The 142,568-nt window shown below is 42.3% G+C and overlaps 7 protein-coding genes and 1 long non-coding RNA gene across 20 annotated transcripts in view; 3 read left to right on the forward strand and 5 right to left on the reverse strand.

The window, feature by feature from the left end:
* Window positions 1-11,332: 11,332 nt before the first annotated feature.
* On the forward strand, window positions 11,333-14,943 carry LOC309435951. The gene is made up of 2 exons (XR_014183252.1): window positions 11,333-13,275; window positions 13,355-14,943. It is a non-coding gene; the product is annotated as an uncharacterized lncRNA (long non-coding RNA).
* ADNP2 (ADNP homeobox 2) lies at window positions 14,567-38,775 on the reverse strand. Of its 9 annotated transcripts, none has more exons than XM_082044715.1 (6): window positions 38,447-38,775; window positions 28,830-28,985; window positions 26,152-26,271; window positions 22,304-22,393; window positions 17,627-17,978; window positions 14,567-17,506 (listed from the first exon to the last, which is right to left on the reverse strand). In XM_082044715.1, the coding sequence occupies exons 3-6, from the start codon at window positions 26,257-26,259 to the stop codon at window positions 14,994-14,996; spliced, it is 3,063 nt and encodes a 1,020-aa protein (XP_081900841.1). In that variant the 5' UTR covers window positions 26,260-26,271; window positions 28,830-28,985; window positions 38,447-38,775; the 3' UTR covers window positions 14,567-14,993. The 9 variants fall into 9 exon arrangements, with proteins under 9 accessions (XP_081900841.1, XP_081900836.1, XP_081900837.1 ...); XM_082044710.1 differs by adding an exon at window positions 35,763-35,912 and having other exon boundaries at window positions 14,567-17,978; window positions 38,447-38,774; XM_082044711.1 differs by adding an exon at window positions 35,719-35,912 and having other exon boundaries at window positions 14,567-17,978; window positions 38,447-38,774.
* A 25,201-nt stretch (window positions 38,776-63,976) lies between these two features.
* On the reverse strand, window positions 63,977-73,015 carry RBFA (ribosome binding factor A). The gene is made up of 7 exons (XM_082046038.1): window positions 72,818-73,015; window positions 72,241-72,283; window positions 71,397-71,573; window positions 68,762-68,874; window positions 67,693-67,777; window positions 66,305-66,378; window positions 63,977-64,685 (listed from the first exon to the last, which is right to left on the reverse strand). Exons 1-7 carry the CDS (start codon window positions 72,925-72,927, stop codon window positions 64,295-64,297), a joined length of 993 nt encoding a protein of 330 aa, XP_081902164.1. The 5' UTR covers window positions 72,928-73,015; the 3' UTR covers window positions 63,977-64,294.
* A 1,677-nt stretch (window positions 73,016-74,692) lies between these two features.
* Window positions 74,693-78,887, reverse strand: LOC309437008 (putative 2-ketogluconate reductase; the record flags this gene model as incomplete). The annotated part of the gene is made up of 5 exons (XM_082046830.1): window positions 74,693-74,923; window positions 75,298-75,394; window positions 75,911-76,089; window positions 77,385-77,556; window positions 78,506-78,887. 5 exons carry the CDS (start codon window positions 78,885-78,887, stop codon window positions 74,770-74,772), a joined length of 984 nt encoding a protein of 327 aa, XP_081902956.1. The 3' UTR covers window positions 74,693-74,769.
* Window positions 78,888-90,295: 11,408 nt separating this feature from the next.
* LOC309437007 (putative 2-ketogluconate reductase) lies at window positions 90,296-97,846 on the reverse strand. Its single transcript, XM_082046829.1, has 6 exons — window positions 97,555-97,846; window positions 95,599-95,983; window positions 94,380-94,551; window positions 92,889-93,067; window positions 92,077-92,173; window positions 90,296-91,688 (listed from the first exon to the last, which is right to left on the reverse strand). Exons 2-6 carry the CDS (start codon window positions 95,978-95,980, stop codon window positions 91,532-91,534), a joined length of 987 nt encoding a protein of 328 aa, XP_081902955.1. The 5' UTR covers window positions 95,981-95,983; window positions 97,555-97,846; the 3' UTR covers window positions 90,296-91,531.
* A 53-nt stretch (window positions 97,847-97,899) lies between these two features.
* TXNL4A (thioredoxin like 4A) lies at window positions 97,900-106,708 on the forward strand. Of its 2 annotated transcripts, XM_082046985.1 has the most exons (4): window positions 97,900-97,966; window positions 98,148-98,321; window positions 105,381-105,484; window positions 106,163-106,708. In XM_082046985.1, the coding sequence occupies exons 2-4, from the start codon at window positions 98,169-98,171 to the stop codon at window positions 106,332-106,334; spliced, it is 429 nt and encodes a 142-aa protein (XP_081903111.1). In that variant the 5' UTR covers window positions 97,900-97,966; window positions 98,148-98,168; the 3' UTR covers window positions 106,335-106,708. The 2 variants fall into 2 exon arrangements, with proteins under 2 accessions (XP_081903111.1, XP_081903112.1); XM_082046986.1 differs by lacking the exons at window positions 97,900-97,966; window positions 98,148-98,321 and adding an exon at window positions 99,934-100,013.
* A 2,255-nt stretch (window positions 106,709-108,963) lies between these two features.
* Window positions 108,964-111,720, reverse strand: HSBP1L1 (heat shock factor binding protein 1 like 1; the record flags this gene model as incomplete). Its single annotated transcript, XM_082044584.1, has 4 exons — window positions 108,964-109,312; window positions 110,384-110,478; window positions 111,427-111,493; window positions 111,676-111,720. The coding sequence occupies 4 exons, from the start codon at window positions 111,718-111,720 to the stop codon at window positions 109,307-109,309; spliced, it is 213 nt and encodes a 70-aa protein (XP_081900710.1). The 3' UTR covers window positions 108,964-109,306.
* Window positions 111,721-123,488: 11,768 nt separating this feature from the next.
* The window catches only part of SLC66A2 (solute carrier family 66 member 2), a 559,480-nt gene continuing 540,400 nt past the window's right edge, over window positions 123,489-142,568 (forward strand). For 2 of the 4 annotated variants that reach the window (XR_014183251.1, XM_082044728.1), the window contains exons 1-4: window positions 123,495-123,668; window positions 124,196-124,549; window positions 135,841-135,974; window positions 140,257-140,310. Coding sequence is in view for 3 of the 4 variants with exons in the window: in XM_082044728.1 (XP_081900854.1) it covers window positions 124,347-124,549; window positions 135,841-135,974; window positions 140,257-140,310 (391 nt within the window). In the remaining variant the exon portion in view is untranslated. Of the gene's footprint in view, window positions 123,669-124,195; window positions 124,550-135,840; window positions 135,975-140,256; window positions 140,311-142,568 lie in introns of all 4 variants that reach the window. The other 2 variants (XM_082044730.1, XM_082044729.1) reach the window with 2 other exon arrangements.

The raw sequence follows: 142,568 nt of genomic DNA on the forward strand, positions 1-142,568 counted from the left end.
TATGCACACCAGGTAAGAAATGCTGTTTTGGGATAAGAGTTGTAATACCCCAGATGAGACACTAATAAAAGCCTTGCCCAGTCCAGCTTGCTGAAGGCGGTGGGGGGGGGATGGGTGCCGATGGGGCTCCGGCGGGCACTGATCTGCTCTGTCGGGGAGACCCAGCGGTGCCTCTACCCAGCTGAGCAGTAAGTGGCTTAAAGGTGCAATGCTAAAATCGAGATATTGTCTTGAATGAGTGCAACTGTGATCTGTTTGCATATTTGAGCTTGGTATTTGGTTTGCATGTCTGAGATGAGTATTTTAGTTTGCATATTTATATTTAGTACCAAAACAATTTATTTGGGGAGATAATTACAAAATGAGAACCGGTTCCATTACTAAAGTACCATCTTGCTCCCCCTTAACATGCATCTTTACACATGAGAGTAAATGAGTGGGGGGACGTGAATGTGAAATTCTGGGTTAGCTGTATTGCAGTTAGTGTTGTTCTATGGATAGATTGATTTGGATCTAAAACTACTGTAATTGATGCTTAATATGCTGTTTATTGACCTCTGTAAGAAATTACAAAAGGTAGGAGCTGAGGGTTTATAGTCGCAGGAATTAAATGAAGAGAGAAAAAGGGCAAAAGGAACCCAAGCCTATGCTGTGAAGTTTGAATAGAAATTTCAAGGCCCGACAGCTCCCCCTCGACAAGCTGCGGCGAGAAAAAAAAAAAGAAATAATAGAAGAAGAAGAAAAAAAAAAAAAGTAAAGAGCTGACTGGCTGCTAAAGCGGCGAGAAACGGGGGGAGAGCGGCGGCTGCTGGAGCTGGAGCTGCAGCTCCTCTCCTCCGGGCTCGCCGCCCGCGGGGGATGAAGTGGGGGGGCAGTCGCCGCCGCTTGGCCCGTCCGTCCCCTGCTGGGCTGCTTTGTTGTGCGTAACGCGCACGGAGCATTCGGATTTCCCCTGAGATAGACACCTTTTGACCCGGGTTCAGAATTTGGAAACATTGTTAGATGAAGCCTGGAGAGTATTTAGTAACAGGAAAGAAGACCATGGGAAGGATAGGTATCTCTAATAGCAGCACCACAAGAGAGTAGGGAACTGAGAACTGGAAGGGCTGGAAGGTTTCAAAAGCTTTTAGAAAGAGATCAGTGTGCATGGTGTGGGAAAAAAGGACATTGGCAAAATGAATGTCGAGAAAGGCGCAGAGGAAGTAGGCAAAGGGAGAATCGGATGGTAGCAAATGTTGAAAGAGACTGACGGAGACCTGGGAAATCCACCCTAGCGGATCCACTGGTTATAATGAAGCTAGGGAAAGAACAAAAACAAGTGAAATTTTGGTAGATACAGGAGCAACATTCTCAATTCTCAATGCCAATAAGTAATGACTACATAGTAGTAAAGGGAGCCACAGGCCAAAGTGAAAGCATATTTTTGTGAACCTTTGAAATACAGAGTGGGTAAACAAGTAGGCATTCACAAATTTCTGTATATGCCTAACTCCGTGAAACCTCTTTTGGAAAGAGACCTAAAGCTCTACCCGGGTGACTGCATGAGAAACCCGGAAGGTTAATATACAGGGTGTTTCCAAAAGGTGGACCCCGTTTGAAGTCACTACATCTCTGCAACCACAAACTATCAACTATCCTCTCGATGTTGTCCATACAGCAGGTGATGGGAATACTGCGCATTTAGAAAAACCTTAGTAAAACCTCATAAACCATTAAACCGCTTGTAATTTTTTGTGTAATTGTAACATATTAGGCCCATCTTTTTGAAACGCTCTGTAACTTCCAGAGATCTGACTCCCCCAAAACAAACCGGCTGCCTCCCCACATTCAACGCTGGAGCAAACAGCGCTCTACCTCTGAACAAGCCCCCTCCGCTTCCTCGCTGGACGGGGGGAAGATGGCCGAGGGTGGGCTCTTCCCCTCCACACCCCGGGGCACACCCTGCCCTTCCCCTTCCCCTTCCCCTTCCCCTTCCCCTTCCCCTTCCCCTTCCCCTTCCCCTTCCCCTCGGGGCTGCGCCGCCCGTCGCCGCCTGGGCGAGCTCCGCGCCGAGGAAGCGGCGGGGGCGGCGGGTGCCGGCGGCGGCTGCGGGGAGCCCCGGCGGTCCCGCCTCCCCCCGCTGACACCCACGGGCGCCGGGGCTGCGGGTGGGTGCCGGGGGCTCCGCGGGGAAAGGGGTTTTCAAGATTTGGATTTATTTCTCATTATCCCACTCTGATTTGATTGGTAATACATGAACCTTATTTCCCCACCTTGAGTTTGTTTTGCCTGTGACGGTAATCAGGGTCCTTATCTTGACCCATGAGGCTTTCCTTGTATTTTCTCTCCTCTGCCCAGCTGAGGAGCGGGAGTGACAGAGGACCTTTTGTGCAGCCAAGGCTAACCCACCACAGAAAGTTACATTCCTTCTCAGGAACTTTGGTATGCTGCCTTCAGGAAATACAAATCTGAGCCAAACACCTCATACAGCTTACAAACTGCTTTCAATTCCTGTTACAGCCCACAAAAGCATTTCTTAAAAGATACACTAGATCTGTCTTGTAAAAAAATCATCAAAGTCATACAATCTATGAAAGATCTTTTGCGGTACTAAAGACTTAACAACAGTGATTTTGAGCCCGTGAAACTGACATATGTTTTGGAAAGGATTTCTCTATTAGAAGCCATAAATAAATACAAACTTTAAAAAATAAATCCAGACCTGTCACACAAATAGTTCAAAGTGAACATCCTAAACCCTAGACAAGTGTGTTAAACGTTCAAAGTAGAGACATCTGGATTATGGCTGTGAATGTCTCACCCAGGAATCTGGACAAGACCTTGCATTTCACAATGCAGGAAAGGCCACAATATATGAAGAAAAATAGGTACCTTTGAGAAATATGTAATATGTATAGAATACATTTTCAATTATTTGACTCTCTTTAACCACGGAACTATTGTTACTAAATTGTGGCTTGAATTCCCCAAGTAATACACAGAGCTTCTGTTCAAGTCAGGGGAGCTCCTGGATGTTTAGCCACTTTTATTCTGACAGGTAGGGATGGGAAAATTCAGCCTTCTAGCTGAGTCAGTGCCCTTTTTTTTCTAAGGTGTCAAATACCTGCCTGGTGGGTGCAGCACAGCACTGTAGAATGGCCACAGGTGGATTGAAGGCACAAAGTAAACATTTCAAAGATATTTGTTATGTGATATGTGTTTCTGCAATGGAATTGTTGATCTGGCATTAACTTGCAAAGAAAAAATATGGTATGGATTTGAGCTTCAAATACTGGAAGTAGCCACATTTTTAAAATGTAAAATAAGCGAGGAGACCAGCAAAAGGTTTAGTATGTATAGTGCTGCTTTTCAGCTACTCATAACTTCATTACAGGGAAGAGACCTCTTCAGATCATCACCTCCTGCTCAGAGCAGTGATACCTAGAACCCAGGACTGTCTCCAATCATGTGTTTAAAAGCTTGAGAGACGGAAGATATACTCAGCCTCTCTGGGAAATCTGTGCCAGTCTTTGACCCGTCTCACAGTAAGAGTGTTTTTTCTGTTTAGGTGGAATTTGAGGTTTCTCGTTTGTGCACGTTGCCTCTTGTCCTATCAGCAGGCTCTGCTGAGATGACCCTGCCTCCCACTTCTCCATTCCCTCATTTCGGGCATCCATACACATCCCGCTCCTCAGCTGGGCAGAGGAGAGAAAATACAAGGAAAGCCTCATGGGTCAAGATAAGGACCCTGATTACCGTCACAAGCAAAGCAAACTCAAGGTGGGGAAATAAGTTTCATGTATTACCAATCAAATCAGAGTGGGATAATGAGAAATAAATCCAAATCTTGAAAACCCCTTTCCCCCACCCCTTCCTCCTCCGAGCAGCACAGGAGGACAGGGAATGGGGGTTGTGGTCAGTTCATCACATGTTGATTCTGCTGCTTGTTCCTCGTCAGGGGAAGGACTCCTCACACTCTTCCTCTGCTCCAGCCTGGGGTCCCTCCCACAGGAGACAGTCCTGCACAAACGTCTCCAGCGTGGGTCCTTCCCACGAGCTGCAGTTCTTCGCCAATTGCTCCAGCATGGGTCCATTCCGTGTGTTGCAGTCCTTCAGGAACAGACTGCTCCAGTGTGGGTCCCCCATGGGGTCACGGGTCCTGCCTGCAAACCTGCTCCAGCCTGGGCTCCTCTTTCCACAGGGCTGCAGGTCCTGCCAGGAGCCTGCTCCAGCATGGGCTCTCCATGGGTCACAGCCTACTTTGGGCATCCACCTGCTCCTGTATGGGGGGTCCTCCAGCTGCAGGGTGGGTGTCTGCTCTGGTGTGGTTGTGTCCATGGGCTGCAGGGGGATGACCTGTCCCACCGTGGTCTGCACCATGGGCTGCAGGGGAATCTCTGCTCAGGGGCCAGGAGCACCTCCCGCCCCTCCTTCTTCACTGACCTGGGTGTCTGCAGAGCTGTCCCTCTCACATATTCTCACTCCTCACTTCTCTGGTTGCAATTGCTGTTGTGCAGGTTTGTTGGGTTTTGGTTTTGTGGGGTTTTGAGGTTTTTTTTTTGTTTGGTTGTGGGTTTTTTTGTTTTGCTTTGTTTTGTTTTCCTTCTTAACTCTGTTACCCCAGAGGTGCTACTGCTGTTGCTGATGGGCTTGGGCTTGGGCTTGGCCAGCAGTGGGTCCATCTTGGAGCCGGGTGGCATTGGCTCTATTGGACATGGGGGAAGCTTCAAGCAGCTTCTCACAGAAACCACCCTTGTAGCCCCCTGCTACCAAAACCACACAAACCCAACACACTTTCCTTGAATCAAATACAGAAATAGCTAGGTAAAGTGTGGAAAACTTTCATTTTTATAGGCTCGGGGGGACATCACGCTCTTGTGGTTTCAAAACGAAGCTTAAACCCTAAGACTGAAAATATTAACACTGTGACCGGGGTTGTGTTCCCCACAGAAAAGCCATAGGTGGCATCACAGCATAAGTTTAGTTACATTTCAGCTGGTTTTAATTTAGAAGGAATGCAACTGGTTTGGTTTTTTTTTTTCTTTTTTTTTTTCTTTTTTTGTTTTTTTTTGTTTTTTTTCTTTTCTTTTTTTTTTTTTTTAAGCTCTCTCTTTTTTTACAGTTTCAGCTTTATCTTCTGTGCCACTTCATTCTCAAAATCAAATCTGCACAGCCCTAATAAGTCTTTCTCACTTTACATAAATTTACTTTCTCCTGCAGATGCCCATTGGGAAGTGCTCAGGACTGTCCCAAGAATGTAATTCTCCAGTACATAACCCGCATGTCACTTTTGAATGGTTTTTGAGAAGCATACCTGATATCAGGACATGTCTGGATGTATTAAATTTTTGGCATGGAAATGAGCCAAATCCATTACAATAATTTTTGTCACTATCAGTCTACAAAGTCCATTTAACTGGGCACTTCAAGAGGCTCATCAGACACAGACACACACACTCTTAAGGTTTCAACCCTTGTGAGCAAAGAAGTGAATATTATTAAGATCCTTGGAAAAACGTGGTTGTTCAAAGAACTTGTGTGCACAAACATGGAAATATCGCAAATTACAGTAAATTCAGCATTATTGCCTTAATTCAGAAGAGGGAAAACCAGCAAATCAGAAAGGACAAGAGAAGCTAAACCTTCCACAGCATGTTTGGCAATGTCATGAGCTGCTGGACCGTTTGTCTGTCACTCAGAAAGGACATTATGTATTACCAGTACATTAACATCTGAAAAATAACCAGCAGATGTCAGCACCATTTTTTCTCTGATATCAGAGGTCTCTGCAAGGGGAGGGCAGGGAAGACTGGCGAGGAGCCTGGGCGCAGGCAACGCAGCCCTGGTTCATGAAGTGAACATCCTGCCCCACTGATGACCATCAGGGTACAGGGGTGCCCCACACTCCAGTTGCCACAGCATTGAATTGTGTGATGTGCAACCACCTGGGCACAATGTATATAATCTGCTGTTAAAAAGAAAGAGGATGGAAGTTGAGGCAGGGGTGTCTCAGGGTTGAGTCTCAAATGCAGCCTGACTCAACCCTCTGCTTCTCCCTTGCAGCCCTCCCTGTGGTTTTGGGGGCTCCCTGCGCTGGTTGCAGCATTAGCAGATTGTGCTCGCTCTGAAACCCCCCCAGCTACATGCAAATGGAGTCTCAGATTAAAACAGCACCCCCTATTGCTCCCACCCATTCTTCAGGCACGTTCTCCAGAGAAGGTCTCTCCTCTCAGGGACCTCTGATCCAACTTCTGGAGGCTTCAGGCTGCACATCTCCAGTGTTGTGGACTGCAGCTCGGACCCCTCACAGATATGATGAAGAGAAGCTGACTTGTCATACAAGCACAAATAGTACATTTTATTTAGCAGCGCTGGGCGGGGAGGGTGGTGGAAATATCACCCTTGCAGGGTTTATCATCCTGCTCAGAGCTTGTCACCAACATAGGATTTCCAGCACAGCTCACGCCGCCTGTCTCAGCTGTGTCTGCTCAAAGGCTTTGTGAATTCCTTCGTCTGAAACCGCCTGTGTAACCTTTTCTAATTCCTTTAAAAATCCACCTCTGAACGCGCAGAGAGGGAACAGGGCTGGCCCCACCAGCTAAACATCTTCTAACAGTAACGTCACTGTAATCGTAAGTTTTTATGGCTGCAGATTTCCCAAGGTGAAGTCTGTATTTCTCAGCATGATGCAAATAACTCCATGTACAGCATGAAAATCTGGCCAGCAAAACCAAGTTGATCTAACAATGTTCACTCACAAAGTAGTACAAAGCAAAAGCTACGCAAATAACAGAGATCCCATGGACAGTTACCACTGCTCTTCCACCTACACCAAAATCAGACAGAAAGTGGATAGAAAGTGTGAAACCCACACCAATACTTTCAGGTATTTCTATGAGTAGTTGACCTCATTGCCCCAAAGGTAGATGGGGCTTAGGGAAAGAGAAACAGTAGGAAGCAAACAGAAGCATCTGCTCTGAGAAAGTGTCTTCTTTTTTAAAAAATAAAATACATATTTTTGCTAAGTCCTGTTCCCACAGGAGCGTTGTGCCATTAAGAGGTTTTTATTGTTGTTGGTTTTGTTCTACATCATCCCCTTCTCCCTGAAATTAAAGCATTCAACGCTGCATATGCAATTTTTTTAATAATTTGTATTCAAATATTTTAAATCATTAGGTATTTTACATTTTATTACTTAGAATAATATTTTGGATTAATTTTTATTAGAAAGCCTCCAGTCCGAGCTTTCTAATACACCCAATAAAGAACAGAAACGGTATCAGAAGAATCTGGTGGCAGAGGCCTTGCTTGCGAGGATCTCTGCTCTGCCCGGGGAGCCCCAGGCTCCCTCGGAGCACCAGCGCCGGCCAGCTCGGTCTTGTGCCTCAGAGGGGCCCTGGAGAGGCTCTCCCGTGGCACTGCCCGCTCCGCAGCCCCCCAGCATCCAGGGACCACAGCTCCTCCTCGGACCAGATCGAACCGGCCTCCAGGCAAGGCCACATGCAGCAAAATCCAGGCCCTTCCAAACACACCTCGGGGAGAGAAAGCAGGCATGAGGCGCAGCCCCCTGCCCTGACGTTTGCCCACAGCAGCCATCCTGCACGCTGTTTTTAATGGGGAGCTGCCACTGCACTTCAGAACATCACTCCAGCTGAGGTGACGTGCCTGCACGTCCTGACCACACCACAGGTCCTGCCCTCATTAGCCAGACTCTCAGCCTGTCACCAGGACAGAGCTTTTGCTGGAATAGGCAAGTAATCGTTCCCAAAGAGGCTGTCGAGCATGGTGCCACACTTGCCACCAGCTCATTCTCCCTTTATTTTCTGGCACCTGGGCTCGGACATCCTATGCAGGTTCCCCAAGGAACATACCGGCAGCTGAAACACATGGAGAGAGACCCCCCAGAGGCCTGGTGGCAGGTTGCCCTACTGCCCAGCCCCATGGCAGCCTTCTGAGGATGCTGGACAGAGCAGCCGTGTTATGTGTTATGTCAGCAGGGGGGCCCTGGCCAGCCAGCAGGAGGGGGAAGGCTCATGGCCCCACCGGCACTGCTGCTGGGACACCTCACCCACCATAACAAAGGCAGCCACATGCTGAGTCTGAGTAGCCACCCCCTTTCCTCCAGGTGCAGCCACCTCACCCACCTCCCCTCAGCTAAAGAGCTCGTGTTCATCCCAAAACCAGCTTTATGCCCATACAGCACTTGCTGCTTCTGAATCTCATGGCCCTGACCCAAGCACTGGTCTTCTTCAGTCTCACATGGAATGCATGAGTGGTCACATTTCAACCTCTGCGCTTGCCAAGGTCACCATCGGCCTTGAGCAGTAGCACCCACGTAGGTGAATCTGTGCTGGCTAACTTTTATGCATGTGTGTTTATAAATTGTGATGTTGCTTTTATCAAGTCCCAGCACTCAAGTTCTTCAATTACGATACTGGCTCTTCTCTACACCAATTCTGCCTGACAGCTTTTCTTCCATTAACAAGGTGCTCAAATACACTTGCACTTTTCACATCATTAATAACATCATAACACAATCAGGCCCAACAGCCACCTTAAAATGAGCTCTTATTCCAAAATAAGCAAGTCAAGAGAGAGAAGATTCAGCTGTACTGCTCACACTCTGCCTTCTATCTCTGCCAGCACTCAGTGTTACATGTAGGATCACTGTTGACAGCCCACATTATGCTCTAGTTCCACTGAGGATCATGTGCAGCCACTGTAGCATTAATCAGAACTTCACATGCAGTCACACATACAGCAGACTGCCAATGCTTTCAAAGGTAACTACCTGCTTTGGGGTAAGTAATGCATTTGCAACCCTAATTCTCTGCCCAAATCATGAGAGGAGACTGTTCTGAGAGCTCTGAAAAGTTTGCAATTCAGTCCTCAGTCTCTCACATAATGTGTGATGCCAGTCTTTCACGACCTAGAAATGATCTCACAATGTGTGTTCCAGAACTAGGTCTTTATGTGCCAGAGATGCTCCAATAGCACCCTTTGTGTATCACCTTTTCTAAAAGGTGACGTTGCTGGCACACCACACACATGACAGCACAGCTAACAAGCCCTGTCCGTAAGACACAGTGTTGCACGTCACTCAGTGGGGACTGGAAACTGCCAGGGGAACATCTCTCCCCATCCACTGTTTTTCTGAAAAGCACAACTAAAAATCAGTCTTACGGTCTTTAACATACTCACCCACATTACATGCTAGGATGGCAAGAACTGCCATTTAACAGACAAGCTGACAAGAACAATGCTTGCAAAGATACTTGAGGCCTCTGCCTTCCCCTTATTTTATTACAAGGTGATCTTCAACACACTACTAGGTAAAACACTGTGTTAATCAATAGTAGTTTATGTGGAATTAGAAGGTGAGCACCCAGCCCACATTCATGTTCCTGGTATCTGCAGACATACGCTCCTCCAAACACACCAGACGGTGCTGTAAGCACCCTCTAACTCAGTGTGTTAAATTCAAACAAATTCAAGGCAAAAAGAATGATGTCATACACATTTTGGGATCTCGTACCTAAGTAAAAAGAGGAACAGTCACAACTGTGGCTTGCCTGTGAAGTGAGAACAGCTGAAACACCAGTTGCAAGGTATGATGAGGAATACAGGAAGACCCAGTGGATCAATACCTGGTGCCGGGACTGGCGTCACCAGCAGAATTTTAGTTTTTTTGAACATGGGCCAGTTTACATGACACCTGGCCTGCTAGCAGTAAATGGGGTGCACCTGTCTCACAGGAGGAAAATGATCCTTGGGCAGGAGATAGCAGGGCTCATTGAAAGAGCTTTAAACTTGGTTTGAAAGGGAAAGGGGGAAAACCAGGCGCAACAGAGACAAACCCAAAGGCAGCATGCCAGTATTTGTGGGATGGGGTGCTAGTGAAGCCCTTTGTTCTGTTGTCTCACTGGAGGCAGGGGATGGAGAGCCACACGGTATAAGAGACACAAGGGTTACAGATGCGTTAGAAACTGTGGAAGCGCCTGAGGACAGCCACAAAGGAATCTGGGCTTCTCACCAGAAAAGGGTGGCAGGATGAACAGCCCAGCTGAAGTGCATCTATACAAATGTATGCAGCGTGGGCAACAAACAGGAGCTGGAAGCAGCTGTGAGTCAGAAAAACAATATGGTTACTGCCACAGAAACATGGTGGGATTACTTTCATAACTGGAGTGCTGCAATGGATGGCTATAAACCCTTCAGAAGGGATAGGTGAGGAAGGAGAGGAGGTGGGGTAGCCATGTATGTTAGGGAGGGTTTTGATTGTCTGGAATTTGATGAGGGTAATGATAGGGTTGAGTGTCTATGGGTGAGAACCAAAGGGAAAGGCAACAAGACAGATATCCTGTTGGAGGTCTGTTACAGACCACCCAACCAGGATGAAGAGGCAAATGAAATACTTTGCAGGCAGCTGGGAGAAGTCTCTGGACCACTAACCCTTCTTCTCATGGGGAACTTCAACCTACCAGATGTCTGCTGGCAATACAGCAGAGGAAAAAGCCCAGGAGGCTGCTGAAGTGTGTAGAAGACAACTTCCTGACACAGCTGGTCAGTGAGCCTACCAGAGAGGGAGCCCCACTGGATCTGTTGTTTGTGAATAGAGAAGGGCTCGTGGGCAACGTGTCGGTTGGAGGTTGCCTTGGGTACAGTGATCCTGAAATGACTGAGTTATTGGAGAAGTAAGAAGGGAGGGCCAGCAGGACTGCTACCTTGGACTTCCAAAGGGCAGACTTGACCTGTTCAGAAGGCTGGTGGGCAGAGGCCGCTTGGGAGGCAGTCCTGAAGAACAAAGTAGTCCAGGAAGGCTGGTTGCTCTTCAAGAAGGTAATCTTAGAGGCACAGGAGCAGGCTGTCCCAGTGGGCTGGAAGATGAACCGGCAGGGAAGAAGACCAGCCTGACTGAACAGTTTCAGCTGAACCTTGGGCATAGAAGAATTTATAATTTTTGGAAGAAGGTGCAGGCAACTCAGGAGGACAAGGATGCCATGAATTCATGCAGAGACAAAATTAGAAGGGTCAAAGCTCAGCTAGAGCTGAAACTGGCTACTGCTGTAAAAGGGAATAAAAAAATGCTTCTATTAATACATCAGCAACAAAAGGAGAGCTAAGGAGCATCTCCACCCTCTAGTGGATGCCAGGGAAACACAGTGACAGAGGACAAGGAAAAGGCTGAGGTACTAAATGCCTTCTTTGATACTCAGAACAGTTGTATCTTTCCAGACAAGTATCTGTTTGAAAATGGCACAAGTCAGCTGCAGTAGAATTCTAATTTATAGAGATATTTGTTGGGAATTGCACATCCCCCCAAAATATTTAACAGTTATTTAAATAAGTTCCTAAGCTTTCCTCGACAATTTAAAACAATGAAAGGAAAAATAAGTTTGATGTGATGAACTGTAGTATTCTACATGAGAATACAGTACTGAAAACCAACCACAAGGGTGTTTGGTTTTTGTCCTCTTCCAAAATGTCAGTTTACCAAACAATATTAACTTAACTCCCAGCATGTGAACATATACAGAAGAGACACAATAAAGTCACATTATAATAATAACCCTTCCTACTACATATTCGAATAAGACATCACACTATTTTACCAGCACAGTTTTTCTGCTCAAGAACTCGAGACACCACAACAAAATATTTCTCAAACACAAAGACTTCTCCAGGCCAATACACTCCAGAAGCAGAATACTTGCAGCTATTTTTTCTTAATTCTCATAAGGAACAAGTACTTGCTACAATCATCCTCCAAATCAAACACTGTTCTTCCCAACTGGAGTTCTTTTACAGTGGACCAAAGCTCCATCCACAAGCTTTAAGGACTTGCATGTGGCCAGCGTGCTGCAGGGGCAGCTCCTTCAGTAGGTTTGTTTGCCCCAGCAGCACACGCACCAGGAGTATCTTGCTCTGTCCGTAGCAAAGTGCCAGAGGCATTTACCACACAGCCCACACACAGCCCTAGACAGGGGCAGCAGTACCCCTCTGGACTAACACTTCCTGACCAAATGACTTGGCCCTTGAGAAGCCTATGGCAAAAGCCTAGTTTAGTCAAAGCCACTGATTTAACATGGCTGGTTTTGGGCTCCTCGGGCTTTTCTGAAAACCATGACCACACTGTGTCTCAGTCACTATTTTCACATTTCAAAATTCATCTGCTTTTTGTTTTGACAATCCTCATTTAATGACAGCAGGAGCATTTAGCGATAGCAAATTAGTTCCAAGATTTAAGAACATCAGTTTCAAGGAAAACATGCAGTGGTCAGTATCTGAATAAAAGCTATTCCTATAATGCACTAAGGCAGTGGTATCAAAATCACTTTCACTGGGGGCCATGTCAGCCTCATGGTTGCCTTCAAAGGACCGAATGGACTGTCCTAAAATTACATTCAGCCCTCTGAAGGCAACCGCGAGGCTGACATGGCCCCTGGTGAAAGTGACTTTGACACCCCCGCACTAAGGTCAACCTAAAGCCTCTGGATCAGAGTTCTAGGTCTTACTTTCGTGTCTTTTTAACAGGTATTCTGCACCAAAACAAACTTTCGCATCAAGTTCCCTGAATATATTAAAGTGGTGGGGGGAGGTAATCATTTGCACACACACCTAAGAAAAAATTAGAAAGCTGTTTTATTTCAATCTGTGAAACTGAAGTCCAATAAATAAAATGCTTAACATCACCATAGGACACCATGTAGGAAAACTCAGGTAAGACTGGACTGCTCCCTTGGTGCCCCAAGGCACTGAAATGACTTCCCAGATACCCACCCTAAGCCATGCTGTTATTTTAAAAACTTTAACTGATCATGACAATCCTTCCCCAGATGCTTGCTGCCAAATTCCTTCCTACTGGGGTTTCACCAATACCAGCAGAACTACCCCAAAGGTGACAGGGCTCACAGTATCAAGGTTTGAAGAGTGAAAATGAGTGGCTGGATTTCAGAACTTCTATAGAGCATCCCTTACCCTCACTCAGAGCCCTTCAAACTGCTTCATGGACTGTACTATGCCCAAATGTAACTATATATTTTTATTTTTATTGAGCTACTGTAGGCTGTAGGAACAGACCACTTCTTTGGGGTGGGGCATATGGAAAAGCCCATAAATGGTGCTAATTTTTGTTCAGTACTGCTATCAAATAGCTAGGATTTTCCAAATAGCAGATTCTCTCGGTTTAAGTTAACTGTATGTTACATACATACCTTAAAATTCTTTGAAGTAATCAATGTGAAAACATTGAGATTGTATCCAAAATACAATTTCCAACAGCTTACAGATCCTCAGGCAGACGGTCACTAAATCCTGCTTATAGTATGCCCTTTTAGAAATGGCACAAAGAACAATCCTATATCTTCTTCCTCAGGCAGACAGTCACTAAATCCTGCTTATAGTATGCCCTTTTAGAAATGGCACAAAGAACAATCCTGTATCTTCTTTAAAAACTATTGTAGAGGGCAAAAGTATGCTTATTACTTTGAAAACCAGAAATAAGCTTGGGCATATCACCCTTTCCTTGTAACACTGGCACAAATGAGCTAACAGGAGAGCCCGCTCTTTTTCTTCTTCTGGGAAAGAAGGGTGGGGAGAGGAGGATGAAGAAAAAATAATGCATATTATCAGTTATTATATAACTGGCTATTAATGAATATTGGAGGCACTGTTTCACAAGCCAGATGAAACCAAGTGTATCCAGAAAGAAAGGACACTAGTAAACAAGGCCTCAGTGTGGCCACCAGTACTGCAGTTTGTTCTTCAATTCAAGTGAAGTAACAGGAATGCTAATTCATATTGATCAAGATAGCCTGTTTGGCTTTTATATAATTCTTACACTCTCTATACAACAATAGAAAAGATCACTATGTGACTGTTATTGGTTCAAGTACTCAACACTTTAGAGGCTTGATGCTACCAATGCATCCTGTTTCAGTTTGTACAATTTCTGACTCAAAAGACTTCAGGCCATACATTTAATTTGCTGGGGAGGATGCGCTGCTCTGTTACTACCTCATGCAACGGCAATTTAAAATAAAAAGCACATGTTTCACCGAACTTTGGTGATATTTGGACAGAGCTTCTACAGGTAAGTGATGTGCACAGAAGCCATATACTCCATGTAACAAAGCAACGTGGCACTCTCCAAAGCAGTTTTGCTTTTTGAAAAATAAAACAAATGCTGCTACCAAGCTTTGAACAATAGCTATTTAAACAACCAGGCTTCAACACCAACAAAAACAGCAAATACTTCTGGTTAGCAAGATCTATTTAACAGATAATAACACAACCATTTCAAGTCAGTTAATTATAACACTTCAATAGGCACCCCCAGACCCCTCAATCCTCATCATGTTAATACTACTTAGATACCATGTCACCAGACTTAACTGGCACAGCTATTTTGACTGAGGAAAAAAAGGATTTCCATGTATTTTATTGCTATCAGTGCACTGGGAATTCAAAGGGGTAATGGATGTAAAGGCTACAATCACTTCTTCAGTAGATAAAACAAAAATAGGTTAAAAAAAATTAGGACTTAAAAATGCAAATAATCAAATAGATGTTTTTGATGCAGTTTGCCTCAGTAAATTAACCAACATTATACATTTTATTGTTTAGAAAAGATGATCACATTGCAGAAAAATAAAATAAATTTGTTTTAACAGGGCAAATGTTTTACACGGTGGTATAAAAAGTGTAATGGGATCCAGGAGGGGAAGAAAGAGATTAGAAAAAAAAAAAAAAACAAACTAAAAAACACACCAAAAAATCACTATTCCAGAAAAAGTTAAAAGCTAAAACAAATTCAGATGTGTAAGTCTAATGGTTTCAGCTTTTTCAAATACAGAACTACATGTGCCATTCACAATAAGTCAAAACTGAATAAGACTTTCTGTACTTTTCTGCACCCTTCAACAGGCCAGTCTGCAAATCAAAACAATACTATAAACTGCTAAATCGATAAGTATGCAATTATGGATTGCTTTTAGTGATTATAAAAAGCCTGCTTACATATCTAATGGTTCATTTTTTATATTCAAACTGTGCTTAATATTTTTCAGTTCAGACATACTGAAACCCAGCAGCACAGACGGCTTATAATTATTTATCGCCTTTAAGCATATATGCCTCCTTTTTCCAAAGAATGCTCCAACATCAATTTTCCATGCATACAGCAGCAAGGAAAGTAATTCCCTCTCTTTTTTAGAAGGATATGGCCTCTCATGAAAATAGTCTGTCAAAAACTGTTTTTGAGCCTCGTATGAATTGTGATCATACTGTTTAGGATCCACTGCGAGAATGCGAAGATCCTCACTAGAAAGAAGCTTCTTTATCTCAGTCCTACTATTAATCTTTTGTCGTTTGAAAGGCACTACCCCTAAATTCAGTTCTCTTTCTGGTGACAGAGCTACGCCAGTACTTATGCTCAGAGGCTGTTGTTCCTTATTCCTTTGGTCTTCTGCAACAAAGCTGGAATCCGATTGCTTTCTTTTCAGCAACACAGAAACCTGCTTTTCACCATTCACGAACAGTAGCTCTTTCTTCTCAGTTCGCTCAAGCTGCATCTTCACGCTTGAGTTGCTGTCTTTGGGAGCACTTCTACAACGGAGCAAGTGTACAGCAATAGCTGTCAGAGTCATATTTCCAGTGTACACACCACAACAGTGGATGCACTTGAAAGCAGGAGACTTTAAAATTGTATGTACAGTGGGCATTATATGATGCCGCTCTTTTAAATGCATTTCATAGGTTTCTTTACTAACAAACGTACCAAAGCAAAAGGGACAGGTTAACACATTTTTTTTGCATCTGTTGTTCACTTCTGTTGTCTGAGGTTTCACTTTGATGTAAACAGGGACAAGTGTCCTTGAATTCAGTCCAGCAAGCACTGCCAAATGTACTTCTCTTTCACCAATGTCTTCTTTTGGTAACACTGTACTGAAATCAAAGTGTGGAAATACAAGGTCACCCTGAGCATCGCTACCTAGTTGAAATCCTCTGTTGCTATAATCTGCATGTAACTGCTTTTTCCCATTGTGTGTAGTTTTATTGTGCTCCACAAGGCTTAGTAAGTCATGGAAAGTAACTGTGCAAAACAAGCAAGCTAAGCCATGCATCAAGAGATGTTTCATGAGCTCCTCCTCACAGAGAAAACATTTACAAGAGAAACACCGGACTGTCTTTTCTGTCATCCACCTCAGAAAGGGTGCACAAGCTGCAAGTTTGTCAGGTTCTGGGCTTTCTTCCATTTTTACTTCACCATGTTTGTGGGCCACCGCCATGTGCACCTGGTAGACATTTGAGGGGAAAAGCTCATTGCAAACAGGGCAAGTCTTCCATTGCTTTGCCTGTCTGACAGCCTGACTTGTTTCAGGACCAGGTGGCAAGGTTTGTAATGATATGTTCTGAGACGTTAGAACCACTGGAGGAGAGGGTGCGCTAGCCGGTGACTGGGACAACTGAGTTACTGTCCCAGACTGCATTAACTGGATGGGCACTTGTGGTGGAGTAACAGTTGCTACTCCACCACCAGGAGGTACAGGCAAAGTAACAGAAACTGGGGCAAGTGTGTACGTAGGTATCCCATTAACCTGCTTACCGGTCGGAATCAACTGCCTAAGTATAGAACCTGTAGTCAAAAAAGTTGCATTCTGAGAAACCGCAGGTTGAGCTGGCTGATTTACCGGCATGACTGCTGGGGCAACAGGTTGATTCAGCTGAAGAAACCCAGCTCCAACAGGCTGCCTGACAGGAACAACCCCAGAGGCAACAGGCTGATTAAGCTGGAGAACCCCTGATGCAACTGTCTGTGCCACGGGAAGGACGCTGGGACCAAGGGGTCCATTCACATTCCCAAGGGACTGGTTGATGGAGAGAACTCCCGATGCAACCGGCCGGTTCACAGGGCTGACGGGCTGAGTCACAGGCAGCGTCCCAGCTGCAACCGGATCACTTATAGTACCAATGGGCTGACCAATAGGGAAGATCCCAGGCCCCACAGTTTGATTAAGAGGAAGAACTGCAGGGGCCACAGTTCTATTTATGGTTCCGACGGACTGATTAAGAGGAACAGCTCCAGTCCCCATGGGCTGATTGAGGGGGAGCCCATGGGAAACAATGATAGGCTGGGCTGGCGACGGCTGAATATTAACATTACTCTGACCTACAGAAAGGTTGCTAGATACAAGAGTAACATGCGACGGGGTAACAACTGGAGCCGAAGTTGTATGTGGAAGGCTACCAGAGGCACTTGGAACAGTCAGTGACCTGACCATGTTTTTAACTGATTTTGGCTGCACCGCAGTCTGGTTTTGATTATCCTGTGGAAATGCAAGCTGGACGCAAGAGGGAGCTGTGACGGAACCTGCTGGGGCAGCAGCAGGCCCTGCAGATGGAGCAGCCGCTGCTACACCTTGGGGAGGCTTTGGAGCAATATGCATCTGTTTCACCAGTCCTGGTTTCTTAATATGTTCTGAAATCACAGACCGAAGTTTGTTCTCAAGGTCTCGGTGTATTTCAGCTGTCAAAACATGATACATTAAAGAATCTGGGCTGTTTGCAGAAGCATTACATTTTTTACAGTAGTGTTGAATAGAATTCCCTTTACTTTCATCATCACGTTTCAGGCCAAAATACGTACCTATTAGGTTTTGAAAATGCTTTATCAGCACGTGTTTCTTCATATTGTAATACAATGTATCTGTAAATTGACATTTTAGACATGTAAAGTTTATGATGTCACTCCTGAATTGTTTCATGCCATCCAAAATGCTGACTGTATAGTTCTGTATTCTTTTATTAGACGAATGAAACATCCGGATATGTTTTCCCACTATTTTGGGATCAGAAGCAAATGCACACTTTGGGCAAGGAACCACCAGCTCTTGGTCCATTTCATCTTCATGGTAACGGTGCAAGTGATTCTTGAACGAAGTAAGCAGTTTTGACGAGAACTTGCATAAACTACAGCAGTAGGGCTTTGTTCTGTACCTCTGCAAACAAAACAAAAACATCCACTTAGAAACTGACCGTTTCTAAATCACTGTTACCTGTTTGAAAGTAGTCTGCACTATCACATGTCAAAAATGCATTAATCAGATGTATAGAATGTATCTCCTTGTTTTCATGGAAACCTGGTTTTGAAAAGCAGACTTAAAGCTGACATACTTAAAGGGAGAAACACTTGTTCCCTTTCTGCTTCTTTCTAATTTATTAAAAAGTCTCAAGTGAGTTCACTTCTATTCCAGTTCACAAGAAGTAATTCTGAAGCCCATTTTTTAAAGCTGGGAATCACAGAACAAGCTAAGAAGTATTTGTATGCCACAGGACATAAGAGGTGAAACCTTAGCAATTAGGAATAGCAGCCCTCTTAATACAATACTTTTAAAGCTTTATTTTGCTCAGGTCTACCTCCAATTTACTTGAGAAGAAGAGAGAAGGGGTATGGGGCCTGCCCTTCACTGAAAGCTCTCCAGAAGTACCTCTACCATCAAAGCCACAAAAGACTAATTTTTTAATAACAATCTTTTGGGACCTCTACATATTATCTCAACATATTGGACATCTCACCACAGCAATTTCTTTAAGAAACTTCCTCTAGTACACTCATAATATAGCATCTAGATTCTTCTTACTAAAGTATTTTAACTGTATAAAAAACTAAACTATCTTCCACTAAACTGTGGTTTGCTCCCTCAATTACACATCATTTGACAGCATTACTTCTCATATTAACACTATTTGCTCAATTATTTCAAAAAAAATGGAAGCTCTGTCAAACACTTTTTCTTATCAACTTCCTAGGAAGTTGATCCCGGATCCTGCCAAAAACTACAGAATCAGTCGCAGCAACCTCCAGATGACAATCTGCGCTCTCAAACACCCATTCAGTGGAACTTGTCTGTTGCCTCAGATGTGTTTTTCACCCAAATGACTTCTGCCCCTTCTATGAGACACCATCCAAAGGGAACGGCAGCTGTTCCTTCACTAAAGTATCCAGCCTAGCTAGACCACTCACATACATATCACAGACACATTGGAAAGAACTGTAGCAAGAATTTGTGCAGGTGGTTTTGCTTGGTTGGTTGGGTTTTTTGTCATTTCATATAGTCATGAAGGTGCCGTCTATTAGCAGGACTAAAACAGTCACCGGATGCTAACCAAAATCTACCCCCCAAATTAAAAAGACTGGGTCAGATAAAACCACTGTCTGGCTAAGGCTGCTGAAGTGTATACTGTGAAGGTTGTCAGTAAATTATCCTCTACTTATGGTGGAAGATATGGACCCTTCTGGTGTCTGGCCTCAGCTGCCATAAACAGCACCACAGCAAATCAGAAGCAGCTTCGATCTCACTTTTAAAATATACCAGGTAGAGAAAGGCCACAGACACTACTGAACTCATGAAGCATGCAGAGCATTATTAAAAGTTCCACCTCACTAGCAGGTGACAAAGAGACATGACTGCTTATTTTGATTTGTTGTCTGAGGCTTAGAAAAGCTTATATGCTTTTAAATACTGGGTCCATACACTCTTTATGTCCCTACACATGCCCCATTTCTGGTTTGGGTCTTTCTGACCCAAGAACTTAGACTATAGTATAATACACCGTCAATACCTCCTTGCTGCCAAGTCTGAACAATTGTTAGGTGTGGCAAGAACACTCTACTTTACAAGTGAGTGGTCCAAGTGCTGAATTAATTTACTATTGCATAGTAATGATGTTTTCACTTCTTACACAAACAAGCACTGCCGTATACAACTAAGAAGCCACCCCAGTACCTGCATACTGGTAAGTCTAGGGAAAATTATGTTCCATGCCTTCTCAGCTGATTTATTTTTCAATGGAGGTAAAAATTATGAGACTTCAGCAAAAGAAAAAAAAAATAGTTCCATACTTCAAGTTCTATCAAATTAAGACAAATCCTGAAGTCCCACTACTTAGCTAAAAAAAAAAAAAAAAAAAATATCCAACAAGATTATGTTTCAGCAGAACAAAAGCATATGTAAGTCCCCTACTTTGATGTTTTCTATATGAAACGGAGCTCTTCCACAGACACCTTAGAAAATAATTTTGTCAGCATGTTCTCCTTGCATACACATCTAAGCTGCTTTTTACATTTGCAAGTGCTACCAGCATCTACTAATGACATCTCTGTTTCATAGAAAATTTGACAAAAAAAGAATGCTAAGCCCCTTAAGTAAAATGAAGCATCTTGCGAGACTGACCAACACACAACCCTAAACTGTACAAATGGAATAAAAAGAAGACTTAAAAGAGGCATTTAGGAAAACTCGATTAGCCACACTCCAAAGAACATACCCCAGAACACAGTAACGCTTTCCACTGTGTAGTCTCACATCCCCCACAATCTACAGACAAGCAGAAAGACACAATAGCCTTCAAAAACCAAAGTTCTTCCAGAATTATTAATGTCTCTCTAAAAAAAGTACTAATGGTAGAAACAATCAACTCATCTAAATAAACATCTTCTCCAGCCTACCGAATTTCCTATGTAGCTCAAACTCATATTCCCTTATGGTAGCAACTTTGGAATAGGACCGACTATATATGAATGATATATATGAAGAAACCACAGCTGCTTAAAGAAAATGTATAGCAACAAGCTTAGTATCCAAAAAACACAGCTTGGCAAATCTGTTCTACAGCAACCCATTACAAACTCTACACTGAAGTTCATTAGATGAGATTCCAATCTTGTTTTTCAGACAGATACAGATACTACTGGTCATGCTGACCAGCTGAGTCAGAAGATGCCCTCTCTAATGCATGACTTTTAGTTCTCTTCCATTTTCACAGAAATGGCTAACCGTTTTTCCTAAAGGACTGTGGAAGGAAGACAGAAAAAAAAGCACCATCGTAAATTTTAGACAGGAAGGTGCACTTGCCCTGTCTTCATCCTCTTCTTCCCTGTTTCATGTCTGCGGAGGAGGGGGAACCTCCCCCGCTCATCTAACAGAGAACATCTCCCAACACTGTTAAGTCTGAAGGCAAAGAAAAAGGGAAAAAAAAAAAGACAATCAGCAAGGCTAGAGCTCAGGTAACATGCTGACTGGAGTCAGGAGACCTAATAAAGGAAGTTTTTCATGTGCATCAAGAAGAAATAAAAAATAATAAGTTTTTGTTGGCTGTTTGTTTGTTTTTCTTTTTTTTTTTTTTTTAAAAAAAGACCATCATAACCACTAACAGGATTTATTGCATTCACCTAAACCAAATGTAACCCTGGCTGAAGGTACCTGTGAATCTTATCTGAAGTGGCAGCAACAGGCTGGATGCAATCTGTCTCTACAGACCTAGTCAAACAACAAGTCACATTTGACTTTTTCATCCACGAATTCATGTGAACAGATGAACATTTAGTCTTAAATGCACGAATCCAAGTTCAGGAAAGGAGAGTAAGGAGACAAAGCAGACAAAGGTCCTGAAGAGGGGGAGGGATCACTTGCTCCTAAATGACAGTTTGGCAAAGACTGTGTTTGGTTAGCCTGTACGCTGAGGACTATTAGAAAACACAGCTATTGCACTTGGCAGCCTCAGTTTGTTTTAAATATGATAAAGGCAGATTAAAAAAATCCTGGCAAACCACCACAACCCTATTCTAAACCATCACCTGTTGATTCAGGATTGAAAGAGCAGACCCACCACTGCTGACTTGCTGTTGACAGGACTTCCTCATGGAAGCCATCAGGAGCCCAAGGACTCTTCACTAAGACTGAGAAAATACTACCTTTTCTTCTGGAGATCCTCCTATGGTCTACATAGTATCTTAAAAACTTGCTAGAAATTTGTTTTGTTCATCTCAACTTTGCCTTTCTTGTAGATTCTAGCTTCACATGAGATTCCACTTATACGGAACTCAAAGCTGTTTCACATACACAAATCAACTGCAACCTTAACCCAAGCCCCTAAGCATAATTACAGCTTAATCTACTCACATCTATGCAATTGCATTTTCACCCTTCCAATGAAACAAGAAGCATGTTGTATACAAGAGCATGTTAAACCTATGCACCAGATTAAGCTAAAAAGGCAGAACACTAGTGTGACACCTTCAATACTGATGTTCAAGGTTGCATCCTTAAAACAGCATGTACATTCCCCATAACCAGATGTATTACAGGGAAAAACACAGAAAAAAAGAAATTTTTTTCCCTGATTAGTAGTTAAAGCTATTTAACTAGATGCTAAAGCTATTTTTTTTACCATAAAAAGGTGCATTTTAACTTTTCCAGGACTTCTAAAAATCAGCAACCCCACATGCACATCCACCCAGAACTTCTAACAAAAATACACGTACCTTCCTTTTGCCCACAGATTCCCAAGGAGAGACATCACTCCATGAAGTGTTACTAAAGTGTTTTTCACCTGGGTCAAAACTTTCGAGACTCTAAAAGAAAAAAGAAAACATTAAATAATCTGCTTTTGCAGTCTGTTCTAAATACAATAGTCTTAATATAGAGCAAGGAATAACCGCAAAGAATGAAAGTCCATACAGCATTCACATACACATCTCGAAACTCAGTTCAAAGGAATTACTTCTTTCATCTCTCTCTATTTTACCTCATATGCTTGTTCATTTGACTGCCTTGTAATATAATAAGAATTCTGAACACTACATAGTAGCTGAAAATAATGTAAGAGTGAAAATATTTACCCTTTAATTCCACTGCTTCTAGCCAAGTTCACAGCAAACACCAAAAGACATTTTCTCCTTCCACCTTCCTCCTCCTAAATCTGTATCATTTCAGTATTTACTTAAATTTATTAACTTACCACTATGGCTTATTTTGCAACAGGTTTTGGTATTAAATCTTTATAGCACTGCTAATCTTTTAACTTCAAAAAAGAAGGACATTCCCAGAAGCTTGTTTCAAAGAGCAGCAGTATTTTTCCTCAAGCTATAAAAGCAACAATATTATCATAACTGGAAAAACTGTGACAGGGTAAACATCTTTCCTTACAGCATTCTTCTCCTCAATCCCATCAGAGTAGTTTATGTTCCTCAAGCCAAAGCCAGCTACTACTCTAAAAATCTTAGGCTCTTCTCCAATTTTCTGAGGCTTACACGTACCCAAACGCCAACATAGCGAAAAAAAACTAGATTCCTGTTTGGTAAGCATTTCTGAATACTCAAGGCTAGCTTCAATAGCACGCTACAGTGTCTTAGATGAAACACAGGCTATGAATCCGGGCTTAACCCACACAAAACTAGCATTGCTGCCCCCCCACACACTGTCCTTGCCTTTCACAAACCCCTCTTCACTCAAAATTCTGCAAGATGCTTAGAGAGGGTGCCTCTGCACCAAACTCCATTAGAACAGCAGATGCAGGTAATAAAAACCATTTAAAACCAGATCATCTTCAAGAGTAGTGCAATTCATAAATCTAATAGTTTGTGGTAAAAAAAAAATGCAATATTCATGTGAAATTTACAAGGAACACAGGATATACTGAACAACAAAAAGAAACAGCCTCTAGCAGTCAAACAAATACACAATCCTACCTAATGCAGGCTCAGTTTCCATTAGGCTCCTGTCTACTCCATGCTAATGTGAGCATCCTTGTGTGCATAACAGATTATAGTGAGGCAGAAGTGCAAGCTGGTGATAATTTAAATGAAATTATTCAAGATTTTAGAAAAATGTAGCTAAGTTTGTAATAAGTTTTCCAGCTTTTTCAACCCTCACATTTCCTCAAGGAGAATCGTGAAGAGCTCAGTGCAAAAATAAACACCTTCCATTCCAGTCAACATCTAGGCACAGAATAAGACATCTACTTGCCCTTCAGTCAAACCTTCTTTTAAAAACAAACAAACAAACAAACACCTTAGAAAGATCCCTTGCATGGAACAAGAGAAATCCCACAGCCTTAGAGAACACAATGCTTTGCTGTTAAACAAAGAGACTCAAGATTTACTAACCATTCTTCAGCTGAAGCACTGCAGTAAATTACACACTGTTAAAAAAGTTTTCTTGAAGTTTATGGCCTATCCCAAACATGTTCTGCTTTTTGTTTGAGTACAGTTCACCAAGAGAGGCTCCTGCACCTGAACATCAGACAGTAAGTCTGGATCATTTTGCTGAAACAGGTATTTCCTGCAAAGAAATATTCACCAACAAAGGACAACCATTCTTACCACTACAATTAGTCAGTGTCGCAAACAGCTACTATGAACTCTTGCTTTCAGAGATCCACGCTGATGTTGCAGACGCAAGCTTTGAAAGGTTAACTTGGTATGCACTTCCACATTTCTCACTTGGAAGAGGGGAGGAAAACAGAGGCATGGAAAGGTGTCAAGAATCCACTTGGTCTCCAGGCTACAAAGAGATACTAGTTGTATGTGAAATTCCTTCATATTCCTCACAAATTACTGTGCATTGCCATGCCTTATTAGAACAGTCTAAGACCAGTTGTAAGACGAGATGGCAGGTAAGTTTGTATCATATAATTTCCTAAGCCCTCCAGCCTCCCCTCATAAGAACAATGTCTAGAAATCAATCTTAATATTTGAAGAAAAAGGAGAGGGGAAAAAAAAACACACCACACCAAACAACTATACCTTAAACTAATTCTCACATATTAACATATCACATGCGCTAGTCTACCAAAAACAAATACTATCATCAATATGAGTCAAGTACAAATCAAGCTCTGAAAAACATTCTTCTTCCTGCTAAAGTCACACCAAAATCAGTCCAAGATTTCCTGGAAAAAAACCAAACTGAACTTATGAACTTGGTTGACAGAGAATTATTTGCAAAAAACTAAAATGGTATTTTTTTGGCCCACATCTCATAGAGCTTTTTCCCAAATGGAAGTGTTACCTGGGTTCCCCACCCTCACCATTTATTAGAAAAGAAACAAAAGCAAACACACACACATCAACTCCACCCCCCAAAAAAACAAATAAACACAAAACACCTTACTCTCATTCACTATTAAACTCCATAATGAAATAAAAAAGTTGCACTGCAATCAATTTCAGAGCAAAAACCTAGGATCGTCAAAACATTTCCTTGTCAAAGGGTCAAGACACAACAGCTTCTGACTTAGAAGTTTAGTTACAAGACAACATACAACACAACAAAAACAGTAAAAAAGGGTAAATACTAGACAAATACATATTTTCCTGAGGTCTTATAACATGTATTTAGATATATCAAACGTCGTTCAACTGCAATAACCAAGAATGTTCCACAATTAGTTATGCCTGTAGATCTTAAGCATGTTCTAAATGTTTACTTACACAGTTTCAGAAAAAATACCACAGAAGACGTAACAGGGTCCCTACAGAAAGTTAACTAACTTTAGTACCATCACACAAAATTAACTTGAACTCTTGGCTATGGTCAATGTGAAGTCATGAACATAACAAACAGCCAAAAAAGCCTGTGTACCAGCTGGCTGAAACACACTGCTATTTATTTAGCTACTGAGTTGCATTACTGTGTTTGCACTTTTTCTGGTATTAGTCTTGCCAATCTGATGGCGTGAGTTCCTCCTTCATGTTGCATAATAGTTTCTCCTCAAAGCAGCAACAATGGTATTAGGTTCATCTTGATCATCCCAGCACACTTACATATACTTTTGATGAAGAACTGAACTACAACTCAATAAAACAAGTTTGGTGTTCTCTCTGGACACGAAGTTTAAAGGCCTGCAACAAGATTACTACATCTAATTGCTTGCCCATTTTCAGAAACACTGACCATTCGCATACCCTTCAGAGCTTTGCCCTTGATATGTGACGTGAGAGAATTTAATGCCTTTGAATAGACTCAAGTCTTCATTTGTTTGTGATTTTCAATGAATTACAAAAATGTTGTTATGTAGTACACAAATAACATTTCATTAGTCTGTGGTGTTTTGCTAAAGCTGTACTGTTTCCTTTTGTTGAAATATTACTAATACAGAATGCAGAACCATCTATAATACATCTTGCTGAGAAATAGTTTCTTTCAATGTTATGGACTAAAATACTAAATTCTACACCTGGCATACAAGTATCCAGTCATGAGTAATCCTTCAAGTAAATACCCCACCATGAAGATCTGTGACAGAGGAGTACCATATATACACTAAAACATGAAATATTTTCCAAGGGTTTATATTTCAGACTGGTTTACATTATTTCAAATGTTTTACCTTCAACAATTCCCTGCAGCTTTCAAGCCCAAGATCCACAAGAATGCCCTTCACCTTTTTTCGAGCCTTCCTGATATTATCAAGATTTTGAACAGGAATTTGAAACATTTTGCACTTTTCCTGAAAAAGAAATACAAAACACTGATGGAATACTTGAACACAGTCACTTACATTTAACAATATTAAAACAGTCTGAAAAATGTAATCCTGAAAACCCAAAAGCCTAGGCCAAAGGACTGGCCTCATTAATACTTCCCAATAGATCACTTGCTTCCTATCCTGGTTTTTGATATGACAGAGTTAAATTTTCTTGCTAGTAGCTGGGATGGTGCTGCCTTTTGGATTTAGAACGAAAATAATGTTGATAATACAGTGATGTTTTAGCTGTTGCTAAGTAGTCAAGGACTTTACAGCTTCTCCTGCTGTGCCAGGTGTACAAGAAGCTGGGAGAGGGCACAGCTGGGACAGCAGGTCCAAACCCCACCCTGCAAAGGGATATTCCATACCATATGACATAGTGCTCAGTATACATTTTGGAGGAAAGAAGGGGGTGGGGAGTGATGGTGTTTGTTCTCCCAAGTAACTGTTACATGTGATGGAGCCCTGCTGTCCTGAAGGTGGCTGAACACCTGCTCACCGATGAGGAGAATGAATTATTTCGCTTCGCTTGTGCATACGGCTTTTGGTTTACCTATTAAACTGCCTCTATCTCAACGCACAAGCTTTCTCACTTTTACTCTTCTGATTTTCTCCCTCTTCCCACAGCATAGGGGGGGTGGGAGAAGGAGGTGTGAATGAGTAGCTGCAGGTGCTTAGCCGCTGGCTCACATTAAACCACAACACTTCCTCTTAAAGGAAACAATATCAATTGGGCTGGGGGTGGAAATCCTCAGTGTTTCTTCTCTCCTAGCTAGACAAATATCTAAACAATTTTTTTTTTTCCTCTCAGATCACTTTGTGTCTATATGGTAGCTACACTGTGGTTTTCTGTTGGTTTGGGGTTTTTTTGGTTTTGTTTTTTTTGTTTGGTTGGTTTTGTGGTTTTTTTTTTTAAGAAAATCTGAATACCAGAATTTTACTAAGTTCTATTCAGAAAATTACTGCTATTTCATTTAGGAAGGCAGAATTCAACAACTTTCACCTTGAACGTTGGAGTCAAGATGAGAAGCCTCTGTAATTATTTGGTTTGTTATCATGTATGTACATGATTCAAACAAGACTGCCAGCAAAGCCTAAATTTCCTGCAGAAGTTTCTGCTGCTTTAAGTTGATATGGACCTTGGCATAAAATAAGGTACTAAGAAAATCAATGCAGTAGAAACAAAATGTGATTCACATATGGCATCAATAGCTAAATATGCCAAAATATGACAGTATGCTTTCAGGTCTTCATATGCTTTCAGGTCTCCTCCTCTGAAGAAATCCTTATAGCTCTATCACCTTTGCCTACTCCAGAACGTGGATTTATACCCTACCCTGCTCCCTCCAGCAAGCTGTGACTATGAAGTAGATCATCCTGAGCACCACCACATGGCACATACAGGACAACCAGGTGATCAGGCCCAGGTGGCATGAGTTTATGAAAGGCAGGTCCTGTTTGACTAACTTCATCTCCTATGAGAAGGTGACCCACTTAGTGGATGAGGGAAAAGCTGTGACTGTTGTGTACCCAGACTTTACTAAAGTCTTCGATGCTGTCTCACAGCATTCTCCTTGAGAATGCTGCTCATCGCTTGGACAGCTGTAATCTTTGTTGGGTAAGAAACTGGCTGGGCCCAAAGTGTTGTGGTATGATAGCTGGAGTTCAAAATACAGAGGAGGATGACAACTAAAGCAAGATTATTGTAAAGACAGATGATCTGCTCTGGGTTACCTATATGAAGGGTTGTTGCAGTGTGGTTGCCCAGCTGTCTAAAGCACACCACCAGGAAGGGTCCAGCACTTCCCCAACAGCTAGGCTTTCATTGCTCCCATGCAGCTGGGCTATGGATGCATCAGCTGCTTATCTTGAGCTCCCAGCAGATCATAAGCTAAGCCTGTGGGGTTACCTTATCTTCAGTTCCCAGTGTACTAAAGGTATCCCATGGGCTTAGCTTTAGAAGTATGTTCCTTTCTCACCTCCTCTCCAGATTATGGCAGAATGCAATTTAGACTGAGATTTAAGAAATTTAAAAGTGCACGGAATACAACCAAACTACCCTGCTCTGAAAAAGGTCACTGTGAGCTTCACAGGTATTTCTTTGTTCTTAAACAGCTGTCAGAGGACCCAAGAGAGTTTAAAATATCTCAGTTCTTTTTGCTAAACAATTCAGCCATCCAGGACAAGTTCTAACAAGTAGAAATAGAAAAAATAAAGAAAATTCCCAAACAGTACTTCAGTGTTGATGGTTCTGAACATCTTGAAAAGCTTCTTAAAAAAAGCATGTTCATTGTCAGCATCAAATTTTTGCCTTGAAAGGCAAGACTTTCCTCTAAACGGTTGCAAAAACTCATCACACATAAGACAGAAACTACAAGTAAGCCTCACCAAAAGAAAAAGAAAAACACAAACAAAACAAACCAAAACCCACAAAATCACCCAACTTTTTCTACTCTGTATACCACGACATAAGAAAAAAAAAACAAACACAATTCATTTACAGAACATAAAATTGAGGTTTTTTAATTAAAACAACTCACATGCTATTCTCCTCTTCTTCTCCCCCCAAAGGAAAGGTGCGTACAGAGAAATGGAGAGGGAGCCCCATTTGACAGATGCTGGTCTTGTTTTCTAGTATTCTTTAGTAGTAATGAGTCTGGAAGGCATTCTGATACCATTGGGTTGGGAACAGGAACCTATACAGAATGGAATAAATCAGAGTAACTAGTCTGGCATTCATCAAGTCCAAGGAGTAAAATTCATGTAAAATCCTCTTTTTAAAGTGAAGTCAACTGGGAATTTGTGTGGTCTCTGAATAAAGCTTTCTGATCAGTCCCTCTGTGATAGCAGGTTATGTGCACAAACTCCACTGCAGGTAACACGAGAGCTGACAGGATGTCACCATGCTCAGATCAGCCAGAAGGAGATGTGCTTCAGCATGTCAGGCCCCACTGGAAACTGTTCCTCCATCTCAGTCCTTTAACTGATACACCGATGCTACTGAAGAAGATGAAGCAGACACTTCTTGAGGCATGTCTATCTCACAAACAAGAAACATTAGTCTACAAAGGTGGTATAGCATGTAAGATCCATGTATCTCAAGTTTTCTTAACCAGTAACCCTTCTGAAATGAAAGTCGTCAATCCAGGAAAAATTAAAAAACAAACAAAACCAAAAAACACAACACCACCACCAAAAGCTTGAATACAAATTACTTATTTTCCCGTTTTCAAGTAGCTGGTCTTCAATCAAAACATATTTATATTTCTGTATCTCGTGCAGGGTTATTCACCTGGTCTTTTCAACAAATGGCTTGGGAGTAATACTCTAAGTTACTCATGTAACATTCTCTGTATCCATTAGACCAACAATGGCCCACCATAAACGTCACTTCACCTTGCACTTTGTTTCCATGAATAACTACAGTTAATCTCTAGTTGGTACGCATCCCATTCTTAACTAACAAATCCAATAGGAAAGCACTACAGTAAAATTAAACCTGAGTTACTTTAGCCCAAGGGTCTTCAACCTTTTACTCTGTTGTCAACCTAAAAAACAAACTTATCTTACACTACTTTTAACTGTAGCTTCCAAAAAAAGTTATCATCTATTGAGCTTTCACCAACAGTACCTTTTCATTAACCAAACCAAAGTAACTTAACAGCAAACTAAAAGACTCATTGCAGCATGAGATGTCTCAAACTCTGTTCTAAAAAGGTAATTCAACCCTTGCTCAGGCATTTTATCCATGAATCTATTCCTGCATTTACTGTTCACTGGGCAACACCTCTATAATGATAGAGCAAACTGGAGTTTTATGGAACACTTAAAGGTGCCCTTCACTTCCACAACATTTGTAATCATATTCATCCAACTACACTCAGCTTTTCAACAAACATCACAGATGCAACTCTTCTCTTGCAGTAGTACTGTAGCATTTTAATACTAGTCTAAACAACAAGGCAACAGTCTAGACAGCATCTTTCTAGTCAAAGACAAATACTACTAGTTTGCAAAGTAACTATGCCTGATTATAATTTCTCAGCATTCAAGAAAAAAAAAAAAGGCAAAAAATACTAACATTGCACCACTTCAAAGTGAGAAGTCACCACAAAATGAAAAGTTCCAATTTGCATTCCTTTTAGTCTACTTCTTAACATTCATTCACTGAGGAAAGGACCTCAAGAGGTCACCCAGCCCAGACTCTCATTCCAAGCAGGCTCAACAATGAATCACAACCTGGGCACTCTGCACCTTGGCCAGTCAGGTCTTGAGAACCTCCATGGATAGAAGTTCAACAGCCTCTCTGGGCAACATCTTCCAGCCATGCACTGTGCTCACAGTGAAAGGTTTGTTCTTTAAATCAAATCAGCATCATTTGTGTCCCTAAGGAAACTAAGCATATGCAATCAAATTAAGTATGAAGCTGATATGGAGCTAGAGCAAGGAAGACACACAACTGTGCCTTCCACATGCATGCAATACCTGACAAAACCCCACAGTAAACTAGATAGTCAGGCTTTTCAAGACATTTAGGAAAATAGGTAGATACAGAGAAACCCTATCCACAAAAGGCTGTGTTGCTTTTTCCATGCGAGACACAGAACCTGACACACCAATGTGACGTTCACAGAGTTCACTTTATTGTCGGACCGGGCTAGCTTTACAGCAAAGCTGCCCTGTCCACATGCCTTACAACGTGATTGGTTGTACCTCGTGCTATACAATAACGTGGTAGGCTGCATGTACTGTCCACGCGCTCTGCACGCATGTGTCCGGCGATTGCTCACTCAATATTACCTTCTAATGGTGCTCCTTTAGTTTCTTTTGTCTCTGGCTTCACCTCTCAGCCAGGCTGGCGACAACCCCATACCCCCGGGGAGGGGGGGAGGCTCTGCCACTACATCTCCCCCTCTTTTGTTTAATATAATATTAACAATACGCCGTATCATGCTTTAAAGACAGTGCAAAATACAGGGTAAGAACATTAAGGCTTATGCAATTACAATTAACAAGAACAGACCTGTTTTCAATATTCATTTTAACCAAACAAGATACCCAACCCAAAAAACCCAACATCTGTTATTTTCTTGTTCTGCAAATCTTTTATCTTTTAAGTTCAAACAACACATACAATCAAACTCTTCATAACTGTGACCATGGCCAATAACAAAAAATTGCTGCTCTGTTTTACAAAGTGGTATTCTCAACATTGGCTACATCCGTTGCTAAAAGTGATAACACCTCTGAGGTTAAGGGTTGTCATCATTGCAATCGGTTTCTTCTCTGTTAGCTAGCCAAGGTCTCACCCACTTTGCTGGGATCCACAAATTTTTGTGGTTACCTGTAGCAACACAAGCATATCCCCTTCCCCAGGTTATTAGTGACATAACACCTTCCCATTGTTGTGTTGTCGGATTAAACACACTAACCTTAGGCACATTTTCAGAAAAATCTTTGACATTTTTGATATGGTGCATAACAACCGGTTCCATTTCAGTTTCACTTTTAGGATTAAGCCAGTTCAGCACATACAATGCCTTCATCAATACCTCTTCTGGACAATTCCCCCTTGTTTTTTCAAAACAGACAAAAGATTTTTAAATGTGTGGTGTGCACGCTCAATAATTGCCTGGCCAGTAGAATTATAAGGGACTCCAAACAGGTGTTGTACCTTCCACTGGGCAAGTAAGGTTGCAAGTCTGTCAGAGTGGTATGCAGGACCATTATCTGTTTTGATTTGTGTAGGGACACCCATGACAGCAAAAGCTTGTAATAAATGACATTTTACCACTTTTGCATTTGCTGAGGTCAAAGCTGTAGCCCACAGCAGTCCTGAACAGGTATCTATGGACACATGAATGTACTTTTGTCAGCCAAATGGTGCAAATCCAGTAATATCAGTTTGCCATAACTGACCTGGCTAGAAGCCCTGAGGATTTACTCCCTTTTGTTGGAGAGGCACTATGTGGGCACAATCAGGACAAACTGCAATAATGGCTTGAGCTTGTTCCTTGGTAAGTGCAAACTGTTTTCGGAGTGATGCTGAGGATTGATGAAAGAATTCGTGAGCTTGCCTGGCTTGTTAAAAAGGAGATATATCTGTTACTGCCCCAAGTTTGCCTATAATGTTGTTTCCCTCAACCAGACCACCTGGTATGTTAGTATGGCTTTTTATATGCATTATAAATATTGGCGCTGTCCTATAATCTAACACGTTCTACAAATCTAAACAATGCTTCAAACAACAAGGAATTGGAAACTCGCTGCAAAAGAGCTCTATGTATTCTTTGTACAACTCCCACAACACAAAGAGAATCTGCTACCAGATTAACTGGGCAGTTATGCCATTTTTGTAATGCTGCTAAGCGTATTGAGGGCAGTCTCTTTTAAGATGTCCTGTCTGTCTGCAAGTAAAACATGCTAGGCCACAAGAAGAAGGGCTTCAGGCCTTTCATTGCAGGCTTAAGTGCTGCAGCCAAGGCCGCAGCATGGGCTTGAGCATGTATTTTTGCCTTTTCTACCTCCTGTTGCATAATTGGTACCCGTGTGCAAGCTTCCACCATCTCTGCTAGAGAAGCAATTTTTCCCAAACCGGCTAATATCTGTTGGCATTGGGTGTTTGCATTCATCATGGCCAAGTCTTTCCCCACAGCAGCTTTTGCCTCTGGAGTCAGGTTAGGAGAGGCATCTATAGCTTCTTTTAAACGGTCCACAAACTTCATATATGGTTCCCCAGGATCCTGCTTTACTGCACAATAGGGTGGCACAGGGTTACCTATATTTGGCAACTCTTTCACTGCTGCCAGAGCAAGCCCTTGCGTTTGCTGCAAAATCCTTGGATGAAGTGCTGCCTGAGTGGCACCATCCGCACATTGCCCAAGACCCAGTAATTGGTCCATGCTGGCTAATCGCAATGGATCATCAGCTGGTAAATGAACATTTTCTAATACTGCCAATTCCACTTTCCCCTGCCACTTGTCCAAGAACAGCAAATATCCCGTTGGAGGAAGCAATAACTCCATCAATGCCTTAATATCTGTTGGAGTTAGTACTTGCCCCTTGAAAAATGAATTAATTAGCTGCGTCACGCGCTTATTATCCATACCATATTGCATAACTGCACTTTGCAATTGCTTGTTTTCCAATCGAAGGGCGACCGCTGCCTTTGTCCTCTATTATCTATGTGCACTGGCATTGCTGTAATACTACCAGGTAACATGATCCCTTCAATGGTTGCATCTCTGATTACCCCTTGCCAACGTTGCCCTGCATTATAAGAATGATCTCGAGGAATATCTCTACCCTGATGCACAGGGGCAGCACCCAAATTATCACTACTATCACTGCTATACAATTCCCTTGTGTTTCCCTGTGGATCAGTAAGTCGACGCATATTTGCAAACCGATCTAACCCAGTCTCCAGCCCTTTCCCATATCGCGACCTCAAATATTCATCTCCTTCTCTTACAGACCACATCCCATCTTCAACACATTGTCTAGCCCATTTTTGTATTCACTCCCTTTTAATACGGAGCTCCTCAGGAGTGAGGTCTAATTCCGCCCCCTCCCTTTCCCATTTTCCCCGTTTTTCACATTCCCTGCCAATTGCTTCCAACCCGTCCTTAATTGCATCTGATGCCTTTTTATATGCTATTAACCGAGAAGTTTTACTGTTACCGCCATCTAGTCGCTTCATAGTGTTTAGAACTTCTTGCATCTGGCTCTCCTGCCGTCTCATAAGTCCTTCAGGCTCTGCGCATGGCTCTCCTCCTGGAAGTCAGGGCGATTCTGCGGTGTTCCATCCTGGTGCTCCATCGGGTCCTCCGGCAAAGGCACATCAGCTGGATTAACTTGTCCTGGCTTGTTGAAACTTGCTGGTTGCTGCCATTCGTCGTCGGAGGCAGGCAATGGCTCAAAGGGTGCAGAGGGTATAATTTGCTCTCCGCCCCAGAACTCCAGATCTGATACGGGACATACCAGCGGTATTCCTTTTTCGGAGCTCTCAGAGTGGGGGCAGCTCGCGGCGGGCGGCTCCGGGGGGACGGCACACACCTCCGGCTCCTCTGAGACTTCCTGCGTCAGCTGCCTGACCTCCCGCCAGGGTCCGGCGAGGTCCTGAGCCTCGCGGCTCCCCCTCGTGACTGCTTCCCATAGTTCGGTCCCTATGTCCTCCCACGTACCGGGAGAAAAAAATTCGTCCATCGAACGGACATACCCGTTCCGCTGGGCGAATTGGAGCAGACGCGTTAACACGTCTTTTTCAAAATATCTTCCTGTTCGTGCAGCCAGCTGCAGAATACTTTTCATTATTATTTTTTCTTCCACGGATGCCGTGTTTCCTATGCCACCTGCTTCTCCGTAGGCCTACTTTCCGCTTCTCTTCGAGCGCGCTGGGCTGGGGTCGCCCACCAGGTGACTTTCCTCGTGTCTTCAAGTCCAAACGATCTTGCTTCGATATGAAGTATCACGTTGGGGTCACCAAAATGTTGCTTTTTCCATGCAAGACAAGGAACCCGACACACCAATGTGATGTTCACAGAGTTCACTTTATTGTCAGACCGGGCTAGCTTTATAGCAAAGCTGCCCTGTCCACATGCCTTACAACGTGATTGGTTGTACCTCGTGCTATACAATAACGTGATAGGCTGCATGTACTGCCCACGCCTCGCGATTGCTCACTCATTGTTACCTTCTAATGGTGCTCCTTTAGTTTCTTTTATCTCTGGCTTCACCTCTCAGCCAGGCTGCCGACAACCCCACACTCCCGGGACGGCGGGGGAGGGGGGGGGGGGAGCTCTGCCACTACAAGGCTGCAATGCCTTTTTAGACACCAGATAATCTACACAGAAGACAGATCTCCAGACATGCTCCTAGGAAGCCAGCCACTATTCTCTTGCTCACAGAACCACTTACAGTACGTAAATTACGAAAGGCTTATGGAATTTTGTCCTTTCATATTATCTGCTTCGGAAATTCAATCTTTCCTAGTTTTTATACCTTTTTATCTAGTAAACTGTGATTAGTGAGTAACTGTGGAAGCCATTTTTATAAAGACTTTCTGGTTTTGGGATATTTGAATGGGAAGTATTTTTAAAGGTTTGTTTACCAACTTGTATAGCAGCAGTTATCAAGGCTGACAAGCACCAATGAAGAATTCTTGATTTTCATTTTAGTAAACAAGAAATTAATTCCATTTTAGTTGAGAAAACACTAACTGCTTCATTCCTGAAAACTACATGAGAGTATGGGAATCTACTAATCCTCATAATCTAAAGAACAAGAACACTGGATGGCAAAAACAGCAGCTAGAAGGTCAGGCATGCTGAGAAACCACCTAGACATGAGTTCAGCTTGGCCATGCCACATTTTACTCTCATCACTTTAGTTTTGTTTCTGATTAGCTTACAAGCCCTCCAAAAGTCATACCTGGATATCTGCTCAACTGCATATTACACGGTCCGCTCCATTACCTGGATTCTTATCTGTGCCTTCTGAGAGAGACCTAACCGGATTTAAGAGTATGCTGACACCATCAAAGCCTTTGGAAGCAGAGGGAAGAAATGCATATAGCTTCCTATCAACTTCTCTAGGTGTTTTAACATCTCTGAAAGATTTAATTCCTGGAAAGAAAAACAGTTAATTGATTAGAATTTATACTATTCTTGTTTATTATTTTATTTGTTGTAAACTAAAATTAAACTGACTACATTTAAAAAGTAATTAATAAAACTTGTTAAACCAGTTCTGGTCAACAAAATAATGCTTCTTCATCTTCTTACATTCAAAATTCTATTCAAGTGCAACTTAAGAGCAATCTACTTATTTTTGTGCAACTAAATTAGAAACCTTTAGCGGTCTTGAATTATACATCTTTTATATTAACAATTTTTCTGTTTTCTTGGCTATAAAACACAGTCACTAAAACAGTCACCTAACCCAAAGATGGCCATCAGTCAGTATTTGCTAACACAGTAAAAATCATTAAGATATATGATTACATGGATAAAGATACAGCATATCAAACTGCATCTTATCCAAGAAGCCAAATGAGAACAAGTTCAGATCACTAACTTCAGCTACTGTGATCTGAATAACTGCTGTGATGCTTCATTAACACGCAATCCAGTTTCTGTTACCCAAGACTAGTTAGAAGGAATTACACCATTCAAACTCACAGAGCCTTCCAAGAGCACTGTAACTCACACAGAGATTGACTCCCCCAGCAGGACCCAAACTCATTCTAGATGACTTGAGCATTTACATGGACCCTACTCAATCCCACAGGACTCATCCATCCATGCATATGTGTGCAGAAGAGTCACAAGCAGAGCTCAGCTCCTCTAGGAAGAAGACCACCTGTGTCTGTACCGCACTGGTCAGCCTGGTATGACTCAAGATGCTTCACACAGATGCACAGATAACCCGCAACCCAAATAATTCAGCAAGCTGATAGAACTGAAAAACATAAGGCTGCGCTACAAGTTTCAGCAGAAGTGTTTAAACACAACCCAGCTCTACCAGCATTTGGCAAGACTTAACCCAAACCAAGGATTTCCCAGTGGTAAAACATAAGGCATTATAAAACTGTGTGTGTGTGCTCTTCACTGCATCTCAAGATTTGCTATAAAGGGGATGGGGCGTGTTGTTGCTAGTTTTTAACAAAACTTTCATGAAATGAATATTAGAATTACAGGTCTTATTACAGCTTAGAATTTATCATGCTTATTACATACAGTTTGCCTAAATATTGCTCTAAAGAAATCCTCTTGTTTGAAATTAAACTGAAACTTATTAAGGGAGCACTAAGACATCTAGAATATAAACTGGATTTGGAATCCCAAGAGATAATCTTTGTAAGTATTTCATAGTAACTTTTAAAAAGTTTTAGGGGTTCAAATATATATTTTAGATGACAGAAGACTGTTAAGGAAAACAACTAATTTCCTCCTGAATAGTTTACTTGTCAAAACTTAGGTATTTATCAGTTGAAAATTAGTTGTTCATAAATTTGACAGTACAGAACTATAAACTGCTGCAGCACAAAAATCAAATACCTATGTTTCATTCCATTTACAAATCAGGACAAAAAAAACTTCACACTACCTGCTATCAAGCACAAGGCAAGCATATTCAAATGGTTTTAATTATCTGCATTGTACAGCTTACGTTTGTTTACATTATTAATTTTCAAAATTTATTAATTGCTGAAGTACCATAAGAATATTTAATGTAATTTTGCATTCCATTAACATTTTCGTTCTAATTTTGCATGCATACTATTCCCATGCACATCGTAGTTTTCCTTAAGAGGTTTCAAACATCCCATATTGAGACAAATTGTTAACTTGGTCCCTTAGAACTTCCGTCGCTTAAGTATTGATAGAAATTAAAAAAAAAAATCTATGGTCCTAAACAGCTGCTTAGTAAACATTAGTTGGAAAGCAGTGACTCTTCCCTGTGTTAAAGAGCCTCGCTGGGCTCACTTCCACTTTTGATCCCGGGCAGACCCGGAGGCCGCTCCGCCAGGGAAGGTGGATCGCTGCCCCACGGTGGCCCGCGGGGGCACAGGGCGGACACCGCTGTGGGTCAGCGAAACGAGCCCCGACGGGCACGCCCGACCCCGCCAGCGAGCTCCGGCACTGCCCCCCCGGTACCCGCGGGGGAATCGGTAGCCCCGGGCCAACGCCCTCGGGCCTGACAGGAGCCGTCCATGCCCGAGCCGCCTGGTGCGGTTCAGCCACCGCGGGGCTTCAGCACAAACGCCTCCAGCGCCCCCAGGTGCTGCCCGGCCGGAGACTCGGAAACTCCACTGCTGCAAAAGGGCTGCAGCCCCCGGCAGCGACCCGGGCTCCAGCCTCCTCGGAGCCACCCTGCCCGCCCCCAGGTGAAGCGCACCAGCCCCGGCGAGGTGCAGCCCGGGCTCCAGCGCCCCGCCAGGGAGCGCCGAGACGATCCCGGCCCGCGAGCTGCTGCGGCCGGCGCTCACCGACACCCGCCGACGCGCCCGCGGCTGCCGCGCCTCCGCTGCGCAGCCCGCCCCGCCCACGGCCGCGACCCCCGTCCCCGCCTCCCTGCGCCCCCAGGGCCGGCCGCCTGCGAGCGCCGCCTGCCGGCGCCGCCGCCGCACCCCGCTGCCTCACCCCGCTGCACCTACCCGGCCGGGCTGCAGGGGGAGCCCGCCGCCGCTCTGCCGCCTCCTCGCCGCCGCCTCTCCTGGCGCCGCCGCCGCCTGCCGGGTCGCGGGCCCGCGCCGCAGCCTCCACCTCCCGCTCCTCACAGCGCTGGCCCGGCCGCAGCCTCGGCCGCCGCGCCCCTCCCGCGCCGCGCCGTGCCCGCCGCCCCGCCCCGAGGCTCCTCCTCCTGCGCCGCCGCCGGCTGCCGCGCTCACTGCGCGCACCGCGAGGGCGGCGGCGGCAGCATCAGCACCGCGGGAGCCCGGGACCGACCTCGGCTCAGCCCCCGCGCGCAGTGCCCGCCGCCCCGCGCCCGCACCCCAGCCTCCAGCCGCTCCTCATCAGAGCCAGAAAGAGAAAATGGCGCTCGATTTACCCCAGGAAGTGACGTCGGGGCTCATTTGCATGCCAGGCAACCAGCCAATGGGAAGAGACTTGGGCTAATGCTCCCATTGGCTGCCTAGAGGAGCTGGGCGCGGTTGGGGGCGGGGCCTCAGGTGGGGGGCACCTCCCGCCCCTGGACCCACCTGTGCCCTTGTCACCTGCCTCTCCCGCCTGCGCCCGCCAGGGGCACCATTGGGGGCTCTCGCGAGAGCTGGATGCGTGACGTCATGCTGGAGTGGGAGGAGCCTGATGACACCATTACCATCACATGAGGTCACCACGTGACCACTCAGCAGCCACCTCCTGGTTTGGGTGGAATGTTGGGTGAAGCTTCATTTGCTTCTGCTGGGGGCTGGAGGCCCCTCCCACCTCCACCAGCCAATAGCACAAGGGAGGCCTGGCAGCCAGGCTTCCCATTGGAGGAGGCCCCATATGTCATGGCTGACACCTCCCCATCCTGGTCTTCCTACGCCAGGCCTGGTGGCTATGGTGGGGCTGGGGCTCAGGGTGGTCGGGGTGGCCTGGTGAGGAGCTGCGGGAGCTGTGGTTTGGGTTCTGTGCTGTGATCCCCATGGGACACCCCTACTGTGGTGTTGTGTGGGCATGTGGTGGCATCATGCCCATGGCACTGGAAAGCATGGTGGTCTGGTGGAAGGCGCATTTTCGTAGGTTGGTCCCTTGACCTGTGTCTAACAGATGTCTCCATGTCAAGCCGAAAACACAGTTCTGACTCCTGCCATGATGGCAGATTGTTTCTACTGAGCACAAAATGGAAATATAATTGATCCCTTGCACTGGCAGGTAACGGCCATACCAAAAGTACCAAGACAACTGGTCACATAAGCAGTGTGGGCATCTCTCTGCCACTGAGACAACTGGTGTGGCTCTGTGGCCAGAGCAGGTAGAAGGCAGGTCACGGCAGGAGATGCACGGCAGTGGAGACCTGTGGGGCCATGTTGGACACAGACAGGACACATGTGGAGGCCTGTGGGGCCATGTTGGACACACCAGGACCTACTCCCTGCCAGCCCTGCCATCTTCCTGGGACAGCTTTTCAGGCTTCCACGTCCCCACAATGTAGTCCTTGCCTTGCTCAGGCCATTTCCAAAGGGTTCACAAACTAATTACTTCAACTAGTGGTTTTTTAAGTGTTCACCACGTGAATGACTTGCTCATCACATGGAAACAGGCGAATTTTGCCACTGGTCTTGATATCTCACTCTTGTCTACATATAGCTTATGTCATAGAATCATAGAATGGCATGGGTTGGAAGGGACCTTCAAAGGTCATCTAGTGCAACCCCGCTGCAATGAGCAGGGACATCTTCAACTGGATCAGGTTGCTCAGACCCGCTTCTAGCCTGGCCTTGAATGTCTCCAGGGATGGGGCACCTCTGGGCAACCTGTGCCTGTATTTCACCACCCTCACTGTAAAAAGTCCTTCATGTCTAACCAGAATCTCCCCTTCTTTAGTTTAAAACCATTACCCCCTGTCCTATCGCAACAGGCTCTGCTAAAAAGTCTGTCCCTATCTTTCTGATAGGCCCCTTTAAAGTACTGAAAGGCTGCAACAAGTTGTCCCTGGAGCCTTTTCTTCTCCAGGCTGAACAACCCCAACTCTCCCAGCCTGTCCTCATAGGAGAGGTGCTCCGGCCCTCTGATCATATGCACGTCAGTGTGTTGGCCAAATCCCAGCGAAGTGTCTGAAGGCCACAGCAGTAGACTGACTGGTATCTTGTCAAAAAGTAATACTAATAAAATGTTCATGTTGACAGAAAAATATTATTTACCTTTGTAGTCAACACCATGATAAGTACATTCCAACATAATTAGTTGTATGGAGGGTTTTGGGTGATAACTTTCTATTATTAAAAATTGATATAAATTCATTAGCCATTTACTTTCTGCACCATTGTAAATGCACTAAGGTTGTAGGTAAGACAAAACTCAAAAACATTAATGGAAGAAAGGGCAGCCATCTATGAAAGATAAATTATTCATAGTAGATATATGGCCACAATATAAAAATAGTTATTATGAAGTGCAAAGAGGGATGTTAAAATGCAGCATTTAAAATAAAGTTATTAGCTGCTGTGTAATAATTCATCAAATAAAATAATGAAATATGGCTCTACCAAAATGGAAATGCCCAATGGCTCCAACATAATCAACAACATTAAACTTCTCTTGCAAGAAAGCATCACCAAATAATTGCAGAGTGTTTCAAACTATGGATATGTTGAAAAGATTAAGCAAAAGATTAAGGGAAAACTGCTGTGAAAAGATATTTAATCACTGAACGTTACAATAATACTGTGAAATATATCCTGATTTTCAGAGGACCACAAAATGGTTGAGATGGGAAGGGACCTATGGAAGCCATCTGGTCCAACACCACCTGCTCAAGCAGGGCCACCTAGAGCTGGTTGCCCAGGATCATGTCCAGATGGCTTTCTAAATCAGCCAGTGTTTTCTATCACGTAGTAAAAATGAGAACTGCTTTATAAAGTGCATAAATTTAATGTACCTACTTAATAACTTTAGTTGTAAATCTATTATCTGTTTATCTCCAGCTGTCACATTGTGCAGCGTATTCAGCAAACTCAGGTCCTACTTAAGTGAGGTAGAGCTGGAAAGGGGGTTATATATTCACATTGCAGGACCAGTATTAAATTGTACACATTGGAAGTTGGCCCGTCAGCCTCCAGTACATGCCGAAGACTTTCCAAAGTGAAACTGGTGACTAGACTTCAAATTCCTCCCCTTGTAAAAACCAAATAGGATAGCAACATGCAAAATTAATTTAAGAGGAGGATTTGGAAGAATAAAAATAGGTAATGTTAGAAGAGAGGAGCAATGTATATATTAATTTTTTCCCATACGTCAACAATTTCAAATATAAAAAGAAGTGGGTTTGAGGGCAATAGGTTGAAGAGAAGTGAAAAACACCCAGTGTAAAGAGTACAAAGTAAAAAGATCAGTCAGCTTTTCATATGATAAAAGGGATTGCTTTGATCAACTAAATCCAATGAGATTCGTCATTTGCATTGCAAATGTATTTCAAGTACTTCTTCAGCTAATAAACATCAAGAAATTTGGGAACTGTGTTCTAATTACATGTAGCTTTGCTGTCATACTGGAGTTAAATATTTGTTTAGTTAGTTATGCCCTTTAAGTCACATTTTAAGTAACATTTAACAGTAACACATTAAATAATATTTTTGCTTATGCTTTTGGACAGTTCAGGTCTGGAGGAAGTGAGAACAACAGCAAGAAAGTGCTTTGGCATCTCAGAGTGACTCATGAGCACCTTAGCCCCATATTCTCCTGCCTGTGGGTGGATTCACAACTTCAGCTCTTTCTCATTAGCTCTCTCCAAGCAGAACAGCAGGAGCAAAGAGCATCTACCTGCAGGTATGCAGCCAGTGGTTGGGCTGGCAGAAGGGAGTCCTCAGAATCTATAGAAAAGTCAGGAGAATTAACTTCTATAGCTGCCTTCCAGGTCCTGGAGTAAGATCCCAAACCAATACTGACCTAGGTGGTTCTTCTGCTCCCTGCAAGAGACCTTCTCTAATGCCACCTTCCTAAGTAACAATACCCTACAGTTACAACTGCTGAATTCCTTAGTTCAGACAAAATAATGTATTCAGAGCTAAAGTACTTTTCACTTAAGTCGAATTAAAATAGCAGGATATCTGCTGTGCTTAGGGTTTGGTGATGCAAGTTGGCACAGCCCATTCCCTTAGATCAGCCCCAAATTCCACAGAAGACTAGAAAGCCTCTTACTGAATGCAGTAGATTTTCAAGCAAGTTTTTATCAAGAGCAAAGGAGCCTCTCTTCTAGAAGAAGAAAAGGAAGCCAAAAACCAAAGCACAACAAAAAGGCAAAACACAGTGCCAGGCTATTAGAAGTTATGGAAAAAGTAACCATATTCAAAAAGTCTGGTAGTTTTTACAGCTTAAAGCACATTGTCAAGTCAGTGCCGGAGCAATTAAAAAGACGACAGAGTTAAAAAACTGAGTACCATTGTAAAAATAAAAAATTGATAAAGAAGTTCTTTCCAAGGAGGCTATTCCCTTATTTACCATAATAAAAATCTTTAGTTGCAACTTGCTGTTTTCACTCTCTGCTGTGAGACACTGTCACAACCAGGTAGCATGAGACTTCCTTGAGAACTCTTTAAAACCCAAGCTCTCATTTGGAAAGTACATAATAGGTCTTAATTTCTGCACTGAAATGAGACACATTAATAATGGTAATATGAACATGTGCCAGACTCTAGCCTCAGTCTTCACTAGGTAATATTAACAAAACTAATAGATCATGTCAAATGCCAGAATACAATATCTAGGCCAAGTTAACTTGACCTTGATATTTATCCCTTAATCAGTTGCATTAGTTTGGATACTTAATGAAATTACCTTTCATCATATTCCATATGGGCTTTTTTTAAATGAGCATAATGTAAAGATTTCCAGAAGAAGAATTTATCACAATTATTTGTTAATTATAGCTGAAGCAACATCACTTTCTTCATTAAACGAAACAAAGTTTATCAGGATGTTTTTACCTACAAAAATAGTTTCAAAATTATTGTTAAACTGTGTGACTTATTTGTCTAAAAGAAAGACGGATCTTAAAAATCCAGATCACGTTCTTGACTAGAATTAATAATTCAAACAAACTAAGGAGTAAAGGTAACAGAAAAGAATGAGGAATTAGTCCATCCAGTAATTAGTATCTCAGTTACTAATTCACACTCAAAATTAATCAAATTAGTTTTAGAAATAACCTGATGTTTCTGAATTTCAAATATAATCAGCAAAGTCTCAGTTTCACTTACAATAGAAGCACTTTAGCCAAATTTGAAAAAAGTATGTCTGGAAATATTAGATATATCTGGTCGAAAATACTTTAATCATAAAGCATGTGCAGTAACACAGGAAATCAATTCCTTAGTAAGTGCAAATATTTGTACTTTGAGAATTCCATTGGGAAACACAGTTCGGTCTGCTTTTCATAATTTCTAAAGTCTAGAAATGGAAACAAGAAAATGTTAGAAAAAAAACAATCACTGCTGCTTTTGCCAACACTTTGCACATACAATTCTGATATTTTAAGGTGTTCCCTATTCTTAGAAAAGGAATTAAAACCCAGTTATAACAATGTATTGGGTGTTGCCAGTAGTTGTGTTTGTAATGGCAAACACCCCTACAAGTTTGGCTCAACTTTCCCTAGGTTCTGAAATTAGATAGGTGTATGTCTACCAACATTAAAGGGAACATAATAACTCTGTAGAAGTACATATTCAGGTCATACAGTAGGGCTAATAAGGCCAACAAAATCTAATAGAACTTCAACAATTCTCCATGTTTTTAAACTTTATTAAGCTGGAGAATATATTCAAAGAATGAGCTATACTTTTCTCACCTGTATTTTCTCTGTGTTTAAGTTTTATCAGTAAATAAGTTTCCTGTAGTGTTTGATGCCACATGGAATTTGTGTGATAAATTTACACACACAGATTCTTAGCCTACCTTTTCAGCCTTTCTGCTATGTTCAGCTAAAGACAGTGTTTCCGTTGAGTATTCTGAGATAGCTATAAGCCAGTATCATACAGCTTCTTTCTAAATTACGTACATGTTACATATTAAGTATTTTTCTTTGTTCAGAAAGAATGTTTAGCAAATTCTTAGAATAAATTTATGTATTCCTTTTTATAACCACAGTAGTTAGGGTATAGTCTTTAAGGAAAGGAAAGGCTGCATTGCAGGAGGGGTACCCCATCTCAGCACGGTGTGGTATGCTGGACATTTCATGGGAGATAAGATAAAACAAAACATAAAATAATTTATGGTTAACAGAGCTGCAGACTAATCTATAAGAGATTACTTAGCAACTTGTTGTCACTGGATTTAACATTAAGTGAAGTTTTTAAAATTACCTAACCAAACAGGTAATATGTCTAGTCCTTGACCAGGTGTAAAAATCAACACATTTCAGCTAATTCCAAGAAGCTGGGCTGACTTTGCACAGTCCCAGTCCAACGTTTGTGGAGTTCTTTGAAATAAATTACAGCCTCATTTTTCCAGTTAGTATGCTGTGAATGTACTTGAAATAATAAAGTGGATATTTAAATATTTGACCTTATGCTATTCAAATATAAAGGAATTTTCCCATTTGTTTCAAAGATAATAGTCCAAAACAATTAACCATTTCATTAAATATGGTGCTATGAATGCTCATGGTCAATCTCAAAAAGTTCTAAGTTCCTTTTTAAAAACATAATAATCTCATTTGAATATTTCTAGGGTTGAAAGATCTTTGCCCTCTGCACAAGAGAACATATATTTACATTTACAATTATAATGTTTTACGTATATAACACTCCAAACAATCCCTCTTCTTATATGAATTCAGCAGTTTAATGAAATATTGTGGGGATAAAAAAAATAAAAAATAAGGTCACTTCTTGTGGAATCATAGCGGTACCTATAGACAGCTTAGCCAGTGCCCAGCACTGATGACTGGCAGACTTGCTCTTGGAAATGACATGTTTGAGCTGAGCAAGTGAAAAAATGTTTGCAGTGTTTTTCCCTCTCCCAAAGTTGACATATAAATCCAAGTCACAATATCTAAAAAGTCTGAGAGATCATTCTATTATACAGCCTTTCAGATGCCTTGTCTTGACATATTCCTAAAGCAGACAGAAATGTTTACCTTTATATTGTGAGAGATTAATTACATGTTGAGAGTGAGAGATACACAGGTCAGCTGATGGTACAGCAAGGAAATAACTTTTTGACGTCTGCTCTCAACTAGAAATATCTTGGTTGGAAAAACAGTGGATTGGTTCTGTCAATGTATCAAAACAAATTCTGAATAATTTAGGTGCATACAATTTATTTTCTTCAAATTCTGAATATTGCTTGAAAAGAAGACAGATGAAGACACTGATTTAGATAATACTCTAAGACTGCCTTATCAAGATTAGGCTCTTCATGTTATCCTTGATAGTTTGCTACATGCCATGGTTTGGCTAGAGAGGTCCAGGTAAAGCCTGTTGTAATCTCAGAAAAACTGTAAAGGTCACAGACAGTGGCATATTCATGGCCAACAAAAAACTCTCCATGAAAGGTGGAAAAAATGTGAGATTTTTTATTATGAAGGCGGGCTTAATACAGCTGAACAAATTCAGTTGGGTTCAATACCAGCAAACAAGGAGTGGCATGATGATTAGGAAGTGTATATTTTTTCAAAACGCAGTACCTAGGGATGATTGTAAGGAGCCTAATTCTGATTATGTTTTTAGTACCAGGAATGTCTTTGAAGCTGTTAATATGAAAGTCCTCCAAACATATCGTTTGTTCAGCCTCCTCACAGATCTCTAGAGTTCGCATCCTACCTGGCTGCTTAGGAACTTCTCCTTGAAGGACCTATGTTTCACATCTAGCTAGCAGACTCTAGATGTATTTCTAAGCTTAATCTAACTGTCAAAGCCCTGTTTGCCAGCAGGTGCCAGAGCTGCCAGTATCAAGGTGGCTGATACAGTTTCTTGAACAACCATCAGTAAGGTAATTAGTGTCAGGGAAGTTCATGCTGAGGATATCTGGGCTAAAGGACTGTTCTTCCTGATTCCCCATCAAAAAAAGGGGTATCGATATCCTAGATCAGAAAAAGCCTAGATGAGCATGAAATGTATTTAAAACAGGAGGGTTTCAGTTCCACCATGAGTTACGACAACTGGCCTGAAGGGACTTGCCTCACTCCATTGGCTGAGATGGTGCTTAATTTCCTCTGCATAGAACATGGAGATAGGTAGTATTTCTTCACCAAATAGGCTTCAAAATGTTTTAAGAGAGAATCACTTAGTAGACTGGATGGCTGCTGAGTTCAGACTTGTGGTTCCAGGGGCCTTGGTGAAGCCCATAACTGTTCTGCTTTTTGTGACCTTACATGGAAGTATATTTATTGAAGCAAACCCAGTATTGTATGCGAGGTGCTTGCATACCTGCAGTGAAATCCATGATGATGACATTGGCATCATTGTGGTGAACAGACACGCTTTGAATCTGACTCAATCTGGATTTTATTCCAGGCTTAATGTAACACAAGGTCAGATGCAGAAGAGTCTGAGACTGTTGCAGCCAAGCTGGACATCCCTTGACACCTAGGTAAATATGAAGAAAGGAGTGGAAAGAATAATGCAAGTAAAGAGGATCAAATAGTTTTTTAAATAGATGGACTAATGAAGTATGCTTTCTTATGGACAGTATTTTATCCTTGGGTTTCAGTACCTAGTAAGGTAAAAGCATCTCTCACAGCTTTCTCCACAGCTGGGGCTTGCAGAACACCTTGCTCTTATTTGAATTTTCTAGTGCCTGGTAAGCTCCAAGTTCATGCTGCAGTATTTTCTGTAGTGGGAGTTCTACCAGCCCTCTTGCCCCTGCTAGGCTTCCTAAAGATTTACTGTTAATTAAAAAAGATGGTGTTCCTTACAGCTGAAAGAGGTTGGGAAACAAAATAATATATCTTTATGTCAGGGCCCTGAAAGCCTCAAAAGACTCTGAACCTCTTCGCCCACCTTCCCGTGAGGGTTTTAGCTGCCTGCACACAAGTCCAGCTCTCACACAGCCCAGGTGTGTGCCTGGGGTTCAAGTACTGGGAGAGCTGGGGGAAGCCTCCAAGCTCAGGTCCTCACTTCTGCTAGGATGTATGGTTTCTTTTAGAAATCATACTTTGCTGACTTGCTCTTCTGGCTTGACCTCAGACCTGCCTCATCCATACGGACCTGTCTGGAGACTGCTGGAGCACACTGCCTGTAGTTACCTTCATGACCCCTGCTCCAATCATTTTGCTCAGGTGCTGTGAGACTGTGTCCTGTCAGGGAGTCCTGCCTGCCAGTCTTGCTCTCCCCCTGGCTCCTGGCTCCCCTTGCTCTGTGGATCTGCCCTGTTCTGGCTGTGCTGTGATCCTCAGCTCAGAAAGCTCAGGTGTGACAGGCTTGTCCTTGTTGGGGACTGTGATAAGGGAAGTATGTGAACCAAGCTCAAGATAAAAAATGCAGGGCCTGAGGGCAGGAGTCTCATTTTCCACTGCTGCCATCCTTTGTAGTAGAGTTTCTGAACAAGGAAAGACATCTACCAGATGTTAGGCACCTTCTCTAACTTCTAGTAAGGAAAGACATCTACCAGAGCTTAGGCAGCTTCTCCGACTTCTAGTATCTCCAACAATAAAGGAAAACAGATACATTCTGCAGATACCTGTTTGGCCTGACATAAAACCCCTGGAGAGTCTGGTGTTCATGTAGTGCTCCTCTACCCATCAACATGACAGATAGCTTTCAGATTTCTTTTTACTACTCAGATCTCTGCATTATCTGCTCCCAAACTGGCTCAACCAGCTCAGAAAGAGAACCACACATCAGTCATTCAGGTGCAGTGGTCTGCATCATGATCCAGATTACCAGTGAAAAAGGCTTGCCATCTCCTGGGAGGAGAGGGCTCTCAAGGCATCCATTTCAAATCACCCTTAACTTCAGCCAGTTAAAACAGAGGATTTATTTTCAAGATCTAAGGAAGGCAACACAGACACTAGTCTTGTGAGTGCTGTAACTAAAGTAAAGCATGCTTTATCTGCCTGCACTCAGAAGAAATATGAAAGGTCTCTCTCTTTCCCCTTCTAGGCAGCTGACAACATTGGGGGCCAGCCTCTTACCTAATCTATGAGGTTTGTAACTGAGTCTTCTTGCTTTTCCCCTCCTCCATTTGCAGAACAGTCTATTTTTAGACCCATAGAGTCCAGTCACATTCTCTTCCTCCTACCAGAGATTACTGAGAGATAATAATGCTTGGAAGGTAATTTTGATGCTTTTAATACTTTTCCCTTACGTAATTGACAGCCTTCATCTCTTTGTAAATGGTCACATTCTTTTGGCATGGTTAAAAGTAGTTAATAGCTATCTGGACAGTATATGTAGTTAGTCAGCAGTTTCCCTAGTGCTTAGTTAAGCAACAAGCAAATCTCTAACCCATTGATTAGTTAACGTCCTGTTGCTCAGCATGGGATGCAATGAAGTTCATTGGAGGAAGATTGTTTATCCCGAGAACCACATACATAACATAAAACGTATAATTTGTTAAATACACTTTATATAACCACAAGCAAGGGAGGGCAGCCCTTTAGCACTTTTCCCTGAGTGAGCCTGTGGCAAGGCAATACTGGTAGAGTATGATCTGGACCTGTGCCTCCAAGTCTTTCCCACTCACTTGAGTTTTCCTTCTTCCTATGTCTTGTGTTGGACCACTGCTGCTACTCTATTATATGCACACAAGCACTCACACTTTTAACTCCCTCTGACTGAGCAGTCTCCCCTGCATTCTGTTCCCTCATACCTGACTCTAGCAGCAGCCACTTCCTACCACGGGCTCTGTCCTGTTCCTCACTTCAGGTGCTGACCTGCCTACATCTTGGGTAAGAGGGGTCCAGAGGGCCTGCAAGGGCTAATTTCTCATCCTGCCTTGTGCATTCACTCACCACATGGTGTCTCAATCAGCAATTTCTGTCCATGTTCTCCTGAAAATGAGCACTTCACTCCAGCATGGTATTTCAAACTTTGGACTGACTAGGCTCCTACACATAACACAGAAGGAACTGGACTCCTCAAAAGGGGATCCAGGTGTGATCTGTGTCCATGAGCAGGGGACTGTGTACAACTACCCCATAAGCCTTCTTTTGATTTACAGAAGGCTGTTCTGTCAGTGAACAGAACCATTGTGCTTAGCATGGTCTGTCTTGCACACTTTGAAATGTCACAATATTTCTCAGCCACCCGCACTGCCACCACCACCTTTGTGTCTAGTCTTCAACACAATCTAGTGCTGTGTGCATTAATTCTAGACATGGTTGTAAAAGACATGGTTGCTTATAATAAACAGCATTGACCAGGAGTTGAATAATGCTCAAGGAATTTTGTCCCATAGTGAGCTACCAAACTGCTTAGGAGAGACCCAGACAAACTCAGGTTTGTGGTATATTGAGTGCTTCCACAGTGGGACCAGACAGTCCCTCATTATTTAGTACAAAGCTCAAAAGTACTTTTTGTTTAATGGAGGGATTAAAAAATTCTCCATAGGACTGCAGAAGATATTAATCTAAATAACCATAACCATTTCTAGAAGAGAAAAAGAAGAGGCAATCCCAAATTCCAGATCATCTCCCATGAAGTGTAACGTAAGGGTGACTGACTGGCTTATCAGTCAAGATGTTGTGAACAGCAAGCAGCCCATCACCTTCAGGATGGGAGGAAGCTTAGATGCTGAAGAAACAGGAATGGCAAAGTTCTCTTTTCATTCACTTTTAATTGTTTTAAATTGTTTCTATATATTCTGCACCTCCTGTGTTTGTATGTACATTTTGTAAGGAAATTGCTTTCTTCACATATACCTTGACCTTAAAAGCAAAGAGTGATTTCAGGGAGTGGTAACTGTAATACATGACCATTGATGTCCTTCCCACAGGCACTCAGCCAGCAAAAGGTTGCTCTTCTGCTTAGCTGCATGGGGAGCTGAAGGGAAGAGTGCTCTGTGGAGGAGCTATCATCTAGGGATACCAGGTGTTTCCTGGCTGTAGCTGACTGTTGGGGAACATAAGTAAATTTTGAGGGGCCACATGTTATTTGCGACAGAATTGCATCATTGGACTAACTACCAGAAGTTCTTCAAAATGAAGGATGCCAAACATATGAATAGAAAACAATGTTTTCAGGTTACTTGGACAATCTAATAGCAGTCTAGAGCTACTTCAACATTAATTAAAAAGATGAAAAGACCAAACACTTCTCAGTAGTGGAAGATGGTAAAATGAAGGACAATGGCCACAAGTTGCAGGTCAGGATGTTCATATTGATCATTAAGAAATATTTTCTTAATATGAAGGTGTCTCAATCTTCGAACTGGCCCAGGGAGGTTGGGGCATCCCCATCCTTAGAGGTTTCCAAGGCTTGAACATGCAGAGCCATGGCTGGCCTAATTGTCAGCAGCCCATGTTTATACTCTGATTGCAAATAAAAATGAATACACAATACAGAACAATAGGACCCTTGGAGGGATGTGTCTGAACTTTGTGCTCAGTTTGAACAGCTCAAGAACTTCAACTGAGAAAGACAGAATTAATGACTGAAGTGTTGCTGTTGGGGAACAAGTGTTATTGTTGGGAACAGACACTTTCAATAATATATCTTTCAATCTCTGCCACTTTTTGCAAGATTTGGCATTTTATAATCACTTGATGGCTATGCATATTTGTGGACCAATCTAGTTGTCGACACTGCATAGCATTGAGTATTTATATACAAGGTCAACAGAGCTCAAAATTGTTGGAACAATAAAGGACTCAGCATTCCGATTCAATGTGAATCACGCAAAGCCATTTATTACAGAAACAAGCCTCCTTATATACACAACTATATTCTAATCACGCGTCCACACTCCAAGCATGGATTCGCTAAATGAGTATCATGGGCTGTCAATGCGCTGGAGTCTCACTGATGATACGTCCGATGATTCACACCACACCAGGACCCCGCTGATTGAGGAAGGCCCCTCTTTCTCACAGCAGATTCTGTTCTCAGCTTCTCGAAGCGGCCTTGAGCCAGACTTTGAGCCAGACTAATTCAGCAACAAATCTTTATCTATCAAAACCCCTTCACACAAAATATTTTGCCACGTATTTTTCTAGGTTCATGACTCCACATATCACGAGCTCCATTGCTATCAGAGCGTGGGACAGGGAGATGTTTTTGTGTTAGGAGAGCATTACTTTAATTCATCTCAGCCTTGGGAGTATGGAAAACAATTTTCCACTTGGTAACTCCTCCTATTGTAAAAGAAGAAAGACAACAGATACTGCCTGGGAATAGTATAACACAATTACCACAATTTGAATGTTACTGAACATAGATGGTATTTTCCAAACAGAAAATGTGGAAAGAGATAGAGCTTGCTGTGTACCTGAGGTTGAACTTCCTGCACCTGTAGAGGTTTGGACATTACCACTAGCAACAACTAACAACAAATGGAAAACACGAGTCTAATTGACAATCTAGTTTCCCAAATCAGTAAAAGCTTTGTCTCCATTGGGGAGGAAAGGAAAAAAAAAAAAAAAAAAAAAAAGTAAGTTAATTACCTTCCTTGATTTTTTTCCCTTTCTCTAGTTGTTTATAAGCCACTAGAGGACACAGAAGACAGCAGGACCTCAGCCCTTCTACCTCTCTGGTCCCTCCAAGTACTCAATACACCACAATGAGCTCTACAGAGCAGACAGTGAGGCTTTTGTGGCCTCCTTGTGTGGCTGTAGTCTGCATCCAGTGAAATACTTCACAGAAAGACATGCTACCTGTCACTGCTTCCCACAGCCTGTGCACCACCAAATCCAGCGGAAGAGCTCCTGTCCCTGCTGTGAGCCAGCTTACACTTACAGCAAGTGTTACTTTGCTTATTTTACAGAAATTCATGCGGTTAAAATTACATTCATAAGAAGTATTTTGCAACTTAGCTTCTAAACTCTAATCCTGCAATTGACTTTTTTAAACATACATATACATAGACTGATATGTGCAGAGCAACATACAAATAATAACATGGATCTTAATGACATTCATTATTTCAGTCATACACACTCACATCTTAAGACCTGTTAGGTTTAGTATTTTAAACTGTCTATTTTATATGGGACAAACTAACCCTATAGCAAAATAGTGCCAGGATTACTGTTGCAGGTTTCCCCCTCTGCCCATTCCCCATTAAGTAAAAACAGTATTATCTTGGCTTTCATTCTGCCTTACATAAAGAAGATTGTCCATTCCTTTCATTATGAAACTTCTGTTGCTCATCTTCTGTCCTATAATCACCTGTGATTTCACCCCTTTCATTTTATTCTATTCCCTTTCAAACAGCAAGAGTCAGGTTTCTTTCCTTGTTTTTAATTTTGTGATCAGTTCCTAATTCAACTGCTTCAGGTAAAGTTAGGAAAAAAGGGGTAAGATGCAAGTAGCAGTAGAATAGAAGAAAGAAAAGCAAGGGATGGATCAGTTTTCTAATCCTGTTGCTATGAAATTCCAGTCTGCTCTTCTGCAAACAGAGCTTTCTAGGTACATCTACAGGGCACAACACCGCAGGATTTTATGATAGCCAGCAACCACTCATAGGTGCACTGTGAAAAGCTGAAAATCACTTTTCTAAGGTGTTTATGTTGTCAACCACTGACCTAGAGAATCTCAATTCAAGCAATGGCAGACCTCAGGGACACACCAAGGGTAAGGCAGCTGGAAAATTCATGTAGTTAATGTCTTCATTTTCTATGAAGAGCTATTACTCTTTCTACCCCATGTCTTGCATAATGAAGTCAATTACAAAACAGGGCAAGGCTCTATGGCATTTAAAGTTATTTGTGGTTTTATCTGTCTATGGGAGATTTGAGATGGGCTGTAGGAATGGCCATTTGAGAACAGAAATAATTTGAGCAAGGTTGTGTAGAGCCTTTCTAAACACAAGACTGGTACAAACCTAGTTGTCACTAATGTTCCTGGGAAGAAACAACTGGTGGAATCTCTGTACTGAAACACCACCTGCCTAAAAAAAAAAAAAAAGTAGCCAAAACCAGTTAGGAGTGGGGAGGGCAAGTGCATGGGTTCTCCTGATCTTAAGTTACTAGTATTCACAATCCTCTGAATCACCTAGGCATGCTAGTTCAGCACACCTCAGTTACACATTTATTGCTCTGCTTTAAAACTACTGAACTGAGGCTAATGAGGAGCATTAGCTGTAGCTCATCAGACAGAACTGGTACTTCCAGTAAAGAAAAAATAAAACAATAGAGAGATATAGCAATAAAAGTAATTAATTTTAAGAGTAAGACACCTAACATGTTCATCCTGCAGATCACTGCAATTCTCACTTTCAGCTGACCAGTCACCATTCTCAGAACGTAACTATCAGGAGCAGGCTAACAGTCTTGGGAAGTTACATCGTGTTGAACTTTTTTTAAATGGAAGACTGTTTTGAAGACAAAATTCTTGTATCAGTATTCTTCTCCATAAGGCAAACCCATACATTAAAACACTTCTTTCCCTTAATGTACTCTGGATTCTCCACCTAAAGGAATTTTCCTGTCCTGTAACTTGGGGTGAAGTGTCAAAGACTGTAACACAGACATAGGCCACCTGAACCTTAGGCCTTCAACTTCCGCATATTCTGTAAAATATTTATTCTAACATTTCTGCAGTTGGGACAGCATACTGATGGTATTTTAGTAAGTGTATGACTACATCATAGCTGTCTGACTAAACTGGTGGCTTGCCTGTCTAAACTGGTAGCTTTCTGTCATGGAGTGACTGTATCAGTGGACAAGGGAAGAGCAACTGATGTCATCTACCTTGATTTCTGTAAGGACTTGAACTTGGTCCCACACAACATCTTTGTCTCTAAGTTGGAGAGATATGGATTTGATGGACGGACTATTCAATGAATGAGGAAATGGTTGGATGGTGGCATCCAAAGACACGCAGTCAATGGCTCAATGTCCAAATGGATAAATAGTAAGTGGTGGCCCTCAAGGGTGGATATTGGTACCAACACTGTTTAATATCTTTATTAATGAAATTGACAGTGGGATTGAGTGCACACTCAGCAAGTTTGCAGATAACACCAAGCTGAATGGTGCAGTTTATACACTGGAGGGAAGAGATGCCATCCAGAGGGTACTTGACAGGCTGAGGAAGTGAACTCATATGAACTTCATGGAGTTCAAAAAGGCCAAGTGCAGGGTCCTGCACCTGTGTCCAGGCAATCCCCAGTATTAGTGCAGACTGAGGGATGAATGGATCAGGAATGACTCTGCAAAGAACTTGGGGATGCTAGTGGTTAAGGAGGTGATTCTGCCCCTCTGCTCTGCTCTGGTGAGACCCCAGCTGGAGCACTGTGTCCAGCTCTGGAGCCCTCAGTACAGCAAAGACATGGACATATTGAAGAGGGTCTAGAGGAGGCCACCAAAATGACCAGAGGGATGAAACACCTCTGCTATGAGAACAGGCTGAGAAAGTTGGGGTTGTTCAGCCTGGAGAAGGCTCCAGGAGACATTATTGCAACCTTTCAATATATATAAAGGGGGCTTATAGGAAAAAGAGAGACTTTTTATCAGGGCATGTGGAATGCAATGGAATGCAATGGAATAGAGTAGAGTAGAGTACAGTACAGTAGAGTGGAGTAGAATAGGAGTAGTGTAGTTGAGTTGGAAGTTACGTACAACGATCCAACTGCCTGACCACTTCAGGCCCAAACAAAAGTTCAAGCGTGGTCTTAAGGGCATTGTCCAAGTGCCTCTGCAACACTGACAGGCATGTGGCATCTACCACCTCTCCAGGAAGGCTGTTCCAGGGCTTGACCACCCTTTTCTCAGGAAAGAAACGTTTCCTCATGTCAAGACCAAACCTCCCCTGACATACACAGCTTTGAGCCATTGCCACCCGTCCTGGCACTGGGCACCAGGGAGAAGAGCTCAGCACCTCCCTCTCCCCTTGTCCTCCTCAGGAAGCTGGAGAGAGCAGTGAGGTGGCCCCTCCCTCAGCCTCCTTCTCTCCACACCAGACAAACCCTGTGTCCTCAGCTGCTCCCCGCAGGACATGTCTTCCCGCCCCTTCCCCAGCTTTGCTGCCCTTCTTGGGATGCATTCAAGGACCTTCTCATCCTTTTTAAACTCTGGGCCCAAAACTGTACACAGCACTCAAGGTGAGGCCACACCAATGCTGAGTACAGTGGGATAATCACCTCTCTTGACCGGCTGGTCATGCTGTGTTTGATGCACCTCAGGATGGGGTTTGCCCTCTTGGCTGCCAAGACACACACTGCTGACTCCTACTGAACCTCCTGCCCAGCAGCTCCCCCAGATCCATTTCTGCAGGGCTGCTCTCCAGCCACGTCTCTCCCCATTTAGCCTTGTGTCTAGTGTTAGTCTGTCCCAGGAGAAGAATCCAGCATTTGTTCTGGGTTGGGCTAGATGATCTTTAAAGGTCCCTTCTAACCCAAATCCTTCAATGATTCTCTGTAATAAAAGCTGTATTCATACCCGAAAAGTAATGCTGTAAAGGTCCCTACTGTACCTTAAAGAAGACACTCCTAAAAAATTTTATCTCATGCCACTTGACTACATCATTCTCTAAATACACACTCTCTACTTGGTATAACAGAGAGATTAGAAAAACTTAAAATTCTACCAGTTTGATTTACAGTATCACGGTATCACAGTATCACAGTATGTTTGGGATTGGAAGGGACCTCAAAAGATCATCTAGTCCAATCCCCCTGCTGGAGCAGGAACACCTAGGTGAGGTCACACAGGAACATGTCCAGGCGGGTTTTGAATGTCTCCAGAGAAGGAGACTCCACAGCCTCCCTGGGCAGCCTGTTCCAGTGCTCTGTCACCCTCACTGAGAAGAAGTTTTTTCTCAAATTTAAGTGGAACCTCTTGTGTTCCAGCTTGATCCCATTACCCCTTGTCCTATCATTGTTTGCCACCGAGAAGAGCCTGGCTCCATCCTCGTGGCACTCACCCTTTATATATTTATAAGCATTAATAAGGTCACCCCTCAGTCTCCTCTTCTCCAAACTAAAGAGACCCAGCTCCCTCAGCCTTTCTTCATAAGGGAGGTGCTCCACTCCCTTAATCATCTTTGTTGCCCTACACTGGACCCTCTCCAGCAGTTCCCTGTCCTTCTTGAACTGAGGGGCCCAGAACTGGACACAATATTCCAGATGGGGTCTCACCAGGGCGGAGTAGAGGGGAAGGAGGACCTCTCTCGATCTACTAACCACCCCTCTTGTAATACACCCCAGGATGCCATTGGCCTTCCTGGCCACAAGGGCACAGTGCTGGCTCATGGTCATCCTGTTGTCCACCAGGAACCCCAGGTCCCTTTCCCCTACACTGCTCTCTAATATGTAATTTCCCAAACTATAGTGGAACCTTTAATTTGTTAGTTGACAAGTATATGCCCCAGTAAAAATTAAACAATGACATAACGAAGAACTGGCACCTCTTTTCTCACTTCCCAGTCCTTTCATACATTTTCAGAATCATACCTATAAAATTTCACGTTATGTTTACTAAATCTAGCTCCAGTCACAGGTAAGTCAAGCACATCCCACACTGCTTCATGGACCCATTTCTTGCAGCAGTAGCAGGTCCCACAGATGCTACAGGGTCCCGAGCACAACCTCAGGGAATAGGGAAGCCTCTCCCTCTGCCAGGAATCTGGAACAGAGCCTCTGTAGATTAAACAGACCTTGAATTTGTTATCCAATACTACAGCAATAACCGTGCTGACCTGTCTGACGAGAAAAAAGAAAAATAAATACTGTCAAAGCCATTCACCTGTAAAGATAAGATAAGGTGGGAATGTAACCTCAAAAAAGAAAAAGGGGGAAAAAAACCCAGAGTTGTGTGAAATAAGTGTGAAACAATGCTATTTGGGTGCTATCAAACAAAATTTTGTTACAGCTAAGAATCACGCACGAGATGGCATATATTCAGATATAAAAAGCTCTAGGACCTGGAAATCAGAAATGAACACAACAGAAATATACACTGTTGTTTTACAGACCAGTTCTGCTCTGCCTCTGCTCATCTTGTCTCACTTCACTAGGATCCCATTCCACTCTTAAACCTACTGGAAATTTCAGTTCTTAAAACTGAAAGGCAAAACCTGTGGGGAAAAGTAGAAGGAAGTCTGACTGCTTGGTGCTTTCAAACTGTGATGTTCGTTTACCATGACAAATCTCTTAAAACCTGCCAGCAAACAGCCTATCAACATAAAGAAAAAGTAAGAATTCAATAAGAGATGTACTCAGAATAATGATTTTTAAAGATTCCTTCTCACAGATCTTAACGCAAGAGGAAAATAATTACCAGGAGTCATACACTGAAGGGTAAATAGCAGCCTGAGTGTCTGGGACTGGCCAAGTGATAGGCATTCATTTCTGTTCTAACAAAAGTGTTTACTCCTACTGACTCTGCTGCCATGACAGAAATAGAAATGCACAAAATGTCAAGCTCTTAAACAAAGCAGTCAAGAGGTACCAATGAGGAAGTTAAAGTTCAGGCATCCAAATCGGAGTGACACACAGAGAGCGCTTGTCTGTCTTCACGTGCTGATGAGTGCATTGAGTTTGTCCCAGCCTGCTCCCCACAGGCTTTTCTACTATTCTTTGTTACAAACTCACCAAAATATAAATATTTAAAAAAAAAAAAAAAGTCTAATTTCCAGTGGAAACTATGCAGAGGAGAGCTGAGTTTTCTTGGATGCAATACATTTCAGCAGTGACAAGAAGAAAAACACATTAACTGACTTTCCATTCACCAAATATACATAATTTTGCCGCTTATCAGCTGTTGGAATCACTTTCTTTAGTAAAGGCTCTTTGAACTAGCTAAACTGCCAAATTTAGATTTCAGTTTTGCAGCAGGGCCGATGTTAGCAAGATGCAGTAGCTCTGCAGCAGCCCCACAGCCTTACCCACCTCACTTCCCTGCCCTCAGCAGAGCTGGGGGTCTCCTGCAAGCTGAGAGCTGGACCCCTTTCCTACCTGGGAAAGGGGAGCTTTAGTGTACTTGTAGTGCTCAGGCAGGAGGGAAATCTGAGTACAAGTAAGGTGAATAATTGCACTCAGCCTGGAGAGCTTGTGCATTTTCTGCAGGACACGGTACTTTCTTGCTTCGACCCCAAAATCTTCTGTAACAAAACTGTGCCCTGGGCGGTGTTTCCTCTTTTCATTGCTTTTTGATGGTGGATGAAAAGGGCTCCCATTTGTGCTGTAAACATTCATAACATTCTACGGGGTTATATGGTGGTGTTATCCTCCTCTACTCTGCACTGGTGCAGCCTCACCTGGAGCACGGTGTGCAGTTCTGGGCATCACAGGATAAAAAGGATATAAAGCTACAGGAGAGTGTCCAGAAGAGGGCTATGAAGTTGGTGAAGGGTTTGGAGGGGAAGCCATACGAAGAGCAGCTAGTAACTTGGTTTGTTCAGCTTGGAGAAGAGAAGGCCGAGGGGAGACCTCATGGTGCCTACAGCTTCCTCACAAGGGGAGCAGGAGGGGCAGGTACTGATCTCTTCTCTCTGGTGACCAATGGCAGAACCCGAGGGAATGGCAGGAAGATGTGCCAGGGGAGGTTTAGGTTGGGCATTAGGAAAAGGTTCTTCCCGCAGAGGGTGGTGGAGCACTGGAACAGGCTCCCCAGAGAGGTCCCCAAGCCTGACAGTATTCAAGAAGAGACTGGACAATGCCCTCAGACACATGGTGTGAACTGTGGGGTTGTCCTGTGCAGGGACGGAGTTGGACTCAGTGATCCTTGTGGGTCCCTTCCAACTCAGGACATTCTATGATTCTACGATTCATTCTATGATTCTAAGATGTTTTGGGCCCAATACCTACTTGCTGGTAAGCTGTTGAGTTCTGCTCAACAGCTGCACTGACTGCTGCCAGGAGGGAAGCAGGACTGCAAATGTGAGGAAACTCAGATGCATCTCCTGTTCAGGGCTTGCCTATATGCGTGGAGGCACGCAGGTGCTTGGTGTAGCACCTTGCAGCCTGGCATAAGTGTGTTTGTGTCTCTGCTCTGAGCTCCACTAACCACTTTCACACCCTGGGGTCTTACCAAGTTTCTTTAACTGTGTTTGAGTTGGCATGAGTGATGAACTATTGAGTTGATGAACATGAGTTGGCAGCAGTGATGAACCATTTGACTCTTATGCCTCCTAATGAGGAGATGGTATGTGAGCATATTGCTGCTTACTGTTTTGGTTTTGGATATTCATTTAAGTTATTCAATATTTCTTTAAGGAGGCACACGCTCCGTAAGCTATAATAACCATGTGGAATCTACCAAGGAAAACTAGCACTGCTAGCAACAGGCATACCAGCCTGCATGTCTGCTCTTCAAATCTTTTGTGCTGCCTAGGGAAAGGAAATATGTGAAGTAAGCATTTTGGTGGCTCTTTCATTATATATCAACTGTGAAAAGTTAGATGAAGAAACATAGTGTTTATTTGGAGAGAGTTCAGCTTCCTCCCCAGAAAAATTGGCCATTGATGCAGCTATTTGGAGTCTATTAACTGACAACCTCCATCTTCATTTTTTGGCAGTAATCGTTAAAACCCAGCTTGATGGTCACTCAAGAAAAACGACATGGTCTCCAGCCAAGCACTTGGGCAAGGCAGATTTACTGTGTGAGCAGCACTTGCTCCATGAATGAAGCTGCCTCATCTTCAACAAACTTTTCTCAATTGATTTTTGCCTGCTTAAAAACCTCAGGCTAGGAAAAAAAAGTCAGGAACTACCTTTGGTGCTCAGTTCAGCATTTATGAAGGTACAAGATTTCTCTAGCACAGCTGATCCTTTCTTTCCATCAGCTTGTCAAATAAGAGACAGAGTTTTCTTTCCATGGGATTTATGCTGGATAGGTATTTTATTGCTTTAGTTCCAGATATTTTCCAGTCCTAAGTTTGTGGTGGATGGAGATTTTTTTTAATCTGTCCAGGTGTTCCCTGGAGTTCAGGAGTTGGTCAAGGACTGGGTTAGGTGCTTCTGGACTGTAGCATTTTTGTTTTGAATTGTCTGCTTCGTGTATTTAGCAAGTCTTGGCTTCTCACTTAGCAAGTACTTAAACATAGCCTCAGTATTAAGATGATAATTTATTTCAGTGTTATTAATTGTTCACAGTATAGGGCATGGAGCATCTCACATACAAGGGGATACTGAGAGAGCTAGGACTGTTCAGCCTCAAAAAGAGAGGACCCAAGAGGACCTTAGCAACATTTATAAATATCTGATAGAAGGTGCAGAGAAAAGTGACAGAAGAGGCAACAGGCAGAAACTGAAACACAGGAAATTTTGTCTGAACAAAAAAACCCACTTTTCTACTGTGGGGGTGGTTGAACACTGGGAGAGGTTTTGGAGTCTTCATCTTTGGAGATACTTGGAGCCTGACTGGACACAGCCCTGGGCAACCTGCTGTAGGTGACCTTGCTTTGAGCAGAAGGGTTGGACTAGACAGGCCACAGAGGTCCCTTCCCACCTCAACTGTTCTGGTTTTATGATTGTCATTGCAGCTTGTCATCAGGCCAACAGGAGAAGAACACAAGGTCCATTGTACCACATGTTTTGTTTTGTTTTTTTTGTCAGGAGCCACCCTGTGTGCCTAGGAGGCTCTTTTTGATCTGATTGCAGCCAAAGATTTAGTAAGCTGCCTGGAGTCCAGCAGTAGCAGCTCCTCCTTCCTCACTGATTGAAGCCGCTCCTCAGAATCAGGTGATGATTTTCAATTACAAGTTAGCAATGTCAATAAAGTCAGTAAGGTCTTGTGAACCACAGCTGTGGACTGCTGCCAAAGCCCTGAAACAAAGTTTTCCTTTGAAGAAATAAATAGTAGAAATGGAGTAGCCTCCTTCTCCCAAGACACACACCAGTGGAGTTACTAACAGACTACTCAGTCTAGCACTGGAGCAAGTATATAGCACCCTTGAAACGCTCATGTCAGAGAGAGTAAAAGCTGACTTCTGCCTTCAGTGTGAGCCAGGAGCATATATGCATTGCTTTATTTGGAAAGCCACTAACACCCAACCAATAACAAAAAGTTTATAAATCTTGCAACTGCAGACGGTTCAAGGAAAGGCTACAAATATTGTTCGAACCTGCAGATTAAACTAATCATCACTTGAAATGATGCCAGGTTGTCCCAGGTAACTTGCTGAAAACCATGACAGGCCATAGAACCCAACTGCAGAACCTGTCTCCTTTTCATGACACCACAGATCTCAAAACACCTGCTGTAGCACTGCCATTTTACTATGCCTGTTCCCATGGCTTTGTTTTCTTACCTGTTTGGTTTCCTTACCTATTCCTTGGAGCCAGAGAGAGAGTAGCTAACTGAAATTAACTACAAGTGTTCTCCATTAGTATTTGTTTTCCAGTACGTTTGAGCAAAGCCCACCAGGTAAGATGGGACTACCTGAAGAACATACTACAAAAAACCTCAGATGTAATTACCACAATAGACAAACATTTCTACACTTTTATTCCTACTGTTTGAAGTATGGTGCTTTGTTAGTCAGGTGTTTGTAAGAATCACTGGTCTTTCACCATAGTAAAGTACAAATGAGTGCAGTGCAGCAATGTGCTATCAGCAGTGATTGAATGCAAGAAAAACATGCATGCAACTCATTGTTCTTAGTTAACGAAGATTTTCTTCTGGTTTGATAGGGCACATTCTATAGAGTTTCAAAATCTAAACCAAAACCTTTTTGTCTTCACTTATCCTCTTGCAGAGTTAGATATAGGACAAAATACGTCTGAAGGCTGCAGAAGTTCCTTCCCCGTCTGTAGTTATATGATGCATAAAAAACAAATCAAAGGATTCTGCAAGTGATTATTGTTTGTATTGCTCACATACAGTGTAATATACATTTATTGTCTTTTATAGCTATCCAACTCAAACAAAGCCTGGCTCCTTTGCTGTTAGCTGTGGCAAGAAGTTGACTGCCCTCACTTAACAAGGGAGTAGAAGTATTAGGGCTGACAATGAGAGTGGTTTTGGTTGTTTTTAGATGAAATCTAATCTATGAACTGCAAACCTAGTTTGTAAATATGCAAACTAAACCAGAAGCAGAGGTAATCAATTTTGTTCTCTTAATTCTTTCAAAACCCCAATATGTAGGTTGTTTGGGTGTGGGTTTTTGGGGGGTTGTTTGTTTGTTTGGGTTTTTGTTGTTGTTGTTGTTTGTTTTTCTTTTTTTTTAACCTTTAGTTAGCAGAAACTAAAGATAGACATTCATATTCTGTGGATTCATTCAGCAATTACCAATCAACATATTCCTGTTGTTCATTCCATAATGTAAGAGCTTTGTTGCCAAGTTGCAACAAATCCATGGCTAGCTTTGACAGTGACACTGGACATGAACAGTTTCTGATGCAATAAACAGCTTCACTAACTGGAAAACAAACTAAAGCATCTACTTCAAAGTGTGTCCATCCCATGGAATTTAGGAAGAACTCCTGGAAAGCCCAAACAACGCACACTGGGATTTGTGGGATTATTCACCTACTTCAAGTTAGGCAAGTACTAATGTGAGCTGCAGCTTGTATCCTAATAGAAGTGATGCATACATTTATAACATCCTGACTCTTACTCAATACAAGCTCTGAACAGCTTATAGGAATATCCTATGGACATTCATAGCCTGTATCCTCTCCATATGCTTACAGGCAATCAATCTTCAGAACCTGTATCAAGAGGATTATTAAATAACCTACAATGATTTTCAGTGTGCTTTGCCAACCTGAACTCTTCCCTTCAACCTAAAAATCCTTTAGACTATTTTTTATAATCTAGAGCTTATACTCACTGTTTTTTAAATCTTTTTGAAAAACTAGAGCAACATACTACTGTGCACCTTCTCCTGCATTATCTTTCTTTACTTGCAGATTAATTAATGGAATTAAATGTACCTTATTTCTGGCAGAATTCCTTTTTACTACTTTGTTAGTAATAACTAAATTTTGAAGCTTCAGCCCTTCTGACTTTATATACTCATGCTACTATTTTTACTTGCTTTGAGCCAGAAAGCTTTATTCTCACTTTTTATATGATTCCCCACCCATTTCCACATCTCAAAACAGTTACTGAGGCATTTTTCCCTGCTGCTTTTTCTCCATCTTTGAGTTAATATATTTTTTCCATCACAGTCAATGCTTGGCCAAATTTTACCCAACAAATGAGCAGTTCTCCATTCTTTACTGGTTGCAGTTCCACTTGCACAACTGTAAAGTTCTGAATTCTAAAATAAATACATTTACTTTCTTTCAGGGTTGTAACTTTATTTGCCATAATTTCAATGAGTCTCACCTTCTTGTGGAAAGATTTGCCCCATTAACTAGGTCCTCTAGAGAGTACCCTGTCCTGGTCTTTGTGTGTTGAAGGCTGCTCTTTGAATGCCACTGTCATTATTATTAGAATAACAGACACCATCACTTCGTGATTATTTTATCCAGATCACTCAAAAAAAAAAAAAATCTACACAGAAACCACAATTTTATTGGAAATAACAGAACTGCAAGAAGTTTTAACTCAGTGGTGCACTATGTATGTTTTGCCATTACAAAACTGCACTCCGGTTGAAAGTCCTACAACTGCAGCAACTTAAAAGCTGCTTAAAAGAATGTCACAAGTAGCGTTTTTGTTCTTCTTACACACCTCGTGCTAGCAAACCTCTGCCCACATGGCAAACCTATTAGTTTGAAAGAGGAAGTGGTAAACAGGCTGTACAAAACTAAACTGTCTTTTTTTTTGGCTATTGGCAGCCTCCACTTTCAAGGGAGTGGCTTTTTTCACGTCATTTCAGTTTATCAGTAGACTGATTTAGAGTTACGCCACCATCTGCCTCCCATTTGTCTACCTCTTCCTGTAACTCATCCTCCAGCTCATAGTTCGACACTGATTCAGTGTTATCATCCCAGTAATCAGCTTCGTGTCTGTCCAGTAAGTATTTCTGTGGTGTAATGTCATCATCAGGAGGATTCTTTGTTTTCTTCTTTTTCATTTTCTTTTGAATCTTAGAAAGCTGCTGCTCACGCTCTTCTGTCCAGGCAATGCTTTGTATATCTCTTGAAACCTTCAGTCTTTTGTAGTCCATTATCTGCTTATTCAGCAGCTCATGATCAATGCCAAAGAGATTAGACCGCATGGGTGAATCTGAAGATTGAGTTGCTGAAGAGAAAAGTTCACTGTGGAAAGGAAAATAAACATTGTGAGATTTTTTTCCCCTGTGTATATTTTAAGGAGAAATGCTAATTTTGACAGCTTGAGTAACACGGAAATAAACTGCAGTTTTCAGTTTGACTTTATTAGCGCACTGTGTTCAGCATTGTACTCCCTATTGTTAAAAAGGAAGAGATACCACCATTCTTTGTGTCCAAGGACAGCCTGTGTCAACAGATTCAATGGGAGGAAGCCAATAAAGCAACTACATTCCAGATGAAACTGTCTGTTTCTGGGAAAAGGTGTGTGCAGGTAACAGGGTGAGCACTACACCTGGGAGCCCCAAGGACATCAGACTTCTCCCAGCTCTGCCAAGAAGCAAGAAGCAGCAGCCTGTGCCCAGAACACATCAGACAGGCATATGAATGGCAGCATATTGCACCTTAAGCTGGACTTAAGTATTTCCACAAGACACAAACAGAGGAAGATGTTAGGTGCTCTGTGGGGAAAGTCTGTCACAACAGTGATTCCCCAGGAAACTACTTCTGATTTGCACCTAATTAAGTTAAAGTTGAGACATTAAAGCACAAAAGGCATTTCCAGCAACAGACTGCAGCACACAAGTGCAAGGCTGTTGGCTTTGAGAGCACCCAGTCCACAAAATCATTATTGCAATAGATTGTTCAGCCCTATCCCTCAAAAGCCAAAAATCCCTCACAGAAAAATGCTAAATTAACTTATGGAGATTAATCAGTAAACTTGTGCTCATTTATAACAATTCAAACTTATATCACAAAAAAGCGACCAAGTAAAGGAACACTGGTAAATGTAAAGTTTTTATCCTCTGGAGGGACCAGCAAGAAACATCTATTACTACTGCAAAGCATTTTCTTTTTTAATTATCACAAACACATTGAGTTGTGAATTCTCAAAAATTCTAAAATGTTTCCCTCTTAAAAGTCTGCAAGTAACAAGTCTGATGACTATGTCACTCAGAGTACAGACATCAAACAGCTGATTTCTAAGACTGTGGTCTGGTATCACCTTATGGGTTAGTTGCCTCTGGAAGTGTATACACCATGCTGTTACAAGCAACAATTCAGTCATTCTCCACAGTTTAACAGAGGTCCAAATAGACTTTCCCTGTCCATATTTGCAAACCTGTCTGCAGCAAGGTACCTGTGCACAAGAACCAACAATAAAATAGCCTACGAAAATGTGTCTGCACTAAAACATGAAAGTAAACCAGAGCATATATAAGAAGAAATATTTTCCCTTAATTTAAATAAATGGGTGTAACATTGGTAAAGAAAGCTTAAGCCACAAAATAAAATGCTGTCCTCTACATTTAAGTTCTGGGATGACAACATATTAGTTTTTTTTCCTAGGCTATTCTGCAGCCTCTTCTGTTAACAAAAGGGCCCAACTAATCTCTTTAAAAGCCGAGATGCCTTTTCAGTAATGTCTTCCAAAATGTCTATCTCTTCTACTTTCTATTTCCTCATAAAACCATTTGCTGAACTCTGAGATAACAACAATGTACATATCTAATTAAAATATACTTTCTGTCATGTCAAATAGTACTCAATTTAAGTTGGCCAACAGAGACGAAAACACTTGTACAATTCTGATTCAAAAAACCGACCTGGAATCATTCCGAGATAATGTTTCTACTTCTTCTGGAGGTCCAAAATCAGCAATTGACAGTAATTCCTCAATCTATAAACACATGGACACAATACATATTAAAGGCACTGTATTAAATTTACTTTGTCCACACCTACACAAGAAACAGACAAATATCAAACAGGAAATATTTTATTTTCTACATATTTGGAATATTTAGCAAAACCATTTCAAAACAGCCTTTTCCTCCACTTACATGGAACTGCTTTTACTTCTTGCCTGGGAAGTTTGTGTCAAATAGCATATGTGATCCAGGGATTATTACAAATTTTTTTTGCCTAATGTACATTCTGAACAGTTGGCTAAGTATTGTGTGACATACATAATTTTTGTTTTACTTGGCTTTACTTAAGTCTTGCAAATACTTTTTCATAACATCCTTACACTGGGATTTTTTTCATTTCTTCCCCCTTTGCAAGTTTGTATTTCTACTGCATGTTAATATTGAGTTCCCAGCTCCCTTTTAGCATGTCACCTAACTAGTAAATGCTACAAATCTAGTATATCCAGTGCTTATAGACTATACCTAATTGTGAAAGTTTTATCTTATTTGAAATGTTTACTCCTACTTTTCTTTACATTGCTTCCCTTTGAATTCAACGTATTATTCTAGGAGCTGAATTGGATAGTACTTCTCCATCTTCCAATACTTAAAAATCAGGTTCAGCTATGTTATTTCAAGCTCTGTTATTCGAATCTGTGTATTACATAAATCTGATGATCTGTAATGTATGAAAATATGATCCAGCTAAGTGCTTCCCAGCGCTATTCACTGACAGAAGCTATTTATGGAGGGTTTTTACTTGTCTTGTGTGATTAACTTTCTTGGTGCCTATGAACTGAACTTGAAGATAACCCAGGGGTTTTCTTCTTCAAAAAGAGCACGTGGTCATTTAATAAAGTTTGAGAAACAGTGATTAATGGAACATGTTCCACAATAACAGACCTGAAAGGTAGGACCTGCAGGAATAAGTATCTGTAGCTCCATCTAGGTATGTTAATCAAGGAGTAATAGTAATGACAAGGTGCTTCCATAATCACTTGTTACTTCTTGTGTAGGATTTCTTGTGTTGATTTGGGGCAGTGTAATAACTAATATTAAGAAATTTCAGAAGTGTTTAGTTTATTTCTATTCTTGTGCTTTTTGTTGATGCTAGTGCAGGTGAAAAACATTTGCACTGTGGATCAGCATATTGCACTTCTAGAGAGTCTGAAATTCTTGTCAGCCCTTCCAGCTCTGCTAATACACACCACATGAGCCCGTAAGTCATTAACAGTAATTGACTGTAATAGTAACACATCAAGAATAAGGCACTTCAGGACGCTTGAGTCAAAGATTACAATTACCTCTTTTACGGCTGCAGCTTGTTTGTCTTTTACAAATACTATTGGGGGTACATTTCCTAGAATCTGCTGGCTCGTCAGGAGATACCTGGCAAAAACACAGCATCCGCCAGTATGAGTAACAGTACAGCACCTCCAGGACAGATAAAATATGTTAAAGTAGCTCCAGCAGTACTGCAAATCTAAGGATATGGTTTGCAAAACTTAGCCCGATGAGTATCCACTCAGGTTAGTGCTGAGCAATACGTCACTGCGGAATCCCAACTCTGAATGTGCAACAATACAAAAACTACTAGATGTAGATCAGACTGAGTATTAATGATATTAGATTTGTCTCCTATATACACAGGGTGGCTCAGGCCTTTCCCCACTTCCTTTGGCTTCCCTATCCCCTGGGGGATGGAGCCCTTGCAGCAGGACGAGTCCTACATGCTATCTGCAGGAGGGACTGGCAGGGCTCCCCTCGTCTTCTTCCCAGCCAACAACATTCCTTCTCAAAAAGTGGAAGGTGTTGGGAATAGAAGAGTGCATTGTGCTGCAGAAGGAATTACACAGTGTTAGGGAAATGGGGAAAGGAAATGGCTCTACAAGTATGCTTCAATGCCAGCTTCCCCATGGAAAGAAGTCCTGATCCTTCAACACACTGGCTGGACAGCAGAGCGTAAGCCAAGGAAAGAGGGAGAGACAAAATCTCTATGATATCCTGAAAACTCACTGGATCCGCTACCAAAAATGTTCAAAAGCATCACAACACAAGGTAGCATCCCGCCATTTATTTTTTGGTATCAGAAATACTTGTTGTAATTGTCAGTCGTCTTGTGCAACATCATATTCTGGCTTACTGCCGTGCACAGCATATCCAGCCCACCATCACTAGTACAATGAACACACAGCTGGTCTGACACGGGCATCATTCCCTGTGAGGTTCATCACAGAAGATGCTCTGACTCCAAATATCTAAAAACCTAAAACATCCTAACAGGTCAGATACAGATTATCAGAAATACTTAAGATACAGTACTAGTACATGGCTATGAACTTATAAAGTCGTCTGTTTATCGCATCGCAGTACCGTATACGTGGAGCACTCTTCCGCAGTACGCTCTCAACATAACTTTCTTCCTCCATAGTAGCAGCAGGATTCCAGTATATACGACATGCTGAAAAGTTTGATGCCAAGGACACCTGCAAGAAGACAGAAGTTTATTTAAAATGAGATATATACACACCATATACAACAAAGTTTCTAATTCATGAATAAGCATACAGTGACCCAAACTGGATATGTAAATTCTTAGGAGAATCTCTTTGTCCATCTCTGCTCTTCAGAACTAAAACTCAACCTCTATAAAGGCACCATGTAATTTAACACCAAATAAGATTTACATTCCATAACTGAAACGACTTTTTTTGATTTAAGCAAGTCAGTGCCTGATCTCCCCTTCAACTGTAATTAAATGGAGGAGAAGTCTGTCAGCATCTGTACGTTACTGACAGTGCTACATTTCATCAATGTGCTGGTGCTACCATCAAGAAAAGTCCAGAATAACAATTTACAGCATGCTGTTTGGAAAGTGTAAGTTTCCGCTAAAGAAGGACCTGTGACACTGCCTAGTTTGCTGTCACCCAGAGTTTGGTTTTAATATTGACAGAAAAAAGAACGCCCTCCATGCCACTGTAAGAGTCCCTCCAGGTCTAAAGCCTGCTGGGCACCTCCTGTGCCTGAACCTCTGGCTCACTAACAGATAATATCCATAGCTGTAATGTATGCAATTGAAAATGCACAGTGTGCAGGCGATGAAACACACATGAGATAGACTGACTATCTTCCTGAAGAATAAACTTCTGAAATACAAATTGGATTCTGAAAGACTTCACTAACTGTTATGCATCGCATCTAGCAGCACCTTAAAGAACAGTTTCTCACTAGGAGGGTACACTCTGCAAACTTCTAATAACCTCTCTGGCTCAACTGAAGGAAAGAGCTGAGGAAGAGGGAGGAGAAAGCATAAACTACTCATTGGAAGGCACAGTTCAGAGGTCATCTAGTCCAGAAACCAACAGGTGTCTATAGACATTAGCAGGAAAAGACAACTCCATCAGAGTATTCCCAGGAGTGAAAACTGCACCAAGAGTCTGCTGTTGACAGAGCTACTCTTTCATAGGCCAGAATGCACTGTCCCCAAAAACCAAAGCAGATACTGATTTTTCCATTTTTCTCACAAAACCTGCCACTCATTAAAAAAAAGCACCATTCACTAACCAGCTGTTTCTAACGCAGGATAAACCCTCCCTATCTCCCATGCTGAGTCTAATGTAAGCACCTAACCGACCCTATCTGATGCAAGCCATTTCTTCATCACCACTTGAGTAATGTTATTGAGTAGATAAAAGTTTGATGTATCAAGCCTGAAGCATGATTTTTATCTGTATTATTATTATTATTATGTAATTTTAACTTTTGATACCCCCCCCCAAAAAAAAAATCTGATGGATTGCAGAAAGCCTACTAGAAGATTTCTTTTGATAATGGAAGAAACTATATCAGACCAGAATCAGCTCATGACTAAATCAGAACTGAGTCTCAGCCACATCCCAGAGCAGCACAAACACCAAGCACCAGACAGTTATAATAAAATCTGCACTGTATTTGAAAGAAGGCTGTTTCTCTCCTTCTTCCATTTATAAGTTATTTCATTTACAGAAACATCTCCTGAAAGTGCTGTGGCTTGCCTACAACAGCCAGTATTTCTATGTGCAGACATGCCATCCGAGTTAGACAAGAAATCCTCAAAGCCCTGGAGAGAGAGAAAAAAATACTGTATAAAGGATATTGCACATATGGAGCCAAAAGATTAATCTTGCTCATGTAATTTTTATCACTTGCCTGAAAACAGAATGAATTCAGCTGGCAAAAACACATTTCAATCATAAATGACAAACTCCTTGTCACAGATGCAGCTATGAGGTGCATTTTTTTCCATATTTCTAACTAACAAAGCTAAGTCCATCAAGCTGTTTTCATTTAATCTTAACAACAGCAATTGTAGAAGGAAAAACTACAGACAACAAAGAATGCAGAGACTGTCTTAGTTCCTGAATCAGAGCTTTAACATCCCTTTCAAACCCATGAATTATGACCACACTAGCTACAATTAAGTACAAATTCCAATTCTTTCTGGAAGCTTGCTTGCCAACTCCATTTTCTAAGGCTTGCCCTTTTTTTTTGAACTAAGCTTATGCCCCACTTAGGTCCTCTACCTGTGTAATGATGATAGTGAGGGACAAAAAGACGTATCAACTCTCACACAGCTGCACAAAGAAAAGACTCTTGGAAAGACAGGTTTACATTGGTAAAACAAGGGCCCTCCTTCTGAAAAGACAAGGCAAATAGTGACAAATAGTGGCAAATAGTTTGAGTGACAGAAAAAAAAAAAAAAGCCATACCAGGATAATTACCATTTAGTTGGCCTAAGTTGCATTTGTATTATAGTGTCAAAGGTTTACTGAGCCATGTACAACAGTGGCAAAGTTTTCCTAGCACACCAGGTGAATCCAGCGCCTCATCTTGCTATGTCGTGCCACATCAGCTGCAATGCAGCAAAACTCCTCTTGCGCACAACACCAGGGGAGCTCCTTTGGGGCACCACGCCGACCTCAGGGCACAGTCAGGGGGGCTCAACACAAACTGTAGCTTTGGCACTTGCCTTGCAAATTTCCAGCTTGAGATCATAAAGTTCTTGATTAACTTCACAGGTACTCATCATCTCTGCCACAGCTTTATGGATAAGACCATTCAAGACTCTGCAGCGTATGTTATCTTCCTTCCTAGTTTTTGTCTGGTCATCATTCAGTACAGAGGCTATCTTGGTTGGTTTATACATCTAAAAAAAAACCCCAAAGCCACAAACAAAACCCAAACAAAAAAAACGCACAAAACACAAAAGGAAAAAAACCCATTAATCAGTAGTTACAAACTTGTATTAGGTAATTATGTACAGTTTTGTGCACTCCACTAAGTATGCTCTTAGAATACCATTACTGGAGCTATGAAGGCTTTGTATAGGTCTTATGTATCAGGTGTTTCCATAAAGAATATTTCTGTTCACAAAATCTTTCACCTTCATGTATTACAGTGAAGGTTTCTTAGTTATTTATTTTGTAGCAAGTTTTCTAAAATACAGCATGTATTAACTAGAAAGCATTGCTTGTTTGGAGAAAAAAAAATTGTTTTCTATAAAAGTAAAACTAAGCTGGTATACAGAAACTTTAATCTGGATCAGTTCTCTACTACGGGCTCAAGAGCATGCAAGAGAGGTGCTGGTGTGGATGAAAGATGAGCATAGAAGAGGAAAAGGCTGTGGGGAGCAGAACAGCTTCTGACAGCAACCCTGGTATGTCATAGTGAAATTGGAGCCCTAGTGTTCATTCACAAAATTCTGCTACATCTGCACCAGAAAAAGCTTTCCCCTAAGTTAGACACAACTGCAGAAGCACAAGCTTGTTCCTCCTGGCACAGCTAAACGCAACACCTCAGAAGCTTGCACTCACCATCTTAGATCCCAGGGTAGGGCTGTCATACCAAAACTTCTTTCTTTTGGAAAAAAGAAAGGGAAATCAGCTTTATATTTCAGCAGCTCAGAGCAACAATGTGTTGCCCGTGCAATTACAACGCCACCCCCCTGAAGGGACAAGGACAACACCCAGGTTTTCATGCCCGCGAGTGGGTTTCCCCAGAGGGGTCACAGGCTAGGAGGCGGTGGGGGAGCAGCGCTCCCACCCACGGCCGAAGCTGCGCGGGGAGTGGGGAAAGAACGACCCGAATGTTTCTTCAGAGACGGGTGTCACTTGGCGCAGCAACTGAAGCGCCGGTACCGGAGCCCCACGGGCACTGGAGGCGCCGCTCGCAGGGCGACCCGGGGCGGCCGTGCGGCTCTCCCCGGGCCGCCGGGCCCACGGGGCACCCCCAGCCCCGCACTCCTCGCACAGCTTCTCCGGCGCCTCGTCCCGGCCCGGGGTGCGGTTCCGTCGGCGGGGAGCACGCTCGCCAGGCCGCAGGCAGCCCCGCACCGCCGGAGGGAGGACGCGCCCGCCAGCTGCCCGGCCCGACCGAAGCCCCCGCACCTACTTGTTTTTGCGGAGCATTTTCTTCAGCAGGTGCCTGGTACCGCCCAGGGCGGCGGAGCTGCGCAGCGCCCGGCACCACGGCAGCACCGCCGCCGCCCGGGCGCCCCACATGCTGCCGCCGCGGCCCGGCCCGGCGCTGTGAACCTCCCCACGGCGGCCGCCCGGCCGTGCCGGCTCCCCCTCGCGGCGCGGCGGCCCGAGGCTGCAGCGCCCGGCGGTCACGGCGATGCTGGTGGGCGGCCCTGCCGGCCCGGGCGGGAAGCGGGGGCAGAGCTGCCCGGGCACAGGCGCAAGGGCGGACCCGCGGGGCTGGGGGACAGCTCGTAAACAGACACGGCCTCGCCCCGCGCAGGCAAAGCCGGGTGTTATAGTTAGCTGTATTTTGCTTTTGTAAACTGTATCCAAGATTCTTGCCTTATTTTGAAATTTCACAGACGGTATACCAGGTTTTATCTCTTAGTTTGAGAGTAGGGAACTAAAATTAGTTCTATTAGTTCTCAGTAAGTCCTTATCTTATCTTGAACAGAAAGGATGTGCATCCAAGAAACCTTGAGGATGTGCATCCAAGAAACCTGTGTATTTTATAATGAGTATAGGAATAGTGCGCATATGCAGTGACAAAAGGTGAAAAGTTCACAAGTGAAGAAGACTCCTTACTTCATCCTGAAGACCCCCTGAACGACCACCAGAAGACAATGCGCATGTTTAGAGTAGTTCCAAGGGGTTGCAACTGATATTGTGAAATAATGATGTAATCTGATGAATATGCAATACATATGTAGTAACCCTAATGAATATGTATGTAACCAAATTGTATAAATGTAGTGGAGTTCGAATCAGTGGTCGAAGCCAGCTTTGGGTAGGAACCCCTGGTTTCCCAGCGCTGAAATAAAAGCACCGCATATAACTACGTCCGTGGTTATGTGTTCTGTTTGCTAACACGGGCACAGGCTCTGTTAGTTGGTGAGTTATCTTGGAAGTGAAAATAAACACAGTTGATGCCTTCCCATGAAAAGGCCGCCCCAGCAAAGGCCTTGCAAGCTGTTCCCCAAGGACAAGCGCTGCTGCCGGGGCGGCAGGAGCAGCCGGGCGGACACGCTGACTGTGCTCTGCCCGGCCATGCGGTTCGGCGGCGGCACTAGAGCACGACGTAAATGTCCTTCAGTTTGGTGGTGTGCCCACGGGCCATTTTAAGAGCATGCAGGAAAAATAAAGTACACCAACACAAGACTATCGACTATGGACCAGTTCTGGGCCCCTCAGTTCAAGAAGGACAGGGAACTGCTGGAGAAGAGAGTCCAGCACAGGGTAACAAAGATGATGAAGGGAGTGGAGCATCTCCCTTATGAGGAAAGGCTGAGGGAGCTGGATCTCTTTAGCTTGGAGGAGACTGAGGGGTGACCTCATTAATGTTTATAAATATGTAAAGGGTGAGTGTCACGAGGATGGAGCCAGGCTTTTCTCGGTGACAACCAATGATAAGACAAGGGGCAACGAGTACAAACTGGAACACAGGAGGTTTCTCTTAAATATGAGAAGAAGCTTCTTCTCAGTGAGGGTAACAGAACACTGTAACAGGCTGCCCAGGGAGGCTGTGGAGGCTTTCTCTGGAGACATTCAAAACCCGCCTGGACGCCTTCCTGTGTAACCTAATCTAGGTGTTCCTGCTCCAGCAGGGGGATTGGACTAGATGATCTTTTGAGGTCCTTTCCAATCCCTAACATTCTGTGATTCTGTGAGATTATGTGACTCATGAGTCTTTCATTGAAGTTCATGACAAAACACTGCAGTTTTCCACACAGAATCACTTTTAGTTATTTAAATAATTTAAATCAATGCATTACACATGTTATCCATATAACACACATGGGATCATGACACAAGAGTGGTCAAATTACCATTTCCTCACATTGGGATAAACACTAAAGGCATCCACATTAAATGCAGGTGGCTTTACAGTAATACTTCATTAGGGATAGGAAGACCTCTAAGACCAGCTTCTATGCTTTCCGTCATGTTCTCCATCATAAGGCGACGTGTCTTTTTGGTGGCACTTGCAATGTGAGGAGTTATTATAACATTCTTCATATTTAACAAAGGGTGATCCCTGGGAAAGGAAAAGAAATACTGAGCTTGTCACTCACTGAGCTTTAATCTGTTACTCTGTCACCTGAAAGGAGCCATGAAAGTATTTAAAATAATAATTAAAAACTAATTGCATGACCTAAGCATACTCAGAGGAGTTCAAAATGCTGCCTGACTTGTGCGGTTTTTTATGCAACACTCCTCCAAATGAGTCAGTGTAGATTTTGTTTGGCTAGGAGGGAAGGATTTGAGACATGGTTTCAGAAGGACTAGTACACATACACCATGTACTCCTAGTAACAAAAATTATGTAACTTCCCACATGCTCACAAACTTGCACTTAGTCTAAACCATGCACATACACTTATTTGTATTTAACTTAAATACATGTTCTACCTTGGCAAAGGTTCAGGATGTGTCACATCCAGAGCAGCTGCCTTAATAACTTTGTTTTGAAGGGCTTCCACCAAAGCATCCTGATCCACAACCAGACCTAGGGTACAGTAAGAAGGACACTATTATTTTCATATTCTGTATTGTGCTCTCACCATCATTTTGGGCACGGTGGTCAGACAAACAGCAGGGCTAGCAATGTTCACAAAGCAGAAGCAGCAGCAGAGAGAGGGTGGTGAAGTGGGAGGAGGAAACTTGGGTACCTGCATTAGAGCTGGACAGTCAGGACTTTTAAAAGGAAATACGTAGTGCCAGACTTCAGGGTGGCCTGTGCCGCCCTGATGTATGTTAGCAACAACACTACACTAAATAAATAAAAAGCTTAAGTAGGAGATTATACATGGGATTCTAACACTCAAGCTCACTAACATTTTAGAGACCTACTTGCTCATAATTATGGAAATGCTTGAGTGTTTTGCTGATACATGACCACAGACATCTACATAATCTAGTAACTGGAGAATTTACTAAAAATTTCAGAGTGACAGACCCTGTATTAGGGTTGAGTTTTGCCAGGACTTTTTATGCCAGCAATTTTATTTGTTCTGCACCCTACCTCTGCTGATATTAATGAGAGTAGCTGTGGGTTTCATCAGCTCCAGCTCCCTCTTCCCAATCAGTTTGTGCGTCTGTGGAGTCAGGCTTACAGAAAGCAACACAAAATCTGACTGCTGGAGCAAATCATCTATCTTCTTACAGTAAATAGCTCCAACAGCACTTTCTTCTTCCTTGTTTCTGAGGGGAAAAATCCAAAATTAAACTCCAGTAGTAAGTAACCAGAAAAAGTTCAAATCACCATTAGAGAAAAGGTTTCTTAATTGTTTTCTTCACTCCATAGTGCAAAGCAGTTAGCCAAATATCTGACTGAAACTCAGTAAAGAAAATGTTGAGCTGTATCCCACAATGCCAAGTGGGATACAAATGTGCAATACCATACCTGTGGGGATGAAAAGCAAGAAGTGAGCATCATGTATATACACTGAATAAATAATACAATAAATGCATGTGTGTCACAGCCTCTGGTTGTAATGGGGATTCTTTTCCGATCCAAAAGCAAGACTGATGTTTGACATGAATTCCCTTCCCTGTGAAAAGTAGCTCATCTGAAAATTACTGAGGAAACCCACAAGACAGGGCTGGGGTCAAATGTTCAAACATTTTTGCCACCAGCAGGCTGCTCACTCTGTGCATCAGCACTGGTTCACAGAAACCACACGCTGCTGGACCTCCGCTGCATTCCATCCATGCAAGGACAAGGCTGGGTTAGGTACTGCCCAGCTCCCATCAGATTCCCACAAAAGAAAAGGATGGAATAGGCGTGATGGGAGTCATGGCATATGTGAAGGGCACATACATCTCATCTAGAAAAGAGCAAACAGTCTCACAAGTCCAGCTCTGCATTGTCAGCTGGGTCTGACACACCTAAGTCACAGGAGTTATGTCCTCCCTGGCTATTTATCCTGTCATCAGTCTATGGCAATGTCACCAACATGACAGGAATGCCCAGGGAGCCCTAACTCACAGGGAGACCAGTGAGATGTATTCCTGCCATTTTTTCATTTGTTTCTGTATAAACTGGGAAATTAATGAACATCTTGAAGCAAGTCTATGTACTTTTCCACTTGAAGAGCCAATAATAAGGCAGTGACTTACTGTCATTGCCCTGAGGGCACCACCAGCCCTGGCTGTCCCTGGCCAGCCCCCCAGGGCTTCCCCACATCCCAAAGCACCATGGCAACTCCCCTCAGGGCCACTAGCCCCTGCCCCAGTAATGCCGGGCTCCAGCTCCCTCCAGCCCTGGCCTGGCCTCCGCCCTGCCCTGTCACCATGAGCTCACCTGATGATTTGGACTTTTGGGTGAGCCTGGCCACAATCTGTGGCCCTCACTGCTTGTTGGCACAATATTTAGTAACAATAGTGCAGCGAGCACATTGTCCTATCCTAACATGGAGAGAACAGGAGATCAGTTTGACAGTGAAAGGTACAAATAATGTTTAAAAGCAGTTACAAAATAGACTTTCCAGCTTTACCTCTGATTCCTGTTGTGGTACAAAATCTTCATTTCAAAGGCTTTGGCTCTCTCAGCCACTTTGTAGCCAATGGTGCCCATTCCCACAATCCCCAAGGTTGCTCCAGAAACCTCAGCCCCCAGCCAGTCAGCAGGGAAATACTCTGTGTTGGGCGAGACTGCCATCTGATAGCCTTGCAGAAGGGAAAAGAAGGAAAAATGTCATGTAAAGGATGTCCTGGTGTCTGGTTACTTTTTTCCCACTTTTTATCATAAGGCAGAAGCAGAGGAGCAGTAACATGATGTTGTTTTGTTTCTGGACAAGAAGTGAATAGTGCTGCACTGTCAACATGACTTCTGACATTGATCTCTTGCTTAGGATAGAAACATATCCAGCCCCTCTTCAGCAGACAAGGTAAGACCAAAGCAGCAGCCTCCCTTCAATGTATATCACATGCCTGCCCATTGTCTCTCTCTGCCTGCAGTACAGATTGTTGTATCATTGAAATGCATCTCAGTACACAGCTTCTTATCATGGTGGTTCCTCAGCAGGGCCAATGAAACTGACAGTGCCATGGATGTCACCTACATTGCAAATACCAAATAGTGCAACTGATGAATCTGTTGTGGTATCATCAAGACTTTCAGCAAGGCCAAAATATGATTTGCAGCTATCTTGAGGATACACCAAAGTTGGCACAGAAAAGAAACACAGGCCATGGTGGACAGACTTCTGGACAGCTTGTTCATAATGGACTTAGATATGTGTCAGCTTGGCAAAGAAAGGCTTCAAACCTCCTTGAAAATATCTCCTTTTATTCCCCTTCTACCAAAACCTGAAAAGCAAGACTGCAGTGAACAAGTAGAATGATTGAGTGGCTATGGGCTGAGGGGGAAGAGGCCTGAATTTAGGGCTGCCTGAAGAAGGAACACAACTACCTTACTGATACACCTGTTTGGAAATGGTTTGTACTCTGTGCAAGTTACTGTCAACATGACAGATTTGTCTTAACTTTTACTCATCCCTATATTTTCCTGTATTCTTACTTTTAAGCTTACCTTTGCAGCAGCACACACTTTCTAACTGCATGTTTTGAAGAGTCACCTTTTCTATGAAAGGACTAAGAGCATTTCAGCTATTACCTTCCACAAGCCTCCTGGAAGATGCCAGCATCAAAGCCATCCCAAAGTCTGCAGTGTCAGTGGAAACAGCAAATGGAGTGTTGGACACTTTCACACCATAGCTGGAGAGGAGTTTCAGGTCCAAGTGATCTATTCCCACTCCAGCGCTTGCAACTATCTTCAAGTTAGGCAAACTCTGTAGCAGCCCTTCATTAATAACTGGTTTGTGATACCACATATAAATAGCTCTGATATTTCCACTGAGAAATTCCTTGTTTTCAAGATACTCTTTCATGGTGATGAGTTGAAAATGTTTCTTCAGAAATTCAACATGGTCTTCATATACTCCACGCTTCCCTCCTATACTGTCAATGAGCACATAAGGCAGTTCCTGACCCTCCATGCCCTACAAAAGCAATGAGAAACCAAAAGGACATATCCTTAAGTGACACATAATACCTTTTTTTAAAAAAAAAAAACAACAGGAATTGATTGGATCCATTACACACTATTTTCCCACTTGATGACAGAGTTGGCTGAAGATATTCACTCCCACATGCAGAACTCTTTTTGTGTCCTTCCTGTGCGCTTAAGAAGGATGTTCAAGTTTCATATAGTCTTATTAGTAAGACAAGAAAACTGTTTCTGGCATAACAGCTACGCTAACACTTAAACAAAGAGTCACCTGATGTTACTCCCATTAAGTATTCAATATTTCTTGATTTAAGAATGTGACCATGTGAGTAGTGTCTTTTAGTCCCCAAGTTCTGCCTTTGCTACCTAGGCAGCCACATTAAGTAATGAGCATGAATGAGATTATCTCAGGAAAGGCATTGTTTAATATAACAGGGCTATAATTTGTCAACTATGGACTTCGGAGTTACCAACTTACTTTCTGCACATAACTTAACCCCTTTTTTTCCTTGGTGTTCTTCAGCATCCTGACAACTCTTCACTCTGCCAACTCGGTAATGAATCAAGTCTGTTATTTCAGGTTAAAGACAAGAGACCCACATGCTCCTCACACCCACTCAGGAAACACAGCCAGAGGTACAGAAAAGACAAATGCATATTGGGCCTGACACCAGCTGGCAGTACTTTTTTCCTGGCTGAGCACAGACAGGATCCCCAGCTCCAGGGCTGCTGGAATAAAACACCACTGCTTGGCAGGACCCACGCTCCCCTCTCCTCCCCCAAATCTCCAGCCGCTCGAGCGCGGTGTCAGCACTGCTTTGCCAGGCTTAGGCCCGGTTGAGCCCTTTCTGAAGGCGTTTGTAGTTCCCGGCGAGCCTGCAGCTGGGACTGGAGAGAGGAAGGAGCTGGACAGGCGGCCGCAGGGCGCGGCCCGGCCGTGAAGGACGGCAGGGAGCGGGCGAGCTGCTCTCTCGATCCAGCTCTCGACCAGGGCGGGCCGTCGGGCGGGGCGCGGAGACCCCCAGGAGATCTCCATGCTCCGCACGCCCGCTCCTACCGACGGTACTGCCGACCGCTCTTTTGAGCCAGGGCTGCGGCGGGGGAACAGCGGCCATCGTCAGGCAGCGGCGCTCCGGGTGCCCCGGGCCAGGGGTTTCGCGGCGCCGCACGCAGCACTCACCCGCTCCGGCTCCGCTCGCTGCCACCGCGCCCCAGCCGGGCCGTGGGAGGGTGAGGGTTTAGGCGAGGGCGGAGCGCGGCCGCCCCACGCTGGCACCGCGCCGGCCACCCAAGGGGAGGCTGCCCGGTCCCCCGCCCCCGCCGCCCAGCTGCCTGCGGCCGCCCGCAAACGTGCTGCCGCGGGCCGGCGGCTGCGGGGAAGGGGCGGGAGAGGAGGTGCCGGGGCGGCAGGCGGTCTGCCCCGAACTGGGGGAGCCGAGAGAGAGCAACAGGTGTTCACAAAAAAGTGTGTGTTTTTTAATGGCCTGGTGTCTCTGTTGGTCCGGACAGGTGCTCAGTCTCTTATCCCGGCTACGGGCACTCCTGTGCCTATCCCACCTGAGACACACGTGAAAATTTTCCAGACACGTTTCCTTGGGCTGTAAACCTCTGGTGATGGAGGTGGCCAAGTACAGATCCAGTACTCTGTTCACTAAAGCTGTGCTGGAGCCACCCCCCTTGCTGTGCAGGAGTTAAGCAGCCACTCGCAGGGTGCCGGGAAACACGGCTGCTGTTTTGGGCACCACGGATCTCTCTCCTTCCATGCTACGAAAAATCAGCAATTGCACACTGCTGCATCTCTCCTAACCGCTGCATCTCTCCTGACTGCTGCAGTGCTTTGCAGAGAACACATTACAGACTTACGTCCTCTTGGATTGTTCCAAACACATTTTGGTATGCTGAACATTAAGGCAGTCAACACCAAATCCTCTATAAAATTACTAATTAAAAGATGAAGTGTAATAAAATGTTGCAATAATTATACAAAAACATAAATTGCTCTTGTTATCCTGGTGATGAATTTTTAGTATCATTTGCTTACGTGGATTTCAAGTTCAGACAGTTAAACTTTAAAGCAAAAATTCATTAATTAGCAAGATGAAGTTAGAGCATATTAACTCGATTCTTAGTTAAGTCTACTTGAATTTTCTTCTAAAAAAAAAAAAAAAAAGGCAACAAACCCTAAAATGCTTACACATTCCCTGTTTCACATCACCTGCTTCCAAGTTTGCTGATAAGACATAATGGGTGATCTTTTAACCTACTGCTCACCTTACTCTGTCTGAGATCAAAAGTCCATTGTAAAGCTGCTCTCAAAGACACAAGTCATTCTCACTATGAATTGAGAAAGGACGTCTGCCACATTTTATTAGTGAAGGTAAAAAACCAATTTTTGAATGACAACATGGTAGTTTTTCCCCCTGTATATCAAATGAACAAATTCGAGTGAAAAAAATGAAGGAGCAATTAGTCAGAGGAGAAAAAAATAATCAAAAGAATGTTATTCTTTTTTAAGCAAAAATCCAGGACATACCTATCAAATGTAAAGAAAATGGATGTGTTATGGGATTAGATGTGGAGAGAATCACATGGCTTCAAAGCTTTTTTGTGTAACTTAAAGACTGTTGGGGTGAGTCCAGAGGAGGGCCATGAAGATGATGAGAGAGTTGGAACATGTCTCCTATGAAGACAGGCTGAGACAGTTGGGCTTGTTCAGCCTGTTCAGCCTGGAGAGGAGAAGGCTCCAAGGAGACCTTCTAGCAGCCTTCCAGTACCTAAAGGGGACCTGCAAGAAAGATGGAGAGGGACTTTTACACGGGCATGTAGTGACAGGACAAGTGGTAATGGCTTTAAACTGAAAGAGGGTAGATTTATATCAGATATAAGGAAGAAATTATTCACCATGATGGTGGTGAGGCCCTGGGCCAGGTTTCCCAGAGAAACTGTGGGTGCCCCATCCCTGGAAGTGTTTAAGGCCAGGCTGGATGAGGCTTTGAGCAATCTGGTCTAGTGGAAGGTATCCCTGCCCATCGCAAGGGGGTTGGAAAAAGATGATAGTTAAGATCCTTTCCAACCCAAACCATTCTATGATCTGATTTTCAAGTTATGGTTCGGGAGCTGATATATACCTACAGGAGATATACCTTTATGTGAGATATATCTGTATATCAACATACATGACAGAACAGATCAGGAAGCCATTTACATTTTGAGTGATTGAAGAGCTGTTGGAACTACTAGGACACGTCACAGAGTAAAGTGTGGGCAGCTACCAATCCACCATTACCGTAAGCTAAGTCTGTTTAAGGTAAAATGAGAGTGCTCTACCATGTTCTAAGCAGATTTAATTTGTGGAGTACCTTACAGACCTCCATGTAGTGTATTAAGCTGAATTACAGTGTGTTGCAATGTGCTGTTAGTTTTCTATTATGGATAAGGGTCTATTATACCAGCAAAGTTCTCTGAAATTAATAGTGTCTGTGGGTATGGGAAGAGAAGTATTGCACAGTCTGTGAACTTCATTCCTGTTATTAAATATTGCCATTGTTGTCCGTGTAATACTGCAGAGCAAGCTGATGCCTGAAGGGTTAGTAAGGTGATTGGGTAATAATTGTTTCTTAGGATTAGACTTTTGAAGTATTGTGTTAGCCTGAAAGACTTCGGGTTTTGTTTGTTGGTCAAAATGTTTCAAATAAATCTGAATCAACCAAGTGAACTGTAATGGATCATCTCTTTGCTCATGTGGCCACTAAATTTTTTGATTCAGTTTTAGTAATCTTCAGATTGGCTGTATTGTGTTTTCCAAGCACAATTTAAGTTGAATAGCAGAGATGGGAAACAGCATCTAGTAAGCACAGGAAGGTTTCCTTAACTGTATGTTGGTTAATTTTATATTATTCAATAAATATGTATAGATTAAGAAAAGGCAGGAAACAAAGGGCCATTTTTCGCAATGTAGTTTGAAAAGAGAGGTAGGTGCTTCCTGAAGACATTTTGGGAAGCTGTCCTTCAAGTGATGATTTCCAGACTGTGGAATGCCAAGTCTTTAGGTGTTGTGTGTGAATCAAACCATCACTCCAATGACTCACAGGTATCCTGTTGTCTAGTGCTGTGTCTTCCTGTCTAAATCAACCCACCATCAGGGAGGACTTCTGTAAGTAATCAGCCCAGATTCTTGAAATATCTGCAAAAGCAGAAGTAAAACTCCAAGTAAATGCCAAGCATATTCTATTGTTTTACATAGAAGTTAAATGAAATACTGTATCTGATTTTATGTTTGCAGCTGCATGTCTGGAGACAAGTTTGCATATGCAAAACCTTGTGGTTTTTTCAGTTTTAGGATATTGATTTAATAAAAGGTATTTTTTCTCTGCTATTTTAGCTTCTTGTAGCTTTGTTTTCAGCTCCGTAATTTATTGCTTAGCCTATTATTTTGAAAGTATAAACTTAACTTATTTTTATCAGGATCATACAGGTGACATGAAAGGCATACTGGGTGCCTGTACCTCAGAGAACAGGGAGGTACATGGGACAGTCTTGAATTTCTTGCCAGCCAACTTGCTGCTTCTGAAAAGCTGCAATGTCTTATCTCCCTGAGCTGCAAAAGTTGGTAACATCATCATATGTTAAACTGGTGGATGGAAGTGTCTTTTGGCAAGCACCAGTGACCACCTCCTGCAAGAAAAAGGAAGCAGAAATGGCTCTGTAAAGATGCATGAGACCACAGGCAAAATCCTAGCTGCCCTTAATGGCAACTTTGGTATAAGTTTTACTGATAGATTAAATATCATACTATTCATGAAGTCATACTACATAATAAAATGCATAGCACTGCCACTTTGAGTTGTGTATGAGTTTATTTGTCTTTTGAACTTACACTAAGACAACACAGAGTACATAAAGATAACTGAGAAGACAAAGAACTGTTTCCTACAAATCTTTAGTGAGGTGGATAAGCACTCTTCTATTTAAAGAGAGAATTTTCCTGTGGAATTTAAATGATTAATTGTAATAAAGGGGCTATTTCTAGTGGAGGAAAGCCATGGTAGTGAAGTTCCCTCTTACATCTTGTTTCAGATATAATTATTCTTGCAAATGTCCAGAAGCAGTGATAGAAAAGAAAATGTATATATTTGGATTTTAATGCTGTGTGTGTTTTTACAGACTTTGTGTTCCCACCAATTTACAGAATGATGCTGGAGGCTCAGAGGGCTCTAAGTGTTCTTCCATATATTTGCACAAAGTTAAAAATACGGAGGTAGACTGCACATAAATTTGGTAATACAAACATAGTAACATGTTCATCTTGAAGACTATTTTTGCTTAGTGCTAGTATTTTAAATTGTCTTTGAAAATCCCATCTGCTTTGAATAAGTGATTCTGAGTATGCTTCTGAAAACTGACTTTAGCCTCAGCATTTTGAGTCTCAGAAGCTAGTTTAAATGGAGATTGCATATGGAAAGTCAATATTATTTCTAGCCAGGTAGCTTACTTTGTTGTTTTTGATAGCTAAAAGCATAGTAATGAAGTGAATTATGTAATCTAAAGTGACATTTTCTTTAGGACTAGGGAGACTAGCAAGAAGTGTGTTGGTAATCAGAATTTGTTTTTCCTAGAGCTACCTGAAGCCTGCATGCATCTATCTATGGTTGGAAGTGAAAAGTAATGTATTCCTCCAATACCAGGAAATTAAAATGTCAAAATTGGTTTTTAATGGCACATGAAACCAAGGCATAGCTTTCCATGCCCAATTGGAATAGGTTTTTTTCTAACAGGGAAAACATGAGAATAAAAACCTCCAGAGCTGATGGGGGGAAAGAGAATAATAAAAAGAAAGCTTTTGCTCATCAGCTAGGGAGCACTTCATTGGGTATGAGGAGACCATTAAGAGCTGCTAGTGTGTTTTCAACTGCTTCCTCTGTTATCATGTAGGTGGCCTTGCCTGTTTTAATGCCCAGGTGAGGCACTATAATGACATTCTTTAATTTTAACAATGTATGATCTGGAAGAAAGGAAAAAAGAGATTGTCAAGTTACCTGTTGTCATTCGGCTAAATAAAGAGTCCTACTTTGGCTTTTGCACGGTATTTAAATATAAATATACAAGTCCCACTGACATCCAAATAATCTGATCACCCATGTTCAAGTAATTTTGGACATTAAAAAGACATGTTAAGAGTTTACACTGTGTTCTTTTTTCCAGAAGCAGGCTTTTGCCATTAGGCAGCAATTTGAGCTATGTCTGAAGAGGGGATTAAACCCTTCTGACACATTAGCCCTACACAATGGTCTCAGCTGCAGTTATGCAACTCAAATAATGGACAGTGATGTCCTGGCACTTAGACTAAGCAAAACCAAACTGCCCCAACTCAAAATGCATCCAGCACAGTCAAATGCCTGAGGCACCATTCTGGTAGAGGTGTCTTCTTACAGAAGCTCGGTAGCCTCTTGGCCCGCGGTGCTTCAGCCCTGGATTTGGGAAACAAGCCTGTGGGGATGGAAACCTCGGGGCAATGTAGCAGGTTTAAGGAGGGATGACTCAAGCAGCTTGCACCTATTCATGGCAAGTTGCACCTTCAGATAAAGCAATTTGTAAGTGAAGCCTGCTGCACCTTCACATGGTGATTCCATGGTGGCGGTTTGATACTCGAGACACCTCCTGCTGTCTCCTGGCCCCCAGGCTGCCCTTTGGCCTGCTATCAGCCGCCACATCTGGGCTGCCTCCCATTCCTATTCATGGCACTTTTCCCCAAACTCCTGCCTCTTCCAGACCCCTGCCTGCTGCAGGGATGCTCCTGCCTCCTGCTGGGTTTTCCCCATGCTCCTGACCAACAAGCAGAGATGGCAACCTGGACAGTGGTTCTGGGTAGGTGACATCCAAAGCTGCAGAGACCTGGTAGCACCGGTCTGCAGAGCTGTCACCAGCACCTCCTGGTAAACTACTGCACCTGGTTTGGAATAAGAGTCTCTCTGAGTGCCATTTGCAGATAATGATCTGGGAGTGAAAAAAAAAAAGAAAAAAAAAAGAAAAAAAAAAGAAAAAACAAAAAGAAGGGGGAGAGAGAGGAGTTTTTGCTGTGCCTGAGCTGTCCTCAGTGTACACACCAGCTGTGCAGTGGGCGCAGTATAGTGCTGCTGGTAACGCAGCAGGAGCTGGCTCAGTCCTTCTCCTCAGGCCACTCAATGGCACCTCAGACAATCTCAATGACAGTAGCTGTGGGTTCCATCAGCTCCATTTCTCTTTTCCCCTTTTCCCAATCAGACCACTGAAGCAAGTTGTCTATATTTTTGTAGTAAGCGGCGCTGAAAGCTTGCTCCTCTTGCTCTTCCCTAGTGGGGAAAAGAGGGATCACGCTGTATTTCAGGGCATCAGTCATTAAAATATTTTCTTCAATGATGCCACTGGTATACAAACTAAAGGATCTGATTGTCACATTCACATAGCAAACAGCTGGTAAACAAATGTGAATTCAGTCTCGGCTGACTGTTTAGGTCCTTCTGGAAGGCTTCAGGCCCTACAGCAGGGGTTGGATTTCGTGCTTGCCTCTCAGTCACTGAAGTGCAGGGTTCAGGAGCTTCTTTTAAAGTCTGCAAGTGGACTAAGGCTAGGCACTGCAACAGACGGCAGCACATGGTCCATTCTCCAGGACCCCCTGTGGGGAAGGTGTGTCGCGGTTGAGACGGACAAACGACATAGACCAAGTTCTTCCAGGATGAAAGTAGTAGATGCCATTTATTGCCACAAGGGCATTTTTATACAGTTTTACCAATTCATGTGTCTCTTCATTATTGGTTACAGGTTACAGCAGTAACATCTCATTGGCTATTTTTGCTATCATCAATGTTACTCTTTTACTCCCTTCTCTCTCACGGGTACATCCTTAACATCTCCGGATACTCCTTTACTCCCATCTCTCTCATGAGTAGGCCTTAATATCTTCAAGGCTGATTTCTGTTCCCATGTCCCCTGTCAGGGAATCCACGGACCCACCGTTGTCCCCCACAAAGGTGTCCCTCACAGTAATGGCTCAAACCAGAGAGGCAGTATTCACCAGAACTCATCCATGTGAGCCCTGAGCGTACCAGTGGTCCCCATCCTCTGGGCATCCTACAGTAAGCCTGTCATTTTTTTGATGAGTGGGATCAGCAAGGCAGCTCTTTGGCAAGCTCCTGGCTGCCCCAGGACTTTCACAAAATAAAGTGTTCCACACAGAATGTTACCAAAGTAGAGAGAGGTTTTCAGTTTGAACTTTTCACAATAAAAAAAGAATACTTGCCATTTCTCCTGCTCTTTGTAAATTTAGCTGCCTGAACATTGAGAACTAAAGAATCTCCTGATTGCAAGAGAATGGCTTTGAATTATCTCCTCCTTAATCCAGAAATAAAGAAAGAAGTTACACTAAGAAAATACCTTCATTGTAATTTTGGACCACATGTCTCCTAGCACGTGCATTTCATTGTTTTCTTTCAGTGTCCAGTTCAACAACCACAGATTAAGTGGGTAAAGAACAGACTGGAACTATAGCCAGTTTTGCAACATGCAGAGTGCATCTTGCTTCAGTACATAAGCTTGAAGGGTAAATGTACTTTAAGTAAGCAGGTTTTTAATTTCTGTTGCACTCTACATCAATTATTCATCATAGAACTCTTACATAAATATTAAAGACTGAAAAATATTAAACAGAGGGACTTAGTAATGATACGCAGAAAAGGATTTGTGCCTTATTTTCTCTTTTTTTGTGGCTTATGAAATTCTGAAAAGACCTTAAGAAAGGTGTTCACTAGTACTTTTTATTAAATATGAGTTTGTTCAGCTGTTTTTATATTTTATGAAGTAACAGGAATGCCAAGCAAGGCTAGAAATTTCTGACCTCATCCACCGCTGTGTTTTGGTTAGGGCTAGCTAGAGCAGTAACCCTCCTTCTGCAGTCTGCATATGGAGAAAAGTTGCCTCAGGATATTTCATGGCTTATAGCTGTAAACATTTGTTCTGCTTGTTGGCTGCAACTTTCCTGATTGCAATGGCCTCAAGTTGTATGTGGCGATCTTGCTCACCTTTACACTGAAGAGCCTCTGTGCTGGATCTCTAACAAGGATCAGATTCCCAGACACAGAAGTTAAGAGAGGCTAGATCTAAAGGGTGAAATCCAGTTAAATACTTGGCAGAATTCCTACTGGTTTGAAGAGAAACAAGGTTTTCTCAAGAACAGTGCTCAAGCTAATCAGTTCTCATATCGTGCCAAGTATGTTTCCTAGTTCTGCAGTCATTCAGAGTTTCAACAAGATCATTTCTGAACTTAAAAATATGGGAAAAAAATAAACAAAAGGTAGAGTTAAGTCTCACTTTAATAAGATATGATAACAATAAAAAAGGTATAAGCTTGATTTTCCTTTTTCTTTTCACATCTCCAGGAAACCTTGGAATTTCTAATATAAAACCTAAATTATGTTTCCAAGTGTTTAATCACCAATTAAATCCTTACAACACTGATTCGAGGGAACTGGTGTTTTGTGTTTTTTTTTCCCTTCAGTTTTAATCTTGGCCCTATTCCCTTATTTCTTGCTATATTCCTGATGTAAATCCTTGAAAAGGAAATACTGACTATCTAAAAAAGAATTTGTGCCGTAATTGGGTCAAAACATATCTTTACCTCCATGTCCTGTTGTGGTACAAAATGTTCATTTCAAGTGTTTTGGCTCTCAGAGCAATCTTACACCCAATGCTGCCCATGCCAATGATCCTCAGAGTTGCTGCAGTAACTTAAACTCCCAGAAAATTGGCTTCACATTACTCCATACCTGAAGAAATTGCAACATGATAGCCTGCACTTATTAGTCTGCTAACAAGGTGACAGGCTTCTGATTTTTCAGTGTTCTGATATCATCAGCTCTTCTAAAACATAAGCAAAATATTATTAAAGTAACAAAAGATGCCTCAGGATAAAGCTCAGCCACACTAGGGCAGAGCTATCAGAAATGCCACCAAGGATAGGTTTTATAGATAGGAACAAGAACTTAATCTCCCCTTTAACCTGTCTCCTTCCGAGGTACAAATGGATTAAGGGGAGACAAGCCTCCCTTGAGTTTCTATGAATCCTGTGGTAGAGCTGGCAAATCAAAGGTGGGTAAATTTAACAGGATAAATCTCAAGGATCTTTTCCTGAAGCAGAAAGCATTCTAACCAAGCCAAGGGAAATGGCAGGAAAAAATTGTGGAAGAAACTAGAAAGGATGCTACCAGCAGAAACAGGAGCAGACTGGCCTGTTGCTATCTAATGCTCTTTAAACTTCCTTATTCTGCACCAATCCATTTCAGCCTCTGAGAATATGCCTCTGTCAGCCCCAGCTTTCAGCATATAGCTTTATTCTGCCTCACTGTTGCCTCCCACACTCCAATTTCTGCAGCAATCATCTGATCTTCGGCATCCCCCACTTTTGGTCAATAACACTGTATGTACCATTACCACATCAAGAAGCATGTGTTATGTCAAGCAAATGTCATAGTTACTGGAAAAGTACCGCTGAAGAAGGTAATGAAATTGAAAGTTTTCATATGTAGGAAGCAATACTTCAGGGTGTTGTTAACCAGAAACTGTTAAATTAACTCTGCAGCCATATTTATTCTAAAAACTAATTCCAGCTTCAAAGACTGCTTGGTCCATAAAACAAAAAGTTGTGTTTGAATCAAATGCAATTAGATTCTGCTGAAGTATTTTCAATGCAGACTGGTGTCCTGTGAAAACTAAAGTCATATGATTTTATGGTTGAAATACATGTTAAATATGTTTGTGTATAATGTGATAATTTAGATATATAGATGATACAGAAAATATATTAAAACACCAATTAATCTATTTGCCAACCAAACATATTTAGATTTCCACATTTTATGTGAAACTATGTGCACTACAGATAACTTTAGGAAAAGCCAAGTTAATGGTAGGTAAATCTCATACGATTTTCAGAAGTCACAAAAGAATTGAGACATTACCTTCTAGTCTTCTAGCAGATGCCAGCAGCAAAGCCATCCCAGTATCTGCTGCGCTGCTGGAAACACCTCATGGAGTATTAGCCATCTTCACACCAAAGCTAGCTACAAGTTTCAGATCCATGTGATCCATCCCTACTTCTGAATTCACAATCACTTTCAAGTTTGGCAGGCCCTGGAGGAGCTTTTGGTCAATGACTGGTTTATGCCACCACAAATAAATCACTTAGAACTTTTTACTCATATGCTTTCTGTTTTCAAGAAATTCCTTCATGGTGATGAGGTAGAAATGTTTCTTCAGGAACACCACATGGACATGCAGTACCCCATGTACGCCACCAATTTCATTTACCAAAAGCCCAGGTAGCTCTCCTCATCCCATAATCTTCACAAAGAAGAAAGACACAAAATGTCAGAAGAAAGACATATAATTATTTCCAGACATTTTAAAGAACAATCACTTTCATGTCCTGTTTCATGACATCTATGACAAGAAATCTCATAAACCACATATTTAGACAGGGAGGTAAACCAACCAAGACAAGAAGCTCTTTTAAGTATAATACAAATTATACACACACAGGTATTCACTTGATCAAGTCTGACGAAGCTCTGTCCCTCATGGTCTGTAAGGTTTCATATCCCTCCCACCAGGCTCATAACACAAAATTATTTCTAATTACTTAGTTTCAGACCATCAATAGTCTGGGGTAACAAATCTCCCCTGCCCTGATATCACAGATTATCATATATAGTTTAGAAAAATGCTGGACCCAATCTAGTCCATGAAAAGAAATTACACAACTTCATCGTGAACTTTGAGTTACCAGGTTAATTTTTAAATTTACAGAGATTTTTGAAGCCTCATGTTCTGAAGAGACACCAGTGACTTCTTAACTGCACTGCCTTCTCCTGAGGCTATCATAAGTTAAAAAATAATAGATAGTTAGGTAAGAGTTTTCCAAGAAATACCTATGCACTTAAATTAAAAGAAAGGTTGTTTCTTGGCGAGTCAAGATAAAAGTTTAATTTTTGTCTGCACAGTGGAACTAAATTTCTTGGGATTTATTTTGGTTTTGAAAAAATCCCCTCAGGAAAACTGAAGATACTTTGTTTTGATTTAACATGTGGATAAAGCAGAGCTCTTCTTAGGCTAGAAAACCTTAGGCCTACAATCATTTCAAAGGAGTCTGCTTTCTTCAGTATTTTGATATAAAAATAGAATATTGCAATATTGACTGAAAAGTTTTTCAGGATACAGACAAATTTCTGCAGGGAATTAATGCTCAGTTCACCTTTAATATATTTGAGAGTGTTACACAAACTGTTTGGTGTATTTGCTTATCATCATATGGGAGCAAGTACTGGGAACAGAACACAGGTATTCATTGAAATAACGGACTGAAGATATCAAAGTGCATAACTGCTCAGTTTAAAATCTTCAAACAAATATCTTTTATTAGTTCCACTTTATTTTTCAGAATTGTAAATAACAGTACAGAATAAGTCTAGTGAGATGACAGCTTTGCAGTATCATGGCAACAAGAGCAGTGCAAGAATAGGTTGCTTATTTTTTAGTTTAAAAGCAATACTGTAAGAAATAGTGCTTCCCATACATATGAGATTTAGTGACATCATCTGACACACATCATTTGGGAAACACTTCACTTGGAATGGGTTTGCCATTGAGAACAGCCAGAATGTTTGCTATCGCTTCTTCTGTCATCATACGGATAGCTTGGACCGTCGCAGTTCCAATATGAGGGGTTATGATGATGTTATTTAATTTTAATAAGGGATGGTCTCTGTAAGAAGCAGACAGAACAGAATGTATTATAAAGGGAATTTACTCTGCAGCTATCCCCTGCTAGCTGTTAAGAACTGAACCTCAGGAAACAGCAATGGCGTGTTGAAATAAAAGGGCCACAAGCACAGAACCAGCAGAAAGCTTGGTTACCCATTTCTTCTTCCTCTCAATTGGTCTCGTTGCCTTGCCTGTCAGTTAGGCTGGCAAAGAACTGACAGGTACGGGAAAGACAAATAGTTTGTCATTTATTTATGGTTGTGGGCGACTGCCTGAGGTTTTGCCCTTAAACAGTGAGAGACTCCCCACGGAGATCCAGATAATGAGCACACTTATGGATATAGTTTAAAACAGTTCAGATTAACAGAATGGAAAACAGGTTTCTTCACCTTGGCAGAGGCTCAGGGTATGTCACGTCCAGAGCAGCAGCCCTAATAACCTTATTCTGGAGAGCTTCTACCAATGCATCTTGATCAATAATTGCACCTGCATTGAAATAAATCTTGCTGTTGTGATGAGTTAATGAACATGTTTTTACCTGGAAGTGGGGAAAGGTCTTAAGGGTCTAGTAAGAAAAATAACAGAATCTTCATCATGTTAGAAAGTTGAATGTCTTTCTAATAACCATTATCCAAACAAAACAGAGATTTTATTTATTAATCTTTAACTAGAGAAGGATTATGGTCCACTGCATACTGCTTTTCTTGGTATGTGACTGGTTTCAGTCTTTTCCTCATTTTGACACTGACTTCCTGTATTATTATAGAGAAATCATTTAATCTCTTCAAGCTTTCCATTCTTTTATCGCTATCTTGTTTACTGAAACTACAATATCTCTCATACGCTTGTTCAGTAGCAACAGATCTTTAATCCCATGTGAGGTTTCTTTTCTACATAGCTGTTTCGAATTAAACTCATGTTTTTCCTTGTACCCCATTCATCATCAGTGATAATAAAACTTTCAGTTATTTCCACTAAAAAGCCCTATATTTAGCATAAGGCTAAAGAGAAAAGAAAATCTGCTGAGCATCCCTAAATTCCATAGGACCTTTGAAAACATAGCATCTCATCTATGATAAGTCATTGATTTGTAAACTGCCAGCTAGTTCACGACCCGAACTGGAATATCATAGACTGAGTTTGGACAGGAGAATGTCAACATAATCAGGCAAAACACAACCTCAACTGTGGAGTTACAAACCTCGGCTGATGTTTATCAGAGTGGCTGTGGGTTTCATCAGCCCCAGCTCCTTTTTCCCAATCAGCTTGTGAGTCTCAGGAGTCAGGTTCACAACCAACATAACAAAGTCTGATTGCTGCAGCAAGTCTTCCATCTTCTCACAGTAGTGGGCGCCAACTGCCTCTTCCTCCTCCTTTCTTCTGGAGGAAAAATGCACACCCCCCCAAAACTGACAGAACTATTTCTAACTGGCTTTAACAAACTCTAGGAGACATCTGGAACAGCATAGAGATTGAGACACTTGAGGTTAAGGTAAAGACATTGATAGGTACAGATGGTGGAAAGGAGGGGGGAACGATGTGGGCTAGAGTAAGAGGTTAGAGGAGTGGTGGGTCACTGAAGGAATGATGCATGTGTGAAAGTGAAAGATCTGGGGGTGTTGGTCGACAGCTGGCTGAATAAGAGCCAACAGCATCCTAGCTTCCATCAGAAACTGTGGCCAGAAGGACTAGAGAAGTGATTGTGCCACTGTACTCCGCACTGGTGAGGCTGCACCTCAAATCCTGTGTTCAGTTTTGGACCCCTCATTATAGCAAAGACATGGAGGTGCTGGAGCAAGTTCAGAGAAGGGCAACAAAGCTGGCGAAGGGTCTGGAGCAGAAGGCTTATGAGGAGCAGCTGAGGAAACTGGGGTTGTTTAGGGGAGAAAAGGAGGCTCAGGGTAGACCTTAACACTGTCTACAACTACCTGAAACGAGGTTGTACCATGGAGGGTGTTGGTTTCTTCTCCCTCTGTGATTCTGTGACTCTCCAGCAGCTTTATATCTTTTTTATCCTGTGTTGCCCAGAACTGCACACAGTGCTCCAGGTGAGGCTGTACCAGTGCAGAACAGAGCAGGACAATCACCTCCCTGCCCAGCTGGCCATGCTTTGCTGGATGCACCCAGGACACGGTTGCCCTCTTGGCTGCCAGGGACACTGCTGGCTCATGTTGACCCTCCTGCATCTGTGCCAATCCCTGTAAATCCTCTCCTTGTCTGACATGTGAGTTAGGACTTGGGGTGGAAAAGGAATGAAGGGGAAGTGAAGTCTGAAAGACAGGGAGCTATAAAACTGAGAGAAGACTCTTGCAATTGGTGCTGGTGTGAGGAGAGGGGTGACTGGCTGGGTGGGCCAGGGATGCTGCCAGAAGCCTGAAGAAGAGTCTGGCAGGACAGTGGACACAATGAGGGCACAAGGCCTGGTTTCCTTGGACAACATCTTCAGAAAGATCACACAGCCCTTGTTCCAAACTGCTAGTAGCTAAGCAGGGCAGAGCAAGCACAGGAGATAAGGAGGTACTGCTTCCTGACCAGAGGAGAAGGGACCCAAAGCAAGGAAGTGGTGGCATGCTGGTGCTCCTCATGCTGTTTACAACTGTCACAAGTGCCTAGGAAGACCAGGGACAAAGAGCAGAACTGTGGTTTCTGTCACTGCCCCGACTAACTACATGCAGAAACCAGACATTTTTACCTTCGGTTCCTGTTATGGTACAGGATCCTCATGTCGAAGGCTTTGGCTCTCTGAGCCACTTTGTACCCAATGTTGCCCATCCCGATGATCCCAAGCGTTGCTTTGGTGACTTCCACTCCCAACCAGTCGACAGCAAAATACTTCGTGTCTGGAGAAACCGCAATCTGGCAGCCTGAATGTAAACGCATGCTGAACGGGTACAAACTGACCATGAACATGGATTTGGGGAAAAGAAGTTTCTCACCATCATAGCGGCAGGCTCTGGAGCACCCCTTACAAAACTTGACTTCACTTTTTTTTTTAGCTGGGTTAAATCTCATTAGTTCTCTCCTGGATCACAACCCAAAGCAGCCCCACTGCTTGAGCAGGAATGAAGGTTGCACATTCCAGCTCAGCCAGGGATCTCTAGGAGCTTTTATACAAAGAACATGAGGTCCAACAAGATGCAATAGTTAGAAAACATCATGGGGAAAAAGGTGTTACTTCATGCTTCAGGATGGAGCAGCAGTAGCAGAAAAATTATGAGTCCCTTAAGACAGAGGCAACTTCTTGTGATAGTCTCTGCTGACACCTTCCTTCCCCTGAAAGGAATTGCGTAGCAAGGGCATTTGGGGAAAGGACCCGCCTTTGAAGACATGAACTAATGTTGGTGGTACAGTTTGGAATAACTTTGTCAAAATGACTATTGCCTATTTCAATATTAATGTTGATGCTCACTGGGAAATACAACCCATTGGTTTAGACAAACTCTTTGCAGAAGCAGGAAAAAAAAGAAGAGCTATACTAATTACTGCTCTAGTGATGGGGACATTGCTATTAATGCTTGTACCTTCCTGTAGCTCCTTATACTTGTTCCAAGGGGAAATTGTAAAAGCGGTGACATTTGATTTGGACGCATTTTGTATTCAGCTTTTACAGCTATAAACAACCCACACAGTGAACAGCCAGAGGAGAATTAAGCCCCCAGACCTTATTCCAAACAGGATATCACAAGTGACTTTGAAGTGCATAATTTAGGCAAAGGCCTTACTTTTGTCACCATTGCCTTAAAAATAGTCGGGACATAGGAAAGGCAGAGGCCTCTGAAAATTGAGTCCTCAGAAATTCTTTTCCCTGTAAAAGCATCCCAAATATTGATTTGGACAGATCATCCAGATCATCTGTAAAAGTGAGATATGCCAAAGAAGTAGCTAAGATCCAGGAAAATTTAAAGCATTACCTTCTACTAGTCTTCTGGCAGAGGCCAGCATCAGGGCCATTCCTATGTCTGCTGTTGAGTCCGCCACGGCATGTGGGGTGTTGGTCACTTTTACGCCAAAGTTAGAAATCATTTTCAAGTCTAAGTGATCAACTCCAACCCCAGAGTTTCCAATTACCTTTAAATTGGGCAGACTTTCTAGAAGCTCACGGTCAATAGTTGGCCTGCTCTCAAATACGAAAACAGATTGGATTTTTTTTCTAATTTCTTCTTTGTTTTCATGAAATTCCTTTAGGGTGATAACGTGAAAGTGTTTCTTCAAAAGTGCTGCAAGGTTTTCTAGCACACCATGAGTTCCTCCTACATCCAGGATCAGAACACCTGGCAACTCTTCTCCTGCCATGACCTGCAACAGAGGAATAGAAGAAATACTCCTTTGTTTCGGACACCCTTAAAGGACTGATGCTGTGGTGATCATTTAAATTCACACCTGGAACTCATGGAACTCAATACTGCTTTTAGTGATACAGAAAAAATTCACAGTCATTTGGTACTAATGTGGCACATTAGGAAACTTCCCAGTATTTTCACTAAGTGCTGATTTAGACTATAACAACACAGAATATGCACTCCCTCAGATCTAAATCCAGGCCTACAAGGTGTTCTTCTCAAATAGCTTCATTCTAGTCAAGTTTGATTTCATACAAATCTCATAGCTTCTCAAGCTTATTCACAAATTCATTTCTATAGGCAGTGGTATGAAACCGAGGCCACTAGAAAGTTACTTGAAGTTTCTTGCCTATTGATTATGTTTGGTGAAGCTGCAGGTGGTGTAGGGAGGCACTGAGGCTCAAATGGGTCTGACAAACATCTGTCAGGCATGGTTTACGTCTAACAAATTTCCACAACGAAGGGCCATCCTTGGACTGCTGCTACACTGCCTGCCTTCAGTGTTTTAAACATACAGTCTATTTACATAAGGAATCTGCTTCCATGTATGTATACATAGATAATCATATGTAACATATTGAAATAAAATATGTGTAGTAAGTTCTGGTTCTCACATTGCAGAGAAAAATTTGAAAATATTACTCAGATTGAGACAAGTGGGCAAATAAAAAGACCTTCTCTCCTCCTCTCCTCTGAATTTTCTAGAAAGGAGATATGGCAAAGTGGGGACCTTGGTAATTTTTCGTGAGCTCCACAATTCTGGGACAAAGCTGGTACAAATTCATGCTGCTGTTCCAGGACTGTTCCCCACAGCTGGAGCTCAAGCTTGTGTGGATTTTTTATGGTACAAAATATGCTTTTCTCCCTGTCTGCTGCAAGTGAACTTTTTAAATGACTGTACAGTGTAAAATAATACATACGCCTTTCACGAAGCAAAAAGATTGGCTTGGGATGTCCTATCTCAATGGCCAGCTTGATTCTGAAACCTAATGCTGAAATATCCTGGTTTTATTGCTGATCACTTCAAGTGAAACATCTGCCCAGCGTGTTCAAGTACCAGCATGTTGATCCCAAGAGATGAGAGGAGCCGGATGGTACTGAAGTGCGACCACTGCCGGGGCTGGGCAGCACAGCTCTCGCAGGCAGGATTAATTCTGGATGTAGAGTGCACCAGAAAGAAACACAGAAGGTGGGCATGAAGTTGTGACCCAGCTGGTTCAAATATACCTGTATTTTCACACAATGGAATCATAGCATGTTCTGAGTTGGAAGGGACCCACAGGGATCATTGAATCCAACTCCTGTCCCTGCATATGACAACCCCACAGTTCACACCATGTGTCTGAGGTCATTGTCCAGTCTCTTCTTGAACAGTGCCAGGCTTGGGGCCGCGACTGCTTCCCTGGGGAGCCTGTTCTAGTGCTCCACGACCCTCTGGGTGAAGAACCTTTTCCTAATGTCCAACCTAAACCTCTCCTGGCACATTCTTCTGCCATTCCCTTGGGTTCTGTCATTATCAGGCCTCACCTGAACGTTTGCCTTCGGAGTTCTGGAATACAGACCGCGGAGCGAAGGGTTATCAGGGAGAGACGACCCCTGGAAGTTCGCTCTGCGAACGGGTATCAGGCTCCCGGAAGGCAGGACAGCAGCGGTCGGCTGGGTGTGTTTTCTCCACGCGCTAAATAAGAGAGTGAACCTGCCACCGAATTCACTTAAGCCGCACTTCTTTTGGATAAACCGAAACACTGCCTGGCAGTGAGCAGACCCCCAACCCCTCCTCCGGCACGCCCGCCCACCGAGGAGAGCTTCGCGCCCTCCTCCGGGCGGAAGCGCGTATCGCGGTGGCGTGCCCGGCCATACGGACGTGCTCCGTCACTTCCGCTTCCTCTCCCGCAGCGGCTCTCTTGCGCCGTTTCGACGAGAGAAGGGTGCCCACGGGGTGCGGCAGGGACGGGACGGGACGGGAGGGGCTCGGCCGTGGCGTCCCGCAAGGGCCCGGCGAGTTGATGGCGTTGCTGTGCCGCAGCCTCGAGCCACCGGGCGGGGGGTGCGGGGGCTGGCGGCGCCTTGCGGAGCCGGCCGGGCCGTCAGCTCTGGGGGGGGTTGCTGTCGTCCCGCAGGCGCCGCACTAGTCCGCCAGGATGTCGTACATGCTGCCGCATCTGCACAACGGCTGGCAGGTGGACCAGGCCATCCTCTCGGAGGAGGACCGAGTCGTGGTCATCCGCTTCGGGCACGACTGGGACCCGACCTGCATGAAGATGGATGAGGTCTTGTACAGCATCGCCGAGAAGGTAAACGGGGGCTGTGGCGTGAGGCGGTCACTGTCTGCGCTCCGTGTTTCACGTGGCTTATGCGAAGCCTGAGGCAGGTTGTGTAGGAAACAACTACCTTGCAAATATGATAGGCTCAGGAAGGATCTCTCAGCAAAGCATATTTTAATAACGATTTTGTAAGATCGGGTGTTCTACCTAATGATAGGCATACATAATAGGGCAAAAAGTCCCTGCTTATATCCCCCCAAATCCCGACTGCAGTTTCCCTCCCCTGTTCGCCATTGGTTGGTACTTCAGGGTTTACAGACTACCCGACGCCTGCCTCAGTTTACATATTCTTCTAATTCTAACAGTACCCTTCCCCTTATCGATCTATTTAAAATATGGGTTCCTGACTCTTTGGCTGCCCTTCCCCCTAGATTAACTTGTAAATACAGGTATCAGTATGCATTCCAGAGTTAGTTTGAAGATACACATTAAGGATTCATAGTCTGATGTCTCTCTTCACCTCCCCGCTGAGGTCAGGCACCAGCTCCTTAGTTTTGCAAAAACAACATTCTTTCGTTAAATGTTCCTTACAGCTGTGACTGGGTTTCTGGAGAGGTATTCTAGCTTTAGGGGGCAGCAAGAAAGCCACTTGTTTTGCATTCATGAGTGTTGCCTCAAGTCATCGACTGCCCTGATGTTTGTAGTAGTTAATGGTGTGAAAAGAGTGTTGCAGGTTCTGAAATAAAAATCGGTGCCTGTTAATGATCTGTCATTCAAGCACAAAACAAGTGCTTGGTACTAGGACTGCTGTGGCTCCAGGCAGTGCAGCACTGTCACTTTACCATAAGAATGTATGGTAGCTTCAGACTTCCATTTGAATAACTAGCAAAGTTGCTTTCATTTTGACTCTTAAAATGATGAGATCCTAAAATGTCCAGGATACTGTTGATTTATCTGTTAGTGACATTGTTTGTGGAGACAGATGGCATCCTGTTAAGTTGCATGGGCTGAAATCAATTTTAGGAGACAAACTCTGAAGCTGCTTTCAGATAGAAACTGAATGCTTGCCGACAGCTTGTCACTCACTTAAGAAAAATAAAGATAGATATTGAAGAAATATTAGATTGTTAACATAAATAATCAACTGTGTTTTACCTTTTTCCGTATTTGGTAAAGGTTTTGCGCAGGAATAGATGTAGAAAATTGACAGCTCTTCTGTAACTGAGCCCCATAGAAAATGAAGCAAAAAAATCTGAACCAGAAATGGTAACTTGGGTAGGAAAAACTATCTTCATGTAAAATCATGTGCATACTGCATAACTTGATAGAGAGTTCTTTTCATGATGTACTCCTTTCTCTTTTAATGTTATTTTAAAATAAATGAACTTGGGTCTCAAAAATCTGTACAATGAAAGATCTGTACCTATAGCCAAATGTTAAGACATAATAAAATACAGTAAGATGTTGTGACTTGGTTTAATTTAGTTGTTTTGTGTTTAACATGGTGGGAGTATTTTATGCTCTGATACTGTTAGCATGGACTTTGGCAGGATGCCTGGCAATTCGGCAGACATATTAGCAGTTAGGGGTGACTGGGGGAAGAAAGAACAATGTAACTTCTCATTTAAAAATCTCCCTCTGCAGAAATGGCAAATTAAAGGGGGAAATCCTTCCTCAACCTCTTGCTTACAAGCCATGTTTGGATCTCTGCTGTTTTAAAGAGTGAGTAGAAGTTCCAATTGTACAGGTGTTTATGCTAGAGAATAATATAGAATGTTAACATGCTGTAATTGTATGCTACAATTGAAGAAAATGTAGCCATATTTTACTTTTGTTACCATGGTGCAATATTATTTTAATCTGCAGTGTATTTTTGGGTAGCAGTAATTTTTATCTGTACTTTATAATAGGAAAACAGAATTTTTTCAGTTTGAATCATTCTGGGTGCAAAGAAACTAGAATACTATAAGAAAATACAAAGCAGATTATTTTCACTGAAAGGTACTCCACTTACAGTTGACTCTGTTTTTTTTTCCCAGTGTTACATGCAAAAGAAGCAAGGTTTCACTGAGTTTCAAAACAAATGAGAATTATTCATATGTCAGGTTTTCAACCAAACATCTGAGAACTGAGTTTCAAAAAATTCCTCTGGAACACCTGCAGCTGCTGCTTTAAAAATACAGTTTGAGGATCTATCTGTCTGTCTGTCTATCTATCTATCTATCTATCTATCTATCTATCTATCTATCTATCTATGTATTTTGAAAGGAGGGTCATGATTATAAAAACCCAACCCCTGAAATACAGGGCTGGTAAGTTACTCTCTAATAGCCCTTTTAAAAATAAATATTTTAAACCCCTGATTTATCTAGGACTGCGTACTGTAAATTGGGTAACCTCTTGTGAAACTAAGTCACTTTAACCAGTAGGTCGTTTTGGGAGAATTGTTCAAATGTTTTGCATTTATTTAACTGTAATCAGAAGTGTTAATAGCTGTGGCTTTTGCTAAACATTAGTTGTGCCTCTGCCTTTCTGTTATGGTTGCATGAAAAGTGACAGAGGAAAAGAAGGTGAGGGCAGGGAGAGAGGTATAAAAAAAATACTGATATTATAGTTACTGGTGTTTTTAATTAAAGTTAATTGAAGCTAATGCAGTAACTCATCTATAGTTTTCAAAATTATTAGCTGTAAGCATTGCTCTCAGCATATGTCTTTCTCTTTTCCCCTAGAAATTTATCACCTAAACTTACAGCATAATTAGCAAGAAAAAAGTTTATATAAATATTGAGAGTACAGACTTTGAAGTTTGTACCTACTGTGTTTGCAGCCTCTGTCAGTTCAGTAATACAAGTCTGCTACCTGCCTTCAACTTGAATGATCTGTTGCAAAAGGTAGTCTCAGTTCCTGTATTATTTTTTCTTGTGATTTCCTTGTCCATAAAGACATCTAAACATAAAAAACATTGTCTAGAAGCTGGTTAGAAAGATGAGAAGATGGAATCTTAGATCTTGTCTCAGATTTCCTTAGGTATTTGCTGCATGCACTTTAGGCCATAAGGTATGGCTGTGAGATTTGCTTCTTAAAGGGAGCTGGAATCAACAACAACAACCAACCAAAAAAAAACCCCAAACAAACAAGAGTATTACTGACCCCTAACAGGAGTTTAAAGAAACTTTATGATTGTTGCCATTCTTCCTAGTCATTGATCATATTACTGTGGCAATCTCATTTGTAGGAATGCATTATTTTTTTTTAATGACTTTGTTAATGAAGGAAGTCGGGAGGGTGAACTTGGGAGGACAAATGAGATTTATTTCATCTGGCATATGATTTTTCCTACATCTGTTTCCTATTTACCCGCTAAGTGTGTGGTCTTGATCAAGATAGGATACAAAATCTGTATCTGATGTTAAGTGTCCTGTAGATTCCTCTGCTTTATAGTTTTGAGATGTACTCTTTAAAGTTTTAATAGTTGTCCATCCAAGTAGATACAGTTCTGTGAAGTATTAAAATAGCCTGTAACTGTAGCTAGGCAATAATGTACTTTTTGGTTTTGTACATGTGTATTGAGTAATACAGACTAATCTGTGAACCTACAGTAATTAAGAAAAAAAATAACCTAAATAGAAGCCCATCCCATCAACGTAAGATTGATATATTTTTGAATCCATGCTGCTGGTTGACTTTTAGTTTCCTATTCTGTTCTGTCCCCATGGACAGCAGCTACAATGGCCTGGTAAGAAAGTTTTGAATTGGAAGATGGACAAAGGAAGTCAGCGTGCCAGAAATAAATACATTCAGAAGTTAATAGGTTTTGTTTTTCTACTGAAAATGTTTTTATCTTTAGGTATTGAACAAATGTGGAGCTGTGTAAAAGGAGGTCTAACACTAGGGGGTTTCTTTTTTCAGAAAGCACCTGACTTACTGCAACAAATTTACTCTACGTTAGTGTATGTTGTCAGGCTAAGTACTTTCAGAGCAAACTTGTGTTGTTACGTGTTCAACTTCTACAGCACCACAAGGCTTTTTGCTTATTGTCTCAACTGCAAAATTTTGGTTTACATTAGCAACCTCAGTGTAGTCTCAATTGTTACAACTGCAGCTGCTTTTATTTAGTGTGGTCTGCTTGCTCAGAGTTGTATTTAATTCTTGTTCTGAGGTCTCCATACTCTATCCCCAGTTATAACTCAGAAGTCAGAAAGAAACCTTCTTAGCAACCACTACCTTGAAATGATAGCAGAGCATGTTCTATATAGGGACGTAGTTTTTGAACTGACAACTCTGTCTGGGGTATGGATTTGTGTCTCAATGGATGGGGAGAGCTTAAGCTTTGGTTTGTCTCTGCAGACTTACTAGCTTAAGTATAGATCAACTCCTGCATCCATACCAGCCCAGATCCAGAAATACTTCAATTGCTTTCGCTTCCAATGAAACTTGAGCTAAAGCCTTTTGAATTAGAGCCAGCTCTATGGGAGGCCGACTCAGAAGCTGCTCTGTACTGCTGTGAAGCTGGCTGTATCTTGGTGCCAGTATTGTGTCTGGGTCAGTAAATGCTTCTTCAGGCTGTAAAACTGGTCCATACTGTGCAGAGGAGAGGCATCTGAGTAGTTCTGCAGGGCTTGTCTTGTGTTGAAATAAAATGCATCTTAGTGACAAGCCTGCCTGGTGTGGCATGGCTACTAAACAGGAGATACTGTGGCCACAGCAGTGCTTCTGCATCCCCCTTTCTGTATTTGCCTCTTACCTGTGTTTTTATCTAGTTATTCTTGGGCCTGAATCCCCCCTCCTGCTGCTCCGTGTAGTGAAGTGTTAAACGGCAAGGCCCATGTCATGGACAGCCTTGGCAGCCAGCGCCCAAACTCAATAGAACATGTCCTTATTCAGTGCACTTGCAGGCTCAGTGGTTTTGAAGTGCTAATCTTGTCCAATTTGAAATGAAGAAAGCAAGGGGGGAAGAATAGAGCCACTTTTAGAGTTCTGAATTCAAATTTGAGAGTCTGTGTCTAGCTTTAATGTCTCTTTTAGACTTCATACAAGCTTTTGAGTGGGTGACTGTCATCAGTTTAACCTCTGTAAAAGTAGGTAGAAGGAAGATTCAGTTAATGTCTGAGATACTTCGATTACAGTGATAACTTGCATGTATGCTGTGCAAAGGTGATTGTTTAAGACTTGAATAGTTTGGTTCTCTTTTATAAAATCTTAAGCTGTTGATATTCACTGTTAGTGACGGGCATTTTCTGCTTCTGCAACAGCTAAACTAAATTAAATGTATATGATGTAAGACTAAAAGTTTTGTTTTGTTTTGTTTTTTAAATGATGCTAAAAATGGCAGCAGGATGGAAGAAGGAATGATAGGAGAAAATAAAAATGGCTCCTCAGATTGGGGGGGTGGGGGTTGTTGTTGTTTTGTTTGTTTTAAAAAAACAACTGTCTTTTGCCTCCTGAGGCTAGTCATGGAGTAACTTCAGTCATTTCTCAGCTGATTCTGAACATCCCATTAAGTTTCTTAGACATCTTTCATATAAAATTGAAAGGGGCATGAATGACAACTTCTGAGGGTGTTAAGAGTTTGATACAATATTATGAATAACTTTGCTTTTCAAGGCTTTACCTCTTTCCTCTTTTGGAAGATGGCTTAAATGGAATGTTTTCATTAGATTATTGATAGAATCTAGGATTATAGCTGGCTCCAAAAAAGCATAGTAAAAACTATTTTAATGCTGTGTCATTCCAGAAGAGACTTTTATTTTCTTTGCTAGTGATACTTACTTACATGTTTGAAGTGTGATTATTTTTTATAATCTAGAAACTTGTCTTGAAGTAGAAGTCCATCAAAATTTATTTACTGTGTGCTTCTGTGTTTTTGTTTTTGTTTTTTTTAAAACATCTACATACTTCCTGAATTAAAGTGCCTGCTAAGATGTTAAGTACAGGGTACAGCATATATAGTATTTTTCTGGTACAGTCTAATCCTGTTTTGTGGACTAAAATAAAATGTCTTTCATGAAGCAGAAATTGTACTCATCATGGCTTTTACACACATTTGATAGAAAAACTTAAGAAGTGGCAAGTATGGTGACAAACAGTAAGTTTGTCATAAATCTTCAAGCACTTACATTAACCTCAGACTGGTAATTTTGCTTAGTCACATGGGAAGGACTAAAATTATATTTGCCTGTAAGGAAGGATGGGCAGGGCAGGGTTGTGTGTTCATGGTATAATTCGTGAGTATTTGATACTATACCCTATAGTTAAAGGTTTACATAATTTAGATGCCTACTGACTTGTTTTAATGTGTGTGTTAATGTCTACTGTACATGTGTGAGCTAAGTTTAGAAGCTAAAGCTTCTCTAATTCCACTTAAGGCCAAATATGCTACAACTAGGAAACAAAAATATGACATGGTTTTCTTCCAGGAATTAAGACATTAACTGTGTCATTAAAGGGGAAGGATTCTTCTGCATTTAACTCAGTAATTATGCAAAATGAGAGCCTGTTTTACCAGAATTGCACAGAGAATAGCTTCTCATCAAGGTCATCTTTTCATTATTAATTAATTTTTTAAGCTCCTGATTAGCTTATACCTCTCAAAAAAAGCTCTCAGTTTTTATTATTAAATTAGCAGTTTAATTTAATGAGCCTTGTTAAAGAAATTATGTGGTTTAGAGGGGAAAAATGCTTGGAGGCAGGCACCAGGGCATTTTAGATCATTAGTTTTCTGAAGTCTAAAAGCAGCCGATGACAGGCAAAGAAGTTACTCTGCTTGTTTAGAGCTGTGCATGTCACTCTGAGGTCTCAGTTGTATGTAAAGGACATTTGCTTCTCTGGATGTTGATTTAGCACAGGATCTTTCCAGTTCATACTGGATGTCAAATCAGCATCTTGGCTATATTGAAAAAATATTTTCCATGTTAATTGGTCATTGTGGTTAGAAATAATAGCAAGATTGTTTACTGTGATTTTATAAAGTATTATTTTGGAAAGTAAATGTTGCAATATCGAAAGCTTATGTCTTTTAATCAGTAATACAAGTAATCAAAGGCTTGGTAATATATATTGCTTTTATATTTCCTGTTTTCTTCTGTTTAGGTAAAAAACTTTGCTGTTATTTATCTCGTGGATATCACTGAAGTACCAGACTTCAACAAGATGTACGAGTTGTACGATCCCTGTACCGTGATGTTTTTCTTCAGGTACATGATGATCCTGGAATGTAACTCAGTTAAATTTTTTGTATGTCAAACACAGTGTCTCAGTAGATAATTTCTAAATGCATGTTAGCATACTGATGCTTATATTTTCATCTTTCTCCAAAAGAGTAAACTGATTAAATAGGAAATAGCTTGTTTTCCATTTAGACTAGTAACAATGTTTTGATAATAGAGTACACATTAGTGATAGTGAATCCATTATTTTTAGCTTTAAATATGAAACTTTTTGTATAGAATACTGCAGTAATATGGCATCTAGGCTTGTCAAACTTGCTTTAAAGATATACCCAAAGTATTAAGGTGTTTTGGAGCTAAGGCGTCTACATTGATGAGATAAAATGCACTACTGACAAGCATGGAACTCTCTAGTGTTAGACAGTAGTGGGAAAGAAATACAAGCTATGAGGAATATGCTGAAGATAATTGCACTGAGTAGCAATCTTGTGGGCATGTTTGCAGTCTTTATTCTAGCTTTAGAAAAAGTAAAATGTCGGCTTGAGTGACAGGAGTGGATACTCTTTCTTTGAGGCTTATTTTGCAAGACTGATTATAAGGACTTCTTTTGAATCCTACAAAGCATTGTGAGGGATATGAAATTTCTTTGTGAATTATAATACCATATTAACTTGTCTTTTTTTTTTTTTTCCTCTCCCTTTAAAGGAACAAACACATCATGATTGATCTAGGTACAGGTAATAACAACAAGATCAACTGGGCAATGGAAGATAAGCAAGAGATGATTGACATTATAGAAACTGTTTATAGAGGAGCCCGCAAAGGTCGAGGTTTGGTGGTATCACCAAAAGATTATTCCACTAAGTACAGATACTGATACTTCTTGGGGGCTACCTTTTTTTTTTTTTTAACCCTACATCCACTTAAATTTATTCTTGTGTGTATATATATTAAAGAAAAAAGGTAACAATTCCTTCAACTTTGAGCGTGTTTTGAATGATATTTGGAAAAGTAGAAAACACAAAGCCTAGAACTGTCTGACTGCAGTAAGACTGTAGTTGAATTTTGGATTTTTTTTAAATTTTTTGTAGACTTTACTCTGTGTTGTCCTTTTGGTATTACTTATTTTTGTACACAAAAAGGCTGTTTGCAGAAAAACATTTCAACTGTTTGTGTTTGCTTTTGTTACACAAATATCTGGGAAAACTATGCTATAGCTTTTTAAAAGAATAAAGTGATTTCCACTTTTCACCTTAATTTTCTTTAGCTAATTAAATTGAGAATGGAAACAAATGCAAATTGCAAAGTCAATGTTGAAGATGAAGGCTTATCACTTCTGTCAGAATCTCCTTGCAGAGTATCTTGGTCTTATGTATCCACTAAAAATAGGAACAAAACACAAAGGTGCACTTATTAAAATTTAGCAAAATTCAGGGAATAAATATTTAGCAGAAGTCAGAGGAAGTTGGAACCTCCTCCCTACTTAATTAACTTGTGGTAATGGACTTCTTTGTCATGGTAATTAAGCATACGGTAGCTAATTTGCTTAGTAGTTCTGCAGTGGCGAAGAGTAATTGCAGTTCTGGAGCTGGCTGCATATTCATCAGTTGAAGAGAGGATGAGCTGTGCTTTCTCTCATTTGACCTCCAGTTTGTCAAATGGTATATTAAAATGCACATAAATTCATCAGACTTGGATTGGATTCCACTGTGGCATGGCTTTTGAAGTTTCCATTTACATTTCTGACAACTTTTGTTTTGTGGTAATGGAGCCAGTGTTGTGTGGGTGGGTTTTTTTATTTTGAGGTTGGTTGTTTTGTTTGTTGTGGTTTTGTTGTTTTTTTTTTTTTTTTGTTTGTCTGTTTGTTGGGGGGGAGGGAAGAAGTTTGGTTGGTAGGTTTTGGATTTTTTTTTTTTTGTGTTCATTGGTATTTTTTATCTGATACATGCGTATTTAAAGGGTTGAGAAAAAAACAAGCCAGACTATACAGAAAGGTCCAGTTTGTCACAAGACGAATTAGAATATGCTTTTTTAACCATCAGGTGTGTTTTAGATTATTTAGAATGAGTCAAGAAAGTAAAACATAGCATCTCAATTTCTGCTTAAATTTAATCTAGCTTGCAGTAATTATTAATTATAGAATCCTCTATGCTGGAAGGGACCACCAACCTCCTAGTCAAAGTAGGTTCCACTTGATCAGGTTGCCTGGGACTGTGTCCAGTGTTGAGCATCTCTAAGGATGGAGATTCCTCAGCCTTTCTGGAAAGCCTGTTCTTCTACTTGAGCACCTTTAGAGTGCATCCATAATAGCTGGAACTTACTCTGTTCCAGATCGTGTCTATTAATGCTCTCCTGTAAAACGAAACTGTTCCCCATACCCTACCATGGGGTAGTTGTTGCCAGCAAGAAGCTATCTATAGTCTTAAGGCTGAACTAACAGAATTCTTTGAAACCCTCTTACACTTTGTATTCCACCATATCTTGGTGGGTCTCTGTTTTAACTCCATCATAACAATATATTTCTTCAACTGGGGAGCCCCCAAATTGACACTATTCTAGGGATGCTCTCACCAGAGTTGAACAGAGGCAAATCTACACGTGCTCACACTGAGGAGTGTGTGGCTGCAGCCTGCATTGCCAGAGCACTCTCCAGCTTGTGCCCCAGGCTCCGCTCCTTTCCTGCAAAGCCACATGCCAGCAAGCCCGCCCCTTGCAGCTGCCCTGCAGCGTAAGTTTACCCTGTCCCAGAGGCGATGCTTGGCACGTTCCTTTGAACTTCGTGAGGTTCCTGTTGGCCCATTTCTCCAGCCCGTCCTTTAACATATCAACCTGTCCCCCCAGTCTGGCATTGTTTGCAAATCTACACTGATTAAAGCATTGACTCTGTAATATATGCTAATTATCAACACCTGCTGCAGTTTCAAAAAAACATTTATCCTTCATTAGCTGAGGCATTCTGTTGACCTGGTAATGCTCCAATTTCTGCACTTGTAAGAGGCTCCCATTCAGTTTCAAACAAAATCTTTCCTGCGAAAAGTGCGAATGTTTTTGTGAACAAGAACCTTAGAGTTAGTGCAGGTGGTCTGTTCGCTTTGACTCTACCATATCTTGTTCAGGGCATGTTTGGTAACTACAATTCCTTATCTATCTCAAAGTCTTTAAAATAGGGTTTTTTATTAAAATGCCTAATGTTAAAAAATTGCAGTTGGCACAACAGGGATACCCGAATGGCATAATCTGCACAGGTATGCACAGCTTTGCTTGGGATTGTGAAAAGAGTAATGACTGAACAGCTGTAATCTGTGCAAATACTGGCATTTCTTGTAGTGCAGAACAGTTTATATTCATTGAACCTATGCAAAGGCACCTTTCTAATAACATAAGGTGCATTTTGTAATGTAAAACATTTAAAGCTGCATCAAAATGGCACATGCAAATGGAAAAGTTTTGTCATAGAAGGATCTTGTTATTCTGAGAACATTTAAGTTAAAAAGGCAACAAAGAAATATGATGAAAATTTTAATATTTAAATAGATGAAATACATTTTCATACATGGAAAAAGTTTGTGACATTGACTACATAGGTTATAGTTTTCTGACCAAAATAGGGGTTTTGCCTCCCCTGAAACAGTTCTTTCCCAAATACAGGAAAGACAGTGTCTCATTTAGGTGAATAAACCCAGCTTTTTACTTTTCTTCCTAGGGCAATAGTTAAAAAAAAAAAAATTCCACTGTAACCAAGCATGTTTGTTTTCGCTGACACATTTTGTGACTAGGGACACTGATTTTAAACTCTCAGATTCAGTGTGGTGCTGTTCTGCCTTTATCTTTCATGGTCACGTCCTGATTTCAGTGCTGCAAAGAAACAGTGAATAAGTAGGTCAGTGGTTTAATTATTCATGAATGTGATTCAGCATAAAAACAGGAAGATGTCTCTACAATTAAATAGATCTTCATGGATTACCTTTCTATATTTCTTAAAATTATGTCATAGCTTGTAATGAAAAAGGCATCAGAAAGAACAGATGCCTAAATTACCAGTATCTTTACAGACATTCCTGTCTTTCACTGGGTAAGCAGTCTCTAAAGGACAAAAATAATTGCTGCGTCTCAGTTTGAATCGGGAAGGTGTACAACAACAGGCAGAAGACGTCGCTCCCACCTACAGAACATGGAAGGAACGCTGTCTCATGAATATTGAAAACAGCAGTCTATTTGGAGCAGGGGAGCATTTGCAACAGATAGCAATGTAAAATCCAGCACATGAACTGTAGCATGATTTTATATTACACAGTGTTTGCCAGTGCTAGGTTAATGCTTGAACTCAGTGCATTATCTTAAAGGTGTTTTCCAGGCAAAATGATTCTACAATATTGAGGTTATCCTTGATCCTTCCATCCCTGGTCTTACTGCTGCAAGAACAAACAACTGCTCTGTGAGGGGTGACGGTATTTACAAGGTGTGCTCTGAGCTACGTTGGGCAGCTGAAAGCAGGTTTAGAAAGAGACGTACATAAATTTCTACCAGCAAGAATCCTCAGTCAGCTAGGTTAGCATACTTGAGGGACAGGAATGGTGGGCAGGAGTGCTTTGAGCCACATATGTTTTAATACAAATGCACAGCCTCAGTTTACATATTTGTGATTAGTTTGCACTACCCCTTGGATGTGGCACTGAGCTGGGACAGATGCAGCAAGCTACAGTTGGTGTTCTTTTGAAAAAGTGGTAGCATTCTTTGGCTTCTGTCAAAAAGATATACAGGTAATTTAAAATACTTTAAAATATTTCAAAATATTTCATTATACTTTAAAATCCAAGTAAATGCAGGTATGATAAATATGTAAACAATATTTTCATGCTAGATACTGCCCATAGTTCAAACCTAAGTGGAAACACATAAAATACAGTAAAAATTAAGTTTCTTTACTCTCAGCTCTTCATCGGTGTTTTCTATTCCAGCCTCTGTCATCAGGTCAGCAACATGCTTCTCGAGATCATCAATGCGCTCACCCATTTCTTCCAGTAAAAAGTTAAAGATAACTTATTTATGAATAAATGATTCTATAATTCTGTATATTTTTCTTCTGTGAGAAAAAATAAGAAGCTTTATTCCAGATGTCTCAGCTGCTTACGTATTCAACACTAACACAAGATGAAGCATGCACAAGATCTATTATTACAAGACAATCCCACTTTCTTTCGCAACAGAAGCATTCAAGTTCTAAATGTTTTCAGATGCCTTCCTGTATGCCTGCGAGTGAAATGGAGTATTTTCTGTGTGAGAGATTGCTTGCTTTCCAAGGAACTCCTAGGTGATACCATCCAGTTAACACACATAATCAGAATATGGGTGTTGCTAAAATATTCTTCTCTTACACTAAATCAGCTGCTTCCTGAAAGGTTGAGTTACAGAAAAAAACAGAAAATGTAATAAATTCACAGTTTCAGAGAGCAAAGATTCTGTAAGTACTTCTAATGAGAAAGCTTGGAGCTCCTTGAGGTCTTAATTTCTGAGGGCGCACCTCCCCATGCTCAGGAGGCTAACAGTTGTTTTTAGACAACACACAGCAATACCCTGATTTAAGTGGCATTTTTGAAGATGACTCATTTTCAAATGTGCCTTTGGGATCTTTACACGTAATTTGCTGCTTATTTTACTTGAGTTCAAGAATTGCTGCATAGACTAGCTCACTGGGAGTTGATCCTTTCAGCAAAACATTTTTTAGAATTTCCTTCTTGGGGAAAAATAAACGGACCGGGGTGCGGGAGGAAGGGGGACAATTCAGCTGTCTCTACATCATAGGTGTTTAGCAACGGCAATCATTATTGCTTAATTTGATGATTACGAGAAAGCGCAGCCCGATTTTCAAACGCAAAGTGCCTCTTTACATGGCTGGGTACCGCGGCGGGGGGCCGGCAGCCGCACGAAACCTCCCGCGGAGCCAGTAACCGGGGTTCAAAAGAGGATATTTCTCAGCGATATCTTTTCAGTCAGAGCTTGAAAATTCTCCTGCAGCTGGTGCAGCAGATTTTCCGCCTGGGGGGAAAGAGAGAGAAAGCAGGAGCCCCGGGCGGCGGCGCACGGAGAGCAGCTACAGCCCAGCGAGCCAGGCCGGGGCGCCGGGACCGCGCCTCTCCGCCCCGCTCCGCTCGGCAGTGCGGGGGATCCCGCCGCAAGGCTGCCCAAAAACCCGCCCCCGCTCCCCGACCCGCGCTCACCAGCTGCGAGAGGTCCCCGGCGCCCGGCGAGTCGGCGGCCGCCATGGCCTCAGCTCCGCGCCGCGACCCACCGCCCGCCTCCCTGGCCTCGGCACCGCGGGGCGGGCCGGGCCGGACCGGGCAGGTGAGCGCCCCGCCCGCTGCTCCGCCGCGCCGCAGGCCGGGCGGCTGGGGCGCTCCCCGGCGCCGAGCTGAAGGGGGCGGGTGGATCGTCGGATACCATCTGGCGGTGGTATTCTTTTATTTTCCAAATAAATCGTAATTCTGCGGAGCTATAGCTAACTAAGGGTGTTGAGGTTTGAGCTTCAGAGGTCTTACAGAATCACAGAATGTTAGGAAGGGACCTTGAAATATCATCTAGTCCAATCCCCCCGCTGGAGCAGGGACACCTAGATGAGGTTGCACAGGAAGGCATTCAGACAGGTTTTGAATGTCTCCAGAGAAGGAGACTCCACAGCCTTCCTGGGCAGCCTGTTCCAGTGTTCTGTCACCCTCACTGAGAAGCAGTTTCTTCTCAAATTTAAATGGAAACCCCTGTGTTCGAGTTTATACCCATTGCTTACGATTGCATAGAAGTGACAAAGAATGAAATATGTTTCTTCGTCTACCAACAAGGCCGAAGTTTTGCAGGTTTGGTTTTTGTTGGTTGGTTTTTAAGGTTTGTTTCCTTTTCCCCATGTAATTAGTTTTGTAATGCAGAGTGGTAAAAATACTGTCCTTTTTGAAGTTTGTTGCATCAGAATAGCATAGAATCATAGAATCATTTAGGTTGGAAGAGACCCTCAAGATCATTTAATCCAACCATTAACCTAATTCTAACACTAAACCATGTCCCTAAGAACATAATCTACACGTCTTTTAACCACCTTCAGAGATGGTGACTCCACCATTTCCCTGGGCAGCCTGTTCCAATGCTTCACAACCCTTTTCATTAAGAAATTTTTCCTGATATCCAATCTAAATCTCCCACGGTTCAAATTGAGGCCATTTCCTCTTGTCCTATCACTTGCTATTTGGGAGAAGAGACCAACACCCTCCATGTTACAACCTCCTTTCAGGTAGTTGTAGACAGCGATCAGGTCTCCCCTCAGCCTCCTTTTCTCCAGGCTGAACAGCCCCAGTTCCTTCAGCTGCTCCTCATCAGATTTGTGCTCCAGACCCTTCACCAGCTTTGTTGTCTAAATAGACAAGACCAAAGACATCATCAGGAATTGGGTGGTGCCTCTTACAGTTGTGCCATCATGTTGGTCACCCTTGCAGTTTTCAGCTTTGTAGCATAAAAAGCTCCTGATGCATCTGTCACAGAGGTGTTGTCTTGTGCACACATAGGTCCTGGCTGCCGTAATTGTTGCCTGATGTAAATGAAGAGGTTTTCAATTTACTTCACCTATATGGTTAGGAGAACATCACTGTTGGGCAAATGCTTTCCTTAGTCTATTATTTTATAGATATGCCGAACACATAACATTGTCTTCATCTGTAACAAGTTTCTCTCTTGCCTTAGGACTGACCTCAAATGCTGGAAAGATTACCTCTTGTAAGCCTAGCACTCAGAATCTTTCTTAATAAACACAATTGTTTTTGACCATCCCAACCTGATTTAGGAAGGCATGTTATGTGGTGAGATTCTAGCATCAAAGCAAACCTCCGCATTGCTGCTTGCTTCCCATAATCATGGCTTTTCCTCTGTATGTGCTTATCTTCGTGCTCTTGCGGATTCTCCTGCTTGCCTTTCTCATTGTAGAAAGAAAAATCAAGCAAATTTTGCAGAGCTTGAGTGCTCTAACAGTGTTACTGCTCTAGAAAGCTTCCAGATTTAAACAATAATATGTACATAGAATCTGTACATAGCCACTAGATGCAACCACATATTTTTTTTCATTCTGTAGCATAAGTAGTAAGAAACACTTGTTGCATCTTACCTGTTTATTTGTTGCTAATAAATCTCCCTTCCCTTACAGCTAGATAGTAGAGCTCTACTGTTTTTGCATTTTTACTCCTGATAACAGCCACAGTGTTCCTAGTTTTCCCTCCTGCTAGAGCAGCTGCATTAAGCTTCCTTCTTAGGCAGCAATATTTTCCCCTGGAGTCCATTGAAGTGGCTGTCTGCTTGTGTCCAGATGTCTTGAATAAAGCCAGACTCCTATTTGCAGTTAAGAGCTTGCAGAGGTAAAGAAACAGCTGAGCAGTAGAGGAGCACGCATTATACAGCCACTGAGTTTGCAGGAATTGCACTAAATCTTTGTAGCACTGCATTTTAGCAATGCCTTGGTTAGAGTTCAACTGAAAACAAGCATGACTCAGTAAAGGCTTTTTGTAAATAGCTCCTCTTGTTTGCAAGGCAGGTCAGTAGGGTCAGGACAAAAACACGTGGTATCCAGTCAGCACAGCAATGGAGGAAAGGCAATTAAAGTGTGAAGGAGACTAAAGAATAAAGAAAATATTTCACCATGCGATTCCCCCTCCAAAGGTCTCGTTCTTTTACTGTGTGGCCTCCACAGCTAATTTGAACAGCCCTCCTTGTTTAAATCTGTTACGGTTTAATGTAAGGCGGCAATAAACCATGGCAGACGCTCTCTGTTATCCCCTTTACCTCCCACCACCCCTTCCTTTTCTTGAGCTGAATTAGGCCAATAATCCACAGCTGGGTTTATGGAGTAAAAATTGAAGTGTTTGTAAAACAAAAAATGGTTGTGTAAAAGTTCCAAAGTCCAGAAAACCTAAGAATAGAAGAGACAAACAGCAAGACCAAAATTACTTCGCTTAGCAATGAATTTATTTAAAATGGAACTGGCACTGTTGGCTTTGCCCTGCTGTTTGCTATTCTCGCCCTGCTCAGAGGGCTCGGTTTTCCTTGCTGAGCTGTTACATACATTTCCAGGGCCTGAAATCTGTGAATGTAAGATGAGTCATATTTTAAAAGCAGTAATCCATGTTAAGTGTGCACCTGTGGGCTAAGGGAAGCTCAGCAAAATTTTTTTGTTTGGTTGGTTTTCTTTTTGTTTCAAAGGCAGAGGTTTAGCTGAGAACCAGTAAACAACCAGTGCTACTGGTGCTCATAAGAGTATTTACTGTGATAAGCAAAGAATATTTCATTTACTGCAAGGGTACCAAGAAGTTAATGTTGGCAGTGAATACAAAAACAGGTCTTGAGGGGGTTAGAGAGAGGAACAAAATAGAAGATTTGACATTATAAATCAATTTTCCATGACAAAACATGCTTTATGCTACTTTCTTTCAGTGAAAAACTTAGACTTAGTCACTTTCAATTTAAATATATCCTCTTGGTATGAAGCACATGAAGTAAAAATAAAAAATAGGGTGACCTAGAGACTGAGGAGCCATCTGCTTCCATCCAATTTCAGAACTGCCGGCCTGTGCTGTGAACTCTTCACATGCTGCTTTTACGCTCAACTAGTATCAAAAGCGTCTTTCCCTTGCTCTTTCCTAGGGAAATTCCAGTCCCTCCAATGCTGTAAGGAGAAGTCAGGGTAGCAGGATAGGAAACAAAAGTATGTTTAAGCATTCATAGTCCTAAGCTCCAAGTTGAATGCCACCACTATAAGATGCCATGCTGTAAAAACCTTCAGTGTGGAGCAATAACAGAATTGTTTTGTAGAAATGCATTACACTTGTTGTTTGGATGTTACATAAAGTCCCTTCCCCCTCTGCTGACAAATGGGATTTTGTATGCCAGGGGTCAGGAATCCTCTGGTTACGTACACCAAGCGTGTCTGGCTCAGGGGCACTTTGGAATGGAGGTGAGGACGGAGAGAGGGTGTCACAAAAGCCTAATATTACATGTGTAGTAAAAAAGAAAACAGCACATTTAGTCCTGGAAGGAGACAAGAAGGCAAGTGTTCCTGGGCCACCGTGGCAGCTTGTCTGGCTGTAGATCAGGAGGCAGGATACAAATAATACTGCAAATTTTGGGGTGTTTTGTTTTGTTTTTTGCTGGCACAGGCATGATCAGTTGTAAAAGTTTTCTCTGAAGAGGAGAAGGCTAGGTACAGGCTTGTTCTTGCACCACAGTCATGGTATTTCTGCTACTAAATTGTAGGGTTGGGTCCTTGAGTCATGCTGTGCTCGGTGTTTCCCTCCTTCTTCGGAAGCTTCTCTTGTGTTGCCTTGCAATTGTTATTCAGAGGGACACAACGTGCAGAAAAAGCATCTGGCTTTGCTAGGTCATCAGCTTTTGTATGCTGAAATCCTGAATGGTGCTGATGTTTCTTGCAAGCAAACTATTAGCATTCACCTGTTTCTCTTGACTCAGCATAGTGTAGTTTGGTGAAAGCTTGTTCCACTGGAATACTTGCCGGTGAAGACATCGCTTTTCTTTCATCTGGTAACACCAGTAGAAGTAACAAGTGGCTGTTATTTGAAAGCAGGGAAAGATGTGGTGAGTGAAATGCAAATGCTTCAGGCATGGGGAAAAGGCATTCAGGTCAATGGTGTCTGGCAGCTGTAGCTTCTTTGAAAGACATGTCATTTGAGGTGAATATTAAAAGCCTGGGTGTTTGTGCACGGTTCAAGTTTCAGGCTCTATGTCTTTGAAGAGAAAAGGGTAATTCCAGCAGTCAGGAAACTTGATCCCTGATGGAGGTACTCTGCCTGCAGTGAAAGTGTTGCTTTTGGGGATGGCTGCTCAGAAATCCACTTTGTTGTGAAACCTGTTCAATCAGCCCCTTCCTGCAAGTTTCTGCAGAAAGAAAACTGAGAGGGTTAATGATATTCTTTATCAGAAGTTCCTTGTGTGTGCCATGGGCACCACGTATCGCTAAGTAGGTGTAACATGAAAGAGGGTGTAGTTTTCCCTGTAAGTGTTCTTCATTGGGTATAAATGTGCATATGCGGGAGCAGCAGAAAGCCTGCTGCAGAAGCTTCAGCTACAGAAGGTGGCATCATGGCATCCTTTGGGTCTGTGAAGAGTTGTATGTAATTTGTAGCTGTGTGAAATCACCTGTCTAGCTGCTGTTGACTGAATTATGTGGTGATCCAGAAATCTCTAGCTGTATTTCTGAGGCATGGCTGGTAAGAGATACTACTTCTCATGCTGCTTTCTGCTCCAGCGTTGTTCCTGCTGTCTCTGGACAACGAGGGTGGAGGAGCATCCATCGAGCACTTCCCCTCCTGAGAGTGCAAGATTTGAATCAGTGAGCAATGACATTAATATAAAAACTCAAGGGTGTGGAAGTCTGTTTTTTTGGCTATTTTTGTTGGGAGAAAAAGCTTGCGCTTTTTTGTCTGAAACAAAGATCCTTTGCAAATATGCTTTTAAAACTGCAAGCTCTACTGACAGTGGCCTGCCTGCATCACTTTGCTTTCTTCTGTGAGACATTTGTGGCAGAAATAGCGGTGCTAAGGATATGACAGGTATTTTGTGTAGCTTGGCTGCTGTAAGGAGGTCCTCCCACCTCTACTGGGTTTAGTGCTTTGCGTGGCGTTTCCCAGCAGGAGTCTTGTGTGTGCATATTCTAAGTGCACCTGGCAAAAGGCATCTGAAATGACAAGGACGCAGAGGGACCGGAGGGTGCCAAGGGCTGCTGCCAGCATAAGCTGGCACAAGTGTCACCTGGGCAGAAGAGCATTGGAGAGACTTGGGCCTCCACAGACAGGGGAAGAGGTGCAGCAGTGTGGCCTCATGGTGCAACAGCAGTGTGTCTGACTCCAGATGAGAAGGTTGTGTGGTCAAGTCACACTGGGGACAGGGGAGACCCTCCCCCAAGGCTGGGAGGCGCTTTGGGCACTGGCCAGTGTGCTCAGAGGACACATAAGGATGTTCAGCTTCTTTCTGGGATTAATGTTGTACCATTTGAAAAAGACCTATATGGCAGCTCCTTGGGGTTTCAGAAAAATCAAGACTGCAACATTTGTGTCTGTCACATTTAGATTATTGTCTTGGACTCAATTTTTACTCATGCAATAAAGTTTGTGGTGGTTGTTGTTGTTTTTCCCCTGCTGCACTTTTGCTCCTGGTAAGGACAGCAAAAATTTGTTTTGTTTACTTTTGTTCTTATATGTAGGACAGGTTCTTATGTGTACCACAGATGCTGAGCTTATCTCAACAGAAGAAAACCAGGAGTGTGCTACAGTGCATAAATGCCACCAGAAGCACTTTGTCCTTGTCCTGGAACAGAGAAAGAAAAAAGTGTTTAGTTGCTGTAATGCCACTGACTCCAGATCTCATGGTGGTATTTTGAATCATGCTGAAGCTATAGTTTCTCTGCCATTTTTCTTTTCTCTCTCTACTTCCAAGCCACTCCACAGCTTCATCAAGAGGGAGATAAAATGTGTCAGAGAAGGGCAGAGATAGTTCTGGTAGGACTTCAGACCTTACTCGTTCTTCAGAGATAAATACAGTTTAAGGATTTCTCAAATTTCATTTCACTCCCTGTGCTGGGTCTGGCTGCGATGGAGCTAACTTTCTTGATACCAGCCCAGATGGTGCTGTGTTTGATTTGTGACCAAAACAGTGTTGATAGCACACCAGTGTTTTAGCTGTTGCTGAATGGTGCTTGCACAGCATCAAGGTCTTCTCTGTTTCTCACCCTGCCCCCCCAGCAAATAGGCTGGGGATGGGCAAGAGGGTGAGAAGAGAAACAGCCAAGACAGCTGACCCATACTGACCAAAGGGACATGCTGGACCATGTAGCATCATGCTCAGCAATAAAAATGGGCTGGGGAGAGGCAGTTTCTTCCAAATTAGCTGTTGCTCAGAGACAGCTGGGCATCAGTCTGCTGGTGGGAGGTGCCAAGTGATTGCTTTTGCATCACTTATTTTTGCTGTTTTTCTTCACTTACTAAACTGACTTTATCTCAGCCCATGGGGGTTTTTCTCCTTACTTTCACATGTCTGATTCTCTCTCCTATCCTGCTGGGGAGGGAGCGAGTGAGCACCTGGGTGGGGGCTTTACTCCTGGCTGGGCTTAACCCACCACACTCCCTGTCTCCCATCTTACTCCCCAGTATCAGCAACTCCTTGACGAACACAATGATCCTGTAGTTATTAAGTATTCTGCCCCAGGTGTGGAGGGAAGTGCAGGAGAGAGGGAGATGATGCAGGGCTCCTTCTGCATCTCTGCAAGAAAAGTCCAATAAAAAATGGCTTAATAAAATAGCCATCTTAATAGGGCAGAATAAAAAGAGGAATATAGATAGGTAGTAAACCTTATATCCCTTCTGATGCTGGGCACCATGCATTGGTTCAGCACTGGACGGAGCCTGCATGGATTCTCCCACGGCATGCTGTGCAGATTCTGTCTGTGGAGACATTCCTTGTTTCTGGTCCTTCAAGCTCTTACTGGTCCTACAAGCTATTACAGGTGAGGATGCGCAGGTGCGCAGCGGGTGGTGCTGTGCAGGAGCTGTCTGCAGGCTCCTCTGCTGCAAACAGCTGCCTGAGGTGCCCCTGCGGCCATGGGACACAACATCATACAAGAGCATGTAGGGAAGAAATGGTTGTAGTCAGCTGTACCCATTTGGCAGAAGAACCGCCCGTGGGTTAAGCAATCCCAGTTCAATTTCTTGCCTGTGAGATACCTTGTTTGTTTACTTCTTCACTCACCTGAACTTTGCCTGCGGTTTCAAAGCTGTAAGGGTTTGAAGAAGGGTTTGTATATCTCTGCCAGCTGTCAGGCTGATTCCTGCTTCTCTGACATGTTTGGTTTGGGGCTTTTTCTTCATTTGTCTGTGGAGATGGTAGCAGTCAAAGTACAGAGAGGAATCCAGTCAGCTCAGCCTGTGTGGTCCTGGTTCCTGCTCCTCAGCGCAGAGCATGCCACCGCTGCCCAGAGATGGGCTTGTAGACCAGGTCCTCCTTGGAAGCACAGAAGGAGCTCCTTTGTGTGCTAGTGGGTACTCCACCCATGCTTATACTTACTGTTTTGACCAGTGCAGAATGAGAAAGAAAAAAGTGGGGAAGATGTGCAATAAAACGCTCTCTGCCCTTAACACTAGCTTGATTCTGCCCATCAGTTGCAGAACCAAGGGCTCACCAGTGTTTCAAGGACCCAGGAGGTAGATTCTGCCACCAGGTGCTGTAGGGTTGCTCTAGAAAATCAGAAGTGGAGAGGACTGCTGATTCAGTGATAATGCCTTTTGGTAGGACAGGGCAATTTCAGTGTACTTAAGACCGCTTACTTGTTTTGTGAACAGTACAGTGAATACTTTCTTTTAATCTCACTGTGACTATAGTTGTAGAATGAGGTATAATGTGATAACTGAAGAAAATTTGGCTACTGTAGAAATTAGTATAATCTTTATGACAACCTTTATTGTGCAATGTGTTCAAGGAGTGACTTAGAGCTTATCTGCATTGTCTTTAGCCTACATCTTGCAGTGACTTCCTATGCTTGCTTCAGTGCAACAGCATTTCTTTAATGTAGACTATAAAATAATTTAAACACTCATCTTGCAAAGTTAATTGACAGAAAAACAGACTGGTTAGAAGACTTGCAGCAATCTTCTATTTTTGCTACTGCAGTAACTACAAGTGAAGTACCAGCAGCCCCCATCCTCCTGCAGAAACCTGCAAAGAAGTAGCTAAGGCTTTGGTTTTGAAACTGGTCCAACTTGAGTGGTTGATTTCTGTGTCCTATTTGCCCTTGTGTCCTTCTTCTGGACATATGGCTACCTGGAGCTAATTGCAGAAACAGGCCTCTGTTTACTTTTCTGATTCAGTAGATCTATTTGCAAAACAAAACCTTACATAATAATTTTTACCACTTCTACCAGTGTTAAAATCCCTTTGAAAACATCCCATGTCTGTTCGTCACTTTCAGATTGCTTAAACCGCATCCAAAGATGCCATAGGAACATTTCTTAACAGGTATAATGTCTATCAGATTTCTTAATCTGGAATAAATCAAAGTTGTTGTTATGGTTGGAGGTTTAGGGACTATGCTGTCACCAAAATATCAGCTGCTAGGAGCCAGTTTGTAATTAGGTGGCTAGAGATGCTCACATGCTCAATTCTCTTACAGCAGTTGACATATAAAGATTAATATTAGTCTTCAAAGACCTGGTGTGAAACATACTGCCCCTTTCTGTTTTCTGAATAGGTAATGCAGTTCTAAGAAATTGAGATTTTTTTTTTCTTTTTAAAGGGGGAATTTTGTCAGTCTGTGTGGAAAAATAAATGCACCTGTTCTTTTTCTCCTCACTCAAAAATGGAGGATTGGTGTCTGGCAGGGAAGCAGTACTATTTCTATGTCAGGCTCTGCTTTTACACCAAGGACACAGTCCTTTGAGCTCCCTCTTAGTTACTAACTGCCAGACAAAGAACATTAGCTTGATGTAAAGCCCCACTGGGCTGAGTGTTCTCATCTGGCTGCACTCAGATCTGCAGGTTGCAGAACTTTTCCTTGATGAGACAAGACTCTCTTCAATCACCTGTTACCTCCCAGGCTTTAGATAAGTTTGCTCCAGGGAATTCTCCTGCTGGGTCTATTGTGGTTGGATGTTCTATGTGCTGGACTGAACATTATGCTGGAGTCAGAGAGCAGCTTAGGATGGCACCACTGCCAAAGAAAGTCACCCCTGACTGCTGAGAATATTCTGAGACCTGAACGGTCCCTCCCTGGTGCTGGCATAAGGCTTTTGTGCAGCTGCTCAGCCTGCAGAGTTCAAGCCAACCTGTCATTTCTCCCCCCACCCAGTGTCTGGCATCATTAGTTATATTATCTTGCATCAGCGGATTAACTCCTAAACAACTAGGACATTTTGCAGTGACCAAAACGGAACTACATTCACACAGCAACATACTGTAATTCAGCAATTTTACCCTTGCAGTTTCAAGTCAGAGTAATAGGCAGTTGCCTATTTCCAATTGAGTACTTTAGAATCTTAATATTGTACACAATTTGTTATCACATAGATCTAAAAGTACAATTATTCTGCAAGCTAATCTGGGTAACAGGTTTCAACCCAGGCAGTTTCTTCTGTGTAGGTAACCATTACTTCAAAATGTCTATTTTCTCAAGATATTTGTTCAATATTTTCCCAAAACAGTTGTATTCACATGAACAAAAGTTGGTTTCCTATTCTGGACCACTCTTATTTTCAGCCTGAGGCTTGTTTAGACCTCTGTGCTAAAGGAAATATAATATGGCAAGGGCTCCCAAGAAAAAATTGGAAAGAAGTCAGCATAACTGCATGATAATGACAATGCAGATGTGAAACATGGAATCTGAGCGATTAAGTAATATGTTTTATATTATTCAGTTTTTATATAATCTGATCATTATACTCTCTCTGAATTAGTCAGATGCTCTGAAATCAAGAACTTCAGGCTCCTCATCAAAAAATCAGACTTAAATAGTTCCTCTGTGCATTTTAAACTTTGGCAATCAAACTTTCAGGTCAGTGGAATGAAGTAGAGCTTTGTTTGAATAGCAGAGCTACTGCTTCCCTGTGTGAGAGTCCTAACGTTATCACTTGTCATCGCTCCTAGAGTGTTTTGGATGTTTGTGTGATGATACCCAAAAAATACACTCTGCAGCAATGCAGAGGTTCATGTGTGTGTATGTTTGTACACTGCAAAAACTTGCCAGGTGGCAAAAATGGTTGCAGTTGAGTAAGGTGCTCCTATGAAGGAAGTAAACAAAAGGCTTCAAAAGCCCTAAACCAAACATTTATTTGTATTATTAGTTCAGCTCCTTTGTGTTCAAGACTCAAAACAAACATTTACAGTTGCTGATATACCACACAAAATAACACATCATTCGGTTGCAGGAAAAGCCGTCTAATTTCTCAACTGTTGGAGCAGCAGGAGCACATACAAGGAAGGAGACATATTGCTGGGAGTATTATGGGGAGCCTGAGGAACAAACTTCGCTGACAGTTGCGCAAGCACTTGTGAGGTGAAATGGATGACCGGTTCTTCTTAGTGTAGCTACTCTGTTTCCCCAGAAATAAGACCTACCCCAAAAATAAACCCCAGCGTGAATATAAGCCCTACTCAAAAAATAAGCCCTAGTTACAATCCATTAAAAAAGTCAATTCAAATAATGTCCAGGCAGCTATACATGTAAACAAGTAATAAGTTTTGGAGCAAAAATTAATATACGACACTGTCTAATTTTGGGGGAAACAGGGTAGTTTGCCACCACCTCAAGCAGCCGTTTGAGCATGCAGTGTCCATGCTGCCAAGCTCCTCTAGCACCTGTGTGCAGCACTTGCACTTCTCTGCTGGCCCAGCACAAGCACCAGTAAAGACTTGCTGGTCATTTTGGGTGGAAGATGCGCATTCTGTCTCCCTTTGCCACATTTTTCATTGCCATTTGGGGAAATAACTCTCTCTTGTAAGGAAGATGTGCCGCTTTCAGTTGTGCTGTCTGCAGTTAAGGAGGGACTGCAATTTTGAGACTCACTGAAACGTAATTTTCTTGAAGCGTGACCGAGCGCCTCGTAACTCTTAGGAAGAAGTCGGAGGGAAGGGAACAAGATCTGGGACCGCACTTAAAGACAGCGAGTGGAAAAGGGTCCGCAGGTATTCCAGGCGCCGCCTCTTTTTCGGGGGCGCCGAGCACCCTCCGCCCCCCGGAGGCGAGGGGCGGCCCGGGTCGCGTTCCCTATGCGTACCTGGGCAGCAATGCCCCAGGCAGCGGCGGCAGGGCCGGCACTGCCCGCGGGCAGCCTGCCATGTGACACGGCGCTGGCAGCGCCTGGTCCTCGGGGCTTGGCAGAGCAACGGGCGGGCTCCGCAAGCCCGGCAGCCGAGCTCGCCGCCGCTGCTTCCCCGCCGGAGGGGCTGCCCGCCCCGCCGCCGCTGCCGCTTCCACCCCCGCCGGCTTCGGCGGGGCCGCGCGCGCGCTGGCTCCCGGCGCCGCGCGAGCGGAATCTGCGGGGCGGCCCCGCCGCTCATTGGCGGAGGCGCAGCCGGTCATCGTGGCGTCACGAGCCGCCCGGGCCCGCCGCTGCCGTCGGCCCGAGTCCCCAGTCGCGGAGCGGCGGCGGGCGGAGGGGAATGGCGGCGGCCGGAGCTTCGGGAGGAGGTGGGGCGGGGCTGGGCTGGGTGGCGGGCGCGGCGGTTGCGGGCGGGCGGACGGACGGACAGACAGAGACGCGCGTGTTCGCGCGGCTCTGGATGAGCGAGGCGCGGCAGGGAACGGGCGGGCGCGGGCAGGTGAGGGCGGCCCCCTCAGAGAAGCGACCCGGCAGCTGTGGGGGGCGGGCGGCGGTACCCGCTGTCGGAGCGGGCGTGTGTCCGTGCCCTCTCTGCCCCCGCACTTCGGCCCGGCTCACCGCCCGGTGCCTCCGGCCGCTGGCGGGAGGTCTCCTCAGCGGGGGAGCTGCCGCCCCCGGCCCGTGCCTGAGTCAGGGATCCCCCCGGGAGAGCCCGTGTGAGGGCGGCAGCGAGGCGCCGTGTCGGAGCGGCGCAGCGGGGGCGGCCCCCGGCCCGTCCGTAGCAGGGCGGGGGTCTGGGTGTGCTGGTGCCCGGTGGCCGGCCGGGAGCTGGGGGAACAGCCCGAGCAGCCCGCGGCCGAGCCGGGCTCACCTCACCTCCCGTCCCGCTCCCCAGGTGCTGGCTCCGCGAGAGAGGGCGCAGGCACGGTGCCGCATCCCGCCCAGGAGCCCGTGCGGGGCTGAAGCCGGCCTTGGCTGGAGAGCCGCAGCGGAAGGCATCGCTCAGCCTGACTGCCGCCGCCGCAGCCGCCGCGCTTCCCCCCGCCATGGAAGCGGCCGGCCTGGAGTGGCTGCTGGTCCCCATGCAGCAGCTGGTGTCGTGGGGCGCGGCGGGGGCCATGGTGTTCGGCGGCGTGGTGCCCTACATCCCGCAGTACAGAGACATCCGCCGGACACAGAACGCAGAGGGCTTCTCCACCTACGTCTGCCTGGTGTTACTGGTCGCCAACATTTTGCGAATACTCTTTTGGTAAGTTGGTTTCATATGTGTGTCTGCCCCGTTCTAAAGGTTCTCGCTTGATGGTTGTAAAGCTTTGATTTGGAATATTTGAGGCAATAGAGAGTTTTACATAGTTTCCCCCCCGCTGCTGAAGATCAAAATCCTGTCTTCCCATAGGCAGGTGAATCTGCATTGAGGAAAATGGGCTGGGGTCAGGAGTGCCGTCTGCCCAATCTGTTTATCAGTGCTCTGATGTTCCAAGATGCAACTTTTTAACTTGCTGGTAAAAAAAAGAGATTTATTCTAAGTCAGATATTTTCTCTTGTTGACTATATTTTACATTTCTGCTGCCCCTCTAGCTCCATTCTCAGAGTGAAGGCCCTGGTCCTGCATGCTTATTCTAGCATCTAGTTGGTCTTAGTGTCATTTGGACACTTGACGTATATTCTTGTGTTTTCCTGGTATATCAACTGACTTCAGAGGGAGTTCACTTCTAGAGCTCCATGCACAACTACAGATAAAAATATTCATTCTTTGATAATTAGGCAAAGGGTGGGCTGCCTTTAAAAGCAAATAGTTTTTATTTTCAGTACCACTTTCAATACTTAAAAGCAGGTTTGTTTACATATTTAGCTCTTGTGCTGCTGGACGAAGAAACTGTTATTAGGGTGTGATTTCTGTGAAGTCATTTTATTAACTTCTATTCCTCCTTACTTTTTATAATATAGGTGCCACAACACTGGAAATGTACTTGAGAAAGCGAAGGTGAAATAGTCTGGGAAATTACTGCAACTGAGAACAGTTGTTCTAAGAATATTTTAGTTACAAAATACTGTTTTGTAGTCCACAAAGAACTGATAGGTAACAGGCTACATCCTTTTGTTGATTTCCTGTTTCTTTGTAAAGCTCCTCTGACTATTTAAACATAGGAAGTTTCCTGGATTCTTCTACAGCAATATGTAACCTGTAAGTGCTGTGCTGGGAATGGAGAAAACAGGGGACCCTCTCTTGGGACCACAGCTGGCAGTCAAACTGAGGAGCCATCAGAGCTACTTGTTGCGTTGGATCTATGTTTTCCTGAGAAGTGGGTGGAGCAAGCAGAGAACAGAAGTGGAGGAACTGGCAGGGGGAGGAGAAAAAAAAAGCCTGAGCTGACAGTTTGAGATATAGGAGTTGTCTAATTTTTTGTTTCACTGGAGGTAGTTGGCATATACAAATGATTTGCACCTGAATGGAAGTGCTGACAGTTTTTAGTTAACCCAGGCAAGTGCATCTGTTAAATGAGACTTGGACTATAAAATAACTAAAAGATCTTTATTTTGAATTGATTTTAAGTATACCTAGTTAAGATATGTGTGAAAGAATGAATAGTATGACTAATGAAAAGTTATAATTATGTCAATGTTAAAAGATTTGTCAACACTTCAAAAGAGAGGGAATGCAGTTATGTTGATAAGATCATGTGATTTTTTTTACTGGGAGTATTTTAGCTGCATAATATTAGTAGCATCACTCCCTGAGACGTACTAACTCTGTGTGGGCTCTGTTCACCTTGGAGCTCAGGGATGGCATGGAATGGGTTTGCACAGTCTGTACATAGGTGTGTCTGGCCGCAGGGGAGGTTAAGGCATGCTGCTGGCCTGTGGTACAGCCACTGCTATGGGGAAATATTGCAGGCATGAGCCTGCAGAAACCTTTCTGTCTGTACTTAGAATGAATTGTCGCTTTCTAGTTCTAACTAAACTAACTGAACTAAAATACAGAAAGGAAGACTTAAATAGTGATAATTAAGTGTTCCCTGAGAGAGAATATTTTACTTCTCTGCTTATAAAGGTTAGGCATCCCTGGTAGTTCATTATATACACCTGTAAGACATGAAAGCTGTGTTGAGGGTAGATTTTATACTTGGGCATAAGACAGCAGAACAAGAGCTGCTGATTTCTGTGGATGCATTTGAGATGCATTAATAGAGCAGCTTGGCAACTCAGTATTTGCGCTAGTTGTTTAATGTCACCTATGACTGATATATTATATGGGACGCAGTGTTCTAGATAATTGGACATAAAAAGCAGAATTGTTTTAATTTTGTATATAATAGTCATTGGAGGGAATTAGAAGGTTTTTATTGATTTTGTTTTAAATTTGTTACGTATTTTGATCAGTTCTTGCACCAGAACAGAACTGTTCCTACAAGTAGTTTTGGTTATAATTTTTCCCCAATCTGACTTTCAAAGTACCACTTGAAAAGGTTACTCTTCCTTCCCTTTAGCAAGCTAGTCTAGACCTTAATCCATCTCTCTTATGAAAACTTCACTGACACATAGCTGGTGTTTTCAATTTGTTAATTTGTTTTACTTTCTCTTCATGACTCTTGGTTATGAAGTGTGTGATTTGTGCCAGATTCATCCCTCCTAACTTCCCCTCTACCCTGATCCAAACATAAGTACTTAAAGTGGTTGACCTTAAAAACTTTCAAGTTCTAATAGTGTTACATTTCAGGACTTAATTATTTCTTAGAATGGCTCATTTTTGGTGTTGTGTGGTTTTTAACTTCAAAGGCATTTCTGTAATTAGTTTCTGTTGTTACTTCCACATTTTCCCTGTATTTCATGTGTTCTTGAATTTGAGGTTCACAGAGTGGAATGTTACCTATTTCAGATGCATAGATAACAAGCACAGACAGTTCCTGCCTTTTATGACACGTTTTCTCTGTATTTTCACTCTTTAGTAATGGTGGGCTTTCTGTATCTCTGTCGTTCATAGCAGACTGAATCCCACCTTCCCTCTGTGGCTCTACTGTACTTTATTCACCCCAGCTCTGGGGGCGATTCCCTCATTTCGTATTTGTGAATTGGCAGATTCCAATTGTTTCTGGAGCTGTGCTTCATTATCTCAGAGGTTTGTGGTTGGGGATTTTGTGTGTGCGTGTGTAACCTCTGATTTTGCAGTGGGTGAAGTTTGTCCTTTTGTCTCACCTCTATTTACTTCCTAATCTTCTTGGCATGTTTTATGTGTCAATAGAGTTGCAGCTGGTGTATTGCACTGTGACAGTAGCCAATGAACAAAATACTGCTGAGATCAAGGATAACAATCCTGTTCCCAATTATCTGTTTTCACAATTTCTCTTCTTCCAATTAGACTGTCTCCAATGGTAAACTGTCTTTTAAAGTGGACTCATGCGATGCCTCTCCTTGTATTCCTCCTACCTAATCCCTTAGTTTCAGGGTGTGCTCAAGGAAGGTCTGATTGCTAGTGATGACAGTAATACATTATCCATAAAGTCATTTTTCATGCTTCTCTGTTTCACAGTTATCTCAAGATGTCATCTTTAAAGAGATATTTCTACTTTCAGTTTTGTGTTCGGCCTTGCTCTGTTCCAACAATGAGTTATATGCCAGAATTTTGTGGAAAAGCAGTGGGAGAAGACTGGTCTACAAGAATGGAGGCTGCATAGGAATAGTAGTGGGCATGATTCCACTTTGTTTGTGCACACATGGCTTTTGTTTAGGAAGAAGAAAGAATTTTGACTGTGCAAACTTGTGGTTCTGTGTGTGAAGTTTTTGGCCCTTTTAAAGAGGATTCTGGAAAAAAAAAATGTAGACAGTCTGTGCTATCAGCATTGCACAATGGAGTCTCCATTTGCCAATGTGAAAAGTAGATTTTGTGCTGTGACTACACTTGATATCAATTTAGCATTATTTTTAGTGATAATTTAGTTTTTATTTTGGCCAGTGTGGCTTCTGCATGTGATTTATGATTGGTATCAGCTGCTCCTTTGTTCTAGTCATTCTGCCATTGCCAGTACTGCTACTCCTGTTCTCCTAGGTCATTGTTTCTTGCTCTTCACTCAGTTCAACTTCTGGACTGGTCAGCCCAGAGAAGGTCTGCGCTGTGGGTAAAGAGGCAGTTCAACACGCAATGCCTTTGTAACTCTGGTATATATGAAGATGCATGGGATGTTCCAAAAAATCTGATGTAAATTTTCTTCCCTCAGAATTTTCCATAAGACACTTGATTACCGTTTTTATTCTCTAATTTTTACTGTACTTGCTAGAATTAACTCAGATTTCTTGTTCAAGACTCGTTAAAATATTCAAGAGATACCTCGAGTCTTATTGATGCTTGAGCTTTGAGGTAGTTAATCATCTGGTTAAGCTGTCCTAGGCTGTTCTGAGGTTGTGGGCCAGCTTCAGAGTGCACTGTGGCACCTGACCTCAGTTGTGACCAAGGTGGACGTATCTGCTTGGTCCATGTGGCCTACGCTCTGCCAGATGATGGGCTTTGCATTTTCAAGATCAAAAACAGGAACAAGAAGGTGGGAGAGAGTTGTGTAATCAGTTGGGGGTGGAGGATGTGGAAAAACTTACTTGTGAGTTCTTTCTCTCTTCCCTCTTTCTTTCTTTCTTTTTTTTTTTAAAAAAAAAAAAACAAAACAGAGCTTATGGTGAGATAAATTATGATTTCTTTTAATATTAAAATCAGAATATATAGCTAGAGGAAAGAGAACTGCAGATTTTTTTAGAAGTCTGCAGTAGGCATTTTTATTTGTATCTTGAGTAAGTTCAGCCAAAAGTACTTATGCCCCCTGCTATTCTGAGAAATTTTTTGACTTCTTTTTTCACTTTTGCAATCCATAAAATGTTTTTGCAGTAGTATAATATGGCTTGTATATTTTCTGGGAAGACAATATTATTTCCAGGGGTTTTGAGATGCAATTCTGTGGGCCACTGGCCTAAACTGCATACAGCAACAGCATAGAAATCCAAACAAGAGAAAATAAACCAGTCCTGTTTTGGAGTTGTTCTCGTAAAGCAGTTACCTTCTGACAAACTGGAAAAAGGTTCTGATGGTTAGGGAAAAGATGAAAACTATGCAGTGTTGTTTTTGAGCAAAGGTAGCCTTCTATCCATTCCATATCAGTTCACCTGGAACTAAGTGGGTTCTGAAAAAGGTCACGTCAGTAGGACTGGGAGCTCTCTGTGATGGAGTCAGTGGAATACGCTCCCTGTTATGAGTAGGGGGTTACAGAGACAAGTGTGCAGCGGGAAGTAATTTATAGGAAAATGTTGGACTTGATGTTGTCTGAGGTGGATTCCTACATGTTTGTTTGTTTTGCTCACACCTACTATGCTCCTTGTGAATCAGGTCCCTGCTGTCAGATGTTGCTTTGGCTTCAGGTAGTGGGCCAGTGGTGTCTGTTTGTAGGACTTCTGTGGGAAGAAGAAACTTGCGTTTAAGACTTCTGTTACTAAAATGAGTCTTGCCAGCTTTCACCATGTGGAGAAGGTGGGATGGTGCTATAAACCAAGCTGACAGGCTTTGAAAAGATTGTGTTACATATGGCCTGCTAGTGGAATCTTGCTCAGATATTGAGAGCAGAAGTGTTACACAATTCCTCCTCCTTTTTATAAATGCTAGACAGCAAGGACAAAATGCCGTGCTCTTTTGTACAAAAAGTGAAGTAGGATTTTGTATGTCCAAGTGAGAAGTTTGTTTTGGGTACTTTATAAAGTCCTGGAAGTTAATGTGCAAAACAGAAACTCTCATATCAAGAGATCTTGTTGTAAAACTAGTTTGTTTCTTTTTCTTCCTGCTGATTAAATCCTGTGGTTGTATGGGCTGTCCTTCAAGACAGCTGCTATGCTGGTACCCTGGGCTATCTCATGGCCCTGGTGGTGTGTGCAGTATCCTGCATGCTTTCCATCTAGCCAAGAATCTGTAAAAATGTGGAAAACCTGACCCAGAGCCATGAGGCCTGTTGGAATTTTGGTGTTTTCCACTCTTGCAGTGAGCGGAGCTGCCTCTGTGAGCTGAGGCCGTGCCCCATCAGGCCTGCCTGTGTTGGGGCAGAGGACAGACCAGAGGCCCTGCCCCAGATAGGGCACAGCCTTGGGACAGCAGCCAGCGGGTGGAAACTGAAATGGTATCTGCAAAAGAAGCTCAAACTAGAGTGGACAAAAAAAGGTTTGCTCTTTTCCTAAGACATCTCTGAAAAGAATCTGGTTGCTGTTGGTACAACCGGATCACCATCACCCTGACCACGCTGCTTCCTCCTACACTCCCACAATTGGCATTTGCTGTTTTAAGTAGGCTCAGGACTGGAATAGCAGGATTATTGCAACAGGACTGAGTCGTACCGATGGAATTAGTTGGTTTTCTTAATGCCTAGTTAGTCTCTGCTCTAGCACTTCTCTTGTCTTCATTACCTCAAATCATTCTAAGGCTGTTTAAATACTAATAAAATGTAAGCCTCTCCCCCACTTTCTTTGCACATTTAACTACTACAGGGAAAAAAAAGAGAGATCTTTTGGTTTTATAGTATTAAGCAAACAGTGAAAAATTCTTTGTGTCTTTGTAGTCTGACATATGAGATCTGAGTTCCTTAAATACTGCAAATATGGTCACATAACCTTGTAGTTGTGGGGTGAAAATGGTGACTCCCTCATCTCCAGGACTTGAGAGCATCATCAAATCATAGAATGACTTGGGTTGGGAGGGACCTTAACGATCATATTTTTCCAACCCCCTTGCCATGGGCAGGGACACCTTCCACTAGACCAGGTTGCTCAAAGCCCCATCCAACCTGGCCTTGAACACTTCCAGGGATGGGGCGTCCACAGCTTCTCTGGGCAGTCTGTTCCAGTGCCTCACCACCCTCATGGCAAATAATTTCTTCCTTATATCTAACTTAAATCTACTCTCAGTTTAAAGCCATTACCTCTTGTGCTATCACTACATGCCCTTGTAAAAAGTTCCTCTCCAGCTTTCTTGCAGGTCCCCTTTAGGTACTGGAAGGCTGCTGAAGGTCTCCCCGGAGTCTTCTCTTGCCAGGCTGAACGACCCCAACTCTCTCACCCTGTCTTCATAAAAGGGATGCTCCAGCCCTCTGATCATCTTCAAGGCCCTTCTCTGGACACACTCCAACAGGTCCATGTCCTTATTATGTTAGAGGCCTCAGTGCTGGACTCCAGGTGTGGACTCCTGAGAGTGGAGGAGAGGAGCAGAATCACCTCCCTTGACCTGCTGGTCGCGCTTCTTTTGGTGCAGCCCAGGATATGGTTGGCTTTCTGGGCTGCAGGCACACATTACTAGATTATACTGAGCTTCTCATCAACCAACACCCCCAAGTCTCTCTCCTCAGACCTCCTCTTAAACTATTCTCCTCTCAGCCTGTCTTTGTGCTTGGGATTGCCCCGACCCATGTGCAGGACCTTGCACTTGTTGAACTTCATGAGGTTTTCACGGGTGCACCTCTTCAGCCTGTCAAGGTATCTGTCTCTGGATGGTACATCAACTGCACCACACAGCTTGGTGCTGTTCGCAAACTTGCTGAGAGCGCACTTAGTCCCACTGTTCGTGTCACTGACAAAGATGTTACACAGTGCCGGTCCCAGTACTGACCTCTGAGGAATGCAGAGCAACTGAGTAACTTCAAAGTTTTTATTTTCTGTGAGCCTGTTGGAGTATCCTAATGCTTTTCATCTTTCTCTCATAATTTAATGTTCCTCCCCTTCCAGCTCCTTCTTTGGCAAAGATAGGAATAACATCTGCAAGGCAGAAAGTAAACAGAACACGGAACAGCACACTGTCCCTGCAGGGCTTGCATCTTGCAGTGCTCCTAGCTCAAGATGGCTTGAAGAGTCTTAAATTGGATCCGTGTTGCTGTGGCAGGCCCCAATATCAGAGTGAAGTTGAGTAAGCAACTTGGAGTGGTGTTTTTTGTTATGATCCTGAGAAAAATGATTGTTCTGGCTTTACTTTTAAAGCTTCAAGAACCTCACAGTGGTCCTTGACACTGGTATTCCCTACAGTCTTGTTGTCCAGGTAGCGTGGGTATAGGGCATGGCCTGTTTACTCTGCTTATTGGTCTCCATGAGAGCTGTTTGATTTCTTGTAGATGTGACTTAGCTTAGAAGGTGTTGTTGCTTGTGAGACTCGATTTGGTGACTGGTGTTTGAGGAGATGTATTTCACATGAGTATGTTTTGTTGTGTAACCTTTATTGTCTTTGGCTGTTGTGCATTGTTTGAAGTCCCTGTAATTTTTTTTTTTTTTTAATTTACAGTTTAGCTCACTTGTATGTTGTGAATTTTGTTTTACTCCTCCCATTTTTTAAGGGGTAGAGGATCTGCAGCAATGCTTCAGGTCTTGTTTCCAGTAAGGCTGTGGTGATGGCAAATTGTTATTATCAGGCAACAGGTGGCCATGCTTATGTGTGTTTGTAGTGGGTCGATGTTTATACCACAAGCAATACTTTTGTGAGGTGCCCATTACTGAATGGCGAATAACCTCATCAGCAGGGAGAAAATAACATTTGTCATGGATAGAGTGATGCACTTCATTCGCAGGAGAGAAGCAGCAATATGTTTATTGGTAACAATGTGACAGTGGTTTAACAAGATTCAATAGTGAAGTATGCTGGATTATTTACTGCACAGGAGACAGGGTCAGACAAGACTGTTAGGGAGGCTCTTCCATTGAGTCACAACATTCAGAATGGGCCCCCTTGCTTTCTAAACTCCTTCTCGGAGAAGAGTGTAGGTGCAGCTAGATCTGAGTTTAGCCTCAGACTTGGTCAGTAGTTTATGTCTGAAGGATTATATATGCACAATTAATCCTTAATATCACTTGGCTAAGATTACAAAGTTTCAGTGCACTTATTCCCAATTCACTTACCTGGTGTGATAAGGATTCACTTATCTGATGTGATAAGGATTCTCTAAACCTCAAGGGGTAACCTTGAGAAGTGTCCCTATTCAAAGGATAGCTCGGCATGCAGTGTGTTGCCATGGAGGAGAACTCAGTGGGCTCTGGGCTGTCCAGTATTTGTGGAGTAAGAAGATTGACTCAGTCATATTTGCATACTGACTGCAGATATAATTCCTTCCAAATTTGTCTTGAGTCAGGCTGGGGCCAGCCCTGTGGCCAGGTGGGCACATTACCATAGATTAGCCTTTGGCTATTGTGTTGTTATCTGTCTCCCCCAATCTACCTTGAGTTGATTCAGACATCAACACCAGATGCACCCATCCTGGGCACCAGTGGTGATCATCATTTGATCCGGCTTATGGGAAAAGGTCAGGTCGAAAAGGAGAGGGAGGAAGTCAAGATGGGAAGTGGGGAGCACACCACTGCAACCTTGCAATGACCTGTGCTGGATTTCGCATCATAATAGCTTCTAGTTTATTGTGCTGCTAGCTCAGCCCCTCTTAAATGGATTACTATATTTCTACATACAAATGCATTTGTAATTGAAGATGTTTTTTCTAAGCCTGATGTAAACAGTTTTAACTGCTCTGTAATTCCAAGTAGGCCTTTCCTTTTTTTTTTTTTTTTTTTTTTTTTTCTCATTCCCTGAATAAGAGACAAATATAGCAGTGGTGAATTCCAGTAGTTCAGGGGAACTTAGCCACAGTCATTGACACAAGCTGAAAGCTTTGGGATCATGGGCACAGGCCGGGCTCAACTTCTGTTCTTCTCTCCTGCATTTTTTCCTAGTGCAGTGAAAATCTTACTCAGATCACGCTCCACATGTGACTACAGTTGTGTTCTGTATTTCCTCCCTCATAGTATCCTCCACATTTATTACAATAATGGTTCTCATGTGGCCCACCACAAATACATCAACAGTAGAAAGAAGAGATGGGACTAAGGTACACAGAACTGCTGTTCTTCCAGTAGCTACTGGTGGTGTCTTTGGCAGTGGTGTGGAGGCTCAAGGCGTTGTCGTACTTTTCCTTAGCTGAATGCTGTTAGGTAGGAAATACTTTGTCATTTTCATTGGTGTGGGCTGTTTGGCTGTTCTGCACAGGAAGATTTCCAAGGAAGCTAGTCAAGGACCTTCCAGTTTCTCTGGTGTTCTTTATTAGTTGATTTATAACAAAAAAAAAAATCTCTCTGGTGAAATGGCTATAGTGGAAATTCAGAATTGCGTGAGAGAGTGTGATGGTGAACCTAGTTGGTTTTTACTAACACAGAACTCTCCCATGAAAGTAGCCTAAGCATAAGAAATCACATTTTGCCAGGGTGCTATAAAAGAGGAACTGTCAAGAAGAGGGCTATGGTTGCCATACCTGTGAGGCTGAGGTCTCTAGTAATATGATGTGCTCAGGGGGTGGCCTTAGTAACTGTGCTATGAGGAAATTTAGAAAGCCTGTGTGCCTCATGGTGCAGGCTGAAGGAGCTGGGAAGCATAGCAATATGTTTCAGCAAGCCACTTCCTCAGCATCTCTGTCTTAAAGACATAAAACATGGCAGAACTGAGCACAGAGTACATCCTTCTTATTGTAAATCTAATATGCTTTGAGGGCTGCATATTAAAAGCTTCCACCCTTATGCATGGTGAGGATTGCTGAGCTTTCATCAAGTAATGCAGGAAGAGCTTGGGGCATCACTAGTCTTCACCAAAGTGTCTGATTTTCCTGTGGCAGAAGCTTATGCAATCACATAAGAGTAAGCTCTTCAGTTAAGACTGACCAAAAGCTGAGTTCATGTCTCTGTGTTACGTGCAGGAAGGGCTCAGTAGTCCCCACCAAGCATCATCTATGAGCAATCAGAAATTAAATGGGGGGGTGGGCAGGAGAGGACAAGTTATGTATGTTTGATTATCACATCTTTGGGACTTTTTACTTCCCCATACCTTGGTCCAAATTAGATACAAATTGATGAATTGATTGGTGTGTTCTGCGGACCTGGTCTTTCTACTCAAGAAGTCTAGAGGCAGAGAAGTCAAACAAAGCATTACACCTTTTTTCCCCCCACTCCGTCCCCTGTAGGAAGATGTTATATTAAAACTAGCAAGCTTATGTCTTTGGGTATTTATTTCTTTATAGGGCAAATGCTATTGTTTTTATGGCTTCACCTTAAAAATGAAAAATTGAGAGAGGTAAGTTTTGCAGAGAGGTCCTTGTGAAATCTACAGAGTGTGTACCTGGAGAGGGCACATAACTCGTATTAATGCAACAAAGCTCTCTGGTCTCTCTACTGCCTTTACAGCTCAATGAATCTGCTTCTCCTTTCAAAATAATAGGTTTACTGCTGGATTTGAAAACAAAGACTTAAGCTTCTGGTTTCAGAATTTCTAGGATCAGTTGACAGGAATGTTGTAATAAGGTCCTCCGATACTCCCATAAGGGGATTATGACTGAGCTACTGATGTGCATCTAGATCTGGCTGGTGACTTTGTCTTCCTCAGCCTTTCATTCCTGCTACTGTTAGGGTTTCCTTTTTCAGGTGCTTAGATAGGATTGAAAATGAAAATAACTGAGTATAACACTTGTAATCTTTGAGATGTTTTATGTATTTTCTTTTCCTTTTTTTTAGGTTTGGAAGGCGTTTTGAATCCCCTCTTTTGTGGCAAAGCATTATCATGATCATTACTATGCTACTGATGCTGAAACTGTGCACTGAAGTACGTGTGTCCAACGAACTAAATATAAAACGCCGCTCTTTTGCAGGTTAGTGACAGGAACTGGCTTTTGCAGGATAAATCTTTTTGAAAGTGTGGTGCACTGTATTTTGGACGGAAGTTCTGTCTGAATTGCAATCCAGTGTCTTAATAATTCAGTGGTGCACTTCCTGAACTTTTTTCTTTAAATTGCTTTTTTTACAGATAAATATGTATAGCTGTAATTTTATTTCAAATGGATCTTGGTTCAGTCTAGAAATGGGAGTTCTCCTTAGTATTTTACACCATGGGCTGAATATAGAGCTGGCTGTTATGCCGTTGTGCTAGCCTAGATTTTTTTTTTTTTTTAAGATCTTTACCAAAATAAGAAGTTATTTTCTTCAGTTGTGCTTTCTACCAAGTTCTTAGATATGATCATATGCCATTATCTGAAATTTTATTTTGCAATTGCAGACACTTGATTTTGTACATAACTTATTTTCTAGTTTCTAAGTTACTGGTTGTCAAAATGGCAGGTGCTGTCATATCGTAGTTGCAAAACAATGTCTTTTTTTATACTATTTCCTTGGGCTTTAGTGTGGGATTAGTTGGGATTTATGAGAATTTTCACTTATTTTTTACTTTAGTTAATTGTTAATTTTTAGGCATTGATAATTTCAGTTAGGGACAGAGTATTATTCTTTATTTAATGAAACATTCAAGCTTTGTTGAAAGTCCTTGCTTTTTTTCCCGGATAAGAAATGTGAGAGGAATATTTTTTGTGTTTCTCTGTGTTGACTTTGACTTAAAACATTCTATGTTACTGCTTGTTACCAACAGGAACAGAATTAACACTGTCAGCTTTTCATCAGTTGTTTTGCCAATATGGGCATATAATTTATTCTCTCCATCTGTTCTCTTCCCTCACTCCATAATAATTGAGAGTTTGATCCAGTTCCAGATGTCCACAGCCATCACTAGAAGGCAGCAGCTACTGGCTGTGCAGTAGGGTAATTTATCTAATAGCTAAGAAGCTACTTCCGTTCCCGCTCACTGTGGAGTGTAGTGTGAAACTACTCAGGTAAGTGAATTCATATGGAAGAGGAGCTGCACTCCAGTCCAAAAAACACAAACTGCTGTGTTCACAAGGGTTAATAGTCTGGCAGGATGAATGACTTAAAAACTGCTTTCAGCCAGATTTAGCAGCAGTTGAAATCCAGGAAGCATTTTGGGAGGGGAATTTCTCTCCACTTTGCTCTCTATGCTAGTGCTTTGTGAAGTGGCAGAAAGGTTTCTCTGTTTGCCTTTCTGAGAGGAAATTATCCTTGTGCATATTTACACGTGCACTCTTCCAGGCTTCTTCAGTAACCTTTGGACAAAAAGGGAGGCTATTCAGTTTGGTATATAGCCCTCTTTAAACAACTCTCCCTGGAAGACATACAGTCTCCTGAAGGATAATTAGTTTTTCCCTTACCAGGTAATGGAAACTCCTTAAGGTTGCATTGTGTCATTGGGTCAGTTTTCCTGAAACTCACTTTGTCATGTGTTTAATTAGCTAGAGAGACTGATTTTTACCTACATGTGGACCTTAATTATTTGTTTCCATCAAAAGGCTTGCATTCTCCCACAAACTTTGAGAACAGCTAAAATATTTTTCTTACCTGTAGCTGATTTTTAGTAAGGTCAACTGTAGCGCGGTGGCTCAGAATAAACATAAATGCATACAAAGCTCCTTCCAGGCGAGGCAGAAAGATAGGAGATAGGTTTGCATTTCAAGCATAATATGAGTAGGAGTGAGATCAGTGTTTCTAATCCTACTCTTAATCTTATCTCTTAAGTTTTATGGTGACCTAGGGAAACTGATAAATCTGTATACTTACTTTCTTTCCTCATAGCTTACTGGGGCAGTGAGAAGCTGTGTTTGAAATCAGTGTTTTTGATTAACCTTGCAGAATCCTGAAGAGAAGGTGCACAATTTCTATATGGTAATAGAATTTATTATTTTTCACATGGCTGGTCTTCAATTTAAGCACTTTTATTCTTTAGTTTGTATCCTCCCTCTGAATGTTTCTGCAAAATAATCTAAAATATTTAGGAAGTGAATAAAATAGAATATTTCAGTGGGAGTTCGCTGTTTTATTGTATTACTGTTAAATGCGGTATTTACCCCTCAGTCACATTAGTGTATGTTTACCAGTTTGTTTTGAATTATGTGAAAGTTGCCTTTTTCTCTTTTGTTTCTCACAGATGAGGTCCCTGAAGTAATGACTGCTTAAAATCTGCTTAAAATTTCTCGAAGCATTAAGGAGCAGTCTCTCTTTATCCTAAGAAGCTTGTTCTGTATTCCGTAGCCTGTTTTGTGGTGCTACTGGGTTAAAATACACATCAGTAGTAATTCAGAACATAGACATAAAGCCATTCAGTTGAAATACTTGTACTTTAATTTATGTGCTACATCATAGCATGAAAAATAGTCTCCCTGGACTCTTTCTAGTAATGTTTGATTATTTCTTGTAGGCTTTATAAGAAAACTTACTAGGAAAACTTGCATAATTTTAATTTTTTCTCTCAGCTACTTCTCAGTTATGGAGGTCTTTTAGTCTTGTAAAATGAAAGTAAGTTGAAAGTGGAGAAGCACATCTTGTGCTGCTTCTGCATTCTGACTTATTGTTCTAGATACCTAAACTTTATCCTTCAATTACATGTACTGATTGAAGACAGAGTAACTTCTCTATATATCCGACTGTTTTATTAATTTTTACACTTGAACTGTATATCCTATTTTTAAATGTTTTCAAGTGGTAAAAAACAAACAAACAAAACCACAGACAAAAAAACCCCAACCAACCAACAAAAACCAGGCACATAAGAAAACAACAAACACCCTAAACTTGATTTTAAAACTTCTAATGATAGGACAGTTCTCACTCCTGCATAGGAATACTTTGAAAGCTATGTGAAAGAGTCTTCAGATGAAATCAGCAGGCACAAACAAAACCTTCTCATCCGTTATCCTTTATTTAACACCACTTAAATTGCATCTTGACTGCTGTAATGCAAAACTCCTGGTTTCATTGTTGTGGTAACAATAGCACTCTTTATTTATTGCTGACTTTAAAATTGTTGTCTGTGGTGTTGGCTCAGTACAGTTGGCTCAAGGTTCAGTGGTAGTTTCTTTTGTTGTAATTGTTTTTGTTCAAAGCGCTGTAGTATTTCTGAGGCATGACGCTGATACCGTGCTAGAGAGCGAAATACTGGAAAGCAAAATGTACATGTGCCATGTATTGACTTGAGAATCAAGAGAAGACTGAAGCAAGGTGTTCGCAGATACAGGCAGCTAAAAACATGTGGTTACTCTTGAAAATGTTGGCAGGCCAGAGCAGACTCTTCATATTCTTGGAGCAACAGACACTCTATGAGGAACCCTCTTTTTCTTTCCCCAAATAAGCCTTCCACCTCTCTCCAAAAAGATTGATTGTCAATTATGCCCAAGGCATTGTGACAGATTTTGAACACCATGAGTGTATGAACTACAATGAAATCCGGTGGACAGCATTTGTTAAAAATGGGCTCTTAGACCTCTCTTCTTATTACAGTACAGCCCAGGTTCCTTAAGTAGAACATGGGCTCTTGGGTTTTTTCATGAAGAAGATTTCCTCTGGTCATTCATCCAGTTTTGTCTTCCTTCCAACTGCTGGTTGTCTTAACCTGCTTTGTAACTTGTATCTTATTATAGCACTCTGATCCCTTGAAGAGCTCTGGTTTTGGCATTGGAAAGCAATCTTGTGTAATACGTGATTTTCAACTGGGAGAGGTAGGCTAGAGTGAAAAAATTCTTCATGCGTAATGGTTGCAAATGGGGTCTACTCTGCCCTTACCAACACGATTGGCTTAAGCTCAGGCTTTTTAAACTGTTTTAGAACAGCATTTTCTGCAGGAGGCAAAGGCAACTGTATTGTCTTAGCTGATTATACACATATATCTACACACTCAATGTTGCTAAGGTAACAACTTGTTTTCTCTGATCATGAAAAGTATATAAAGTAAGAGTTAAGCTGTCTGTTTCACTGTTTTTAAGTTTTAATTTTCTCCCCTTAGGTACATGGCTGTCAGATTGTGCATTGAGACTGTTCTGGGACTTTCTACTGCTCAACTCCATCTTAACATCATGGGGTGTGAGCCTTCTAGAAAGCATGGAGACTAAAATTTCTGGCATGTTTTGGCTATTATTTTTTATAAGCAAAAGGTACTAACTGACTAAACTGTAACTAAAAGACGTACTGTTGCATTTAATCATACGAGTCTGTTTGTCTTTCCCTCCCTTTTTTTTCCCTCAACTGTTTTTTATGTAGCTGCAGATAGTAAGGATGAAGAAATCAAAGCACCTCCCAAGAGATCCTATCTGGGTATGTACTATACAAACCCATTCTGCATGAAGTTGTTTTCTCAACTACATATTTCATGCTTTGCTACTTTTTATAACCATTTTTAGAAATGATTGCATGATCATTTCTATAGAGAATGTTTGCGTTACCTTTTCTTGACATACTAAAACCTGGTGCAATTTTTTTTTTAATTTTCCCCTCCCCAATTTTAACTTTCATAGAGGAAAAGATGCTTTCATCTCTCTTTCAGAAATAATTTTTTTTTTAAACAATTGAACTACATTGTGTATCTCAATGATATCTTCCTTTTTCCTTCCCCAAGCTAGACAAGCAAAATATTTCATGATACAGCAATCCATCTCTTCAGACTCATATTCCTCCTTTTCTAGCCCTGACTCTGGAAGAAACTATGAAAAATACAGGAGTGCCTTTCAGCATTGTTCAGAATGCTAGATAAGAAATTTCCCACAACACTTGATGTTCAAGCATAATGCCTGCATCCTTGTGAAATTTTTGGCTTGTTCCTTTCTTTCATCAAAGAAGCCTCAAAATTGTTATTTGGAAATTAGTAACATTTAAGGTGAGAGCTTCCAGTCTTCAGTTTCAGAGTTGGAATCCGTTCTTTAATTTGCCGAGGGAAGAGGAAATATTAGGTGCAAACCAGCTTTGCAGTATTTTCAACTCTTAGTATTTTGGAAAGACAGTTTTAGTCAAATCGTGGTAATTTTGTTTTAAATTAGTTGGGATATTGTATTAAAGAAATTTAATTGATTAGAGACACAAGTTCCTTCAAGTCAACTTTTAGACTAATTTTAATTGAACTTATTCTTAATCTCACATTGATACTAGTTATGTTCTGTTGCAATTCTTGAGTTAGTAAGGCATCAACTGAAAAAGTACAGGGTAAAAAAGAATATTACTGATGCCAAAGAAGAGTCTCTACTTCTATGCTTGTCAATACACACAGTTATTTAAACTACCGAAGAGTAATATTAACCTGAGTGCATTCTTGAAGCCATAGGACCATTCCTGTTAAGGTTAAATAGACTCTCTTTGAATGATTCATCTTCTGGATCTCCCCTTTCAGATTTAGGGGAAAAATGCATGCTTTGGGAAATTTACCTGTTTTGGTCTGATACCAGTATTTTGCAAAGCACCTTTTCCTTTTATGTTTTCAAAACATTTTTTTTTTCTGGACTTGGTATTAAACTATTTTGTTTTTCTGTTTGTCTTTTGTTCTAGTTTGTGTTCATTCTCCCTGGCTCGCAACACTAACCAATGGAATGTAAACTTTAAGCAGTCCTGTCTTCCTTGTACCTGTGTTGTCTTTTACTAGTATTCAGCTATGCTTTATTTACAGTGTCAGAGCTAGGAACAGCTGTCTGTGCTCCTGGTTATGATTGAGTGGATTATTTAAAGATGCTTCAGGTGGTTAAACAAAAAATAAGTAACTTAATGTGACCATTTACTCATTTCAGATTTTTTCTTGTCTTTTTTTCGTTAAAAAGTAATTTGCTTGGTAGTTTGATAGCTTAAACAAATGAGGTTTGTAGAAAAAAGCACTATACCTCTTAATCCAACTGATTTAAGTCTGAGACATTTGGTTAATAAATGTTACTTGAAGTTCATTTTGGAATTGCTTAGCAAAATGGTATAAACTGAATTATCACTAAGGAACAGGACAGTCTTACAGTTTAAAGACTGGAGTAGGCAAGTCTGTTGAAATGTGATAATTCTTACTGGTGTAAACAAATCAGGAATGTTTGGAGGTGTTTGTGTATAGGGTACATGCAGAAGTATGTCCTGGTGGTTTAATGAGTAGGGTGCATGGTGTTTTATGTCACAGCATAAGTCATATTTCAGTTTACAGAGGGCTTAGCTGAACTGTGTCCTGCAGCACTATTTTGCTGCACTGGAAGCTGGGGAAAGCTCCCTTAGAGGTTGGGTGAGGGAAGTATTTGCTGTGCTTTCATGTGGCAGTGCATTCTTGCAATGTCTTTTGATGAGATTTGATTAAACTTCTGTTCAAGAAGAAAAATATAGGCTTATTCATTTCCCGTTCATTTCAGTGGTGTTTAAAATGTTCTTAAATATGTTGTTAGGCTTCCGAAACCTTTGTATTACTTTCTCTTTCCAGTTACATAGTAAATGCTCTGTATATTACGTTTGTAATTGAAGATTGACAATCCATGAACACTATTTTGTTGCAGAACTGTTGAACCATTAATGTGAAAAATGTGCTGGTCTACTAATTAATTTCAGGTGAACTTGTTAGATAA

This window comes from Streptopelia decaocto, assembly GCF_964273445.1.
Source record: "Streptopelia decaocto genome assembly, chromosome: 2".
NCBI lineage: Eukaryota > Metazoa > Chordata > Aves > Columbiformes > Columbidae > Streptopelia > Streptopelia decaocto.

What these genes read in the sequence shown, in the direction of transcription:
- ADNP2 (XM_082044708.1), bottom strand. Translation starts at nt 26,259, where the DNA reads ATGTTTCAAATTCCTGTTCAAAATCTTGATAATATCAGGAAGGCTCGA. An exon ending in GCTGCAGGGAATTGTTGAAG is followed by an intron (nt 22,394 to 26,151) that starts GTAAAACATTTG and finishes TTTTTCTTTTAG; the next exon opens with AGTCTCGAAAGTTTTGACCC. An exon ending in AATCTGTGGGCAAAAGGAAG is followed by an intron (nt 17,979 to 22,303) that starts GTACGTGTATTT and finishes TTTTGTTTGCAG; the next exon opens with AGGTACAGAACAAAGCCCTA.
- RBFA (XM_082046038.1), bottom strand. Translation starts at nt 72,927, where the DNA reads ATGTGGGGCGCCCGGGCGGCGGCGGTGCTGCCGTGGTGCCGGGCGCTG. An exon ending in CTACCCTGGGATCTAAGATG is followed by an intron (nt 71,574 to 72,240) that starts GTGAGTGCAAGC and finishes GTTTTTTTTTAG; the next exon opens with ATGTATAAACCAACCAAGAT. An exon ending in AAGAGTGCTCCACGTATACG is followed by an intron (nt 67,778 to 68,761) that starts GTACTGCGATGC and finishes TGTTTTTGCCAG; the next exon opens with GTATCTCCTGACGAGCCAGC.
- LOC309437007 (XM_082046829.1), bottom strand. Translation starts at nt 95,980, where the DNA reads ATGGCAGGAGAAGAGTTGCCAGGTGTTCTGATCCTGGATGTAGGAGGA. An exon ending in TGCCAGAAGACTAGTAGAAG is followed by an intron (nt 94,552 to 95,598) that starts GTAATGCTTTAA and finishes GTTTACATTCAG; the next exon opens with GCTGCCAGATTGCGGTTTCT. An exon ending in TACCATAACAGGAACCGAAG is followed by an intron (nt 93,068 to 94,379) that starts GTAAAAATGTCT and finishes TTTTTCCTCCAG; the next exon opens with AAGAAAGGAGGAGGAAGAGG.
- TXNL4A (XM_082046985.1), top strand. Translation starts at nt 98,169, where the DNA reads ATGTCGTACATGCTGCCGCATCTGCACAACGGCTGGCAGGTGGACCAG. An exon ending in TGTACAGCATCGCCGAGAAG is followed by an intron (nt 98,322 to 105,380) that starts GTAAACGGGGGC and finishes TCTTCTGTTTAG; the next exon opens with GTAAAAAACTTTGCTGTTAT. An exon ending in ACCGTGATGTTTTTCTTCAG is followed by an intron (nt 105,485 to 106,162) that starts GTACATGATGAT and finishes CTCCCTTTAAAG; the next exon opens with GAACAAACACATCATGATTG.